The sequence below is a fragment of the Antechinus flavipes genome, chromosome 1, assembly GCF_016432865.1.
Source record: "Antechinus flavipes isolate AdamAnt ecotype Samford, QLD, Australia chromosome 1, AdamAnt_v2, whole genome shotgun sequence".
Classification (NCBI taxonomy): Eukaryota; Metazoa; Chordata; class Mammalia; order Dasyuromorphia; family Dasyuridae; genus Antechinus; species Antechinus flavipes.
Genome location: NC_067398.1, coordinates 702,336,090 through 702,457,985, shown reverse-complemented (window position 1 = coordinate 702,457,985; position 121,896 = coordinate 702,336,090). Strand labels below are relative to the sequence as shown.

At 41.7% G+C, this 121,896-nt stretch overlaps 2 protein-coding genes across 5 annotated transcripts; one reads left to right on the top strand and one right to left on the bottom strand.

Annotated features, from left to right (window-relative positions):
* Positions 1–14,634: 14,634 nt before the first annotated feature.
* Positions 14,635–94,442, bottom strand: RNFT2 (ring finger protein, transmembrane 2). 4 transcript variants are annotated; one of them, XM_051972866.1, is made up of 12 exons: positions 93,687–94,442; positions 91,027–91,227; positions 82,025–82,083; positions 80,009–80,077; positions 75,694–76,169; positions 74,127–74,203; positions 68,756–68,856; positions 65,420–65,573; positions 25,717–25,866; positions 23,447–23,512; positions 20,851–20,952; positions 14,635–20,134 (listed from the first exon to the last, which is right to left on the bottom strand). In XM_051972866.1, exons 2-12 carry the CDS (start codon positions 91,048–91,050, stop codon positions 20,000–20,002), a joined length of 1,413 nt encoding a protein of 470 aa, XP_051828826.1. In that variant the 5' UTR covers positions 91,051–91,227; positions 93,687–94,442; the 3' UTR covers positions 14,635–19,999. The 4 variants fall into 4 exon arrangements, with proteins under 4 accessions (XP_051828826.1, XP_051828827.1, XP_051828828.1 ...); XM_051972867.1 differs by lacking the exon at positions 93,687–94,442 and adding an exon at positions 93,388–93,667; XM_051972868.1 differs by lacking the exon at positions 80,009–80,077.
* SPRING1 (SREBF pathway regulator in golgi 1) lies at positions 94,442–119,116 on the top strand. The gene is made up of 5 exons (XM_051972870.1): positions 94,442–94,639; positions 101,382–101,538; positions 103,707–103,858; positions 104,931–105,044; positions 114,977–119,116. The coding sequence occupies exons 1-5, from the start codon at positions 94,529–94,531 to the stop codon at positions 115,058–115,060; spliced, it is 618 nt and encodes a 205-aa protein (XP_051828830.1). The 5' UTR covers positions 94,442–94,528; the 3' UTR covers positions 115,061–119,116.
* The last annotated feature ends 2,780 nt before the right edge of the window (positions 119,117–121,896 follow it).

Genomic DNA, 121,896 nt, shown 5'->3' with positions numbered 1-121,896 from the left:
AGAAAAATATTGTTATTAATTACTATTACTATTATTGTTGTTATTCACTACATAAATCCTATTTTGGTGTCTGTTTATGGTGTATGTAATGTAATGTAAGCTGGTGATAGACCAGCATCAATAATCCTAATTTTTTAAAAAAAAGTGAAACAAGAATGTGTTAAATACTTGTATACCAAGTATTTATATATATATATATATACACACACACATATATATATATATACATATATGTATAAAATATCCTATCCTATATATTTGACCTATATCCTATATAATCCTATATAACTTGACCCTCACAATTTGACCCTCATCCCATTTTACAGAGAAAGAAACTGAGGCAAACAAACCTGAGTGGCTTGTCCAAGGTCACATAGTAAGTATCTGAGGCTGGATTCAGTTTCTTCCTTTGTGAAATGAGGATTGAGCTAGATGGGTTCTGAGGTCCTGTCTAGCTCTTCCGTATGATACTATTTTGTGTCAGGCGTCTGGGTCTGGACGCACAAAACCAAAAACTATTCCCTGCCCTCAAACAGCTTCCATTCTCTCTGGAGAGATGACGTTACCCTATTAAGTATATACAACACTTAGGTCATTTTAATTATTGCATAATTGCTGCTTTAATTAGGAAATAAACTGGAATTGGATTTTGTGGCTTGTGGTGATGACCGCTTCCCTTTCTCAGTATTTGGAATAACTCCTTTCATGTTCCATTGTATTTACTGTGTCACCTCATGGGTTTTTAGATTTAAGTCTTCCCCCCCCCTTTTTAAACATTTTAATAGCATTTTATTTTCTCCAATGCATGCAAAGATAGTTTTCAACATTCATCTTTGCAAAACCTTGTGTTCTGAACTTGGAAGGAACTTTAAAGATCATCTAATGTTCTGTGTATATTTTACGGATGAAGAAACTGAGATTCAAAGAGATTATAGAATGATTTAGGAGAATCAGATTAAGAGCTGAAAGGAAACTCTAAGGCCATTAAAACCCAGCTTTTCATTTTGTGTATCAGGAAATTGACATCCCTCCCCAGATTGACACTCCACTTGCTCAAGGCCACACCGGTGGTAGAGCTGGGATTTAAGCTCAGGTCCTCTCCTCATTCTGACACTCTTTCACTTCCCTGACTCAGTCGCTTTACAATCATTATTATCTATAAATATGGGTCAGCCAAGATCATCCAGAGACTTATGGGAGACATAACCTCTGCCTTCCAAGAAATTATGGTGGTTTTGCCCTGGGAAACCAACCCCACTCAGCTGGGCGGCTCCCTCCTGATAATGGGGTGAGCTTCTCCATGGTACGAGAAAGTAGAGAGAGGATCCAAGTGATTACCTTTGACCTCCATCAATGGCCTCTTAGGTCCCCCCCAGCTTTGAATCTGTGTCTCCATTCCCTTAAATCACAGTTCCTTTGTAAAATGAGACATTTAAATAGATAACTTCCAAGTTCCTTCTGCCCTAAATCTGAGGTCAAAACAGAGCCAGAGGCTCTGATCATAAATTACAAAAAATAAGCAAATCTAGCCCCGGCACAGACCATCATATACTCTGGAATTGCCTCCTGACGGCCGAACGCACCTGTCCTTGTCAGGGAAATTGACTGGAACGCCCCCTCCTTACCTTTGTCTCAGGATCAATCCCTCACTTCCTTCAAGAGCCAATTCGAGTGCACCTTCAGCATCAAAAGGGCCAAACGCGCCATCTTCTGCCTGCATGAATCCTGAACCAGATTCAAGTATAATTGGGAAATATTTAGCAAAAGAAATAAGAATACGATGATTGAGTTATGTCTGAAGTTCTGTGACCCCATGTGGGGTTTTCTTGGCAACAATACTGGAGTGGTTTGCCATTTCCTTTTCCGCCTCCAGCTCATTTTACAAATGAGGAAACTGAGGCACAAAGAGTGAAGTGACATGACAATATTAATGTGAACTTTTCTAAGTCAATATTTTTCTCACAATCAACTAGGTAGTAATTTAGTGATTAAATTCTTTACTGACTAGAGGCCCTTTTTCTATTTGACTTTCTTTTGACTCTGAAGTTCTACACAAAGACTTTCCTAATATCCCCAAACATCAGGATTCTCCTTTCCAAACTACTCCTATTTAACTCTCTTGTCTATATTTATTTTGTATCTATTCTATGTAGAAGAGGTGATGTGATGTAATAGAGATGGTCTCAAAACCAGGAAAATAGAGGCTTAAATTCTACTTCTGATATCTACTGACTCCATGACACAGAGGAAGTCACTTTAATCTCATATTCTAAGCCAACAGAACTTCTTAATTTTTAAGACTTCTCTTAATAATTATTGGGTTCCCTACTAAGAGCTTTCTTTTATTTTTGAGTTATAATTAGTAGTGTTTACTGTAATATATAGTATTATTATGAGAACAATTTTGACCCGTTGGCCCCTCTTAAAGGACCTTCAGGATTCCCAGGGATCCGCAGAAGACGCTTTGAAAACTGTTATTCCAGGCAACACTCTCAGTTTATCAGTTGCAGAGATGGTGCCATTCTGCATTGAGGGAGAATGTTTCCTTACTTGGGAATCTTCTCTATCGGTGAAATCAAGATCTAGTCTCTCACCTGTTCTTCTTGTTCCTCAGTCATTACAGTTGTGTCTGACTTTTGGTGACCCCATTTGGAGTTTTCTTGGCAAAGATACCAGAGTGGTTTCTTTCTCCAGCTCACTTTACAGCTGTAAAAACTGAGGCAAATGGGGTGAAGTGACTTGCTCAGGGTGACACAGTTAGGATGTATCTGAAGCCACATTTGAACTCAGGAAGATGTCTTCCGGAGTCCAGGTCCTGTGCTTTATCCACTGCAGCACCACCTAGCTACTCCCTATTCTATTTTACTCATACTTTTATATGTGGCACAATGGAAAAAGTATTAACTCTAGTATCAAAGGACCTGGGTTCAAATTTCATCTTCAGGACACTCCCTGTGTGACTGTGGGCAAATCACTTACTCTCCCTGGGGCAAAAGTCTGTTCATCTGTAAAATGAGAGGGGTAGATTCAATCTCTGCCTGTGATTTTATTATAGCATATAATATGATTTCAGTCTCTGATTTAATTATGATTTCAGTCCCTTATTTTATTATAGAATTTAAGATACTTGAAAGCAGGGACGATTTCATCCTTTGTCTTTGCATCCCCAGTCTCCAGCACTTAGTTAACCTTAAAGCACCAGGAAAAAAAAATGTAGTTTTAAAAAAAAATCATATTATCTCCCACTAATTTCCTCCTCTGATGACTCTTTATGGCATGGAATATAGTCTAAGGATGGAATAGGATCAGTAATCTTAGAAAGGAAGGAAACAATAATTAGTAATGGGTAGTTAAATAAATGCTTGTCAATTAATAATAATAATATTTTAAGATTACAATTTCATCAGTGGGATTGCTTCTTCCAAATTACAACCACTCTATAACTCAGCAAATGTTCCTCTAGGGTTCCAGTGACCAAAAATCTATTGCCCTGCAGCCAATGAGATGATGAGCTTCTCTTGAGGTAACATAGTGTCTGAAGGAAGAGTGATAAGTGCCTGCAAGCACTCCTGAAAGAAAAAAAAATAAACAAAAAACATGTTCTAGTAGAAAGCTAATAATGGTCAGAAGCGGGAAGCCCTGTGATATACAGCCTGCTTAGTTCACATCTGGAGTGTTGTGCTCAGTTCTGGGGAGGCTGTGTTTTAGGCAGGACCCCAATAATTAAAATATCTAGAGGAAAGTAGCTAAGATGGGAAGGGTCTTGAGACTTTATCATGTGAGTCAACTAAAGGACCCAAATATTTACTAGCTATGTGGCCCTGGGTAGATCACTTCATCTGTCTATCTAAGTTTCCTCATCTGTAAAATGGGAATAACACTTACCTCATAGGACTGTCGTCAAGATCAAATAAAATAATATTTGTAAAGTGTTTGGACATAAAAGTGTTACATAAATATTAGCCATGATGATGAAATGCTATTCATTTTCTTGGGAACGTGGGACCCCAAACTTCTGTTTCCTCTTACATATCTCCAAACTTTAACCATCACTCTAACTTCCATTACAACCTCCATTCAGCCCTGAGCTTCCTAATAAGCCAGCACCAGAGAAATGTATCATTATTTAAGTGATAATTAGGACCAGAGGAACCCTTCTCCCCTTCCATGATTATTCCCCTGGAGAGGGTCTTTCTCTATAGCTTTATAAGCTGTTAACACTGATACCAGGTCTGTGCCCTACTCTAGCTCATCTTGTTTTAAAAAAAAAATAGGGAAGATAGAGGCAGAAGGAGCTTCCTCTGATTTCTGAAAGGTATCAGGGCATACTTTCTCTCTCTCATAGAGCTACTTTCTTGTCTCCCTGCAAGCACTCCTGAAAGAAAAAAACAAATGTTCTAGTAGAAAGCTAATAATGGTCAGAAGCGGGAAGCCCTGTGATATACAGCCTGCTTAGCTCACATCTGGAGTGTTGTGCTCAGTTTTGGGGAGGCTGTGTTTTAGGCAGGACCCCAATAATTAAAATAGCTAGAGGAAAGCAGCTAAGATGGGAAGGGTCTTGAGACTTTATCATGTGAGTCAACTAAAGGAACTGATTATGGTCAATCTGGAGAAAAGGAGACTTGGGGGACATGGGAGCTGTGTTCAAGTAGTTGAATGGTCAAAAACAATGAGACTTACTCTGCTTGACCAAAGTGAGTAGAAGGAAGAGCATTGGGAGGAGGTTATGGGAAGGCAAGTCTAGCCTTGATGTTGGGGAAAACTTCCCAATCAAGGAAGCCGACCCAAAGTGGAATGGGAGGCTGCAGGAAGCAGGACGTTTCCCCTCCAGTGGAGGTCTCCAAGTAAAGGCTGAGTGAATTCCTTCTTCTCACTGACCCTCAGCTTCTTCATTTATTAAATAGGGAAAATAATAGGCTCTGTGTGATTGCTGAGAGTCAAACACTTGAGAAACCTTAATGCATGAATTGTTTAATACAGTACTTGGCACATAGTAGGTGCTTAATAAATATTTCTTCCCTCCCTTCCTTCCCATCATGAATGTGGAGGACTTGAATAAGAAGGGACTGTCACAGAGCAAGATCTATGGTCAACCCAAGGATTGTGCCAGTTTCTCCAAATTCGAATTTTAATAATCATCAATAAAATAATCAAAATGATTGAATGCAAAACAAAGATTAAAATCTTAATGAAACCATAAATAGTCTATCATCTTTCATCTTTAAAACGTTGTGACTTGTCATGATTATGTCCAACCCCTCTGCTTATTGTTTTAGAATAATTCACTGGAAAGATAGGAGCACAAAGAACTTTGAATCTAAGTAGTTGGGGGAAAAGATGGGGGAAGACTCAATACTGATTTTATGGATATGTAATAGACATTAAAAAAAATTTTAATAACTTTTTATTTACAAGATATATGCATGGGTAATTTTACAGCATTGACAATTGTCAAACCTTTTGTTCCAGTTTTTCCCCTCCTTCCCTCCACCCCCTCCCCTAGATGGCAGGATGACCAATACATGTTAAATATGTTAAAGTATAAATTAAATACAAAATAAGTATACACATCCAAACCATTATTTGCTGTATAAAGAGAATCGGACTCTGAAATAGTGTACAATTAGCCTGTGAAGGAAATCAAAAATGTAGGCAGGCAAAAAGAGGGATTGGGAATTCTATGTAGTGGTTTTTAATCATCTCCCAGAGTTCTTTCCCTGGGTGAAGCTGGTTCAGTTCATTACTGCTCCATTGGAACTGATTTGGTTCATCTCATGTAATCGACTTTTAATCACCTATATATTTTTTTTGTGACTTAGATCCATGATTTTACTGGCATAGATCTCTGAAGATGTGGGTTCAAATCCTGCTTCTGACACTTACTGGCTCTGCAACCATGGACTAGTCTTCTGAGTGTCAATTTTCTCATCTGTACAACAAGAGAGTTGTAATAGATAGTTAATCCTCTAAATCATTCTCCCTTTCTGGCCTGGGGTGTTTTTATCTCTAAAGTGAGAAAACTGGATGAGATGGCCTCTAAAGCTCCTTCAATTCTCCATCTGTGATCCTAGGAATTGAATGAAAAAATTGAATTGGGGACCTCCTGATGTGGAACGACCCTAGCTGAGGCAAATAAGAAACTCTGCTGTAATTGCTAGTTGAAGAGAATTGCTGAAGGATACCTAGTAGAAATAAGGGGAAAATGGAGAGACTACATGTTTTAGCTATGGTCACAGTTTGTGAAGAGTGAGGACTTGAACTCAGCTCCTAATCTGGCCTCTCTCCTCTCTGATAACTGCCTTTTAATTCCAAATTAATGGCTTAAAAATCTCACATTTTATATTGATTCTTGGTTCCGTGATTGGGAAGTGGAATACACCCTTCTACCTGATCATATATACTCTATCAAAACTCAAGGATTTGGAATCCCCTGTAGCACACAAACCATGTTTTGGGGATCCCTAAATAAAAAAATTAATACAATTTGTAAGCATAGAGGGTTCTATCAAAACTCAAAGACTGGCAATGGCCATGTGAAACACAAATCATGTTCTGGGGATCCCCACTCAAAGAATTAGAATAAGCTATAAATGCAGTGGGTTCTGTAAAGACTCAAAGATTGGAAATCCACATGTAGAACACAAGGCATTTGGTGAGTTACCTGCCCAAAGAACTAATTCACACAGTGACCATAATGGGTACTAGGTAAATAGTGATCTTCTGAGAAGTTAGGATTGGGAGAGAAAAAAGACTCGGTTCTTGGCTTCATGAACATAATTAATGAGTGGGTTTACTTGGGTGATTGAGGGTACATATAGCTGAGGTGTGACTGCTGAAGGGTGGAGAGAGGTAACACATACTTATTTCTCCACAGTTGAAGGAGGAGGAAACTAGCAGGAGAGAGAGATAGTATAGGCAACGGACAAAGAATGTCCCTTCCTGCCTCAATGGGGCTTCAAATTCCCTTCCCTGGGACAAAATCCAGTTATCTCACCCTAATTATGGTTCTGCCTGCCTAAGAGGACCTTAGAGATCTCAGAGTCCATCTAATCCAACACTTTCAGATTACAGATGAGGAAAATGAGACCTAGAGAAAGGAATTAGCTTTCCCAAGAGGATCCTAAATTTAGAATCGGCAGAGAACTCAGAGGTCATTGAGTCCATCCCTTCATATTGCAGATGAGGAAATCCAGACCTGGAGGCATTGGGTGACTAACCCCAAATCACCCAGAGAATAATAAGCTTGAGAGGGAAGATTTTGACGATTTTTCTGCTTCTTGAGAGTTGATGTTTTTTCCATTGTACCAGATTCTAAAATGGAACCTCTAATGCCAAAGATTTGCCGCTTTATTGTTGTGATCTTGAGTGCCCAGCACAGAGTTGATGTTTAATAAATGCCAATCGACTGATGCGCAAAAGTCACTGATGTTCAGATCTTTTATTTCCCCAGGCTGGAGAAAATCCTGTGTCCTTGGAGCAAGCTGGATCCCATTTTCCTGGAGGGAATCCGGAATGTGAGTAGCCACTGGTCCAGAAGGGTGGCAACATGAGCGGAAAGTGGAGGACATCAAAACACCTTGGGCAACGGGAATGCCGAATTGGACTGGAGGCGACCTTCAGACATCCAGCAGCAGAAATAGAAACAGAAACCTATCCATATATATACATATCCTCATATATATATACATATATATAAGAGAGAGAATAGGAATATTTATCATCTCTGCATGCCTTGTTAAGAACGGGCGTTCCCGTTCCTTTTATGCGACTCGCAATATGAACATTTGTCCCCTCCGCGTTTGAGGAGCAGGAAGTAGAGGCCCACTGGGACAAGGCTAGCTCATTTCCCACAGCCAGAATCAAACCTCTGGAGATAGCCACTGAGGGATACAGATGGGGGAATGGAGGCCTGCTAGTCTTGGCAAGGGGTGGGCACAAGGTCCGGGGTGTTTCCACCTTGGAACATTCTGATGAGGCTTAATTTGTGTATATAGAAACTCTGCCCCACCAGGGCAGATCCATTTTTCTATCTAGTTTCTTTGGTGCTGTTTTCATATTTGCCGGGTGCTAAACTGCCTTTCTGGTGCTACCGTTTTACTGAAGTGGTTCATGGGGCTGGGGACCAGAGAGGAATTCATTTCGCTTGTTCTGAGTTTTTGTTTGAAATGAGGTGAATTGCCAAGTTCTGTTGGCCATTTTCTCTTTCCTGTCCCTGGGTTCTTTTGGGAACACCTTGGGCACCGGTAAGGGTGTGGCAAGGCTCAGCAGAAGGAAACTTGGCTCCACAAGCGAATAGGGATTTCTCCCCCTCCTCAAGATTGTTGCCCTGGGAATCCATTCCACAGCCATTCCAAGGGAGCTCTGCTCTTGGGTTTGGGGGATTCATGAGCCAAGATGTTGAATGGGATTTCTAAGCGGGGGTTGGAGGAGAGAAGCTGATGGGCATCCCAGCGGTGGGCACCAGACTGGCAAGCTGTCGGAGGGTTTTAAGATAAGTTACTATTTTCAGAAATTTATAGATCATTATAAGCATGCACCTCTGAGGGCGACTTGGCTACAGAGTCTCCCCAGGGAGCAATTATTATTATTTTTGTTTTCATTAAAAAAAAACCAAACCAAAACAAAATAACAACTGGTATTATACATCTGTGCCGGGCGTTCCAGCTCCTATTGTCTCGATGGGCAAGAGAGGGAAGGCTCAGATTGTAGATTCCAAATAATACACAGCACGTTTTGTGGGTAGCGGCTTTGCTCACTTTGGTGGCTGGGAGCCCAGCTGTGAGAACACAGTGCAAGTAGCAGGAGTTCATTGGGCTCATCTGGCTGAAATGGGACTGATCCCTTGGCATTTGAAAGAGGCAGGTCCCTTAGAAGGCAGAAAGAGCTTCATGGCAGGGTCCCAATTCCTGCTGCCACCTCCCCCCCCCCAGCCTTTTCTAAATAAAACTTACATTAAATAGATTTTTAAACAACTGCAGATGAAGATAGACAAATCATCCTCCATTCTTTCACATGCGGTCAGTCCCCTTCACTTGGATTTGAGTTTGTGGGGCTGACACGACGCTGATATTTAACTCCACATGCCAGGCCTTGGGCCGAGCCCGGGCCCTTATTCTGGGGCTTTGAGTTGCTGGATGTTGGAGTTAGGCTTCTGGAAGGGAGTCTGAGAAAAGGAGGGCAGCGCACTTACCTGAGTCCTTTACCTTCCTGGCTTAACATAGTAACTGCTCCATTGTCCTTGACTCTGCCCGGGGAGTGCTGCCTGGCATGTGGTAGCACCGGAAGGTGGTTTTTATTTAAGGGTTGTCTTTTCCAGATCCCTCTAGTATTTGTAAGAGTACCCAGTGGCCTCCACTTTGGAGGCCCAGAGGAAAACACTCGGTCAGTGCTGTGTTTCTTAGACTTGGATCCTTTCTTTCTTCCTAGCTTTTGAGTCCCTCCTGCTGGGGGAAAAAAGTAAGGTTTATATTCTGGGGGACTTTGATTTCAGAAAGCTAGTTTGCTGAAAGAGCCAAGCACACCCCCAAAGTTTTCCGGCAAGGACTCACTGTATATAGCTTTTATGTATTATTAGCAGATGTGTATCTCAATCTTGCATTTTTTTTGGAGGGGGGGAAGGCACATCATTAGTATGAGTGCACTTCTTTGCGACCCCTGCTTTTGACAAGGGGCTGTTTTTATGCTCATTTTGATAGGAGACTCGACTCTTGATTGACATTTGTATTAGGAAATTGACGCATGATATATATCCGTATACGTCTCTGCTGTCTTCTCGTTGCATTACGGGGATTGCATAGGATGGCGAGGTGGGCTCTTTGGTGATTATCTGTATTTTGATGGTGAGTTCCATCTCTCAGCTCTTCCCTCACTCCCTTTCGCTCTCCCTCTCTCCCCCTGTTCTCCAGACACTAAGAAGTCATTGATTTTGATGAGCTGCGCTGCAGAGCCTCAAAGGAGATAGAGAGAGAGGGAGGAAGGGAGGGAGAGAGCGAGGGAGGCAGGCAGGGCTTAAAATAAAGAAAGACCTCATCTTGGATTTCAGCAGACTGACTTGGTACAGCAGAGGGAAAGGGGGGGGGCGCTTCTGAGATCATCGTCTAGGTACTGGCTTCCAGGGAAGAATAGCTTGGGCTCAGTGCTTAAAACAAAACAACAACAATGCTATAGAAAATGGGTTACATCCCCAGAAGATGGGGGCCTTGGCGTTGGGATGCCCCTGGGACTTTAAGACGCCTTATCGGTGGCCCCTCCCAACTAAGCAAATAATACCCCCCTCCCTCCTCCTTTGAAGTTGAAGGTAACCAGCTGGAACAACTTTTCACATTTTTGAATATTTACTGAACATACAGGAGGAGCCTGGTGGATTTTATCGGCTGTAGAATATTGTCATTGAGATCTGCCTGAGCTGAGAGGACTTGGATTTCCGTACAGCTTTATGGTCTCCAACTTAGTCATATGTAGAGGAAGAAAGCTGATCCAAAAGAATCATTTAAAAGGAAAATAATAAAGCCTTTCTAGATCAGTTGTGTAATGGATAGAGCTCCAGATTTGGAGATGGAGGAATAGCATTCAAATCCTGCTCTGCCTATTTGTTACCTGTGTAGCCTTGGTTGAACATCACTTTTCTGGACCCTGATTTCTGCACCTATTAAAAAAAAAAGGGTTCAGTTAGGGTTCCTTTTGATCCTAGGTTCTATGATGAAACCTACCTAGGCAAGGGCAAGGGGGTGCTTCTTTAAAGGCAGGGATCGGATATTGTCTCTTCAGCCTCCCATATTAATCAGCCCACTGGAGACTTTTGAGTCTTTACAGTAACACACGTGGTCTCTCTTGACTATAGTCTTAGATTAGATATATATGAAAAGAAGTCGTTCTCGATTAGGGACTATTTAGGTCAGGGGAACCCTTTGTCTGCCAAGGGCCATTTGGATATTTAGAGCAACAAAATTATCAGGTTATAGAATACAAGCAGGGGGAGGCTATTTTACCTAGCTTTCAGTTCATCATCACCTGGGGTCACCTTGGCAAAGGGGTCGGATGTTCCCCGCCCCTGATTTAAGAGGATGCCAGAGAGTTTCTTCCATGTTGAATTTTAAGTACACAGTAGAGATCTGTATATTGTATATGGTTTCGGGGCAGCCTGAGCTGAGGGTGGACCAGGTGATCCCAGAGGTCCCTTCCAGCCTAGGGATTAGTCAGAACAGTGAGATGTGGATACTTCCCAGTAGGACAAGGTGGTTTACCATCCCACAACTTCACAGTTCAAAGTCAACAGAAGTTCCATCTTGATGGACCAGGGCCTATGAGAACTGTCCATGGTTCTATTTAAAAGGATGCATTGTTCTAAATGGACAAGGCTGGGAATGGTATCTTTTTTTTTTTTTTTTAAACCCATCCCATGCCTTTAGGTACCATCACTTTTCATTTTACTTATTACCTGTTCTGGGTCCCCATTCCCAGAGGCAACATGGAAAGAATATTGGCTTTGGTGACAAGAGAACCCAGTTTGATTCCAGTTCTAATGCGGACCACCAGTCTGTAGCTTCTTGGGCATGTCACGTCCCCTCTCTCAGATTCCTCCTGTGTAAAGTGTGGGTTGATTCCCAGGATTCCTTGCAGTCAAAAAATGGATGATCAAAGGAGCATTATCTCATTTATCACCAGCTTTCCTTCTAGGACACTGAGCATTGGGCAAACATTTCTGCTTCCCATCTGCTCCCACTTCCAAAGTCCTTCCTCAGCTCATTATGTTTGTCCCCTTCTCTCCTACCTTTGTGTTTCACTAAAAGCCCTACTTTGGGGGAATGAGTTTACTTTAGTGAGAGACTTCTGAACTTGGGATCCAGACACCCCAAGGGGTGCAGGGATAGATTTCAGAGGGACGGGGATGGGGAAATGACATTTTTATTTCAATATAACTGATTTCCTTTGTAATCCTCTGTATTTTATTCATTTGAAAATGAAGAACTCTTGTTATAGGGGAATCCTGGAGTTGGGCACAGAATGTTTCTATAGCGGGTTTTATAGGTTTTACAGTGTGGCTTGAGCATACAACAAGCTTAAGAACACACCCTTCTGGTTTCTGATATGACAAGTTTGCTGTGCTATCTTTTTTAAGAAGGATTTCATACCTTGAACACACTTTGTACATATTTGTAATGACTTTATTAAAAAATTCAATGTGCTCTTGAGCCTAAAGTCTTGGTCGATCCTTTCATTTTTCTCTACAGAGGTGGGGGGGGGGGTTTGGGTGGGTCTGTGGAATGGGAAGAGTTTGCCTCCTTGGAATTCTCTTCCTTGTTTGAGACCTGAAGACCACCAGGCTTGATGCACCCAAGTACTGGACAGGAAAGAGGCAACATGGACCCTGATGCTCCTGAACCATGAGGACCAGATTTGGAAGTTTGGACACCAAGGTTCAAATCCTGCTCTTGGAAGCTGGGCAACTTTAGGAAAGTCCCTTCACCTTACTGGGCCTCAGTGAATAAAGAAAGGGAATAATCTAGGATATACTGTAACCTATTTAACGTGTAAAGGACTGCTTGCCATCTGGGGGAGGGGGTGGAGGGAGGGAGGGAAAAATCGGAACAGAAGTGAGTGCAAGGGATAATGTTGTAAAAAATTACCCTGGCATGGGTTCTGTCCATAAAAAGTTATTTAAAAAAAAAAAAAAGAAAGGGAATAAAGGGAATGAATAAAGGGAGATAGAATAAATGGCCTCTGAAATCTCTTCCTGCTCCAGAGCCAAAATCCATTTAGGTCTAAATCCTACAATCCCTCATAATGTGACCTGGAGCCAGACAATTAACTTCACTTTCCCCTTCTGTAAAATAGGAAGGATAGTTGCACTCTCTGCTTCTAGGGGGTTCCTGAGGAAAGTGTTCTAGAAATGGGATTAGCTCATTTGTAGTGAAAGACTAAAGGTCAGGCTGAAGAAGGAAACGTTCTGATCATGTGGATGAGGGAGAACGAATCTCCTTCTGCCTGCTGATCTCAGGCCCTTATTTCAAGTAGTCTGATTCAGACGCTGAGATCTTACCAGCTAATGTAGGCGATTCATTCAATTAACATGTTAATGAGCATGCAAATAAGAACAGATTGCAAGCCAGTTTTCACCCCCACAGCGCCTGCTTAGCTGCGATGGGAAATAGGTGCTCAGTTCCCTTCTTCCTCACTGATTCCAGGTCATCCCACAGTCCCCTTTGGGGTTCAGGATTAATGGATCTTTGACAAGGAGATGGGAAGACCCCTAGAGGGCAGTGGTACAATGGATGGAGTGCTGGACCTGGGGGAGAGCTGAGTTCAAATGTGGCCTCAGATACTCACTAAGCAAGGCTGTGAACTCTGTTGGCTTCAGTTTCCCCATCTGTAAAATGAGCTGGAGAAGGAAATGGCAAACCATCTAGTATTTCTGCCCCCAAACCCCAAATGGGGTCAAAAAGAATCAGACATCACTGAAAAATGATGAAATGACAAGAAACTTCTCAAGGTTGTTTAAAGGATTAAATGAGATAAATTATAAAGCACCTGATACAAATCTGGCCATTAAAAACATGCTTATTTTCCTCCTTCCTCATTTTTTTTTTTTTTTGAGAGGCAGTTGGGGTAAAGTAACTTGCCCAGGGTCAAACAGCTAAGAAGTGGTTAATGTCTGAGGCCAGTTTTGAACTTAGGTCCTCCTGACTCCAGGGTTGGTGCTCTATCCACTGGCCCACCTAACTGCCCCCCCCTCATTTTTTAAAATAAATTTTTATTTCTTGTATTTACCAGTATACCTCCCCTCTCTACCAGAGGGATTGTTTTCTCCTAATAAATATAGGAGATAATAAATAAATAAATAATAAAGAATTTTAAAAGAGAATGGGAAAGCAGCTCAGCAAAACTATGCAACTCATTGAAAAAGACTGACATTATATGCAGTTTTTCACACCCATAATCCCCCACCTCTTCCAAACCAGGGAGTGAGGTAATTTCTTGTAATTCTTTTTTAGAGCTATACTCAGTGTCATTTAATAGCATTCAGTTCCAATTCATTATTTATTTTTTCCATTTACACTGTTGTAGTCAATCCACATTGAGTTTTTCTGGTTCTGTCTTACATCAGTCCACTTAAGTCTTCCCATGCTTCTGTGGATTCCTCATGTCATTTCTTTTTTAAAATAGATTTTAATTGACTTCTATGATCCCTACACTTTCCCCTCTTACCAAAAAGCCATCTGTTAAAACAAAATTAAAGGTGGGGGTTTGGAGAAGGTTCGAGGGGTGGGAGAGAGAAACTAACCAATCCATCGAAAAAGTCTGACGTTGGCATGTGGGATTTTCCAAGTCACCAAACACCCAAAATCTGCAAAGAAGGGAAGCAGACTCCTCCTATCTCAAGACCAGCTCGGTCCTTATAACTCCATCCTATACAGTGCCCATCAATTTGTTATTCTTTACATTTGAATTGTGGTCACCAACTCTTTATCATTCCATATGATATGGAATCCTATATACCCATCAAATGCACTGTTTCTGGTAGCACAATAATGTTCTATTACATTCAAGGACCACAGCCTACTTAAGCCATTCCCTAATTGATGGGCAATGATTTGTTTCCATTCTGCCCTACTACAAAAAGTGCCGTTATAAATATTTGGTGTATTTGGTATATATTTTAATCTTTCACAGCCCTCGAAGGATATTCCTAGCAGCAGAATCTCTGAGACAAAGGGTATGGACATTGTCGTCCACACTTCCCACATTTCCAAACTGTTTTCTAGAATGGAGAGGACAATTCATAGTTCCATTCACAGGGCACTAACATGCCCATTTTCAGACAACGCCTTCAACACTGAAGATTCCCACCATTGGCCATATTCCTTCCTTCCCTCCCCCCACCAAAGCAATCAGGGTTACCCAACTAGTAAGTGGCAAGTGTCTGAGGCCGGATTCGAATTCAAGTCTTCTTAATTCCAGGGCCAGTGCTTTTTTGCACCGTGCCATCTAACTGCCCAGTCATTGGTCATCTTAGTTGTGCTTAGTCCAAGTCGGGGGCAGACACGCCACAAGAATAGCTGTAGCCAGATGTTTGGATTGGGCCTGGTGTAACAGTCAAAGATACCCCCACTGAATTGCACATGTGTAACCTATATTGGATTACTTACTATCTAGGAGAATGGGGTGAGGGGAAGAGAAGAAGAAAAATTTGGAACACAAGGCTTTGTAAGGGTCAATGCTGAAAATTATCTTTGCATGACTTTCAAAATAATAAGCTATTATTTTAAAAAATTTTTAAAAAGACATGTATGCTGTTGAAAGTGCCCAGGATATACCAAGGCACAGACCTGGCAAGGCTTTGCCACACCTGAGAAGTAGTGACCCCATTCTGAAAAGCTTGGTTCTCATTTGCAGCTACTAAGAGCTCTGCATCCATCTTTTGATCACCTCCTCATGGGGTATCTCCCGGGATTTCCCAGATCTCAAAGGGGCTGCACGGTGATGGATAGAAAACCAGCTTTGTAGACAGGAGTTCAAATCCTGCCTTTAATATTTAATTATTTACCAGTGTAGTAACATGTACTACATGGTTAGCTGTGGAGTCCCAGGTAAGCGTCTTAATCTTTGGGTTAAACAGATTCCCTAGCTCTTAAAAAGATTCAGTTGCCTCCAGATTCTATGCAGTTCTACATCTAGGAGTCCAGTATTCTTCTGTGTTAGCTAAACCAGGTCACCTCCACAGACTCCAAATCTCATGTAAAATGGAGACAATTAAACTTGCCCGATGCACTACATATGGAGGCAGTAAGGATTGCATTTTGCAAATTTACACAGTTATGCCAAAAAAGTATCTGGAAGTTCTTGCTGTGTTCACAGTGTGATCTGCTGGAAAGCATGCTGGATTTGTAGCTGAGAGAGCAGGGTTCAAATCCCACCTATGTTTCTTAACTAGATTCACAACCACAAGTAAATCACTTTTGCTTTGCTGGACCTCAGTTTCCTTTTCTGAAAAAAATGAGGCACTAGACTCAATGATCTCTGAGGACCCTTCCATTCAAGATCTACCTAGAGATCTGTAAAATTCTCACTTTGAATTAAAGGAGTCAGCATGGGACAGTGGAAAGGGCAATTGATTATAGCCGGAGAATCTGAATTCAAATCCCGCCCCTTGGGAACTTTCTCCCTGCGTTTGTTTTCTATAAAACAGAGAAGGTTGAACTACAGTTCCTTCAGCTGTAGCTCCACAATCCTAAAATCTGGGTCTCAGTTTCCCTTTCTGTAAAATGAAGAGTTTTGCCTAGATGGCTCCTGAGGTCTCTGCCAGTACTTCCTAGGTAAGGAACAATAGTGCCCTTCTAGGAACTGTACACTGGCTTACTGTTTGCCTCAGTTCCCTCATCTGTAAAATGAGCTTTAGAAGGAAATGGCAAACTACTCCAGTATTTTGGGGAAGCGGATCCCTGGACCATAGCATTCTGGTCCAGGAATCCACTTCAGAGAACTGGACTAATAACTGGGAAAAATCCAGACAGCCAAACATGGAGGCATGGGAGATTTCTCCCCAAACCCTAGCGATGTCAATTCAACAGGTTTCCCTTCTGCCCATATAGGAAATGCTGCTTTCTGTTCTGGGCTCTTCCTGTCCATATGTTTCAGTCTGCCTGCACAAAGACTGCCTCGGGGCTTCTACAAGATCATGGATTGGGTGAGGAGAGCTAGAAACCCCAATCTGGGATCTCCTGAGACCTCCAAAAAGCACTTTCTCGGCTAAATCACACGCGGCCTCTGCTAATAAGGCTTCTCGAGCTCTAATTTATCATGCCTCTGCTGTGTCTGCATGCAGGGAAATGTTGATGATAAACCAGTTGCCGGGCCTCCTGTTGCTTGCCTTTGGTTTTCTTCCTTAAGGCTAATAGAAAGAGAAGAGAAGAAGGGCCAAGCTGATACATCCATGTAGCAGAATCTCCCTCAGGTGCCCTCCTTCCTGCCTGTTTATCTGAGCGAGTGGGATTTGAACATCATAGCTATTTCCATAGTAACAGAGCATGAAAGATGCCATGCTGCCCTGGAAGGTGATCTCTCGCTGGGATCCGGGAAAACGCCAAAATTGTTGAGCGATGGAGAAGGTCCCAGCTCGCTCCGTGCCCCGAGAAATGCCCCATGGCTGTTCGGATGGAAGCGGCTCCGATAATCCCATCTTGGGGCTCGGTGACAGCAAGATGGGCTCAGCCCCACTCCTGAGGACTGTGGGATAATCAGCTTATTAGCCAGACAGGCTGCTCTCCCTCCCTCCCTCTCCCTTCTCTGAAAATCTATACACTTCCTGAGCTCTGGCAATCAGTGAGTGGTGCTAGGACCAGGTTGAGAGCAAGGGATGGGCAGGGGCTGCCTTGGTTTTGGGGGGTCTCTATACAAAGGGTAACGTGAGAAAGGCCGGAAAAACATCACCCGAAACAAAACAAAAAATTCTGAAATAGATGATTGTGTCATTGTAATGATCAAGCTTGATCTTGGAGAAGAGTGGAGAAAATGCTTTTTCTTTCCTTCTTTGCAAAGGTGATGGTAGGGGGCAGGGGGCCCGTGGGTGAGAAATAGTGTACATGCTGGTTTTGCTGAATTGCTTTTCATCTTTCTGGAGAATAGAGGAAAAGAGATGTACTTAGAAATGAAGGTGATGTAAAAACAAAATCTATCACTACAAATGGAACAGATTGGTGGTACAGTGGATAGAGCACTAGGGCTGAGAGAGAGACCTGAGTTCGAAACTGGCCTTAGATACTTACTAGCTGGGCAAGTTATTGAATACTATTTGCCTCAGTTTCTTCATCTGTAAAATAAGATGAAGAAGGAAATGGCAAACCACACTGATATTTCTGATAAGAAAACCCCTGATGGGATTATGGAGAGTCAGACATGATTGAAAGATGACTGAACAACAAATCAATAAAAATAAAATAATATTAAGAAATGGAAATGGAGTCTAGATGTTTTCTTCAGTAGGTCTCTCTGTGGAACAAGAAGCATAGTACAGGTAGTAAAAAGAACTAGAATTGGAGATGGAGGACTTAAGTTCAAATTCATAGCCCTGTGTGATTCTCTGAAGCTCATTCTCCTCCATCTTTAAAATAAGGAGTTGGACCAGCTGGCATCTGAAGCTCGTGCTAGTTCTAGATCTTAGGTCTTCTGGTTCTAGGATGGGTAGGGAAGAAGCTGGAAGGACAGGTTTTATTTGGGTTGGACCCATAGTATCATAAAAGTAGAGAAAACCCAGTATGAAAGTTCTCTACACTGGTGCACACTGGCAAAATTTTCACAACTGATACAGCTTAGAGAATGGGGGCAATAAATCAAGTATCTATCACAGCTGGACTTGAATTCAGGTCCTCTTTATTCCAAGGCTTATCTGCTATCTACTACACCAGGATCTTTCTCAAAGGGAAAGTAGAAAATAAAAATAAATATGGCTCTTGGCATAAGTTAGAGAAATCCATGTATGATTGGGCCCAGTGCCAGAACCCCACATCCCAAAGGGTGCATAAATCCAGAATATGCACTATCTCTTTGGCCCTCAGAGCCACCAGGAGGATGAATTAATGCCTATAGATGGTTCAGGCACGGGCAAGGGGAATGGCCAATCAGTCAACAAGCAGCTTTGTTAAGTGTTGGGAATACAAATCCAGCCCTTAAGAAGTTTACTCTCTAAAGGGGAGACGATACATTCACATGGAAATGAATACAAGGTGGTTCACATATGAACAGGAGGAAGCAGTTGTGAAAGGGAGGAAGAGGAGAAGAAGCAGAGGAAAACTGAGGATGGGAAAAGAAAGGAGGAAAGCGAAAAAGGGAACAAAGCTGTATGTGGCTGGAGGAAGAGTTGAGAGCCATCTACATCCAGGCGACAGGTTGTCCCACCTGTCTATGAGCCTGTGGGCCACGGGGCCTTCAACAGTTTTCCAGAATCAATGCATTTTTAGGCTCTCAGAGGTGGAAAGGCCCCCAGGTCCATCTATTTCAACTCTGACTCACACAGGAATCCGTACTATAGGATTTCTGACAAAATGGCCATCCAGCATCTTCTTGGAGTGCTCCAGTGAGATGAACCCCACCACTGCCAACATGTAGGGCAGTTCCTAGTATAGAGTATGCGCATGCCTGATTCGCTGGGCAGGGAAGGAGGGGAAGGCAGTGGCTTCTTTTCATGAAAACCTCAGTTCCCAACACTTGTGTCCATCTTTGCGCTTCTCCCCAGTGACCCAGATGATAGCCCAAACCCTGTCCAGGAGGCAGATCACCATAATACTACTAGAACTAGTAGAACCAGATAACAACATAATACTACTAGAACTAGAACTAGAATACACAATAATACTAGAACTCTACTAATGTAGAGTTCTAGGGTTTGCAAAGTATTTTCTATGTTATCTCATTTGATCCTCATGATAACTCTGTGAAGTAGGTGATATTATTATCCTCATCTTACAGAAGTGGACAGTTGAGGCTCAGAAAGGATATATGTTAGCTACAAAATGACAGGGTTCTACGGTTAGAGTCTTTTGTGGCAGCATTCAAACTCAGTTCCATACACCATACCACCTACCTAGAGGGTCTACAGGTAGGCGACCAAGAATGTCTACCATTTTCTGAGGGGTAGGAAAAGCTGGAAGATGGGCAATGAATGGAACGGTGTCAGATTCTGCAGGGCTGGTTCAAAAGGGATAAGGACATTGTCAGGGTCAGGGGATTTCATCAGCCTGTGAGGAGAAGGGAGGGAAGGATGGGGAAATGAATTCAGGTGAGGATCTCAGTTCTGGATCGGGGTTAAACAAAGTCCCACAGAAGGGACCCATAGTTGTAGCTATTCAACAGCACATTCTTCACGGAGCGTGGCTAAGGACAGAATGCCATGCTGGGGACAAACCAACTAAATGAGACTGATGTGGGATAAAGATCCAGGGACTTTTTCCAACGTCTCTGCTCCTTTGGGGCCTTTCCGCCCTTCCATCGATGAAAGTCTTTTGACCTAATACACCTGAAAATGGGCGGAGGTGGTACCATCCTTCCAGCATCGCAGGGTTTCCACGGCAACTGAGCGGCAGAGAGGGCAAGTTCTCTCCCGGTCGAACCAAAGGCAGAGACACTCCTCACAGAATACGTGCTATGGGGACAAGGAGAATAATGAGCTCAGTACATGTCTGGCACATAGTAGGTACTTAATAAATGCTTACTGAATTAACAGTAGGTTGTTGAATTAATCTACTAGGACTCCTGGAAGAGTATTCAGCTTGCCTGGGGATGTTTCAAAATGGAGACCTAGGCAAAAGGGGATGTCTAATTTTATTTTTTAATTTTTTTTTAAGGAGCAGGAGCGTAGGGAATGGCTAAGGGGCTTACCCAGCCCCTGTAGTATGTGACCTGTGACCACAGGCAGGACCCTGAACCACAGTTCTCCTCTCCAGGAGCTCTGGGGATTGGTAATCTGGACCGCCGTGCCCATGGGGCCCAACCAAAGTCATTCTGCTGCCTCCTCCTCCTTCACATGACACAGGGCCCCAGGGCCTGTGACTTCACCCAACTCTTGTAAGGGCTGGCTGTCACATGGAAGAGGGATTAGATTAGCTAGGCTTGGCCCCAGGGGGCAGACCCAGGTGCCAAGGGGGGAAGCTGCAAGGAGACAGATTTAGCGATGATGTCAGAAAAAACTTCCTAAGAAGTCATGCTGGCCGACAGTGGGACGGGCTGACTCAGGAGGAGGTGGGGTCTCCTTTATTGGAGACCTTCAGGTGGAGGTTGGACAACTGTGTCTGTGGGATTCTTCCAAATGAGAAAGACTAAGATTCCCTCCAGGTTGGGGAACAGGGGGTCCTCACTTACCTGACACATCAGGACCAAAGGCTCCCGGAACTCAGCTTGGCAAATGGCACAGATCTCACCAGCCTCAGCACACTGCTGGCTTGTGGCCCGAGCTCCATAGTTCTATATGGAACAAGGGGAAAGAGAGCTCTGGTTTTCACAGTAAAGACCAGCTCTTGTCAACATGAATGTGACACAAGCTGTTCTCCAGGCTTGGATACCAGGCCTTAATAAATGTCAATTGATTGAGTGATTAGAACTCCCTCCCTCTCCATCTCTCACCCTCTGCAGGGCTGCCTCCCTGTTTAAAGGGCTGTTTTCACCTCCAACTCTTAGAATCTCTAACTTCTTTCCAAGCAGACCTTGAACGTTCTCTCCACCATGAAGTTTCTCCTGATTCCTCCCCTACTCTCTGGGTCATATTCCCCTCCTGAAATGACTTTGTATATATTTTGTATTTACTTAAATGTGAACGTGCTATTTTCCTTGATAGAATGTGAGCTTCCTAAGGGCATAGTCTTTCTGTCTTCAATGCCTAGTACAGTATCTGGTTCATAGTTGGTGCTTAATTAATGCTTATTGATTGGCTGATTTGCCTGTTGCATGCCCATCTCTCCCTTCTAAGCCTGCTGTTACAGAAAGCCAGGCACTGTGCTAGTAAGTCAACAAGTCTTTACTTCTAAAATTTTTTATTAAAGCTTTTTATTTTCAAAACACATATGTGGATAATTTTCAATGTTCACCCTTGCAAAATCTTGTATTCCAAATCTTTTCCTTCTCTTCCCCCCAACCCCTTCCCCTAGATGGCAAATAATCCAAAATATGTTAAACATGTGCAGTTCTTCTATACATATTTTCACAATTATCATGTTGCACACACACACACACACACACACACACACACACACACACACACACACCAAAAAGGGAAAAAAAGGAGAAAGAAAACAAAATGCAAACAACAACAAAAAAGTAAAAATGCTATGTTGTGATCCACACTCATTCCCCACAATCCTCTCTCTAGATGCAGATGGCTCTCTCCATCACAAGATCATTGGAATTGGCCTGAATCATCCCATTTCATATTCAGTTAATAAATTAAGAGCCTACTAGATGCAAGAATACCTAATGTGCCTAGGAGATGGTACTTAGGATCCTGGATTTAGAGCCCAACATGGGCCATCTAGTCCAACCCTCTCATTTTACAGATGAGGAAACTGAGGTAAACACAGTTAAGTGACTTGCTCAGGATCACATAGCTAGTGGTATCTGAGGCTAGATGTGAACTCAGAAGATGAATCTTCCAAACTCAGCATTCTATCCACTGTACATCTAGCTGCTCTAGGGCATACCTACAAATCAAAATCATCTCCTAGAGTAAGGCTATCCTGATGTACTGTCCCTCCAGAAATTATGTATGTATGAGCATCTTGTGCAAGAATCCTTTTGTGTAAGAAGGCACAAAAAGAAAGACAATCCCTTACATTCTACTAGAGAAAAATAACATAAAGGGGAAACTGAAGACAAGTTGGAAAAGCTAGGCTCTGTGGATTCAAAGGAAACAAGAAATTGTCATTTCTTTCAAGGAGTTTAAGGAACTTACATTCTAATAGGGAGACAAGGCATATATACATAATATTTCAAGGATCTGTGATTTCGGTTTGTAAGTATGCCCTAGAGCAGCTAGGTAGTACAGTGGATAGAGTGTTGGGTGTGGAGTCAGGAAGACTCATCTTCTGAGTTCAAATTCAGCCTCAGACACTTAACGAGCTCTGTGATCCCAGGCAAGTCATTTAACCGTGTTTACCTCAGTTTCCTCATCTGTAAAATGAGAGGATTGGACTAGATGGCCCATGTTGGGCTCTAAATCCAGGATCCTAAATAAGGTAATCCTGATGTCCTCTCACCTCAGAAATTATTTTACATCGACTTTGTATAATGTCTCTTACCACTTCCCTTGCGGAACATACACTGTTCTGTGTACATACAGCGTAATATTTGTACTTCCCTTAACAGAACTGCCTCTTCTTGAGGACAGACAGGGAATGTTTTCTGTTTGTCTTTCTTTCCCAACTCTCAAATATATGTTATCAGAAAATAACATAATTACATTATAATGAAATATTGTATATAATAATATCTGTATTGTATCTTCTCCTCCTGTTGAATTGTAAACTCCATAAGGACAGATACTGTTTCTTCTCCGAGGTTTGTATCTTTCCCAGAAATGCTCTGCTCTTAGTGGGCATCTACTAAGTATAGATGCTCAGTGTTACATCCTAACAAACGCCTGTCATTCTTGTTGTCGCATCTCTCCCCGTCCCACCCTCACTCCTTCTCTCCCATTGCCAACTGGAGTCGACATGTCTTCTTCTTCCACCAGAACATAAGCTCCTCTGTCTTTGTACACTTCGAGCTTAGCACAGTTCGTGGAGTTTAGCACGTGTTTATAAAGCAACCTGGAACCTTCTCTCTGACCAATGGCCAGTGTTTCCTGGACTTTACAATCCATGTCATTTCCATAAACTTCTTAGGAGCATTGTAAGGAAGGGAGCACCTACATTTTCTCCACTTGGCCACCCATTTTTTTGTGGACCTCTGTCTGAATATGACTCACCTGAGAGGTGCAGAGAAGCTTCAGGGCCTTCCTTACTCCACCCAGCCGGCCGCAGATGTCAAATGACTGAAAGGGGAAAGACTGATGAGCAATTGCTTTCTATAACCACAGGAGGATGGGACAGGGCTGGGGCAGGGAATCTAATTCCATTTGAACCCCTGCAGGGTTAAAAATGGAGGATTACACAGTGCTACATGTGTAATCCCAAACTGCTAACTTTCCAACGCACAAAGTACAGAGATTCCATGATGGCCCTAGATTTTAGGAAAGAAGTTGTGATTTCCATCTGTGTTGTCGCCCGCGTGGCTCACTATTTCCCAAAGTGCTCCCACACCCATTATCTCATTCATTCTGACTCTGTGTTGTATATGTTTCCCATTTGAGTATATATTGTTGCCCTCTCTCTCCCCCGTAAGATTCTCAAAGGCAGGGGTTGTTTTGTTTTAATCTTTACAATTCTAGCACCTAGCCTACAACTAGTATACTAAAGGTATACACCTCTAGTTGTGCAGGGGCTTTCATTAATGCCCCTGTTCTCTCTTGATTGGCTTAATGCACAAAGCACTCTCTCGAAAGCTGGAAACTCCATGAGGTAGAGATTTGAAGTTAGGAAGACTTAGATTCAAATCCCATCGCAGATACTCACTAGCCTGTGTGATCTTGTACAAATCATTAAATCTCCCTGGGACTCAGTTTCTTCTTCGGTAAAATTAAGGGGTTGAAGTTAGTCTCCTTTAAGGTTCCTTTTTGCTTTAAACTGATGATCCTTTGATTGATGTAAACCTATTAGGTATTTCTTAAGTGCTGTAAACTCCATGAGGGCAGGAATTGAGTCAAGAAGACCTGGATTCAAATCCTGCTTCAGGTCATCCACTGATATCATACAAACAAGCCCAATTCTCTCATTTTACAGATGAGATGATATGTTCAGAGAGGGAATGTCCAAAGTTATGTTGTGACTCCATAGCAGAAATGAGGCTAGAAATCATGTCTTTCAGTTTGTTTGTTAGTTTGTTTTACGATATAAGAATGTGAGGGGCACTGGGAAAAGAATAATCAATTTATACTTGATGAACTTGGAGAGAGATGAAGCATTGTAGTATAGTAGCCAGAAAGCAAGCTTAGGAGTCAAGAAGACCTCAATTTAAGTTGTTTCTCTGACATATATATTAGCCCAGGAGACCCTGGACAAGTCACTTAACACCTGAGTGTTCTGAGCATTTCTCTAAGACTCTGCTGTTTTTCTTTGGTCTCAAAGAAAACCATGACATCAGGGAGGGGAAGCAAAGACTCGCAAAAGCTTGGAGTTAAGTGAAGGAGGGCTGGGCAAGGTCACCTGTTTTACTTTCTCCTCCAGAGCCATCTGGGTCCAATGATGAGATATAGATCAGGGCAACTGGAGATGGCTCTGGATGTAGTGGGAGACTTTGGCTTTTTTAAGTAAGTCTTTCAGAGGCCTCAGTTTGATTGAGGTAATGTTTAATTAGTGACTAAGGCTAGGTGAGGGAAAAAATGAGGCAAAAATGCCCTCCTTCACCTAATTAGAAAAAAATCAATCAAGGAAGGAAGACATTCAGGGTTTCTGGACACAACAAAAACAACTGCTATTCACATTCAGTCTGAGCCAATCAAGGATCTGGGCAACACGACTCCTTCTCATTTCTTTTCCTTTCCTTCCCTCTGTCCCCATAGGGGATCATAATACCCTTACCTGTGGGTGCTCTGCTCCAAGGACTGTAAATTTTGATTGCAGAAATCTCATAAATATCTTGGGATTTAAGGGTCAGGACTGTGTTTTGAATCCACATCATTCTGGCACTCATTGATTCACCAATAATAAGTCCCAGCTCAATTCCTATTTGGTCCAAGATTCTAAGTTGCAGAGAAAGTACTGACCTGCCTCAGGAGGAGTTCCTCACTGAGAGTTCTCTACTCTAATGAAACCAATGGCCCATTTAATGGACCATAATCTTACAGTAATTTAAGGGGGAAAAAATCCAAATCAGAACTCCCTAGCATGTACAGCCATCAAGAGCATACCTTTCTCTTTACCCTTTGCTCTCTGAGGTTAAGCAAAAATATGGAGGGCACGGTGTCATGGGCTAATTCAGTCTAATTTGATTCATGGGCACTATACATATGGTTCACTTCATAGGCAAGAGATAAGGGTAACGATCCAATGAGGGCTTGCCCTCCTCCTCTTTCCTTGCTGGAGAAGAACCATCTGTTTCTACCGTTATGGGAAGTCTCCTCTCCTCGGCCCATCTTACCTTGCAAAGGCTGTAAAGGATGATGAGGACCCCTCCTAGGAAATAGCTATTGGAGGGGTCATCGCCCATGATGTATTTGTACCACAGCTGGATGGGAACGAGTGACCGGAACAGCTGGCTCAGCTCCTCAATCACCAAATAGAACTTACCCTGTAACCACATCAGAGGCATAAATTATGATTACTGTTAAAGACCTAAAGGGCAGTGTCAGGGGGGCTTGGGCACCCATGATAATGATGCTCCCAGCCCTCCACAGGCCATTAATCAGTATCTAGAAGCACTTAAGCAGGCTCTTAATGGGGGCAGAGATTAGTGTCGGGGAGAGGCAACCCCTGCCCACTGCCTTCACCCGGCGGCTGCCTGCCGCCCTGGAAAAATCAAAAGGTGAAGGGAGCAGGCATTCAGATCACATTTCAGGGGGATAGAAACCTTACACCTCTAGCAGAGGGTGTGTGTGTGTGTGTGTGTGTGTGTGTGTGTGTGTGTGTGTGTGTGTGTGTGTGTGTATGGGGCACTTCTCTCCAGAGGATGTTGCTATTTCAACTTGAAGCTATATCAAAAGTTTGTGGTCCCTATTGAACCAAACGCATGTAGGATTTTCACCAGAATAACATCAACTGTCTGTTGTCTGAGGACCAACCTAGTTAAATTGGGAAAGGATTGTCACCAGGTTGGATGAAAGAGGCGCCAGCAACTCTCAATGTCTTCTCACTAATGAGCAGATGGGTTGGAACCTGCAGCAGTAATAGGAATAGTCACTGGTAAAATCACTGATCCTTGAAGTATGTGAGCTTTATTGATGATGATGATGATGATGATGATGATGATGATGATGATGATGATGATAACAGATCTCAGGTCTAAGACCGTATGAGAAATGGCAGAAAAATTAGAAATAAGGAAGTTGAAAAAAGGGGATTGACTAGTGAGAGAAATGATTATTTTTTTAAATTAATAACCAATTATTGAATTAAGATGAAAGGATTTTCCTTATCCAGAAATCACTAGAAAATCTTGGGAAAACTTACTCAACCCAGCTGAGAGAACTTAGTTCTAAGACTATTAGAAATGGCAGAAAAATAAGAAATAAGGAAGTTGAAAAAAGGGTGGTGACTAGTGAGAGAAATGATTATTTCTTTCTTGTATTAATAACCAATTATTGAATTAAGATGAAAGGATTTTCCTTATCCAGAAATCACTAGAAAACCTTGGGAAAACTTACTCAACCTAGCTGAGAGAACTCAATTCAGCTGAGAGAACTCAGTTCTAAGACTATATGAGAAATGGCAGAAAAATAAGAAATGAGAAAGTTGAAAAAAGGATTTGACTACTGAGAGAAATGATTATTTCTTTCTTGTATTAATAACCAGTTATTGAATTAGGATTAAAGGATTTTCCTTATTCAGAAATCACTAGAAAATCTTGGGAAAACTTACTCAACCTGGCTGAGAGAACTGGTGAATAATTGTTCTTTGGGGTTGGTCTGACAGGTCTGAGCTAGAAGTGGGTTCCTTCTTTGATATGTATATTGACAAATCCCTTTGACCAGGATTTGGGTGGTAAGCCCAAGACCCTCTTTAGAATGAGCCCATATCTCATTATCATAATCACTTTTTCATTAATTATTAATCAAGCAGAGTTGATTGTCATCTTTTGGGACGTCTATTTTCCCAAGAACATATAAGTTGTGAGCCCACTACCATGAGTGGGATTTGAGAATACTAATGGTCTCTTTTAGTATAATATATAGCATTAATACCTAGAAACTATGTCTCTTAAGCTCTATGGACATCACATAAGGAATTTACATTGTTTGGAAAAGAGTCATCAGGATGGTGAAAGGTCTTGAAAGATTATGCCATATCTGGTCAGGTAAGGAATCAGAAATACCAAGACTGGAGAAAAGAAAGTTCAAAGAGAAAAGGAAAGGTTTCTTCAAATCTTGAAAGGGCTGTCATGGAGAAGAAGGGTTAGCTTTTTTCCTCTTGACCCCATAGGGAAGAATGAGGGGTGAAAAATGCCAAAAACTGATATCAGCTAGTCATCTTGGAAAGCTTTCTGAGGATTAGTGCTTATCCTAACATAGGTTGCCCAGAGAAGCTCATCAGAATACTCTGTCCATTTCACGATGGCGTGCTTGCCAGGGTTTTGGACAACGGACAACACTCAAGCTTTCCAGTCACCAATGGAGTGAGACGTGCTTTTTAGCATGATGTTTTCAGCCATATTGTCAAACACTTTCACTGAGGACAAGCATCAAAGTCAGTACTGCACGTATGGTCAATTCTTCAACTTGAAAATACTACAAGCCCAAACTAAAATAGACAGACTGTTGGCGCATGGTTTTTTGTTTGCAGATGATTATGCACTTAGTGCAACTTCCAAAGATGAGACGTGACAAATTGTTGATCGATTCTCTGCTGCTTGTGCTTTTTGGCTTAACAATTAACACCAAGAAAATACAGTCATCACCGTGCCATCCAAATGTGGAACCACTAGATACAGCAAATGGTGAAGTTTCAAATGTTATGGATAAATTCACTTACCTTGGTAGAATACTTTCCAGGGATGAATAAATTAATAATGAGGTTGACACATGCATTGCCAGAGTTAGCTCAGTGTTTGGGAAGATCCAAAGGAAAGTGTGGGGGAGGAAAGATAATAGACTGGCTACCAAACTGGTCTATAGCACCACTGTTGCTGACCTCATTGTTGTGTGCCTGTGAAACCTGGACAGTCTACCAGTGCCATGCCAGGAAACTGAATTGCTTCCATCTGAATTGTCTTAGAAAGATTGTAAAGATCACCTGGCAGGATAAGAAACCAGCTACTGAGGTTCTTTCTCAAACTGAACTGACAAGCATTCAAACTGTATTGCAGAGAGTGCAACTCCATTGGGCTGGTCATATAGTTCAAATGCCAAATTCATGCTTGCCAATCGGGAACTAAGTAATCTAATTTTAAAAAATGAATAGGTCAAAGAACAGATCACAGAAACAGTCAACAATTTCATTAAAGATAATGATGACAATGAGATAACAGCAAAATTTGTGAGATGTGATGAAAGTGGTACTTACAGGAAAATTTATATCTCTAAATGCTTACATCAATAATAAAAAAAAAAAGAACAACAAACTCAGCATTTTACTTAAAAATAAAACAACTAGAAAAACAACACTGAAAATTCTCAAATAACAAAACAGAAATCCTGAAAATCAAAGGAGAGATCAATGAAATTGAAAGTACCTGCCAATTGAACTAAAAGCTGATTTTGTAAAACAAACAAACAAGATGGATAAACTATTTAATAATTAGATTTAAAAAAGAAAAAAACAAGTTATGACTATAAAAAATGAAAAGGATAAACGCATAGCCAATGAAGATAAAATATAAGCAATCAGTAGCTATTTTATCTAAATATATGCTAATTAAACTAACAATATAAATGAAATGGATGAATATTTACAAAAATATAAATTACTAGGATGAGCTCCATATGGGGAAAAAAATCCCCTAGGACCAATTGGATTTACAAGTGGATTCCATGAAAAAAATTAAAGAACAAGGAATTTTTTTAACTGAAAAGGGTAAAGAAATACCACCAAATTACTTTTATAATACAAATATGGTTTTGATATCTAAATCAGGGAGAGCCCAAAACAAACAGAAAACTAAAGACCAATTTCCTTAATGAATGCGGATGTAAAAATTTTAAAATAAAATGCTGTCAAGGAAATTACAGCAATATGGCACAAGGATCGTGCACTATGATCAGATGGATTTATGCCAGGAATGTAGGGTTAATTTAATATTAAGAAAACTATGAACATAATTGTATCAAAAGAAAATCCATAAAAGTCATGTGATTATATATCAATAGATGGATTTTGACAAAATATAATACCCATTCCTATTTTAAAAAATACTGGAAAGCAGGGAAATAAATGAAGCTTTCAAAATAATAAATAATATCTATCATAACCAAGAGCAAGCATTGTTTATAATGGAGATAAACTGGAAGCCTTTCCAGTAAGAACAGGGATGAAGCAAGGATGTCCATTATCAACATTACTATTGTACTAGAAATGCTAGTTATAACAATTAGACAAGAAAAAGAAATTGAAGGAATAGGCAGAGACAATAAGGAAACATCACTTTTAACAGATGATATGATAGCATATTTAGAGAACCCTAGAGAGTCAATTAAAACCTAGTCAAAACAATTAGCAACTTTAGCAATATTGCAGTATATAAATAAACCCACACGAATCATCAGTATTTCTATTAGATTACCAATAGAATATAGCAGGAAAAGATAGAGAAACTCCACTTAAAAATTGTAGATATTATAAAGTACTTGGGAGTCTACCTTCCATGACATGGATAGAAACTATATGAACACAATTACAAAAGACAAATCTTAATAATTAGAGAAATATTAATTTATTTTTTCCTTTTAAAATTTTTATAAAGCTTTTTATTTTTAAAACACATGCATAGTTTTCAACATTTACCCTTGCAAAACCTTGTGTTCCAAATTTTTCCCCTCCCTTTCTCCTACCCCTTCTTCTAAATGGCAAGTAATCCAATATAGGTTAAACATGTGCAATTCTTCTATAGCTATTTTCACAATTATCTTGGTGCACAAGAAAAATCAAATCAAAAAGGGAAAAAAATGAGAAAAAACAAAGCACAAGCAAACAACAAAAAAGTGAAAATATTATGTTGTGATCCACACTCAATCCCTACAGTCCTCTCTCTAGATGCAAATGGTTCTCTCCATCATAAGACCATTGGAACTTGCCTAAGTCACATTGAAAAGAGGCACATCCATCAGAATTGAACATCATATAATCTTGTTGTTCTTGTGTACAATGCTCTCTTGGTTCTACTTATTTTACTTAGCCTCAATTCACATAAGTCTCTCAAGGCCTCTTTGAAATCATCCTGAGATTGTTTTTATAGAACAATAATATTCCATAACATTCATATACCATAACTTATTCAGCCATTCCCCAACTGATGGGCATCCACTCAGTTTCCAATTTCTTGCCATTACAAAAAGGACTGCTACAAATATTTTTGCACATGTGGGATCTTTTCCTTTTTTTATGATCTCTTTGGGATACAGGCCTAGTGGAGACACTTCTGGATTAAAGGATGTGTGCAGTTTGATAATCCTTTGGGCATAGTTCCATATTGTCCTATAGAATGGTTGGATCTGTTCACAACTCCACCGACAATGTATTAATGTCCCGATTTTCCACATCCCCCCAACATCCATCATTATATTTTCCTGTAATCTTAGATAATCTGAGAGATGTGTAGTGGTACTAAGAGTTATCTTAATTTGCAAAATATGAATTTCTCAGGGTAGGCCGAGACAACATAATAAAAATGACAATTATATTAATTTGCATATTCAGCACCATACCATTCAAACCACTGAAGAATTACTTTATAGAGCTAACAAAATTCATCTGGATGAACAAAAGGTCAAAGATATCAAGGGAATCAATGAAAAAAATTAAGGGGGCCTAATAGTTCATATTTCTAATTATATTTTTCATAGATGGCAAAATGGATAATTTTGATTACATAAGATTAAAAAGATTTCATAAAAACAAAACCAATAAAGCCCAAATTAGAAATAAAGCAAGATGGGGGAATTTTTTTTACAACAAGTTTCTATGATAAAGGTCTCATTTCTCAAATATATTTTATATTTAAATAAATCTAAAACATTTAAAATATAGTTTAATTTTAAAATTAAAAACAAATTTTAAATTCAATTTTTTTTAAAAGAGAAGATATTTTATAAGGGATAAATGGTCATAGACTGTTTTCAGAGGAAGAACTCAAAACTATCAATAATCATATGAAAAATGCTCTAAATCACTATTGATTAAAAATGTAATTTAAAATTATTCTGAGGTACCACCTCATACATATCAGATTGACTAACATGACAGAAAAAGAAACTGACAAATATTGAAAGAGATGTGAAAAAAAGGACACTAATGCAGCATTGGTGGAATTGTGAACTGGTCAAATCATTGTGAAGAATAATTTGGAGCTATGCCCCAAATTATATAAGATTACGCCTATCCTTTGACCTAGCAATACTGCTAATAAGTCTATACCCTAAAGGATAAAGGAACAAAGGAAAAGAACCTATATATACAAAACATGTTTGTAGCTCCTTTTGTGATAGCAAAGAATAAGAAATGAAGAGGATGCCTATAAATTGGAAAATGGCTGAACAAATTATGGTATGTGAATGGAATACTAGTATAAGAAAAAATGAAGGGAATGGTTTCAGAAAAACCTGGGAAGCTTTCTATGAATTGATGCAAAGTGAGTTGAGCAGAACCAAGAGTATATTGTACCCATTAACAGAAATTTGTAAAAGTAATTAACTGTGAAAGTCTTAGTAATTCTGGCTAATATAATGATCCACTACAACTCCAAAATGACCCATGATATAAAATGCTATTTCTCTCCAGATAAAAAACGAATGGACTCAGAGGACAAATTGAAGCATTTTTTTTTCTTTATCTTTCTTGCTTCCTCCCTTCCCCATCCTACCCTAGAACATGACTAATGTACAGATGTTTTGTGTGATTTCATATGTATAACGCGTATCATTTCTTGCCTTTTCACTGGGTGAGGGATGGGAAAGAATTTAAAACTGTAGAAAAATGAAAAGAGGAAAAGAAGCATGAGAATGAATTGAAGGAGTTGTGATAATTTGCCAGAGGAAGATTTAACTGACTCTAAAAGAAGAAACCCTTAATAATAAGGGCTGTCTAGAAGTCTAATGGGATGATTCCAAAGATGTTTGAGTCCTCCATTCCCAGGGATCTTCAACAGAACTTGGATGATGCTTTTCTTGGGATGTTGTATGGGGATAGGGAAGTCTTGCTCTCTCTATGGGTTAGACATATGAAGTTTCTTTGAAAGTTGAGACATAAGCTTACAGGTCTAGACTTATGTCAAGTTTCTTCCTAGCTCTGTACATTCCTTCCTTTAGTCTCTTAAAAAATTAAATACTATTTTTAAAAAATTGAATATTATTTTCATTTAAATAAAATCCATTTTATCTTTTTCCTCCTTCCCCCAACTGAAAAAAAAAGATAAACAAAACCTTTGTAGCAGATACGTATACTTAAACAAAACTAATTCTCTCATTAGTTATGTGCAAAAAATGTTTTGGTCTATTCCCAGAATACATCACCTATCCTTTTATCAGGAGGAAGGCAGCATGTTCTTTGATCACAGATTTTCCAGATCTGTGGTTGATCAGAATTCTTTTTTTTTAACTTTTTAAATTTTTTAATTTGAATTCTTAAGTCTCTCAAAATTGTTTTTACAGCATTATGATCTTTGAATATAAATTGTCCTCCTGGTTATGCTTTCTCCACTCTGCATCAGCTTTTACAAGTCTTCCTAGTTTTCCTTAGTTAAAAAAAAATTATTGGGAAATCCTGAACTTGATGTTAAACAAACTAGTATCAACTCTCAATCTTTCTGCATTCCATGAAGAATGATCTTTGAAGAAAGAAGGATGGAACAAAAATGGTTCACAGAGCAGAAACCCAAGAAAAGTAAGGAACTGGTAAGAGCTTCCTTAGCTTTCTTCATGTCTCAGTTAAAATCCCACCATCTATAGGAAGGCCTTTGTGATCCCTCTTAATTCTAATGCCTTTCCTCTCTTCATTACGTTTTTTTCCTTTCTTTGTACATAACAGTTTGTATATTGTCTTCATTTGATCATGTCTCCTTGACATATCCTTCTGTTTTTCTTTGTATCCTTGGCACTTAGCACAGTGTCTGGCACAAAGTAGGTACTTCATAAATGTTTACTGATTAAAAAATATCCACCTACACCCAATGAGCTCAGACAACTGGATCTGTATGACCTACATCCCAAGGCACCTGGCAACTCATCCATTTTAAAACAAAAATTCTGAACAAGTGAAATGAATTTCTCTTCAGTCCCCAGTTCCAGGAACAACATTTGTAAAATGGTAGAAAATTTAAAGCTAAAAAGTATTCCAAAAACTAACTCTAACCCAGTTCTCATTTTATAGGTAAGGAAAATGAGGTCCAAGAAGATTAAGTGATTTGCACAAATGTGACAAAAACAGTAAACAAGGGTCAGGATTTGGATCTCGATTTTCTGACTATAGACACTGGTCTTGATAATTTTTGAGAGAGATTGGAGAACAGGAAAAAAGCTGCAGAACTGACAAAAGGTTAAATTATCCCAATCATCGAAAAAGGAAGAAGGTTCAATCTATCAACTGTGAGCCAAAATCAATTTTACTAGAGCACATCATGGAATAGATGGCTTGCGTGTGAGCACTTAGAAAGGAAAGCCACAATTACTAAAAGACAGCATGGCTTTCCTCAAGAATAACTGTTTCAGATTAACCTAACTGCCTTTTTTTGTGACAGGGTTATTATATTGGTAGGCAAGAGTATATTAACATTTCACCACTGCAACTAACCCAGCCTCTTACATTATCTGAGTGAATAAGATGGAGAGTGTGGGCTATATGACAATACAGTTATGTAAATTCAGAATTTGATGAATCACAGACCTCACAAGTAGGCACTAATGGGTTGATGCCAATTTGAAGGAAGGCCTTTAGTGGAGTACCTCAGAGGTCTATCTTTGGCCTTGTTCTGCTGAAAACTTTTAGTGATTATGTGGATAGAGCCATAGAAATCTGGCTCACTAAATCTATAAATGTCTTGGAGTTGGTAAGGACAGCTAATATGCTGAATGCCAGGATGCAAAAAAATAATAATAATAATAATGAAAGGAAAAAATGAGTGCAATAAAATTCAATAGGGATAACTCTAAAGTTCTACACTTGGGCTGGGATGGGGAGATGGAAAACATAAAGCTTAGAATGTTAGGAAAATTAGATATGATTAACCAATGGCAACTTCCCATCAGTAATATTAAGGAATACACAGACTTCTCAGGATCTTAAAGTAACTATATATAGATCCAGTTGCACAAGATTCCAGATCAATGATTGAAAAAAAATCTCAGAAGTGACTGAGTATAACCATATTTTTTTATAAATGAAGAATCTGAGGTTCAGAGAAGTTACGTGATTTTCCTAGAGTCACACAGTCTGGTCTGCCTTACTCTAAATCTATCTGCTTAGTTGCTTCTTGGAGATGGGAGCTAGATTAAAGTTACTGTAGAAAAATTAGATTTTGTGGTTTTAGCATACTGCAAAGTCAGTCATTATGAATCAAAATTGTGATGTGTACCCAGAAAAGTTCACAACATCTTAGGCTTCATTAAAAGGAGATTAGTACTCAAAAGGAGGATGGTGATAGTCCCACTAAATTCTGTCCCAGGCTTATAAATCTGGAGTATTGTGGTCATTTCTTGGTGCCTAATTTAAAAAGGACATTGATAAACTGGACTTTGATAACCAGAAGATTACCAGAAGGAGGAAAGGACTAAAGATCATGCATGTGAGAGAAGACATTGGGGATGTTAAGCCTAGAGAAAAAAAGACATAGGTGATGACACAATAGCATCTTCTAGTATTTGGAAGCTGTCATATGGGAGAGAGATTAGAGTTTGTCCTACTTGGCTTTACAAGGACCAAGGTACAAGTTGCAAAGAGTGGAGTTAGACTCAATATTAGGAAACATGTTCTAAAAATGGCGTATGAAATTGGAGATTGTAAAAGGATTTTGGAATGGATTCTTATATAGTAGGGGGCAGGTTTATCATTCCAAAATGTAAGATTCTGTGTTGCTGTGAAAATTGGGATAAATACGAGAAACAGAAGTCATTTAATATTATGTTAAGCGAGGCTCTTTAAGTGGGAAAAATCTATTAGTAATGATTGCAGAATTTTGCTAAAAAGATCTTATCCTATCAACCAGCTGAAACTTTGTACAAATAATTCATTTTTTCTCTGAACCTCAGTTTTCTCACCTGTAAAGTGAGTGCCTTTGCTTAAAAAATTTTAGGTACCTCCCAGCCCTGACATTTCTAGAGTTCTCAGGATCCATCCAACTTTGACATTCTCTGTTTTAAAATCCCTCCCAGCCCTAATATTCCCTGTTCTAAGAGCCCTCCCAGCTCAACATTCTGTGTTCTCTATTTTCTTCCAGCTCTAAAACTTAAAAAAAAAGTCAAAATAAGAAAATACTTATAGAATTATTTCTAAGATATCCATACTTAATCATTCTCAAACTTTGTGTTTCCCCCTTTCTTGCAAAAGAAAAAGTTTTTCTGAGGTCATTCCTTCAGCCTTTCTTTCCTGAGTTCTAAACCCTGCTCTTGTTTATTTTGACTGCCCTCACTTGTTATTGTGGGGTGGCTCACTGGGGAGGGGGCTGTGTTTCCTGCTTTGATATTCAAGGATTTTCAGCCTGAGCCATGTCCTGAAAACAAGGGCTTTTTTTCCCTGAGGTTGTGTACAGGAGGAGGCCTCCAACCTCTTGTTTGTTATTTCAGTATTGCAAAGGAGAGAGGAGCAAGTGAAGTCCTTAACCCCCCTACTCCCAAGAAAACCAGCACTGATGCATTTATCTGTTTCACACTGAAAAGTTATTCCAAGTTGACACACAGATGGAAGAAAAGATGAGCCTGGGACTTAACTGATATCTTCCCCATATCTGAAAGACATATGTCCCTTTCCCTTCCCCCTTCTCCTCTCCATTTAGACTTGCTCACTTGACATCCTGAAAACAGGATCCAGAAGAAAATGGTATGGCAAGTGAGGACTGTCAAAGAAAGCCAGCAGGAGAGCTATAGTGGTGTTCACAGGTCTCCCAAGTGTTGATAAAGTGTGGGTGGTGGGTGTCAAGGAAGTTGGGTGGAGAAGGGCAGAGATACACAGAGAAAAACAAGAGAGATGAGGCAGAGAAGAGAGTTATAAAGGCATAGAGAAAAAAGGAGAGATAAAAAGAGAATGAGCAAGACAGAAGAGAATAAATAAAAAGGGGATGAAAGACAGTGAGAGACAGAGAACAGGGAGAGACAGAGAGAGAGGGGAGGGAGGGAGCAGAGCGGGAGAGAAGGAGGAAGGAGGGAAAGAGGGAGAGAAAGAAGGGAAAGACACACAAAGAGAAGTAGAGAGGGGGAGAGAGAGAGAGAGAGAGAGAGAGAGAGAGAGAGAGAGAGAAGAGAGCAAAGGGGAGAGAGACAGTGATGGGGAGAGAAACAGAGACAGAGATAAACAGAGACAGAGACATAGTCAAAAACAGAGAGATATACACAGAGAAACAGAGAGAATGAGGGAGAGAGACAGACAGAAAGAGATAAAGAGAAGATGGAGCAAAACCAAGAAAAGAGCGAACAAGACAGAAGAGAAAGCAAAGTAAAGAGAAAGAGCAAGGCAGAGAGAGGAGTAAAAGACAAATGTAAATAAAGATATAGAGGAGAAGAAAAAGAAGAGAAATATAGAGAAGAATAAAAAAAGGAAAAGAGAAAAGAAGAAAGGAGAGTGAGGAGACAAGAGAAAAAAGCAATGAAATTGAGGAGAATATAAAAAGAGGAAGAGAGAGAGAGAGAAGAGAGAGAGAGAGAGAGAGAGAGAGAGAGAGAGAGAGAGAGATGAAAAGGAGAAAGCAAGGATCTGGTAAAGTAAGAAAAGAACAAAGAAGTGAAAATGAAGAGAAAAAGAAAAATTAAGAGAATATAGACAAAAAAGAATGAAAAAAGAAAAGATGGCACAGAGAAAGAAGGGAAGAAAGAAAGGATGGATAAAAGGGAGAGAGAGAGACTCAGAAAAAAAGGAGGAAGAAAGCAAGAGTGAGAAAAAGAGAAGAATGGAGAGAAGGAAGAATGAAAGAAAGGAAGGAGAAAAGAAAGGATAGAAAAGAGAAAGAGAGAGAGAGAAAAAGAAGGAGAAAGAAAGCCAAGGATGGGGTAAAGAGTGAGGAAAGAAAGAAGAAATGAAAAAGAGAAAAAGAAAAAGTGAGGGGAGAGACAGAAACGAATGAAAAAAGGAAAGCTGGAGGAAAGAAAGGAGGGAGGGGGAACAAAAGATGGGAAGGAGGGAAGAAAAAAGGGAGGGAGGGAGGAATGAAAGCAGATAGGGAGGGAGGAAAGAAAGGAGGGGGGAGAGAGAGAAGGGGAGAGCCCCCCACTATGGCTGGGCGCGAGGCTGGCTCCGGGGTACCACTGGTGATGTCATCCCCGGCCCTGGTCATTAATCCCCTTCAGCCCAGAGCGGCGCTGGGCCACAGCCAGCCTTTGCCGGTGCCTCCCCCCGGGTCCCGGGGATGAGATCACTCCGTCAGCCTGTCGTCCTGATCCCACTGCTCTCAACAAATCGAATCCTTCGGAGAGCTTTGGCATTCTCATGATCTCATGGCCCCCCGGGATGCGCCGCTCCGGGATGAGGTCACAGCCGCAGTGGCGAGAAGACTCATGGGCTTTTCTTTTCTTTTTTTTTTTTTTTTTGCTCCAGGTCTGGGGGGGGGGGGGGTGTGGAGTGGGGGGCTGTCGGCGCACCGCATAGCTGCAGCACCAACCACCCCGCCCCGCGCAGCCTCCCCACCCCCCTCCAGTGAGCAATTTATTAAATTAGCATGAAAGGCAGGAGCCCCGGTTTGTTGCAATCAGCCTTTATTTCTTAAGCCTTGGGGACCGGAGGTTGCTTTGGCTAATGACAGGCCCATGGCTTCCTTTGACAGATCCATACCCACCCCCCTCCCTGCCCCCTAGGACGCCGCTGCCCTCAGTCCTTTGCAAATCCTAGGGAAGGTTAGTTAGCCAGGACCAATGGCTCATGCACAGCCCAAGTCACCATCCTTTCCTTCTCCCTCCCCTTGCCAAGCCCTCCTCCTTCCTGTTCCAATAAGAATAATTCCATTCCATCAGCAATCACCTATTAAGCACATGATTTGTATCTTCTCAGAAAAAAAAAAAAAGAAACAAAACAAAACAAAAAACAAAACCAGAATCCCTGCCTTCAACATGCTTGCAGTCTGGGAGGTGGTGTTGAGATACACCACTTGCAGAAATAAACGAAGAGCAATAATATAAAGAGGGAGACATCAACAATTAAGGGAACTCAAGAAAGGCTTCTGGAGAGCCCTAGCTGAGCTGAGTCATAGATCTAGAACTAAAAGTCCAATTCCCTCTTTTTACAGATGAGGAAACTGAGGCACCGAGAGGGTAAACAATTTCCCTAAGAAAAGGATCCAGGATCTATACCCAAATTGAGCCAGGTAAGATCCAGAAAGTCTTAGAGGAAATAGTCAAGATTTGGGACCCGAATCTTCTGACTGTGGCCTCAACACTGCCCACTGTGGCACATTGCTTTATAGGATACAAAGGATCAATAGTGATGAAGATGAAGAAGGAGGGCGTTCCAGACATGGGTGGAGAGGACGGACTACTTGACAGCTGAGTGAAGGATAGACCAGAACAGGGAAAGATTAGGCAGGATGGCCAACCAGTAGGTTACTGCAATAATCCAGACATGAGTGAGGTGGGGAGAAGGGAGAGGAGGCCATAGTTCAGAGAAGATATAAAGGAAGAAATGGTAGGATTTAGTATTGGAGAGGGAGAGGATGGAGAGATTTAGAGCAGTTGAGGATGACACAAGGTACAAAGCTGAGTGACTGAGAGGATGTGCTACCCTAGACATCTAGCTATAGAAATCTTAGGAAGAAGGAAGAGCTTGGAGAAAAGAGAATGATTTCTGCCTTGGACATGTTGACTTTAAGATGTCTCTAAAGGAGTCAGAACTGTGCAGTGGATAGTTGGAGATATAACCCTCAAGTTTAGGAGAGAAGATGGGGGCAGCTAGATGGCCACTGGGCCATTGGATAGAACACTGGTCTTTAAATCCCAAGGACCTGAGTTCAAATCCTGCCTCAGGCACTTAATATTTACTAGCTGTGTGATCCCAGGCAAGTCATCTAACCCCAATTGTCTTGTCAAAAATAAATAAAAGAAAGAAAAGAGAGATAAGTAGATCTGGGAATCATTAACATACAGATATTTGCCACCATGGGGGCTGATGGGATCAGCAAATGAAATAGTATATAGAGAGAAGATGGCCTGGGACAGAAGTTTGGGGAGAGGAGGGAGAGAGAGACAGTCACATTTAGGAATTGAGGAGGTACCAAGCAAAGGACACTGGGAAAGAACAGTGAGACAGGTAGGAGAACCAGGAGAGTAGTGTCCTAAAAATATGAGACTATTACTATTTGAACCTACAGGGAACAGAAAGCCATAGGTTTTTAGCTTCAAGTTGACTAGAAGCTCCAATTTCTTTGGAGGGGGGGGTTCTCTTCCAAACCCAGAGGGATGAAGGGCCACTAAATACCAACTTGACAAGAGGAGAGACAAGAACCTTGCTCTATGGCTCATTCAGATTGGGATAGGGACCTCACTGGAGGGAACACTTGGAATACATTCTTTTCTCATCTCTACTCACTTAAAATCTGATATTTTTCACATTCAGGTGACCCTTCAAGGAGGAATATAGTCCCCTCTCTCTTTCCTTTCCTAGTTATTAATATTCTCTCTTTGTCTGTTTCTGTCTCTCTGTCCCTCTTTCTCTGTGTGTTCCTTCCTCCCTCCCTCCTGTTCTTTCTCTTCCACACTCTTCTCTCTTTCTCTCCCTTCCTTTTCTCACTCCCTTTCTGTCCCTCCTTTCTCATTCTCTCCCACATTACTTCCCTCCTCTCTTACTCTTTCAGCTCTGGCTCTCTCTCTCTCTCTCTCTCTCTTTTACTTCCTTTCTCTTTCTCATTCTCTTTTCTCCTCATCCCTCCCTTTGCTTCCTCTATCCCCCTCTATCTTTGTGTGACTTTCTTTCTCTGCCTCTGAGTGCTTCTGTCTTTTATCTGTGACTCTCTCTCTAAATCTTTTCCTTTCTTCCTCTCTACCCTTCCCTTTCTCCCCCTTTTCCTCCTTTTCTCATTCTCTCTTTCTCTCCCATCCCTCAATCCCCTGGTCTCCTTCATTCTTTCACTTCTTTCTCTGTCTCTCCCCCTTCCTCCCTCCTTTCACTCCCTTCTTCTCTCCCCCTTTCCCTCTTTTCCTCCTTCCCTTCCTCCCTCTATCTTTCTTTCCCTCCCTCCCTCCTCCTCTCTCCTTCCACTTCTCTCTCTCTCTCTCTCTTTTTTTCTCTCTCTCTCTCTCTCTTTCCTTCTACCCCCCTTTGTCTTGTACTGGTACTATTTACACATTGCCATCTCCTTCCCTATTCCCAGCTAGCACATTCTCAGTATTGAATAAATGCTTGAGGGCTTAAACTGAAAGGTTAGATCAGAGCTGTTTAAACACTCGGTCAGTGACTGTGGGCTACCTTACAACACTCCTAAGAAAGAAACCATATTGACATGTAATTGGGAAATAAAACAAAAATATGATAGAACATAAATAGTTTTACTATGTGCTTTTCTAAGTCCATTGAGCCTTCAGAGATCCTTATGTATGATTTACAGGCTCCCATTTCTACTTGGGCTTAACACCACTACTTTCTCTTACACTCCTGAATCAGTGACAACATTAATTAGCAAAGGCATAGACACCTTTGTATGTAAGCATGCCCAATTGCCTTGGAGACCCCCCCAAAAGCTAGAGCTTCTGGGGCATCTGTTGTAGATCTTGTGATAGAAAACTCCTGGTAGGAAGCCGCCTCCCCCAGTGCAGAATGGCACTTGTTCTGCAATCCAGAGTCACCTGGGGTATTGAGAAATAAATTAATCTGCCCAGAGTCCCAGAGCCAACATGGGTCAGAGAGAGGGCTTGAATCCAAGTCTCATTGATTCCCTCTGCACACTTCTGCCATGGGGCTTCTGGGAGGTGCTTCAACTAAGATTCAAAGGCGGGTGCTTGGGGTCTCCATGACCACCAAACAGAATGTATGTAGCTGAAAGATGATTACACAGAGAGGAAAACCAAGATCTGGCTATAGTGATACAATAGAAAGAACACAGAAACAGGAGCTCTCCATGGAAAGATCATAAACATAGAGCTCACCAGGACCTTACAGGCCATGGACCCTCATCCTTTCCTTTTACACTGAAGCACAGAGATATTATAGAATCACAGATTGGGGCGTTAGTGGCCACAGCCTCACGTCCCTCATCTTACTAAGGTCCAGATGGGTCATGAGGATTTTGTCTAAGTCACTGAGTACATTAGAGGCAGAGATGGGATAATGGTAGCATAGGGGACTGAGTTCCAGGTCTATAAAGAGAAGAACTGAGTTTTGATCCAGCCTCAGATCCTTACTAACTGTGTGACCTTGGACAAATCACTCCAATCTGTTTGCCTCAGTTTCCTTCTGTAAAATGGGGATAATAATAGCAGCACCTTCCTCCCAAGATTATTATGAGAATCAAATGACATAGTAAAACATTGAACATAGTAAGTGCCATATTGAAATGTTAGTTATTGCTATCATCATGTTCTCAGAGTTTGTTGCAGTGACTCAAGCTTCTCTGATCAATCCCTTCTCAGTGGCCTTTGTTGGATCTTTGTCCAGATCACGCCTTCTAACCTGAAGTGTCCTTCAAAGGTCTTCTCTTTCTATATGACTTCACTTGGTGATCTCATTGTTTTTCATGGATTGAATTACTGTGTCTCTGTTCATGATTCTCAAATCTACTTATCCAGCCTGATCTTTACTGAATTCTAATCTTGCATCTCTACTCTTTCTTCAGATAATTTGTTTTTCCTTTTTCAAACTCTCTTGCCAAGTTCTCATTTCCTTTCCCCGATTTTCTTCTAACTCTCTTTTAAGATCTTTTTTGAATTCTTCCAAGACAGCCTTGTGAAATGGAGACCAACTCATATCTGGAGATGATTTGTATTATGGGCCAGAACTCTGAAACAAGGATTCTTACAAGTGCTAACTCAGTGGAATTGATAAGACAATGGTTATTTAATTTAGCATGGTGATTAATAGTTCACTAATTCAGTATGGTTGATTTAATCTTATAACATAATGTTTCCTAGCAATATAATGACTGGCTTATACTTAGTATACTGCATATAAGCTGGCATAAACTCAGCTAGAGAGATTCATTTCATCTCTCACTTTTGTGGTGGCTGGAGGCTGGAGCTGAGTGGAATGGAGGCTGTCTCGGACGGAGACAGACTTCAAGGCAGAAACTATCATGGTGGTCCTCCTGCCTCCCCCACGAAATCAAGACACATTCTGGAGGACCTCAAGAAAGCTAGCTCCGGGCCCCAGGCAAGGAGACAGACTGAAAGAGATCATAAAGACATTTGGACTTTATCACCTGGCTATTCTTATGGTGATTATTCAACTGAAATGAAGGCTGGTCCTAAGACCTCCAGAAAACCAACCAGAACACTACAGATTTACCTTTAGGATCCTTAGGGTTTGAAGTCTGTTCTTCTCTTCTCCAAAAAAGCTACCTATGGTCAGTGTTCTTTTTGCTTTTTTGCTCACTTTTTTTTTTAAAGGTTGAGGTCTGCTCTTAAGGCAAAGGAGTGACAGATGCTTTAGGTTGCCTGGGGGCGGTGCTGCTAATTGACTTCTGGTGCTGGGTAGGTGTAACCAGGTTCCACATTTTTGGGGGGAGTTCAGAGGCTCACCACCTGCGGCCTGCACCTATCTTGAATGTCTAATAGCCAATCCATCAGAACACCAGCCTGTAGGACAGAGTAGCCCAAGAGCCCCCTAGTAGACTCTCCAGTATGGGACATCACAAAATCCTGATTCCCTGCCCTGGGCTCCCTGCGACAGCCTCTCCCCCTGCCCGATTGAAACAGACCTTTTTTTTTTGAAACTCTTCCAAAGTATCTTCTTCTGGAAACTGGTTTCACCCCAATTGTTTGTGGGCTCTGTCACTCCAAAACCAGTTCAGAGACTTGATCTGGTGTTGATCTGAGGGAGACTGGGAGGAGCTCAGATAAAGATGGGTCTATTCGCCACCATTTTGGCTCTGCCTCCACCTCCAAGTCTTTTAGGCATCTCCAAATAGATGGTCAATAGACATTTTAAACTCCCTATGTCCAAAACAGAACTCATTATCTTTCTTCCTAAAGCTTCCCCTTCTCCTAACTTCTTCTTTACTATTGAGAGTACCTTCATTCTCCCACTCTCCTAGGTCTGTAGTGTCAGCCTTGATCTCTCTCACCTCTATACCCAAGCTGTTGCCAAGACCTGTTGATTTGACATTTGTAACAATTCCTGACTGCCTCCCCACCTCACCTTGGTGCATATTTCATCACCTCCTACTTAGATTGCTGTACTAGCTGTTGGTTCAGGTTTCTCCCCACTTCCATCCATCTTCCATTGTAGAGAGCTGAAACTCTTGAGTTCATGCACTGAGATCAGGACAACCAAGCACTTAAGGCTAATTACCGATTGCACAACACTCTATAAGCATATACTTGGAAAATGGCCTTTCCCACTATCCTGTGCTGGCTCGATAATTGGTGTATACAGAGAATTGTAGAAGGGACTAGGGGGTGGAGTAAGATTAGCCAGGGTCACTTTGGTGGTAGATGAGGAAGAAGGAGGTCATGGAGATTTTGCATCCATCCAATTCAATGCTACCTTTAAAGAGCAAGACTAAAGACCAAGGACTTTTGCTTATCCTGACTCCAGCTGATTTTAAGGTATCCAGGGTGCTAACATGGTCATCACACTCCATTCAGTCATAAATGGAATTTTCCTAAAAATTAAGTTTAATCACGTCACCCAAGCCCCTATTCTATAAACTGAAGTGGCTCCCTATTTACCTTCAAGACCAAATATAGAATCCTCTTGTTCAGTCTTCAAAACCTTTCAAAAATTGGTTCCTTTCTATACTTCCTAACTTCTTACATCTTCCTCCTAGACACTCCTCTTGTACTGTACATGTATAACCTATATCAGATTCCTTGCTGTTTTGGGGGAGAAGATAAGGAAGGGAGGGAGAAAAAAACTGGAACTCAAAATGAATGTCAATGGAAATTGAGTGGATTGCCATTAGATGGGAAATAGCTGAATAAGTTATATGAATGTAACAGAATATTACTATTTTATAAGTAATGCTGAACAGGCTGATTTCCAAAAAACCCAGAAAAAATTTACATGAACTGATACTGAGTGAAGTGAATGGATCCTAGAAAACATTGTATATAGGAAAAGCAAAATTATGTGATGATTAACTGTGATGGACTTAGCTCTTCTCAGCGACGTGGTGATCCAAGACAATTCTAATATACTTGGGATGGAAAATGCTATCCACATCCAGAGAGAATCTATGGAGACTGAATGTAGATCAAAGCATAGTATTCTTACTTTTTTGTTTGTTTTTCTTTCTTGTGTTTTCTTTTCTCTTTTGGTCTTATTTTCCTTGTACAATATGACAAATATATGTTTTAAAAGATTGCACATGGGGCAGCTAGGTGGTGCAGTGGATAGAGCACCAATTCCTGAAGTCAGGAGGACCTGAGTTCAAAAGTGACCTCAGATATATAATCCCCTGGACAAATAGCTTAATTCCAATTGCCTCAGCCAAAAAAAAAAAAAAAGAAAGCACGTTTAATCTATATCAGATTGCTTATTCTCTTGAGCAAGGGAGAAATAAGGGAAAGAGGAAGAAAAATTTGTAGTACAAAGTCTTACAAAAATGAATGTTGAAAACTATCTTTACATGTATTTGAAAAAAAATACTATTGAGAAAAAAGAAAGAAACATGGACACTACTCTGATTCAATAACACTAGCCTCCTAGCTGTTCCTAGAACACTCCATCTGCAGGCATTTCCCTTCTGTCCTCCATGCCTGGAACACTCTCCCTCCTCAGTTCTGTTTTGTGTTCTTTCTGGCTTCCTTAAAGTCTCAGCTAAAAAGCCTTTTCTATTCAGACAAAGTTCAAGTTAAAATAGATTCAATCAAAAATGAACAAAAAAATTAGGGAAACTACATTACTCAACCATATTACTCAATATTGTTTTAGATTATTTAAAATAACTAGACAGTCTAATATTGGAAGATTGTTGTGATGTGACATGATAAGTTGGTGGATTTAGGAAAGATATGGAAAGACTTGGATTTTTGAAGGAAGATGGTGCTTACTTTAGCAAAACAGAGGACAAACAAATATAGTATGGTCTTTCATAGCTGCATATGAATGGATGTGTATATATGTATGTGATTATAGATACCTATGTATATCATATATTGGATTTAATATATATTTTAACATATTTAACATGTATGGGGCTACCTGCCATCTAGGGAAGGGGATGGGGGGAAGGAGGGGAAAATTTGGAATAGAAGGTTTACAAGGGTCAATGTTAAAACATTACCCATGCATATGCTTTGTAAATAAAAAGCTATAATAATAAAAATAAAGATATCTATGTATATATGTATGTTGTATGTATGTATACATACATACACACATTGTGAGTATAAATATATCCATGCTTAAATATAGTCTTCTTAGGGAAGGGGATAGAGGATAAAGTAAAAAGTGCACAGCAGAGAAGAGAAGAAAACCTATAAGGAAGCAAAGGAAAGATATACAGTTCTGAACACAAGGTGTAGTATTTATTATATGGGCTATCTTGAAATAGAAATTGATGGCTTTGTATTCTAAATCTCTCAATTCTGTTGTCAACATGGTGATGTATTTTTTTCTTTTTCTTATTTATATTTAAGTTTTAAATAAATAAATAAAAATAAAAATAAGCCTTTCCCAGTCCTTCATCTTAGTGCCTTCCCTGAGGCACTAAGGCTCTCCAATTTATCTTGTCTGAATCTTATTTCTTCATAGTTGTTTGCATATCTTCTTCTGATTAGATTGGGAGCCTTTGAAGGCAGGATTTATTTTATTTTGCCTTTCTTTGTTTCCCGAGCACTAATCACAGAGCCTGGCATATAGTAGGTCCTTAATAAATATTGGTTCTCTAATTCTAATTTTGTCCTTTCTGAACCTCAGTTTCTCCACTAGCACTAGAAATTTTCAGGATCTTGGACAAATCATGCTGGATTACAAATCATGAACCTGGATTAAAATAAACACCGGGTTAATCTTGAAGAGGAAAGGGTGTTGCTACAGTGACAGAGAAAGCTGGTAGTACAGGGGATAGAGCCTGGAGTCAGGAAGACCTGAATTTAAATCCAGCTTCAGTCGTTTATTAGCTGTGTTACTCTCTGAGCAAATCTGATCTTCTTTGCTTACTTCAGTTTCCTCAGCTGTAAAATGGCAACAATAATAGCTTCTCCCTCCCAGGGTTGTTATGAGGATCAAATGAGATAATGTCTGTAAGGCACTTAGCAAAGTACCTGGCACATAGTAGGTGCTTAATTAATACTCCCTTAATTGTTTCCCTCCCTTTTAATTTACTCCTTTCTCTTTAGCCTTCCTTCATTTCTTCCCCCACCCTCCTTCCTTCTCCCTGCTCTTCCTTCATTTCCCCTCCCTTTCTTCCTCTTTTTTTAAATCTCCCTTCTTTCTTCATTTTCTCCCTCCCTCTTTCCTTCCTTCTCTGCCTTCCTCTTTCATTTCTTTCCTTCCTCCTCCCTCCCTTCATTTTGACCTTTTTCCTTTCTTCCTCTTTCCTCTCTCCCTCCTTTCCTTCCTCCTTCCTTCCTTTTCTTCCTTCCATTTTCCTTCTTTTCTTCCTTTTCTTCCTCCCTTCCTTCTTCTCTGCTTCCATGCTTCCCTCCCTCTTTCCCTTCTTTCCTTCCTTCCTTCTTTCCATTCTTCTTTTCTTCCATTTTCTTTCCTTCCATTTCTCCTTCCTTCCTTCCTTCCTTCCTCCCTTCCTTCTTTCTTTCTTTCCTTCTTTCTCTGTCTCTTGTCTTTCTGCTCTCGGTAAAGGCACATAATAAACACTTCACAAATGTTTGTTGGTTGATTGATGCTTGAACTGGAGTTGCAGTCAAAAGACTAGCCTTATTACTTACTACCTCTATGACTTCATCTCTGCAGGCCTCAGTTTTCCCTCCTGTAAAATGAGGATTCTGGAACATTCATCATCTTTTTGGTGTCCTGGATCTCTGTGCTAGTCTGGTGAAACCTATGGATTTCTTTTCAAATAATATTTTTAAATAATGGAGTTTTGCTTGGAGTTTAATAAAAATAAAACTAAAGATGCAACTTTTTTCTTTACACTCAAGTTCACAGACTCTCTGAAATCTACTTATAGACCCCAGGCTAAGAACTCCTGGAGTGAATGGTCTTCAAGAAATCTTCAAAGCCTAAATAATTCTGTAACCCTTCAACATCTTCCCCTAGACTCAGTTTCCTTCTCTGCAAAATGGGGATCCAAACCCTTGCATTCCTCCCCCCTCAAGCTTGTGCAGAAAAGAAAATTGTAGAAATAAGAGTTCTCTTTAAAGGGCTTCAAGTTTTGGATCTGTTTCTGGGGTTGGGTTTTGCCAGAGCAGGCTGGCAGATGGTCCCCAGGGCTGAGTTCGAGGCTCCTTGTACCCATGGGAATAGCATGGCAGAGATGAGAAGTCAGCCTACTCCAAACAGCCTATCAGGTGGAAGCCAGAGCTGTCGCTCTATCATCCTCATTGGCTCAGGCCCTGTTTATTTAAAACTCACCGTCAAAATTAACAGGGCGCACCCACGTGCTCCAGCAACAGCCTTTGGTACATGGTGTGGTTGAGACAAACAGATCTCTGTGTCCCTGGGACTTAGGGAGAGGGTAATTATAAGGTGTTGACGGTTAAGCTCTAAATGGCCTGGGATCCAATTCTCTCTGAAGAGGCTAAGCGCCCGTCCCCTGCCATTCCATTCCGAGGCAGGGCTAGAATCCCCCCATGTACCCCTACTACCAGCGCAGTACTGCTGCTGGCTTCTCTAGCTCGGCTGGTACAGCCTGGCCAAATCACCAAGTACCCAGAGAGGCAGCTTGATAAATAATGAAATCAGATGGAGGCATAGTGAACAGATAAAGAAACAAGGCACTGGCCAAAGGGTCAAAGGAACTGGATATAGAGAATATCTAAGAACTAGAGCTGAAAGGGGCTTTTGGAGCCGTCTAGTTAGTCTAGTCCCCTCATTTTAGAAAAGAAAGGACTGAGGGCCAATTGTCTGAAGTCCCAGAGGCATTATGTTCAATTCCAGGTCTCTGACTTCAAACTCTGGATATCTTTCACTGTCCTGAGAGCCCACTCTACCTGTGCGTGACTAGAGGCGTCCCTCTGTGAGCCTCATTTTCCTCATTAATGACAAGGGAGCTAAACAGACAGTGAGAGTCCCAGCATGAATCTTAGAGCATACAATATATAAGGAACTATATATGGGGATTAGGGCAAAGAAGGAAGAAATTTTGACTGGAGTAACTGAAATAACCAGCTCCAAGAAAAGATTATAAGTAACTTTGTAGGAAACAGTGTCAGTGGAGTGATAAGGCTAGAAGCCAAATTGCAGAAGGTCAGGAAGAGAATGAGAAGGAAGGGAGTGAGTATCAATGGAGTTTGGTTCTGAATGGGAAGAGAAATATAAGGATAGGGTCAAGTTTGGGGTTTGCTTTAAGGATAGGAGAAACTTGGGCATATGTTTAAGCAGCCCAGAAGAAATCTGAAAGGGAGGAAGTGGGGAGGAAGGGAAGAAAGAAAGAAGAGACAGGAGAAGGATACGCAGAAGCAGAGACGTTCAAACATAAAAGGAGAGAGAGAGAGAGAGAGAAACAGAGACAGTCAGAGAGACACACAGAGACAGACAGAGAGAGAGACAGAGAGGTGGGAGTAGGAGATGATTGAGAGGACAATCTGTTTGAGAAAACAGAAGGAAACATAAAAGAGGTAGGAAAGGGTAGACTTTGGTGAAGAGAAGATCTTTTTTTTTTTTAAATCAGAAACTTGAGTGAAGGAGATAGTAGTGAGAGGTGTCAAGGGATTCTAAGATGAAGAGACTAAAAGAAGAGGGAGCTTATAGTAAATGGCCTCCATTTTTCTCATCATATTAAGGGGTGAGGTCCTCAACTGGAGGTGTAGGAGGTTTGAGGAGAGAAGAGAAAGTCTAAAATCACCCTTTATGGGGATAGAACATGAGAAAGGGGTCAAGAATTGTCTTGCCGCAGTGAGAGCCCAGTTGAGTTTGGATAACATACTTGACCCTACTATCCTTATATTTCTCTTCCCATTCAGAACCAAACTCCATTGATAGTCACTCCCTTCCTTCTCATTCTCTTCCTGACTTTCTGCAATTTGGCTTCTGGCCTTATCACTCCACTGACACTGTTTCCTACAAAGTTACTTATCTTTTTTAAAAATTTAATTTTATTGCATTTTCTTCTTAATTATATATATTTTTAATTTTCAACACTTTTATAAGATTTTTGATTTCCATTTTTCTCCCTTCCTCCCCCCCCTCCCAGGATGATAGGCACCTGATATGGTTTATATATGTTCAGTCATTTAATAAAGACTTAATTACCAAATCTTTTGGTCTTTTCTCAATCTTCCCAAGTTTTGACCTCCCTGAGATATATCACACTATTGATTATCCTCTCTTCCTGATAGTCTCTTCCTTCTGAATTTCAATGAAACTACTTGGCTTCTCCATCTCCTTGGCTGATTCATTAGCCATAGAATAAGGCTACCTACGGCACCATGGCCTGTGCTCTTGTATGTTCAATCTCACTCAGTGATGTCATCAACTCTCATGGACCTAATTATCATCTATGTAGATGACTCTCAGATCTCCGTTTCTCCCCTGAACTTCAGTCTCATATCGCTAATTGCCCATTGGACATTTCAAGCCAGATGTCACAGAGGCATGTCACACTCAATGAGTCTCAAATAGAATTAATTATCCTTCCCCTTGAACCCCTCCTTTTCTAAATTTCTCTGTTACTATCAAGGGTAGCCCCATGCTCCTGGTCTCTCAGGCTCCGTTTGATGTCCCCCTTAGTCTCTCTCTCAATCAGCTGCCAAATCTTGCTGTTTGTCCCTCTCTGGAACCTTTCATACATTTCTACTTCCCTTTCCTCACCCAGCTAACATTTTAGTCCTCGGCCCTTATCATTATCATTCACTTAGATGATTAAAGCAAGTTTCCTAATTCATTTCCGTTTCAAATCTCTATCTACCCCAATTCTAGGGCAGCTAGGTGGCGCCATAGTGCACAATATGATGTGCCTAGAATCGGGAAAACTCCTTTCTGAGTTCAAACCTGGCCTCAGACACTTACTAGCTGTGTGACGCTCAGCAAGTCATTTTTACTATGTTTGCCTCAGTTTCCTCATCTGTAAAAGAGCTGGAGAAGGAAAGGACAAACCACTGCAGTACCTCTGCCAAGGAAAGCCCAAATGGGGTCACAAAGACTTACACATGGCAGAATAACAATTCTAAATCCATCCTTCAGTCAGTTATCAAAGTGATTTTCTTAAATCAAAGGTCTAATCATGTTGGTCTTCTCCTCAGTTTGACCTTTAAATCTCTTCCAACTTTTCTAACCCTTTTATATGTTAGTTGTGTTTTATTGTCTATCCTTTCCCAGTATGATAGATATTATTGGATATTATTCCCTTCTGCTCCTGTGTGGTCCAGTGGCTTTCTTGCTGTATGTCCCAGATGCCACTCCTTTCTCCCAACTTTATGCCTTTGTACAGTCTGTTCCCCATAGCTAGAGTTCATTTCTTGCTCATTTTTGCCCTACATAATCCTTCTCTTCCTTTAAGCCTCAGTTTGAATACCATATCCTACCCCCACCATCATCACACATTACACAGCACTCTAAAGTTGATCAAACCTTTTATATATATTATCTCATCAATCTCTTGTGAGGTAGAGGGTTATCGCTGTTCTCATTTTACAAATGAGGAAACTGAGGTTGAGGGAAATTAAGTGACTTTCCCAGAGTCATACAGCTAGTAAATGTTTGAGGTCACATTTAAACTCAGGTATAGACTGAATCCAAGTCCAGCATTCTATCCACTGTGCACTGCTAACTACCCAACAGTCCTTCCTCCCCAAACTACCTAGTATTTATTTAATGTGCATTCATAAATTTATATTTTATTTTCCCTCAACCAGAATATAAACTCTTTGAGGTCAAGGACTATTTGTTTTTTGCCTCTGTAGTCCTAGTACCTGTCAAATAGCAGAGTGTTAATGAATTTGATTGAGTTCAATTAAAAATTAAATTGGTCTAATCATTTAAATCTACTTAAATAAATCTGATTAATTTGGGTTAATAAATCTGATAAAGTCGACTGACTGATAGAATGAATAGGCTGGACTTAACTCATGCTTGTCAGTGGACAAGAATGACACAATATCTATATTTTACAGCATTTGGCTACCGGGCAGGAGGAACACCAGCTAAAGAAAGGCCTGTGCCCTCTATCCAGAAGGGATAAGGGGAAGTGGACACCTAGTAGCTACCTTGGGGAATATGCTCACTTTCCTAATAATCAGCTAACTGGAGAAGAGCAATATAATCACCACTTATCCAACTAATTAATTCCCTTGATGCCTCCCAACACCAGCTGCTATGATATGCCCATAATGTGGATTGGGAAAGTGAGGTAGTAAGCGATAACTGAAGAAGACTGTGTGGGCAATCGGAAAAGGAAGGTGGCTTTGGGTCACTTTATGCCCATGGGCCTCAGTTCCCTTCTCTGTAAAGATAAGGGGGCAGGGTTGATCTGTATGGCTCCCAATGTGAATTCTAGTTCTGAGAGGCTGTGGACAAGGTTGGGTATGATGAAAAGTCTTACAGAAAGACTTAGGGTTCCAGAAAGGATCTTAGAGGCCAGGCTTCTGGCCCTTAATGTGGAGCATCAAACCTTCGCTCTCAGAAGGGAAGGTGTATTGGTCCAGCCAGTTCCCAAAATGCCAGGACAAACCCATCAATAACCAGTATTTAACAAGTATCTATTTCAGAGTATCTATAGCTTACAATCTTAGAGAGGTCATGAGGAACATGGAAAGATTAGAGGGAGGGAAATGTCCCAAAGTCACTCAACCAGGACTAGCGTAAGTTATTTCTCTGTTTCTGTATATGTGTGTGTGTGTGTGTGTGTGTGTGTGTGTGTGTGTATGTATGTATATGATAAAATGTAAGCCTCCTGAGGACAAGGCTATTTTATTTTTATATTTGTGCTTACCAAAGTGCTTGGTATACAGTAGATACTTATGAAATGCTTATTAATTGGCATATCAGCACATTTAAGCCTTAATTTTTTATGTCTTTTTTTATTTTTATTTTTTATGCCTTTTCCATATTAGCTGAAGAACCTCATCACTCCCCTGTGACCCAGGTGCTATTATTAGCTCATTTTATAGTTGAGGAAATTAAAGTCCAAAGAGATAAAATGATTTAATATGTTTTTTGTAGTTAGTAACATCAGAGGCAGTGGAGTAGACAGAGCTTTGGACTTGGAGTCCAGAAGAGCTAAGATTGAATCCTGAATTGGTTACTTGCTAATTTTGTGACCTTAGCTGACTACTTTGACCTCAGTTCCATCATCTGTAAAATGGGAATAATAATGTGTATCTCTCCTTTGCATGGTGACTCCCCCATTAGATTATAAACTCTTTGAGGGCAGGGTCTATTTTTGCCTTTCTTTATAGCCCCAAGTGCTTAGCACAGTGCCTGGACCATTGTAGGCTCTTAATAAGTACTTCCTGACTTGACTTGTGAGAATCAAATGACACAATAGATGCAAAGTTTTTTGAAAAATGTAAACATATATAAACATTAATATATGATTTAAGTTTACATATATTATATATAAATATATGGCTGTATTTATATATTATATATTATAAGGATATATATAACATAATATAAGCTTAATATATAAACAATTATCATATATTGCATTTGTTATTCTAATATTGTTATATTTGTTATAAAATCGTTATTGCTACAGTATTATTATATTTATATTTGCAACATTTTTATATACAAAATTTGTAAACAATTATACATAATATTGTTTATATATTATTGTTACAAGTTACAATGTTTGGGATTTGAACTTGTGATGTCCTGACTCCAGGGTTGGACCCTGCTTGGTCTAACTTATTTTATAGTGAAAAGTATAATAGAAAGTGAACACAAGAGAGGAGAAGGGGTTGACCCCACAGACCAGGATCTCAGTCATAGGATGATAACAGGCACAGGATAATATATCCTGTCATATATCAGTCATAGGATAATAACTGGTTTGAGGGCTCAGAGGCCATCCTTTCATTTTGTACCTAAGGAAACAGTCTCAGAGAGGAAGTAAAAACTTTAGAAGGAGGGACTTGAACTCAAGTCCCAAGGAAGAACTTGAACTCAGACCTTGTCTGACTTCAAATCTAGTCATTATACTTAGCCAGAATCATAGAGCTCTACAAGGAAGACAAGTAATATCTAGCAAGGACTTCTCTAGAAGTCATTGACTCTAGTGGTGGATTGTGGGAAGGATAAGTGGAGGGCTTTGGTTCAGCAGTTCATGGGAAGAAAATGAGCATCTGAGACCCTTCCAGTGTGGATCATCTTTCAACCTGAAAGCCCTCCTCCCTGGCCCAACAAAGCAGGGGCTCAGGAGAGGGGGGAAGAGTTTAAATAGCAGCTGTCTTCCTAATTTCCCCAGAAGGAGTCCTGGCTGCCACTCCTCCATGCTGAATTCTGGCCATTAAAAACAAACAATATCATTTAGTTCAATATAAAATGAATTACGGTAAATTAAACCGTGGGAGCCATGTGGTGGGGAGAGCCCTCCATTGTCAGCCGTGTAGCGAAGGCAGTTTTTCATTTTCACTGGGGGAGGAACAACAGCTTGGGGGGTGTGGAGTCCTGGGAAAATAAATAAGGAGAGAGCCGAAGGAGGAGAGGCTGGGATCCTGAAAGTCCCGGGTGCCTTCCCTGTCCCCGTCGGTGTCCCTGTGGCCCCCGCCTCCTGTGTTCCCCTCGGCCTCATCTTATGGGCTCCAATGGGCTCCTGGGGAACAGACTGCAGAAAAAAACAAAACAAAGGAAAAAAATAGAGATGGCTGAGCTCTGGGGACAGAGATGGCTCGGCCCTCGAGAGGCGGGGGACAAGGGACGCTAGGGAAAGGGAATATAGGAACCGAGGAATCTGAAAACTCCAAGGGACCATGGGGCCAAGGGAATTCTCTCAACAGCTCCAAGAGGGAGTGTGAGTGGCCACGGGCCTTTGTATGACTGAAGAGATCATGGGTTAATGAGGTCAGAGAGCCTCTGCATGACAGAGTGGTAGGGCAAAAGGGGGGATGTCAGAATTGGGATGGGCCTTAGAATAGGGAATGTCAGGGGAATGAGAGGCCTTAGAACAGGGAATGTCAGAGCTGGGATGGGAGAGGCTTAGCGAATGTTAGAGATAAAGATTCAACTAATCTAATATTCTCATTTTACAAATGGAAACTAAGATAACTTTTTTGTAGCTGAGAATAAATTAATCTGTTTTAGAGAAATGGTCATCACAGCCCTCACAGCCCCAGATCACACAATTAGTAAAAGCTTGAGGCTGTGTTTGAACTCAAGTCCTCTTGGTTTAAAGCCCAGTGCTTTATTCACTGTGCTACCCAACTGCCTCCAAGTGCTTTAAAGCGCCAGGTATTGTGCTAAGTTCTGGGGATACAAAGAAATGCAAAGACAGACCCCATTTTATGGGGAATATATGTTGTTCAGCCAATTCAGTCACATCGGACTCTTTGTGATCCCATTTAGGGTTTTCTTTGCAGAATAATTTGCCATTTTCTTTTCCAAGTCATTTTACAGATAAGGAAACGGAGGCAAACATAATGAAATGACTTGCCCAGGATCACATGGGTGCTAAATGTTGGAGGTCAGACCTGGTGCTCTATTCACTGTACCACCCGGCTGCCCCAATAAATCACTTAGACTTCATGTATTCATGTAGAAGCATTAAAGAGACATGTACCAGTTGCTAATCACTGCTCTGGGCCTTGGGAATCAAAAGATAAAAATGTAATAGATCCTGCCCTCAAGCAGCTTACATTTGATCTAAACGGTATAGCATTTAAGAGTAGGAAAGAACCTTACAGATCATGGAGTGTCAGAGAAACACAAATTCAAGGTGCCCTCAAACTCTCCAATAAGATTCATACCTGAACAAAAACCCCAACTAGAATATTCCCTAAGTGGTCATTTACCTTCTGCCTCAAGAGCTCCAGGGAGCAAGGAAACCCACTGGCTCCCAAGATGGCCGTTCCCGGGAGTGGCAGCTCCCATTATTGGGAAGTTTGGCCCAACATTAAGTCTAACTTTCCCTCTTTATAACTTTCACCTTTTGTTTTTGGTTTTGCTCTTTGGAGCTACACTGAAAAAATCTAATCAGTCCTCCACAGGACAACTCTACAAATGTTTGAAAACAACTATTGTGCTCCATAAAACCTTCTTTCACTCAGGCTAAACACTTCCTACTTTTTTTTTTTGAATTTGCATTCTCAGCTCTGAGCACAGAGCTAGGCACACAGTCAGTGCTCAATAAATGCTTGTCACCTTACAATATGTAGCGCCATTTTGAGGTACTTTACTATTCTGGTAGCACTTTTTTTTTATATAGCTTTTTATTTACAAGATATATGCATGGGTAATTTTTCATCATTGACCCTTGCGAAAGCTTCTGTTTTAACTTTTTCCCTCCTTCCACCCCCTCCCCTAGATGGCAGGTAGTCCCATTCATGTTAAAAATGTTAAATTCAATATATGTATATGTATATATTTATGCAGTTATCTTGTTGCACAAGAAAAATCGGATTTAGAAAGAAGGTAAAAATAACCTGAGAAGGAAAACAAAAATGCAAACAGACAATAACAGAAAGAATGGAAATGCTATGTTGTGGCCCACCTGGTAGCACTTTTTAAGGCAATTTCTAGCTTGTGATCAATGGTCTTCTCAAAAGGTAGTAGCTAGGAATGAATATAATGTTCTAGGAATAGCTGACCAGAGCGGACGATGGTGGGGTGAGGGGCTGGGCTTCTCTCTTCTGTCTCTGCACAGTGTCCCAGAATTGGAGATTTGGAAGGGGGAACTTTCACTGACTGCCTTGGTTTAATAATATATGAGAACCACCCCCTACACAAACACACACACACACACATACACACACACACACACACACACACACACACACACACACACACACACACTACAACACACTTAAGTAATCATCCCTAAAGATTTTCAATGGATGGTTGCCCATTTCACTCTGGGATAGGTTGAGTGGATACAGCACTGGATTCAAATCTACCTCAGGCACTTACCAGCTGTGTGACCCTGGGCAAGTGACTTAACCTGTGTTTTGTCAATCCTTGTATTGGAGAAGGAAATGGCAAACCACTCGAATATCTTGGCCAAAAAAAAAAAAATCCCAAGTATAGACATTATGTCATTTCCTTCTCCTGCTTATTTTACAGATGAGGAAACTGAGGCAAGTAGGGTGAAGGGACTTGCCCAGGGTCACTCAGCTAGTAAGTATCTAAAGTTGGATTTAAACTCAGGAAGAGGGGTCTTCCAGATTCCAGATGTAGAATTTTATCTACTGTGGTCCTTAGCTGCCCCTTCTAAACTAAAATGCCTGAACACACCACTTTAGATGTGTTCTGATCAGGACATCATCTGACAGTCCAACATAAATGCTAATTAAGTCTGTCTGTCTAGCTGATATAAATTAATAATCAATATGGGACATAACCAGTGGGGGCTGGTGATCGTTAGTACTAGAAATCCCCCTTCCATCAATTTAAGAGTTACCCCTTGAGTCCTGGAGGGAGATTGGCCCAGTCACCCACTGGGGATCCAATCAGCCAAAGTGAGTGGGGGTTGGGAGTTAGCCCGGAGCTTGTGACACAAGCTGGCTCAATGGAATCATACCTAGAAAAGAATTTCTAGGTTTTTGTTAACAATCTATTTAATAATGTGTTTGAGAATTTCCCCAAAAAATTTAAGTCAAAGATACTCACAATAATGTAGAAAAACAGTTCTCCCCCTCCCCTTTTATTTAAAGGAGTCATGGGGAATGGGGTAAGGGAAAGGGAAACTTGGAACATTTGCAAGGGTGAATGTTGAAAACTATCTTTGAAAAAAAAATAAATAAAAGAAAAAAAGAAAAGAAAAAAGAAAACTATCTTTACATGTATTTTGAAAATAAAAAGCAAGCATGAAAAAAAAAAAGAAAAGAAAATGAGATGTGGCCCTCTTCTGATCTTCAATGAGCATCTCTTGCATCCTTTATGGTCTTTTAACTATCACTGAGAGCAGTGATCGCACCAGCAATTAGCAAGCACATTGGCTAGTTCTTTCAGTCCTGGAGATTTGGTTTATCTGGGTTAGACGGTTCACTTTACAGATGAGGAAACTGAGATCTAGAGAGGGGAGCTGAGAAGAATCTTAGAACACAGAAATCTGGAACCCAAAGGAACCCTAGAACACAGAATGCCCATGGTTGGAGGATCTTTAAAAAGTATCTAACCTAATCCAGTGGGTTTGCAAATGAGCAAAGGTCAGAGAACGAAAATAATTTGTACAAGTTCATTCAGCAATTCAAGTGACTAAACCAGGACTGGTTGATGCTTTCTTCTTGATGATGAAGAAGAATGACCAGCTTTAGACTCCCATCACTTCTTGGCTAGCTACCGATAGTGCTAAAGGGCTCTTGTCCATTCTCAGCTGCAGATACAGTAGGGTGGCTTGGGGGTCAGTAATCTCACAGAGGAGCTTGGGAAGTAGAGGAAGATGACATTGGGGAAGAGACATGAATAGAATCGAGAAAATGAAGAGATTCCCCAGAGTCCCCAGACAAGGTGGCTGACCTAGTCTCTCCCGTCAAGGGACCGTGGGGCTGTCAACCAAACCCAAATATCAAAAGCACTTTAAATTAAAAAAATAATAATAAATTTCCTGAACTCTCAGCAGATAGAGAAAGGTACCAGGGATGAAGCATCTGCTCTGTGAGCCATTACGGGCCCTTGACAGATGTGGTTCTATACCAACCTCCCACTGAAGCGGCAAATAAAGATTTAGCCCCTTTCTTCTCCCCAGACAAGGATTAATGAGCATGGGGATAGCACTCAGACAAGCAAGGAAAGGCTGTGAACTTTTTCCAGGGCCGCAATTTATCTTGGAAAGACTATTCACATCACTTTTACAGGCTGGATCCTACTATGACCTAGCACATTAATCTCTCAGAATAAAATAATAATAATAATAAAGAGGAGTTGGACAGTTGCCAGGGTTACATTAATAACTGTCGTGAACACCTCCGCTGGCCGCAAGGGAACGGAGAACTCCATCCCCCCTCCCTCATTCCATCATCAAATCCAGCCTCGGCCAATCATCAGCTATGTCCTGTTGGAAGAGGAAGTGATCTAGCTCTTGTTAAGACTTGACTCATTTGCCATTTCCTCAGAAAGGATCCATCCAGACTACCCAACCCAACCTTCTTGTTATGTTTTATTTAAAAACTTTTATTCATTTAAATGAATAGTCCCTCTCTTAAAAAAAAAAAAAAAACAACCCACCTCTTTTGCATCAAAGTAGAATTAGACTAGACAAATATAATGGCTACATCTGATAGTGTATGTCTCATGTCATACCTGTAGCCCACCAGCTTTCTCTGGAATCCCCCCATTTTACAGATAAAGAAAACTGAAATCTAGTAAGGAAAAAGGATGTATTGATAATCACAGGAAGAGAGGAAGAAAACAGAATGTTGGATTTGAAGTCAGCCAATTTGAGTTCAGATCTGGTCTCAGTGATTGGCTACCTCTGATCTGGGACAGTTATATCTCTTAGAATCGCTTTCCTCATATGTAATCTAAGGGTGATGGATCTGATAAAAAGTCCTTTCACTAAGTCCATGAGTCAATTCAAAAGCACCAATTCATGATAATTCATCAAGGGTCCATTATGTACAAGACACCAATATGGACACTGAATATCCAGAAATGAAACAGGACACAGGAGAGACATGTGTGGTGAAGGAAGAAGTTATGATCCCATTGGAGACCTCACTTCATCTACCTGGCCTCGATTTTTTTCATCTATAAAATGAGCTAGAGAGGAAATGGCAAACTTTTATCTTTGCCAAGAAAACCCTAAGTAGGATCATGAAGAAATCATTTTATCCTGTTTGCCCCACTTTCCTCAACTGTAAAGTGTGCTGGAGATGGCAAAATGGCAAAACACTCCAGTATCTCTGCTAAGAAAACCCCAAATGGAGTCATGAAGAAATCATTTAACCCTATTTGTCTCAGTTGCCTCCTCTGTAAAATGAATCGGAGGAGGAAATGGAGGGCCCCTCTAGTATCTGCCAAGAAAACACCAAATGGAGTCATGAAAAAGCCACTTAACTCTTTGCCTCAGTTTCTTTATCTGTAAAATGAGCTATAGAAGGAAATGGCAAACCATTCCAGTATCTCTAAGAAAACCCCAAATGGGTCACAGAGAATCAGATATGACTTTTAAAAAAGAACAACACTAAGAGGACTAGACTAGAAGGCTTCTGGGATAGCTCTGCATTCTAGAACTAGGCTTCTCTGAACAGACAGAGACAAGGAGTGAACTGCCTGCCAGCATGGGCCCAAAGATTCACAGAGGTTGGATGAGGGCAGGATGAGAAAGGGGAGCAGCGAGTCAGCTGCTACAGCAGGCTGCCTCCTCCCACGGTGGAGGGGGTTTCACACCCCAGAGCAGCCAGTGCAAAGGCATTTTCGAAAAGTGAGGAAAGTGATAAGGAAATCTTATGTTTCCTGAGAACGATGTCTCTTCCCTGGCCACATGGCCCTGTTTCCACAGACGAGCGTGGCAGACGTCTGAACGCCCACCTCCTGAAGTTGGGGCTTGGCTGGACTCCCCAGCACCCAGGGGCCCGGAGCTGTTGTTCGGCTCCTACCCTTCTTTCCCATCTGTTCTGAGCCTTGACTAAATGGGGTCAGGAAGTTCTTGGGCTGAACTCTGGTTCCAGCCATAATTAACAATCACCAATTAATCAATGATTATTTATGAAGCTCCCGCTATTGATTTGGTCCATAATGGGTCATTGGCAGCCGTCACCTAGGAAACCTGTCATTCTCATCTCATCTTTAAGCCAACGCCTAGAGCATTCAATGCTAGAGCAAAACATATCGATGTCTCTCTCTCCAGGGCGAGCCTACCCACATCCTCTAGTTTCAAAGTACTGACAAGATCTCCACAGAATAATGAAAGTTCAGGTAAAGGGATGCGCAAGGCTGAACAATTGTCTTGGAGAGAGCTGGATGAGGTCTGTGATGTGTCTTCTTCCTTCCTTCCTTCCTTCCTTCCTTCCTTCCTTCCTTCCTTCCTTCCTTCCTTCCTTGTTTCCTTCCAATGTATCAGGCACTGTGCTTCCCAAGGTTCCCCCAGGGCATAGGGAGATGGGACTGGTTGAAAGAAGACAGGATGTTCCAAGAGCCCCCAGGCAGCTGGGACCCAGATACCCAGCAGGCACCAGTCCATCTTGACCTGAACAGCTGGTGGCCACAGCAGCTACAAGCTGCTGCTCGTCATGGAAGACGGCTCCCAGGAAACCACCAGGGTGATCCTGGACTAGCAGGAGCTGCTGTGTCCCTAGGCTGGAGTCACACCTTACCAGCTGTTCTTAGGGCAGCCTGGACCCCAGATGCCAGGCTCCAGACCATGAAGCCAAGGGAAGAAGGTTTTTTAGGGGAGAAACTCCGGTGGTTATATAAGCTCAGAAGTAATTACAACTATTGTTTTTATTATTAAATGAAAAGCAGAGGAGAGAGAGCCAGCCTCAAAGTGAGGAAGACCTGACTTCACATGCTGCCTCTGAACCATCCTTAGTATGGGAACCTAACCTTTCAGACTTGAAATTGCAGAAAATACTCCAACCCTCATTGAAAGAATGGTCTCTTCACCTAGGTGTTCGCTGTTCCAAAGAAATCACAGGTCTATCCCTTATCCCTGTCCTTTGCATCATCATCATCATCTTCTTTTTCTTCTTCTTCTTCTCCCCCTCCTCTTTCTCTTCCTCCTCCCCCTTCCTCCTCCTCTTTTTTCTTTCTTCCTCTCCTTCCCCTCCTCCTCTTTCTCCTTCTCTTCTTCCTCCTGCTCCTCTTTTTCCTCTTCTTTCTCTCTTCTTCTTCCTCCTCCTCTTCTTTCCCCTCTTCTTTCTCCTTCTATTTTTCTTCTTTATCATTATCATTATCTTTTTTTCTTTTCTATTTAGATGGGCCTAGAGTCAGGAAAACCTGCATTCAAATTCAGCTTCAAACACTTACTAATAGTGTGACCCTAAGCAAGTCACTTGATTTCTCTTTGCTTCCATTTCTTCATTTGTAAAATGGGGATCATAACAGCACCTACATCTCAGGGTCATTGTGAACATCAAATGAAATAATATTTATTATGCACTTAGCACAGTGCCTGTCACTTAGTAAGCACTATATAAGTGTAATTATTGTTATTTTAAATATATATATATGTATATATATATATATATATATATATATATTATATATATATATATTGTTATTTGTTGTTGTTGAATTGCAAATAATAGAACAGGTCTGTGGACAAGTCAGTCTCCTCTTATTCTTTAATGTAAATGTTCTATTTCATAGGAGGACAAGATACTGCTTTTTGTAGAGAATATAAGGATGGGAATATAAGCTCTTGCTCTGTGGACACCCTGAAAACATCCTAGGGATGCTGCAGGGACAGGAAGTAAAGGATCCTGCTTTTCATCTGATCCCCACAAGGGTCTAACTCCTCTTTGTTCTTATTAACAAAAGCGATCATTTTAATTATAGCTATCATAATAGAATTGTCTCTTTGGTTACTGTTTGTATGCTCATTTCTACAATACGTTGTGGTTTTCCAAGTCCTTTCTTGACTACTGCCTTTTGAAATGCAATGATCCATTATGATCACTCTCAGAAGGGTGCCCCTCTCTGGTGCTAAGAGGTGAGACAGGTCTTAGCAGGTGAGGTATCCCAAGAAATCATCTTCAGTTCTTGACTCTCTGCCCCTGAATTAGCTTCTTTCTCTCATTCTGTGGCTGACTCACAGAGCTCTCTGAAGACATGGAATCACAGAACACATAAGGAAACTGAGTCCCCCTGAGGAAAAAGTCACATAGCTGCTGAGACAGTTGGTGACATAAGAGATTAAGAAGAAAGAAGAAGAAGAAGAAAGAAGAAAAAAGAGAAATTGGGGAGATACAGGAGGAGGGAAGGGTACCTGTAGGATGATGGGGAATGAGTTGGAGGTGGTGGGAGACAATTAGAAAGTGAGAAGGAATTGATGTCACTCTCTGTCTCTGACTTTAAGTTCCACTTTTGGGGTTTCCCTACTTATAATTTATTTGAGACTCTTTCCTGGTACTAATTTCATTCAGAACTTGACACTCAAGGTCATCCCTAGAGGGAGGTGGGGTCCTATGTAAATCACACTGTGTGCCACTATCTTGTTGAAATGACCCCACTTCTTCTTCTTCTTTTTTTGCTGAGGCAATTGGAGTTAAGTGACTAGCCCAGGGTCACATAGCTAGACAGTATTAAGTGTCTGAGACCAGATTTGAACTCAGGTTCTTCTGACTTCAGGGCTGGTGTTCTATCCACTGTGCCACCTAGTTCCACCTAGACCCCCAACTTCTTAAAATGGGGTTTGCAAACCTACATGGGGTCCTGTAATTGAATGTGGAGATGAAATTATGATTTATTATCAGTGAATGATTTACATACCTATTTTTCATACCTATATACCCAAGGTCATGTAAAAATTTATCAGGTGAAAAGAGATCAGAAGTGGTAAAAAGTTTAAGAAACCTTGGTTATTGTTATTTATTGCATTTGGAGACATCTAGATAGTCTAGCAGAGTACCAGTCTGGAATCAAGAAAACTCATCTTCCTGAGCTCAAATCTGACTCCAAACACACACCAGCTATGTGACCCTGGACAAGTCCCTTAACCCTGCTTGCCTCAGTTTCCTCATCTGTAAAATGAGCTGGGGAAGGAAATGGCAAACCCTCCAATATCTCTGCCAAGAAAACCACACATGGGGTTGAGAGATATGACTAAAACAACCGAAAAAGAAAATTTATTGTATTTAAAAATGTAAAAAAAAAAATCTGAGAAAGGTTAAGAAGGGTTTTAAATTTTTAAATAAAGTTTTATTGCATTTAAAAACATAAAAATGTTTAGCTCCGAGGTCTGTGGACAGGATCTGGCCCACTGGTTGTAGTTTTCTGACCTCTACTCCAGACTGCCGAGAAAGAGAGTTGGGGGGCCTAAGGCTCTTTCAGTGCATTAGCTAGCTCTTCTAACCGCAAATTTGATGAGCTTACCCCCTGTGCCTTTATCCAAGACATCAATAAAAAAGGTTAGTGGCCCAGCCCCGAGCAGAGATTCCTGGGGCACTCCACTGGAGACCTCAAGCCATTTACCCTTTAAAACTATGCTTTGAGTCCAGCCACCCAATTAGTTCTTTCTCTCTCTAAGTGCACATCATCTAGGCTACATTTCTCCATTCTTTCCACCAGAGGGGCATGAAATATTTATCTAAAGCTTTGCTAAAACTGAGATTATCTGTATCCACAGCATTCCCCTCATCCTGTTGAGGGGAGCCTGGAATGAGCTGTTCTGATGAACTCTACTCATTGTTTTCCTTTCTAGATGTCCATTAACCAATTCTTTAATGAGAACTTCTAAGATTTTTACCAGAAATAAAAGCCAATTTTACTGGTTTACAGTTTGCAAGCTGTGTTCTTTTTCCTTTTTAAAGACCGGACCGGTTTTTGCCCTTCAATGGTTTCATGGTCCTTCTCTTGTTTTCCATGGGAAATTATCATTGATATTGGCCCAGTGATCATAGCTGCCAATTTCCTCTGAGGTCATCTAGCTAGAAACAGAGGCCAGAAGCTGAAGCAATGTCCCTCAGGTCCTATGGTTAGGGTCAGAGCTGGGATTTGAACCCATATCCCAGATCCAAAATGCAGATCTCCCACCATTGCCTTGTGATCTTTCTTTTGGGGAGGGATAAAATATGTGACTTTGCCACCCACTCCATCTCTGCCACACTAAGGTATTGGGAAAAGCAATAAGTAAGGTGAAATGGTACCAGTGACTCTCTGGACTTATTTGCTCGTGTAGATTGGATCAAATGATCTTCCTTTTCAGATTTGATAGTCTGTGTTTATGTCCTAACAATCTTTCTTCTAAGATCTTTTCTAGCTCTGCCATTTCCTGTTTTAAGGTTCCTCCCAACTCTGACATTCTCTGTTCTAAGACCCCTCCAAGCCCTGACATTCCCTGTTCTAAGATTCTCTCAGTTTTGACATCCCCTGTTCTAAAGCCCCTCCCAATTCTAACATTCCCTGTTCTAAGGCACCTCCCAGCTCTGACATCCCTTGTTCTAAGGCACTTCCCAGCTCTGACATCCCTTGTTCTAAGCTCCTCCCAGCTCTGACATCCCTTGCTCTAAGCTCTCTCCCAGCCCTGACATCCCCTGTTCTAAGGCACCTCCCAGCTCTGACATCCCTTGTTCTAAGCTCCTCCCAGCTCTGACATCCCCTGTTCTAAAGTCCTTCTGAAGACTGACATCTCATAATTCCATGACAATAGGCAGTTTACAGACATCAGGAAAGAAGAGTAAGGGGCTTTATGTGTCGTGCTAATTGCCCTCCACAGTGGTTATGAACACGGCTGCTGCCCCATCCTCCCCTTCCAGTTTTAGACCCCTCATCCCAAAGTCCAGAGTGCTTCATGTCAGGCCGCGGCAGCAGCTCCTTACCTTGGACTTGACGGCCAGAATGATCTTGGGCAGGGCCACGATGAGACACTTGAGTGCGATGGTGATGTATTTGAGCATGAAGTCAGCAATTCCCACGATCCATAGTAGGTCAAAGAAATCCAGGCTGTCCAGGTTGGGTTTCAGGAAGATGAGGCTGGAGTGAAGAGATAGTTTATGCATCAGCTCAGTGTTAAAGGTCAAACTCCATGAGGGCCTCTCCCCTCCCCTCCCCCAGGGCCAAGGCAGCCAGACCAGGCAGAGGGCAATGATGGTCCCCTCACATTCTGCCCAGGCTGGGCCACATCTGCCGAGTGCTATGTTCTGGTCTGGACACCAGAGCTTCAGAAGGAAATGGCAAACTGAAGAATGCCCAGAAACCATAAAGAGGATGGGGAAAGGTTTGTGCTCTTGTCATGAGGTTTGGGAGAAGCAACCTGGAGCCGAGGAAAGTCTTGGAGTATCAAAAGGATCATTGAGTGAAAGAGTAAGTGAGTCTGTTCTCTTTGAGTCTTTGTTAGACCTGAGAACAATAACTTGCTTGGGCTGTTATCAAAAGATACCCTTTTCTTTTCTTTCTTTTCTTTTTCTTTTCTTTTTTGCTAGTTAGGTGCCCAAACGTTTATTATAGTTTTCACTGATGAGTCTGTGTGTGATGTTGTGTGTGTGTGTGTGTGTGTGTGTGTGTATCTATTTCTGTCTCTGTCTCTGCCTGTTTCTATTTCTTTGTGACGCTGTCTGTCTGTGCACTCTGTCTCTCTCTTTCTCTGTCTCTTTGTCTCTTTCTCTGTGTCTTTTCTGTCTCAGGTGCCCAGAGTTTGACTCAGTCTGCTATAAGCCCTCGTGTGTGTGTGTGTGTGTGTGTGTGTTTATTTTTGTCTGGCTCTGTCTTTTTTCTATGTGTGTCTCTGTCTCTGCCTGTCTGTTTCTATTTCTTTGTGACTCTATCTATGCATTTTGTCTCTCTCTTTCTCTGTCTCTTTGTCTCTTTCTCTGTCTCTCTGTCTCTCTTCTGTCTCAGGTGCCCAGAGTTTGACTCAATCTGCTATAAGCCCTCGTGTGTGTGTGTGTGTGTGTGTGTGTGTGTGTGTGTGTGTGTATTTCTGTCTGGCTCTGTCTTTTTTCTATGTGTGTCTCTGTCTCTGCCTGTCTGTTTCTATTTCTTTGTGACTTTGTGTCTATAATCTGTTTGTGCATCTCTGGCTGTCTTTGTCTCTCTCTCTCTGTCTCTCTCTCTTCTGTGTTAGGTGCCCAGAGTTTGACTCAGTCTGCTGTAAGCCCAGCGTGTGTGTGTGTGTGTGTGTGTGTGTGTGTGTGTGTGTGTGTGTGAGATACAAACAAGGGACAGTGAATGATGCTAGCTGGAAATGTCTCTGAAATTCCAGGAAGCTCTATCTCCCCAGCCCCCACCCCAATCCTCGGCTCCAATTCTCAAGCAGGGCTTGAACAGCAGGACAAAGTTCCCCAGACAAACACCGTAGAGTCAGAACCAACCAAACCCTCCCAGGATGACAGAGGGAAGGGAAAAACCTCGCTTATTCCCCCCCCCACCCCAATCCCAGTCAGCTTTCAGCTCAGGAGGAGCTCATGAGCTCCCTCAACCAAAAAGACAACCTTAGCTCACAGAGACGTTCTATGACCATGAGCGTGAGTGTTCCCTCCAATGAGGCAGACTGAGACCCAGCAAGCCCTGCCCAACCTGGTCTGCATGCTCCAGGAATGGCGGCTACCATGACAATGATGATGACGATGACGATGAAGGCTTTACAATTCACAGAGCGCTTTACAAACATTATCTCCTATTATCCTTTTTAACATCCCTGAAAAATAAGTGCTTTTAGTATGCTCATTTTACAGATCCAGCTAGTTCAGAGGTCAAACTGGAAGTCCTATCTTTCTGACTCCTAGTCCAATGCTCTATCCATGGTGCTGAAAGCCTCTTTTAATTTTTCCTGACTTCTACTTATATCCAGAGTGTTCATAGCTAGAGTATTTACCTTTAAGAGACCAGAGGACCAAAATATCCTGAGAAAGTGCTCGTGTGGCAGATACCTGGAGAGCCCTGGTATAAGGGAGCCCACCGCCTCCTGAAGCAGCCTGGTGGACTCTTGGACAGCTCTCCAGAAAGACTCCAGAAGGGGAAGCTCTGTCCCTTGGCAATCTCCTTCTATTAATGCTAGTCCCATACTCTGGGCTGATCAGACAAGGCTCATTTCCTCCTTCCGCCTGAAGTCCTTTTATACAGAGCTATCATGTCCTCACACTCCCCCAATCTCAAGTGTTTTCTTCTCCAAGCTAAAACACTCCCAGTTTCTTCAAATGGTTCTCATATGGCATCATTTTAACACATTTCTGTTTCTTCTAAGCCCTGGTACTGGATCATCTCCAGCTTGTCAACATCACAGATCCACAGCTGGAAGGGACTTCAGAGACCATACATTACTACAGATGAGGAAACTGAGGTCCAGGGAAGGCCTTGGTGACTTGGAATGATAGGGTTACAGATCTAGGACTGGAAGGGAACTCGAGCCCAAGTCCATCATTTTACAGATGAGGAAACTGAGGTTCAGTAAGGTTAAATTACTTTCCAGAGGTCAACTTAGTATTATATCTAGGTCATAAGCATCAGAGATAGAACCTCTCCCAGGGTCTCTGTAACCCTGAGCAAGTCACTTCACCCTTTCTGCCTCAGTTTCCTCATTGGTAAAATGAGCTAGAGAAGGACATGGCAAACCCCTCCAGTATCTCTGCCAAGAAAAGTCCAAATGGGATCAGGGAGACTCAGACATGACTGAAATAACTCAACAATACTGTACCTAGAGTACATTTCCTCTTCATCTCTGTCTTTCAAAAATTTGTTCTCCATAATCAGGTGCCTCTCTTTCTCTGAAGCCTACCTTGATTTTTATTGCCTCTGCCCCTTCCAGGGTCTAATGTTTTCTCTCTCCCTAATCTCCCCCTAAAATCTTCTTGACGCTTCTTTCACTAGAGTGAGTAGAGTTTCAATCTTTGTATCAGCAACTCCAGAGTCTAACTAACACAGCTCCTGGCATACAGGAAGCAATTCATAAATAAATTTTGTTTCCTTCCAGGAAAATGGAGGCTGCTGTTTCTTTCTTTTTATTTTGATATCCCTAGCACTTGACACAGTGCTTGGTATGCAGTAGGTAATCAATAAATGCCTATTGATGGAATGACTGCCTAGCACAAGGTAGGGGCTGAATCATTTACAACTGTACACTGTTGAACAAGCTTGAAGGCTTCTGCTCTGGCCCTAGGAACCATGTTCTGTACCCTCCCATTTAGGCCCAGGGACTTCAGAGAGATATTTGCACTCACCTGTTATACAGCTGTTGGGAGCTAAATGTGTACAGTACATAAAGGGTATTTCCCACCAGGAAGGCCAAAATCCAGAAGATGACCAGGACTGATCTCTTTTCCTGAAGACAAAAGAAGAGATAGGAAGGAAGGAACAAGCATTTATTAAGCACGTACTACATACCAAGTCCTGTGCTAAATCCTTTACAAATACTCATTTAATTTCACAACAACCCTGGGAGGAAGGTGCTATTATTATCCCCATTTTATAATTGGGGAAACTGAGACACAAAGAGGAAAGAAGGGATTATTAAGCACTTACTATGTACCAGGTTCTGTGCTAAGTGCTTCACAAATACTGTCTTATTCAATTTCATGACCCTGGGAGGTAGAAGGGTGAAATTATCCCCATTTTACAGTTGATGAAACTGAGGTAGACAGATTTTAAGTGATTTACCCTCAGATTTGAACTCACAACTGGATTTGAACTCAGACTTTCTTGACTTCAGGCTCAGTGTGAGAGGTGTAGAGGAGAATCTTTTATTTAGAAGAAAAAAAAAAGAGGGAATGGCAAGTATATAACAAATTTGGGGACTTTCCTTGTATTTTTTTTTGACTATACTTATATGTGCACATGCTCTCTCCCCTGATGGAATATAAGCTTCCTTCCTGAGGATAGGAATAGTCTCATTTTACCCTTATCTTGTCTCATGCCCAGTACCTAGCACAAGGCCTGTTGTCATTTAGTCATTTTCAGTCACGTACAACTCTTCCAACTCCATTTGAAGTTTTCTTGGCAGAGATATTGAAGTGGTTTGCCATTTCCTTTGCTGGCTCAGCAAACTGAGGCAAACTGAGTTAAGTGACTTATTCAAGGTCATACTGCTAGTAAATATCGGAGGGGATATTTTGCTAATGTATTTATAACATTTATAATGTTATTATAACATAATAATAATAATTGATAATAATAATCTTTCTTGGATTTGAACTCAGCAGTTCCTGGGTAGATTTTCTAGTGAAAATCTTTGCCAGAAGAACCTGCAAGAGGAGTCTTGCTGACTCTAAAACTTACTAGGTGCTAGACTCTGTGGTAGGGCAGCTTCTAGAGGGCTGGGTCTTCTGTAGTATTAGATACACTCTATACTTATACACTATCTTTATCTTGTTATATACCTTGAATTGACTTATATGTTACATTCACTTGTATTATATATCATAGTCTATTCTTACATTATATCGCATCTTCATTTTGTATATATTTGAATTAAATTCTATTCTACTGTATCATATATATTCTATTCTATATTGTAAACAATTAGAATTGTCCTGTATATTAAATCTATTGTATTATACTCTATTAGTTTATATCACAATCTGTCTATTTGTATACATTTGAATGAACATATTGTATTATTATATAGTATGTACTCATATCTTATTCTTATTTTATATATACTTTAAACTGAGTTATATATTCTATTATATATGCTTACGTCCTGTCTTTATTTTGTATAATTTTTAAATTGACTTATATTTATTCCATTGTATCCTCTATATTCTATTCTATACTTATATGATGTCCTAATTACTTTATATATACTTTGAGCTAACATATTATATTGTATTTTACTATATACTCTTTTTTGTACTTATTTTCTATCCTACCTATTTAAATAGACTGTGAATTGCCTTCTTGTTTCTACATTGTATTCTTCCAGTAAAATGTTTTGATTTTGTGTGGGGATTTCCCAGCTCCTAGAACATAATAGATCCCAAATAAATATGTATTTTTTGAACCGAACTGAATTCATATCCATCTTCCTTTTGTGGGAGCAATCCCCTTGGTTACTAACAAAAAGCAGCTCCGTCTCCATTCCCGGACACAGGAGGGCAGGAAGCACAGGCGGACTGCCTCTGATTAGACAAACTTAAGCATTTTCCAAGGTCCACTTGGCTTCCCGTGATAGTCCGTTGCTGGAATGAGATGATGTCATCATTTTCTCATTGTCAACCTAAGCGGGGTTTCAGTAAATGCTTGATCCGCCCTGTCTCCAGACGCATATCAGAATACTGCTCACTGTTCCAGCGTGCATTTGCAGAGACTGGACAATATAAATGTCTCTCCATCCGCCCATTATTTCAGGAGCGGTCACGGTGAATGACCTCAGAAGGTACTCCAGGCCAACAGACAGTTGTGATGAGTGTGATTAAGCCACTGAGGAACCTTTCTTCCCCCAGTAAATCATGCCTGCCAGTTTAATTCTCTATAAATCCAGGCCAAAGCCAAAGGATGAATTTGGACTTAGCCAAGCAGCGAGAAAGCCAGGATATAATGCATTAGAAGAGAAGGGAAAGCAGGCTCTTCTGACAAAGACTTTTACTAGAAAATCTACCCAGGAACTGCTGAGTTCAAATCCAAGAAAGATTATTATTATCAATTATTATTATCATGTTATAATAATATTATAAATGTTATAAATACATATTTCTAGTAGAAAATAGAAATTTATAAATAAAATTATCATGATGTTTTTAATTATAACATTTAATAATGTTGTGCATTAATATATTATTAACACAATTAATATATTATTATTAATAAAAACAAAATGGAGACACTGTACCTAGTAGCAGGCTGGGCTTTAGGGCAGCTAGGGAGTGCCACAGTGCACAGAGGGCTGATCTAGAGTAAGAAGACTTATTTTCCTGAGTTCAAATCCAGCCTCAGACACTAACTAGCTGTGTGACTCTGGGCAAGTCACAGTTTGCCTCCGTTTCCTCATCTATAAAATGAACTGGAGAAGGACTGATAAACCAATCTGGAATCTTTGCCAAGAAAACGCCAAGGGAGCACAGAGTCAGACAGGACTGAATAACAAGAATCGTTTGTTGTTGTTGTTTAGGGTGACAGATTCAGGACCCGTCTGCACAGACTAGCTGTGCTATCATGCGGTTGCAAGGTAGCACCATAGTATACAAAGCAATGGGCTGGAGCCAGGAAGAAATGACTTCAAATCCAGCCTCCGATACTTAACTAACTGTGTGATCCTGAGCAAGTCACATCACTTCTGTCTGCCTCAGGTTCCTCGGCTGTAAAGTAGGAATAATAATAGCATCTCCCCTACAGTTCTTGTGAGATACACAGGAGAGAGTAAAGGGTGTCTCAATTTCAGTCTCTCATTAGGATTAAATGAGATAATATTTATGAAGCACTTATCACAATGCCTTGCACATAGTAGGTCCTTAATAAATATTTGTCTTGACTTACCATCCAAGAGACCTTTAATTTATTTATTAGTTAATAGTGCTCCTTTCCTCAAAAAATCTTGCATTTATTTTTTATGTAGTTTAACACAGGTGTGTATATGTTGAGAAATAGTGTAATTTCCAATGTGGAAACCCTAGGGTAAGGTTCAACCTGTGAAACCCTTGCTCCCCACGATGGAGTCTCAAAGAGCTGGGTATTAAATAATAGTCAAATCTCATATGGTTTATATGTATAACACTTAAGTACAGCCCAGATGAGTTTAAATTGGTATTGAGAAATATATTTTTTAAATAAATAAAAATTCAATACAACAAAGATAATATGGATTTGTGGTTTTCTCTTTTTTCCCTTTTTTTTTTTTTAATTTGTGGTTTTCTAAGTCAGTATGAAACCCACAGTTATCAGTTTCTATTTGAGCACTGAAATGGAAGTGATTTGTTCAGGGTCACATAGCCAGTGTGTTTCAGAGGCAGGATCTGAACCCAACTCTTTGTGAATCCATGATCAATTCTCTATTCACTGTGCAGCACTGCTTCCCACATAATTCGTCTCTCCAGATCTCAGTTTTCTCATCTGTAAAATCAATGACTCAGACTAAATGACTTCTGAGACTTTTTCTGGCTCTATGTTTTTGCTCCCCTGACCTTGTTACAGAAGAGCTGCTGAGCTGCACTGGGGAAGGCAATTTTCATACCAGAAGGTCCTCATAAAGATGAAACGACAGGTCTGAACAAAGCTCACAGGATCATAGCTCTAGCTCTGAGCCTCAGAGGACATCTAGTCTGATCCCTTCATTTGACAGATAAGGAAACTGAGGCCCAAGGAAGTATCAAATCAAAGATTTGAACTTAGGTCTTCCTAAATTTCTGCCTCCTCTCTATCTCCTACTCCATGTTGCCTTAGGGAAGCAAGATTAATGAAGACAATAATGACTGATTTTAAATCATGCTTAATTAAGTTTTATGAAACACTCTCTTCCCAATAACCCTGGGAGAAAGCAGGTATAAATGTTAATATTTGGATATTCCACAGAAGGAAAGTAAGGTTGATTTGCCTGCCTAGGGTCAGCTGGTTCAGAATTTAGGTCTTCCTGAGTCCAAATTCAGCAGTCTCCGTGCTATGACAAGCTGTTCATGCCCTATTTTGCCTGACCCTAGAGGCTAGAACCAGATGGAGTGGAGAGAAGAAAAGGAGGATTTGGGCTCAGGGCATGGAAATGCTTCTTTACCTGGAGAGCGTTTCCAAAGTGGGGGAGTGGGTAGTCCCTCACTACAGGCCATGAAGACAAGGCTGGAAGGTCATCCTTGTATCTAATGCAGCGGGGAACTACAAGCAGCTGGGCAGCACCATGGATAGCACATTGGATTTGGAGTCAACCTTCAAGTCCTGCATTAGTCTCTTACCAAGCTATGTGCCCCACGGGTGTGTGGCAAGTTACTTCACCTGTTTGCCTCAGTTTCCTCATCTGTAAAATGGGGATAATAATAGCACCTGCCTCTCAGAATTGTTGCATAGGAAAGTGCTCTGCAAACCTTAAAGCACTATAGACGTGTTAGAGGCTGTTGCCTCAATTTCCTTGTCTCCAAAATGGGATCATGATTAGAAACACCCCTCAGGAGAGTTATGAGGACCAAATGAGTGCTTTGCTAATTTTAAAGTGCTATATATATATGCTGCCTATTGTTATTATTACAATTCTTCTTAACAAACCAATCAGAATACTTGAAGGGAACTGTTGAGCCTCCTAATGCCTACTCTTGGCTAACCACCTTTCAGCTCCTTATGATGTAGACTTAAGGACTTTTCCCTATCCTGACTGTGACCCCTGGGAGCCTCTTCCATTCCCCAATGTGCTTTTTAAACTATGGTGCCCTGAACTGAACCCAATTCTCCAGGAGGAGACAGTGGGATTCTCATCTCCTTGTTCTGCCCTTCTTCCTGCCCAATCCCTCATCAGCTTTCTTAGCTGGCCCATTACATCGCTGAAATGATATTCCTAATAGTGAAGGCTGGCAAGAGAGAACAGGGAGGCAGATGTCCGGGGAAGAGGTCTTGTGAGAAACTGAGGCAGCAGGCCGTCCCTGGGGAAAAGACCAGAGCTCTCCTTCCTCGAACACTCACCTTCAGAGACACCTGCTCGCGGAGAGTAGAGTTAGCGTAGGCAAATGTGCTGGCCATCCCGATGCACACCGCAATGCCTGTGGGGACAGATGGGGGTCAAGATCATGAATGGAAGGAAGGAAAGGGTACTAAAGGCACTCCCAGGATTTTCCTCCGCCTCCTGGCGTCCATCCCCAGCTTCTTTCAGAGCATAGCTCCTTGTAGAGAAGGTCTTTCCCCACTGTCTGCCATTATTAAGCAACCTGGATGAAGGGACTCTGTATTTACTTTGTATAGACTCATCCTTATCAGGGGAAATAGACCTTTATCCCCCAGACAGCCTTGCACTGTTTCATTTTTTCTCTTTGTATCCAAGGAAAAAACGAGAAACACTTAGTATTAGTGCATTAATTAGTAATTAGCATCAGTGTACATACTAATAATTACATTAGTATATAATTAGAATTAGTAATTCATTAATTGTCAATGAATATATGTGTTGAACTGAGGTATCACCACTTTATTAAAGACCTGCTATGTGCAAAGCGAGAGAAGTAGCCTGGGGTAATGGTTAGAGAGCCAGCCTCAGTCCAGGAAGCCGCCTTCAAATTCTCTAAGAGGGTGTGTGAGATGCCACGCAGGTGCTGATCTGCATTGCTCAAGGGAATTAGAAGGCCCTTCCATTGATGAAGTTCTAGTTCTAGTTCCTCAAAAGTTCTGACACTCAACATGGTGCTTTGCAGGGTTTTAGGGGAAATGCAGTTGGGGACAAGAGGAGTGGTCTGAACTTGTGACCCTCTGGTAGAAAAATTGGACTTGGAAATGGTTTCTATTGGTATAATCTGGCCACTTGTTTGCAGTTTGTAATCTTAGTTGCTGAGGACCCTTAGAGGTTACGTGAGCTGGCCATGGTTCCACAATCAGCCAGGAAATGCCAAAAGCAGGCCTCGAAGACAGGTCTTCCTGGTCCAAAGTCACCACCTCAAGCTGCCTCTCCTGCCTAGCCGATTGAAGAGGGAGAGGGAGAGGGACTGGGCTTGTGGGCAGATTGTCACATACTCCATAACTTCCAGTCAACCTTAGCTATTTAGAGCACTAGAAAGTGAAGGGACTTAATGACATGGTGATAATTCCCCTCAAACAAATGAGCCCAATATTAATTGAGTTTTTGAGCCATCTCTTCCTGATTAATGAGATAGATACAATGGAAAAAACTGGATTTTGGAGTCTGAGCTCATGTCTAACTCTTCGTGATCTCTTTTGAGGGTTTCTTGGCAGACATACTGGAATGGTTTGTCAATTCCTTCTCCAGATTCTTGGACAGATGAGTGACTTGTCCAGTTTCACATACCCAGTAAATGTCTGAGGCCATATTGATGAGTCTCCCTGACTCCAGACCAGTATTGTGGCCACTGGACCACTTATAAAAATGCTAGTTGTTGTTATTATTGTTCAATCTCTCACAGAGATCAGTAGTTTGTCTTACTAGAGAGTTAGGGCTCTTGGCTCTATAGGCCTGACACCCTAATCTAATCCCAACAGAAAGTGACCTTTCTGGGACACTCAAAATGAAACCTCTTGGACTCACCTAGCTTATGTTGGAAGCACAGTTTAGCCAGGAGGATTAAGATGAAAGGGAGTCCCTTCTGCAGCCAGCAGATCACCGCCTTGAGTTCCGAGAGGGCTGGGGCCGGCGTTCCCGGCTGGTCTTCACCACCTTCTTCCCCATGTCCATGCCGGTCACCACCCACGTGCAACAGGGAGCTTCCCCGGTGGTGGCCGTGGTGGAAGTGATGGGAGGCTGGTCGGTGGTGGAAGGTCCCGCTCTCTCCCCGGCTGGTCCCTTCTTCTCGGGAGGCCGGCATCTGTATGAACACCTCCCCACCTCCAGGGGATGAGCCCAGAACCAAGCCTGACTGGAACGGGGTGGCTGAGAGGGTACCTGACTGCAGACCCGCTAATCCGGAAAAGATGGGTGGAGGGGAAGAATCTTCGAGCTTCAGACCTTCGAAGACACCACCTTCATCCACACTGGTCTCAGAACTGAGGGTCTGGCTTCGGTTCCTGAGGTGAAGAACAGACAAACCAACCTTCTATTTTTTGCCTTTCTTTGTAACTCCAGGACTTGGCACAGTGTCTGACCACTTAATGCTAGCTGAATAACTAAAGAAAAAGTGTCCCCAAAAGATATATCAGCAGTTGAAAAAGGTCCCATATACACCAAAATATTTACAGCAAAGAATTAGAAAGAAAATAGACTCAGGGTCTATACCAGCTAAGTGGTGCAATGGATAGAGCACCAGCCCTGAAGTCAGGAGGACCTGAGTTCAAATTTGATCTCAGACACTTAACACTTCTTTGCTGGGTGTATGACCCTGGGCAAGTCACTTAACCCCAAATGCCACAGCAACACCCCTCCCCAAAATAACAAAAACAAAAACATAAGCATGGATAATTTTTCAATATTAACCCTTGCAAAACCCTATGTTCCAATCTCTCCTTTCCCTTACTCCCTCCCCTAGATAGCAAATATTAGAGTACTTGTTCATCTATGTTATGCTATGTTAAAGCTATATAAGCTATGTTAAAGTTATGTTAAACATGGTAAAATATATGATAAATCAAATATATGCATACATATTTATGCAATTATCTTGCTTGGGCAAATCATTTAACTATCTGTTTGCCGCAGTTTTCCTATCTGTAAAATAGAGATAATAATTGTATCTATTTCCCAATATTATTGTGAGGATCAAATGAGGCAATAATTGTAAAGACAAGTGTCTGGCACACAGTAAGAACTATGCATATCTCTCCACTTTTTAGCTATTGCCCTGCTGGTTTTAATTCTATAGAACAAGATGCCCTTCCCCCCATGTCCTGTCCTGACTCTCATCCTACCTTTTCTTCTCTCTTTTACACTGTAAGCTTCTTGAGAGAAATGGGTGCTTTTCTTTTTATCAATTATAGCCCTAGCGCTTTGTCTGGCACATAGTAGAATGTTACATAACTGTTTCTGGATTGGATTATTAGCTATAATTTCTATAACTATTAGTGTATTTTCATATCCATGCTGACACAGATTGGGTGTCTTTGAAAATTGCCTGCTCCTATCCTTTGACTATTGTTCAATTGAAGAATGATTCGTATTCCTATAAATTGTCAATAGTATTTTATTTTTCCAAATGCATGTAAATAACATTTTCTAGATTCATTTTTGTAAAACTTTGTGTTCCAAAATTTTCTCCCTCCCTCCCTCACCTTGCTCTTTGCCAAGACAGCAAGCAATCTGATATTCTTTGAAAATTTAAATCAGTTCCTTACCTATTTTGGAAGTGAGACCCTTTTAAGATAAACTTACTGCAAGGGTTCTTCCTAATTATCTATTTCTCTTTAATTTTAGCTGCATTGATTTGTTTTGTACAAAAGCTTTTTACTACTATATAATCAAAAATATCCATTTCATCTTCAGTGGTCCTCCCTATCCCTCACTTAGTCACAAATCCTTCCCCTGTCCATTGAGCCAAAAGATGATATCTAAGGAGCTGACATTTGAATGAAGGGGAAAACATTAGTACATACAAGACAAACACAAGGTTTCCAAAAGTCATAGAGTAGTTTTGAGCTTTAATATCCATTAAAATCAATAGTTATTTGATTTCAATTAAATTTAATGGCTATTAAAAGCTTAAAACTGCACCAGGTCTTTTGGGACACCCTATCTAGAATTCATGGATGGCAATTTTAGAGAGAATGGCAAATAGAAAAATGAAACAATCCTTACTCTCAAGGAAGTTATGATTATATAATAATGAAAATAATAGCCAGAAAAGACATGGGATGCTGAATAATTATAATGACCAAAGCTGGTCATGAAGAGTTAAAAAAATGTGGTTCCTTTTTTCTTTTTTTTCTTTTTTCTTTTGCATAGATAGGAGAACTATGGATACAGAATATTATATAAAATGTCAGACTGGGTCAAGGCAGTGTTTGATTTGCTGTGCATTCCCCCCCCCTTTTCATTCTATTCTTTGTTATAAATGGCTTTGAGAAGAGATTGGGATGAGAGGGATAATTTGGAAATCAAGGTGATAGAAAAGACATTAATTTTTTTAAAAGGCAGGCAAAAAGTACTTAGAGATTAAGTAAGGAATGAAATGACTAGAATTTGTATTCCTAGAATTTCAAGAGCTCCAGTCTGGCTTTTAATAAATGTGATTTAAAAAAAAAAGCTAACATTGGGGCAGCTAGATGGCTCAGTGAATAATAAAAAGGAATAATTCCAGGACCACAAAAATATACACATGTAAAAATCAGGCTTCAAATTTATGTTTTTTGACTCTAAACCCAGTCCTTTATCCATTTCGATGCAACTTCTCTACAAATATGAGACTCAATTATTCCCATTCTCTTAGGAATCCCTCCCCACAGATATTAGGTAGTTAAGTCACTATGGAAATAGCAGTGATTTGGGAGTCCGAGTTTGACTTTAGAGGAGATCATTCGTGTAAAATGGAACCACTGACCAAGGGGGTGTAAAAGTCCTTACTAGATTTAAATCTCTAACCTTATTTTTTTGATCCAAGAGAGCCTTTGGGCATTCAGGGATTTTCATCATCAAGCTGACATACTTTCAGGATTATTTTCCTATAAGACGGTCCCCTCTATCTTCCTCCAACATGGTTAGCATTAGAGATTTTCAGGACCTTGGACAAGTCATGTTGTGTGTGCCCCCCTCTCTTTTTAAGATTGTATTCATCTCAGTGAACCTGGATTAAAATTTAACTCTGATGTTAACTATGAAGAAGAAAGTGTGTTACTAAAGTAACAGAGACAGCAGATGATACGGGGATAGAGGAAGACCTGAATTTAAATACAGCTTAAGTCACTGTGTGATCTCCTAGCAAGTCAGATCATCTTTGCTTACCTCAGTTTCCTTAACTGTAAAATGGGATAATAATAGCGTCTACCTCCCAGGGTTGTTATGGGGATCAAATGAGATAATATTTGCAAAGCCCTTGCACAGAACCTGGCACATAGTAGTTGCATAATAAATGCTCCCTCTTCCTTGCTTGCTTCTCTCCCTCCTTTCTTGCTCTCTTTTCTTTATCTTGCCTTCCTTTCTTCCTCCCTCCTTCCTTTCTATTTTCCTCTCTTCCTTCATTTCCCTCTCTTCTTTTCTCCTTTCTTCCTCTCCTCCCTTCCCCTTTCCTTCCTCCTTCATTTCCTTCCAACCTTTCTATCTTCCTGCCTTCTTTGTTTCTTTACTGTCTTCCTAAGTACAAACTGAGTTGGGAGTAGAAATGGAAACTGGAGGAGCAGAGAAGGAATAATGATCCAGGTGTGAGCTGGCTCATAGGTAGGAAGGGGTTTTGTGAACTTTAATATACTATAGAAATTGGGGTTGTTATCGTGAATGACCAACAAGAGCAGCCCTCAGATTACTAGATGAAAGGCTTTGTTCACCAATAGGCCTGAGAATTCCTCAACATGAGAAGACTAGGGCACAAAGGTGAGACTGTACACACACACACACACACACACACACACACACACACACACACACACATATACATACACAGAGAGAGAGAGAGAGAGAGACGCATGCACACACATAAACAGGCAGCCATCTTCTTCTTTATCCTGCCTCCGCTGGGAACCTTGGAAAACTCCCGGTCCCCTTGCTCCCCACAGTACTTGGAAATTTATGGAGCTCTCAGTGGATACCAGTCCTCCCAGGAAATGCACACTGCCCCCGAGCAGAGCTTTTTATAGCCCTGCTTCAATCCCCTGGCCCTTCAACTTGAACCAGCAAAGACCACTGAGGGAGCAGGAGGAGGAGAAGCAAATACACAGGTATGAGAGAGAATGGCTGTGAGGAAGCTCCTGGTTTAACCACTTACTTGCTGGCCAAAAGATGGAGCTCTGGCTGGCACAAAACAGTCTGGGCCCCACATCTATTTTTGACCAACCTGTGCATTTTGGGGAAGAAAGGCAATGTCAAAGCGAAAACAAGGAATGGTTTTCAGAGAGACAAGAAGGGGGATAACTGATTAAGAATTTAGATCTTCCCTTTTGTTCTGTTGGCCAAGGAAACTCATAGGTTCATAAATTTAGAGATAGAAGGGACCTTACAGGCCACAGCATCCAACTTTCACTTGGCAGGTGAGGAAACTTCATATAGATTCACAGAGAGGTCAGTGACCAAGGAAGGCACATCAGAGGTCACATAACCTACCTTCTCATTATGGATGATTGGGAAACTGAGGCTAGGAGAGAGAAATGACTTGTCCAAAGTTACACAGCTACGAGGTATCTGAGATGGGAATTCAGGTCTTTTTGACTACAAGCTCCTATCCACCATGTCATACTAGAAAGGACTAGATAAGTGATCTACTAGAAAAGTGAATAACAGGGAGCATAGCATATAGATACCTGAGACAAGCAAGGAGCTAGTAAAACTAAGTGGTACATAAGGATAGAACATTCAGGAAGATCTGAGTTCAAACTGAATCATTTCCCAGTTGTAGGACTCAGAGCAAGTCACTTAACCAGTCTGCCTCGGTTTCTTCCCTGTAAAATGGAAATAACAGCACTTACCTCCTAGAGCTGTGAGGAAGAAATGAGATAATTGTAAAAGTGTCTGCCACATAGTAGGTATTTAATGATGTCATTAATGATTCAATGCCACTTTGGAAAGAGGTCTTCAGGGAAGTTCTTTGGTATTTAAAATAGGTTCATATACTTTAAAGATTTAGTGCTAGAAAAAATCATGGAGGTCTATTCTAACCTCCTTATAAATAAAGATGAGAAAACTAAGAACCAGAGAATTTAAATGATTTTCCCAAGTTCACAAAGGTAAAAAGTGTTCAAATTAAGGTCTATCACCAGATTTTCTGACTCTATATCCAGAACTCTTTTGATTGCAAAACTGGCTAAAGGCATAGATGGCATGGTCATTGAATATGCATATGACACAAACCAGGCAGGGACAGCTATCATGTAGGATGACACTCAGAACTCAAAAAGTTCCTAACAAGCTAAAATACCAGGCTAAAGTGAATAAGACGAAATGTAAAAATGGGTACTTTGATATAGCTGGGGCAGACCCTCATCACCTGGATGGGCTTTTTGTCTCCAACAGTTCTCCATTCTATTTTATTTCCTATTCAGCTACTGAAGTGATTTCCCTAAAGTCCATTGTTACTGTCTTCAGATTGCTAAAAGAAAGCCTTTGTTCACCAATGAGGCCTCAGAATTCCTCAACATGAGAAGTCTAGGCCTAGACTTCCACAAAGATGAGACTGAATTTATAAACTTCACACACACACACACACACACACACACACACACACACACACACACACACACACACACACCTTCTCAATAAACTCTAGTAGCTCCCTGTTAGGTCTGCTAAGTGGTACAGTGGATAGAACACCAGGCTTAGAGTCAGGAAGACCTGTCCTCAAATCTAATTTCAGACACTTTCTTGCTGTGTGACCCTGGGCAAGTCACTGAACCTGTTTGTCTCATTTTCTTATCTAAAAAATAGAGATACTGAACAGTACCTACTTCCCAGGGTGATTGTGAGGATCATATTAAATAATACTGTAAAGTGCTTGACACATAGTAGTCACTACATAAATGCTCATGGCCTTTTCTTTCCCTTCCCCAGTATGGCTCTGGGCAAGACATCTGATCTCTCTAGGTCTCAGTTTCCTTATACTACCCACCTTGTAGAGTTGTTGAGAGGAAAAAGGTCACAAAGGTTTCAGAAAGCCCAACTCCTGCCCATTACCAGAGAGAATGTCTAGTCTGATTTCAGAATCAACCAAAATGTGCAAGAATGATATCACTGACACTCAGCTGTAGATGTAGATGAACACCTAGAAAGATGACAAAAGCAAGGGCTTTACCTTTCAGGGGGTGCGCTCTCCGTGTTGCTGCTGTGCCGCCTCTGCATCTTTCTTAATACCTGAAATCAAAACATTCCATCAGTTACCGATGCTGAAAGTACCCCCACCCCAATCTCTCCCTCTTTGGGTTTCCTTGACCTTAATGGTAAAAGAAGGGGGCCTTTAAAAGTGGTAAGAACATAACTCCCAGCTCTGCCATCCCCTGTTCTAAGGCCCCTCCCAGCTCTGACATCCCCCATGTCTGGCCCTTCCCAGCTCTGATATACCCTGTTCTAAAAGCCCTCCCAGCTCTGACATCCCCTGTTCTAAAGCTCCTCCCGGCTCAGATATTCCCTGTTTTAAGGTCCCTCCCAGCCCTGATATTCCCTGTTCTAAGATTCCTCCCAGCTCTGACATCCCCTGTTTTAAGCACCCCCCCAACCCTGATATTCCCTGTTCTAAAGCCCCTCCCAGCTCTGCCATTCCATTTCAAAGCTCCTCCCAATCCTGATATTCCCTGTTCTAAAGCCCCTCCTAGCTCTGACATCCCCTGTTCTAAGAACCCTCCCAGCTCTGACATCCCCTGTTCTAACCAGTCACCCACCTCACCCCTCCCACACTCCCCTCTAACATTCAAAGAAATCACAAATCCTGTCCTGAAATGCTCTGCACTCACTCCTCACAGCTATGATGCAGTCCTGCACTATTCACATGGCAACCACTGTGAGATCGCCATAGCAACAGCACCAAGGCAACTCAGGCTCACACTTGGCAACATACCCAGCCTTAAGGGACCATGCTCTCACAGTGGCTGGTCCTTTCTGGCCACCTGTTTTCCTGACCTCCTTGACCCCAACATTTCTTACTGTGGAACCAGGGGCATATTGGTGCCCAGGAAGAAACTAGCAGGGGAAGCAAAGGGACCAGCCGAGACTGTCAGCCTTCTGAGGATATGGCATAATTCTAGCAGGCCACGCCGAGGGCAGAATCAAAGATGCTTTCTCTTTCTGGGAATTTACTGGACTGCATATTTCTTTGGGGCAGGGCCCCTATCTGACTGAAACTCTGCAGCTTCTACCAGCAGCTAGCACAATGGTCTTTGTCCATGTGCTTAACAAATATATATATTTCAAATGAACGAATGAATGTGTGATCCCACTACAGAATAAAAGGTCCATGAAATTGGGGGTTATTTTTCATTTTTACTTATTTTCTTTAGGCCCTATATGGTACACAGTAGGAGCTAAAATAATTTCCAGGAATAGAAATGAATTAAATAATTAATGGGAGATTGCAACAATAGGGTGGGATGTTATACAGATCTTCTTTACTAACTTATTTGAGGTCCAGATATCAAGTAATCAGTCAATTAACAATTTATTAAGCACTTAAAGTATGCCAAGTGTAGTGTTAAGCATGGTGGATAGATACAAAGGTAAAAACCAGTCCTTCCCTTGCAGAGCTTTTATTCTGTCAGAAGAAATGATACGTACATTCAAAATGGATAGTTTGCATGATATTTATATGATGTTTTCAGAGAGAGGGGAGAGGCTGTAGTATCTGGGGGATTTAGAAGAAAATATGCATAGAACAAGAATTATATTCGACAAATTCTAAGATTCCTTCTAGATTTCAACCTAAAATGTTAGGAATAGTAAGAGATTAAATAAATTTCAGCTACTTTTTTGAGGGGTGGGCAAGAAGTAGGAAAATGAAGATAGCCATTTTTATTTTGGGTCATTTCAATCTTATCCAATTCTTTATGACCTAATTTGGGGTTTTCTAGTAGTTTGCCATTTTCTGCTCCAGATCATGTTACAGATAGAGGCAAGCAGGATAAGGTGGCTTGCCCAGAGTCACACAGCTAATAGATATCTAAGGCTACATTTGAATTCAGCTCTTGCTGAGTCAAGACTTAGTACTCTATCCACTGTGCCACCTAGCGACCATGATAGATACTGCTTCCGGCAACAAGGCAATGATTCTCCCTCTGAATTATATCTCTAGATAGATTTCCTCTAGAGACAGCTAGGAAGTAATGGAATATTGGATCAGATTAAGATTGTTGTGAGGGTCAAACAAAATAATATTTATCGTGTGCTTTGTAAACCTTAAAGCCTATATAAATGGTAATTATTATGATGATTATTATAGTGACTAATGAAGAAGAATTTAGGAAGAGCATTGAAGAGCTGATTGAAGAGTTGATTGACTAATTAATTATGTATATAGATTACTGGAGAATGTCCAGGGGAAGACAGAACCTTGGTAGAGAGCCTTGAGTCCATTTAAAATGAGTCTAGGTTGAAGGAGTTGGAATGAGTGTCTTGGAAAAGACTTGGAATGGAGGATAAGATAGCTGTCTTCAAGCATGGGAAGGGCTGTCCTGTGGAAGACGGCTTAGCTTTGCTTGGCCCCAGAGAACACAACACGGAACAATGGGTGCAAATTTCAACAAGGTAAAATTAGTCTGGCAGGCATCTTACCACAAAATGGGCTCTGAATAAAATAAATTCTTGCAGAAATGGCTGGCTTTTAGATTGCTCCCTTCTTGAGAAGGCAGCCTTTGGTATTAGCACCACAGTAGGTAATTTAGAAATTTTCAGTTGGATTGAATCACCTCCCAAGTCTTAAACATCGTAGATGTTTAATGCACATAAACTTGAATCTCTTTACTTTTGTTCCTTTAGACTCTAAAGGGGTCCTCAAACTTTTAAAATAGAGGGCCAATTCACTGTTCCTCAGACTGTTGGAGGGCTGGACTATAGTAAAAACAAAAACTTTGTTTTGTGGGCCTTTAAATAAAGAAACTTCATAGCCCTGGGTGAGGGGGATAAACGTCCTCAGCTGCCGCATCTGGCCCAGGGGCCGTAGTTTGAGGACCCCTGATTAATTGTCTCTAGGTATTCACAGGGTCAGGGGAGAAATTAGAACTCTTAGAAACTGGCTCCATCATCCAGCATTCCCACAACTGCCAAAGTGATATTCCTAAAGCACAGCTTGGACCCTGTACCTCTCCTGCTCAAATAGCTCCATGGCTCCCTATTACCTACAGAATAAAAAGAAAGCTGCTCAGCTTGCTCTGTAAAGCCTGGCTTCAGTTTACTTTTCCAGACTTGTTATTCATTACGCTCCTTTCTGGATTCCAGAAAGGACCACTTGCTGTGGCTTTGCCCAGGACATTCCGTGCTTCGCCCCGGTTGCTCCTATGCCAAGAATGCTCTCCCTTCCCCTGCCTCCTGCTCTTAGAATCCTGAACTTTCTTTCAAGCTTAGATGAAACATGATCCCCTACATGAGGCCCTTCCAGCTGCCGTGGCTCCATCCCGAAATATTTGTTGCTATTTTGTATTTATATGCATGTCTACCTGGTTTTCCTCCATAGAATATAACTCTTTGGAGGTAGCGGCTGTTTTCTGTTTTAACTTTGTATCTCGAGTCTCTAGCACAGCTCCTGGCACATCGAAGGTGGTTAATAGGCCCTTGTTAACTGGCTGATTAATTTGTATCACAGCAAATTCTGTTCACATGCTCACTGATTGTCTAAGCAGCAGTATAATGCAGTGGCTGTGGATAGTGTCCAAGTCTCAGAGGCACAAAAAAAGGTAGGTTCAAATCCCACCCCTGATTGGAAGTGGATGGCAAATGACTTCAATTTCCTATCTGTAAAATGCAAGGGCTGGGTTTGATGGTTTCCATCCCCCCTTCCATCTTTTACATCTATAACCCTGTAACTGTAGAATGGGCATTAAAATAACTTTTTAAAAATTATTTTAAAAAAATTTTACATTTTTATGCAGATGAGTAAATTGAGTCTCAGAGAACCTCAGTGGTATCTGCAAGTCTCAAAGGAATAATGCGGATGAGGTGGATTAAAACTTTCAAGTATCATATTCCAAAAAGTCAATTATTTTTTTATTCATATGATCATAGCTCTAGAGCTGGAAAATACTTTAAGAGTCAATTAGTCTGCCTTCCTTATTTTAGAAATAACTAGAAAAAGCTGATTACACATACTATAGAAAGTTACATATTTATATCAAATATAATATATAGCATGTTAAATAGAAAAATCTATATTATATAATTCTTAATGCAAATTTTTAATAATAAAATGAGGAGTTAGACTAGTTAGCTTTGGAAGTTATCGTTATATCATAGATGTTACATATTATTGTTTTAATATATTATATATTAATCATAAAATATACTATATCATATAGTTTGGCATACTATATTATAAAATATATACTCATGCTATAATATAGACAAAATTTTTTGCAAAGCTTTAATTAACAAATGCTGTCTATTACTAATGATATATAACTAAATATATTACAATATACTGTATATTATATAATTATAATGATCATATTATATAATATGTTATATTGTATATAATATAATAAAATCTATAATAAAGTAAAATTGCAAAAATATAATATAATAAAATAATGTTATATAATATAATATTTATAATGATCATAGTGTTATCATCATATATATTTCACTATAATAACTTATCATTGTATTATTGTGTTCACTTGTGTCAGACCCTTAGCAAAGATATTGAAGAATTTTACCATTTCCTTCTCCAGCTCATTTCACAAATGAGAAACTGAGGCAAGCAGGATTAAGTGACTTGACCAGGCTTACACAGCTAGTAAGTATTGGAGGCCAGATCTGAATTCAGGAAAATGAGTCTTCCTTACTCCAGCCATGATACTCTATCCATTGTACCATCTAACTGCCTTCAATAATAGCTAGCATTTACTAATTAGTTTAAAGTTTGCAAAAACACTTTACACATATTACCTTTTTAAAAAAAAATAAATGAGGAAACTGAGGCACAGAGTGACCTTTCCATATACTAGTAGCACAAGACAGATCTAGCCTTTAAAGTTTGGTCCTCTGATTCCTGAACTAATGATTTTTCCACTGTACCACACTACCTCCTAAAGGATTATTATTGTCTTTCCTAATAGAACACGAGCTTCCCAAAGAGGAGGCTCGAGTTCTTTCTTCGTTCCAAAGCAAACAGCTGCGAAGACATGCTAAAAACAAGTCTGTCGTATGTGCTGCTGGCCAGCAGCCGCTCCCTCTGCTTTTGCCCTGTTCTTCATCCTCATTATGATCGCCAAATCCTCAATCCCATAATTCTTTCTCAGAGTCATCACTCCACTACTAGCTACATTCTTCCCCCTTCCCTATCTTGACCCCTTGATGAATCTGTTCAATTCTATGCTGCCTTCTTTTCTAGAGTCCTTTACCCCTTTATCATATCCCCAATGGTGCCCTGCCTCGCTTTAGCTCTGGATCCCTCCCACCACCTACTGCCCTCACTCCTATTCCTACGCTGCTGAACAAAACTGGAGAATGTCAAAAAAACTATCTGAACTGGGGTCACCACAAATTTATGTTATGAAATCCCTCAGGTGCCTTCTGCCAGACACTTCTTTACCCCTGTCATACATGATGAGGTAGCCTTATTCCCTACCAAGATTAATCCCTCGACCTGCTCAAGTGATCCTGTTCCATCCCATCTCCTTCCACAATCTATCCTCTCTTATCTCTCTTCTATCATTTAGTTACAATCTCTCCTTGTGTACCGGCTGCTTTCCTACTACCTACAAGCATGCCCATTTCTCTCCCATTCTCCAAAAACTTTCACTTGACCCATCCGTCCCCAACAGCGATCATTCTCTATGTCTTCTGCCCTTTGTGGCTAAATCCCTTGGGGAGACCATCTACAGTACTTTTGCTTCCAAACTCATTCTTCAACTGAAACTGCTCTTTCCAGAGTTACTAATGATCTCTTAATTTCCCAAATCCAATGACCCTTTCTCAAGACTCATTCTCCCTGACCTCTCTGCAGCCTTTTACACGATTGATTATATTCTTCTCCTTGATACTCTTCACCCTCTTCTCCTAGATGCTCTCTTCTCTCTAGGTTTTTGGATCGCTCTCTCCTGGTTTTCCTCCTACTTATCTGACAGCTCCTTCTTTTTCTCCTTTGCTGGATCTTCATCCATATCACAGCTACTAAATGTGAAGATCCCCCAAAGATCCATCCTGTACCCTCTTTTCTTCTACCTTTAAACTACTTCACTTGGTGATCTCATTTGTTGCCACAGTTTTAATTATCATTTCACATCTACTTATGTAGCCCTAACTTTTTTTTTAACCTCCAAACCCACATCTGTAATGGTCTATTAGACATCTTGAACCTCTGAGTATCCTATAGAACGACAGATATATGAACTGCATGTAGACATCCTAAACGCATGTCCGAAAGTGAACGTTTTACCTTGTGCCCAAACACTTCCCGCTCCCTAATTTTTCTGTTATTGTCAAAGGTCCCATCATCCTCTAATCACCGACTCGTTACCCAGTCATCATTCCCAACTCCTCCTTTTCTCTCACCCCAACCCCCACCCCCCCAATCAGTTGCCAAAGCCTTTCCTTTCTCAGGCACTCAGATATACTTCCTTTTCTCTTCTGATGCTGCCCTTACTAGGGTAGAAACCTTCATGACCTCAGGCCTGGACTAGTGTAACATCCTGTTGGAAGGTCTGTCTGCCTCAAGTCTCTCCCCACTGCAGTTAATCTTTCATTCAACTGTCATGCTGATTTTTTTAAACTTGCAAATCATATTATTCCACTATTCACTAAGCTCAAGAGCCATCTTATCATCTCCAGGATAAAATAAATAGAAAACCCTCTGTATATTTTTTAAAGTCCTTAGGAACTAGGTCCTTCCTATCTTTCCAGTGTTCTTACACCTTACTCCCTTCCTTGTTCTCTGTGGTCCAGTGACATTGTCCTCCTTACTGTTCCTTATACAGAATATTCTGTGTTCTGATGGGGCATTTTTACTGGGTAATCCCACCATGACTGGAATATTCTCCTTCCCCATCTTTCCCTCCTGGCTTCCCTGACTTCCTTCAGGTCCCAGCTACAATCCCACATTCTCCAAGAAGTCTTTCCTAGTCCTCCTGGATCTTAGGGCTTTCCCTGAGATGCCCCCTAATTATTTCTTCTTTATACATAGTAATTTTCATCTTGTCTCCCCAGTTAGGTTTGGGAGCACCTAAGATCAGAGACTGTTTTTAGTCTTCCTTTGCTTCCGGGCACACAGTTGACATTTATTACATGCTAGGTTACTGACCGATTTGGAATCAGGGAAGCTGGGTTCAAATCCTGGTTTTTTTCTTACTAAATTACTCTCCCCAACTCTTTGCCTCAATTTCCTCAACAGGAAACACAGGTTTTCCTCAGCTCCCCAGCCCCACATTTCCTGTTTTATAATTGTTGCTTAAGCTGGTTACAGAAGAGAAAATACCCAAGAATTATAGAATCTCAGAGGTCATCTGCACCCCATCCCTAATGCCTGTGGAACTCTTTCTATGACATCCCCTAGTGGGGCTTGTTCATCCAGCCTGTAGGCTTCCAATGACAGGGAACTCACTCCCTCCTGGGAAACTCATTCTGCTTTTGGACAGCCCCATTAGGAGGAAAGCTAAATATACCTCCCTGAGACTTCCACACATTGTTCCTGGAGCCAAGCAAAACAAATCTGAACTATTTTTCCCATACCAGCCCTTGAGATACTAGAAGAAAAAGATCATGTTTTCCCGCCTTTCCTTTTTCTTCAGGTCAAATGTCTCCAACTCCCTCAACTGTTCTGAAGAATACTACTGGAAGCAATGGGCCAGCCAAGAGTTTTAGCTGGGCTTCCTCTGTGACTGTGGGCAAGTGGTTTCTACTGGAGTGTTGTTAGGGAAGCATTTTCTAGAATATAAAGTGCCCAGCTGTGATATTCCCTGTTCTAAGGTCCTTATCAGCCTTGACATTCTCTGTTCTAAGGCCCTCCCAGCTGTGATAGTCCCTGTTGTAAGGCCCTTCCCAGCTCTGACATTCTCTGTTCTAGGGCTCCTTTTCAGTTGGACATTATAGGTTCTTAGGCGCCCCTCTCATCTCTGACACCCTCTGTTCTAAAGCCCTTCTAAGCTCTGATATCTCCTATTCTAAGGCTCCTCCCAACCCTGATGTCCCTGTTCTAAGGCCCTTTTTTAGCTTGAAGAAGCTTGAACCTAACTTCTAGGTTTTTAGGACCTTCTCATCTCTGACATTTCCTATTCTAAGGTACTCTTTACCTTTGACATTGGAGGTTATAAGGTCTCTCCCAACTTTGACATTCTAAGTTCTAAGGACCCTCCCAGTTTTGAAAATCTATGTTCTACAAGAGAACTGTTCGGTTTTGCACATATATATTGTATCTAGGATATACTGTAACCTATTTAATATGTAAAGGACTGCTTGCCATGGGGGGGGGGGGGTAGAGGGAAGGAGGGGAAAAATCGGAATAGAAGTGAGGGCAAGGGATAATGTTGTAAAAAATTACCCTGGCATGGGTTCTGTCAATAAAAAGTTATTAAAAAAAAATCTATGTTCTAAGGCTCCTCCCCAGTCCTGACATTCCCTGTTCTAAAACTCCCTTTTAACCTGGATATTCTGTTCTTAGTCCCCCCAGCTCTGACATGCCCTATTCAAGGCCTCTCCAAGTTCTGACATTCTCTGTTTTAAGGTCTCTTTTAGCTTTGACATAGCACTTTATAAGTCCCTCCGAACTCTGACATTCTAAGTTTTAAGCTCCCTCCCAGCTTTGACATGCTCTGTTTTAAGGCCTCTTTTTTGCTTGGACATTCTAGGTTCTTAGGTCCCTTTCACCTCTGACATCATCTGCTCTAAGGCCCAATTTTAGCTTGGATAGTATAGGTTCTTAGCCTTCCCAGCTTTGACATGTCCTGTTTTAAAGTCCCTTTTAGCTTTGACATTCCAGGTTAATGGGGTCCCTCCCAACTCTGTTGTTCTGTTCTAAGGCCCCTCTCAGTTTTGACATTCTGTGTTCTAAGGTCCCTCCCAATTCTGATATTTCAGATTCTAAGCTGTGACTAAGTCTAATTCTGTGATTCTATCATTAACACACACACACACACACACACACACACACACATCCCTCACCTGATTCAGAGTTGTTAGCCACATGGACTTTAGAGCCCCATGACGGTGGGACCTGTAGGTGGCATTCAGGACCAGTGGGGTGTTCACCCCTGGAGACAAAGTTGCGGGAATGGTGACAGGGAAGACCGGTAGACCCCAGCAAGAGCAGACCTTCCCTTCCTCCTTTTTTTCTTCTCGGCAGATACTCGCTGGTCAGGTGAGCTACAGGGCACAAGAAGAAACACAAAGACCTTTCAAAGGCCCAGCTAGACCCTTGGCACTTTGCTGACGGGGTTCCCTGTTGAGATGGCTCATGCTCTCCTAGACATCCAAGCAGATGACTCTACTTTTCCCTCTTCCCCAAAGGCTTCTTAGGAGTATCTGTCAGGTCCACAACTCCCTTTCCTCTTTATTCTCCATGATCACATTCCCAGCCTATTGCAACAGTCTTCAAAATGGTCATCCCATCTTTAGACCCTCCTCCCCGTTGTCCATTATTGTCAAACAAATCATTCCTCTGTGATCCCATAACTTTTCTACTCAACCTTTTTCAGTGGCTCCCTACTAGATACATTTCAAATTGCTTTGCCTGGCATTCAAGGCTCTCTACAATCTGGTGAGTATCCTCCCCTAGCTCAAATGACCCTTCTCCTCTGATTCCAGTCTGCCACAATTATTTAATGTTTTTTCTTTCTTCTAAGTCTTTACTCAAGTGTCCCTAAGCCTGCAATGCCTTCTCTTTTATTCACCTCTCATCTTCATTCGCTGAAATCCTACCCATACATCCTATGAGGCCCAAGTCTGATGTCTTCCTCCAAGTAAACTTCCCTGATTCCTTTAAAGGCAGCGAGGTGCTGCAGTGGAAAGAATGCTAGGAAGACAAATTCAAATCCAGGCTCAGATATTTACTAGCGGGTGACTCTGAGCAAGTCACTTAACCAGTTTCCTCACCTGTAAAACGGGCTTAATAATAGCACCTTCTTGTCAGGATTGTTTGAGACGCAAATGAGATAATATTTGCATAGTGCCTGGTTCATAGGAGACGCTACAAAAATATTAGCTGCTATTTTAAACTAGAAATGATCCACCTTTCCCTCAAATTCTGCAGAACCTCTCTTAACACGTGTATTTTGCTGCATTTTGTAGGAGTTATTATTGTCATATTATATATCATATCTCTCTCCATCCTCACTCCATAAGTCCACAAACTGATGGGAAGGAATAAATTATCTTAACCCTGGAGATCAGACCAGTGAGTTCTTCCTGGCACACAGTAGGCACTTAAAAAATGCTTCTTCTTATTGTAGGGCTTTAAAATTTGGCACTAGGGAAAGTAGCTTAGATGTGGAGTCAGAAGGCCCCAGGGTTGAATTGCAGCTTAGTTACTTCTTGCCTGTGAAGCCTCAGCCAAACCTTATTTAGGTGTGGTTCTCAATTGCCAAATAACAGAATTGACTTTTTAAAGGACTGACAAGCCCTTCCAAGTCTAAGCGGATGAGCCTTTGATTTTGAGTAAATTAAACAGTTTCCACACTATGACCCACCCCTCAAATAAGAGAACATTGGTAAGATAGATTAAAAAAATGAAACCAGTCCTGTGATCTTTTCTGGGTCCCTGTTTTGTCACCTTAACACAAGGATGTGTGTGCAGGTACATGGTCCCCGAGGTCCCCATCACCTAAAACTACGCCTTTAATACGATTTATGTGGTGTAGGGAGCTCCCCAGTGGAGAATTTCCACTATCAAGCTTCCTCTGAAGATTCATCTTTTTGGAAGGAAGATGCTTTGTTTCACGTTCCCACGTGCTGCCTTCCTAAACGGCATCAACCATCTTAGAAACGTGTTGGTGACAAGCTGGGGCAGCTTCACATGGGAAGAATGAAGAAGCTGTAAGGGGAGGGGGGATGCGGCCCTACCCAAACCTTCCACCCTCAACTCGGCATCGGCAGAAGCAATCCAAGGCTGGCGCCCCTCCCCGATGCAGGAGACTGACCAGAATTTGTCATCCAGAGCTAAGCTGGCCCTGGAATCTCAAATTCCAAATCTTCTTAAATGAAGGAAGTACTCGTCTATACGATCAGTCAATTGACGTTTATTGAGCCGTTCCTGGGTGCTGGGTACTGTGCTAAATGCTGGACAATAGACTGGATGTCACCATTCCGTTAACACACCTCTTTTACAAGGCTCTTTTCAACAGATCAGACCCCTTGTCCTAAAGCACAGGCGCAGAATGCAAATAAGCACCTCAATTTCTGTAGAATGGGGGGGGGAGGTCTCATTTGGGAATTCTCTCTTTTTCGCCCGTATCATTTTCTTAGGTTTGAATCCGATCTATTTTGATACCACCCCCTCCCCCAGTCCCTTGGAATCGCCCTGGGTACCCCAGAAAGGCTGCCCCGTGGCCTCCGGCCCATGCAACGTTTTAATCCGTCCCCGCGGGTCTTTGCATTACTGCATTTCAGGGCATGCACGTATCGAGCATCTCTTGCCAGTGCTGCGGCGTGGGCGTGCAGCCAGGTTGCATTTTCAGCTGCAGGTGCCCAGGGTTCTCTCCCGGCAAGCGGGGCACGCACAGACCTCTGCCGGCTCCCGGGGCGGGGTGGAGATGGGGGCGGAGGTGGGGTGGGGGAAGGGCTGTAGCCGCATCCGAGGAAATAAAAAACCGGGGTTCTTTCTTTACCTGCAATCACAGCTGCATCATTCATGTCCTGCCAAGCCAATCAACTGGGCCGCAAGGACTCCACGTGACTTCCGACTTCTTCCTCCTAACGCCCTGGTCCATCCCTCCCCCGGGCCAGAGATTGGCTTGAGCCGTGGGCTCTAGGACCGACTCAAAGCCTCCTCCTGACCCCCGCAATCGAACTCCCGCCTTTCATCGCAGCACCGGCCAATGGGAAGGTCGAAACTCGATCGAACGGCGACCGCGACGCCCAATAGCTAGCGAGCTCCGTTGGAGCTCGGTTGCTGGGGCGGAGGGGAGGGTGGAAGGCAGAAGGAGCCGCTCCGGCTCTGGTTTTGGGTTTGCTCTGGGCGAGCGCGGGTCGGGGCAGAGGGGGCGGCGGAGCCCCGCAGCTCGCGCTGCTGCGGGCGCTTCGGTGCGGGCTCGGATCGCGGGCCCGGGCCTCGGGGGAGAGCTTGGCATCGCCCAGCCAGGGCCGGGGGGTGGGGTGGGTGGAGGAGAGGGCAAGGTTCGGGGGCGGCCGACCCCGGCCCCTCTCCTCCTCCCGGGCCGGCGGGCTTCGCGGGAGCACCTCCGCTGTGCCATTCCGCTTAGCCCGGACCCTCGCGTGCGGGAGGCGATGGGGCGGGGGCCCCTCGCTGTGCTGAGCTGAACTGCCGCATTGGGGGGCGGGGCCCGGAACCCCCGCCCCCCTCCGGGCTGCCGCCGGCCGCGATGGGCCGGGCAGCCCCACCCGCCCCCCAGGCTGAGCCCCTTTAGCTCGCAACCCCCAGATCGGCGAGCTCCGGCCCTTGCACCCCCGGCCCCCTGCGGGCCCGCCGCAGCGGGCAGCGGGGGCGGGGATGGTGAACCTGGCCTCGATGGTGTGGAGGAGGCTCCTGAGGAAGCGCTGGGTGCTCGGCTTGGTCTTCGGGCTGTCTCTCATCTACTTTCTCACCAGCACCTTCAAGCAGGTCAGTCGCAGCCCGTCCTGGTGTGTTTCTTTTGTCTCTTTCGACTGTAAAACGCGTGGGGTGTGGGGGGAGGGGAGCTGGGTTCAAGCACCTCTTCTGCCGCCTGCAAGCCATCAGACGTGGTTTGGTGCCGGAGAAAATCTTAGAACGTGAGAACGGGACCCTCAGAACCTAGGATTCTGCAGGGAGGGACCCTCCAAACCCCGGATACTGCCGGAGGGATCCTCCCAGCCCAGGGTACTGCAGGGAGGGACCCTCAGCACAAAAGGACACAGCCGCAAGGGACCCTCGGAACCCTGTGGCAAGGCTGGAAAGGATGATAGATGGAATCTCGGAGTGAAAGCTGGAAGGGACCCTAAGGGTCTCATACCCTATTAAACAGCTGTGGAAACTGAGGCCCGGAGGCATTTAGGTGACATACCCAAGTAGAGTCCACTTGGCCTCCCTTACCAGAACCGGGCGCCACCTTAGGGACTCATGCCCACTCCTTTCAAACCTTTCATTTTATGGATGGGGGTTTCTTCTAGATCATTTAGGCTAGATTAGCTGTTTGACCTTGTACAAAGGCAAACCAGAAAGGATGTTAGGCGAGATACTGTTATCTCTCGGTTTTACAGACCTCCCAGAGTGCCTTGCCCGGGACTAGAGCCCTAGAGTCTTCCATCCCCAGTGCTCCGCCCACTTTGCTGGGCCTCAGTTGACAGCCTTAAAATGGGGCTAGACATTTTTGTTTTCCTTCTCAGGTTTTTTCTTCTTTCTAGATCCGATTTTTCTTGTGCAGCAAGACAACTGTATAAATATGTATACCTGCCATCTAGGGGAGGAGGTGGGAATTTAGGGAGGAAGGAGGGGAAAATTTGGAACAAAAGGTTTTGCAAGGGTCGGTGTTGAAAGATTACCCATGCAGAAATTTTGTAAATAAAAAAGCTATAATAAAATATATATATATATATATTAAAATGGGGCTAGAACGAGCAGATCTAATTATCCCCATTAGCATCTTCAGAAACTGAGAAAGTGATGGAGAGAGCTTTGTCTTGGGATCTTGAAAGATGGATGAAAAGGATGGAAGGGGTCAGCCCAGTTTTGGAATAGGGAGACATTCCGGGCTGTATCGGTCATGAATCTCGTTCCCGTGATTCTGTTTGTCTCTGCGGTTTCTTCAGCAATCACAATTAGGTGCAGTGGGCCGGGTTCCAGTTCTGTGGTCGGCCTGGCTGGGTGGTTGGGGGGGGAGGGGGGACGGGGATCAGGGTGTGTGGTACCAAATATGTGAACAGGAAGTAAATGACCTTGAACGGGCTGTAAGAATTATTTCAACTTTCCCCTGACTTGGCTGCAATTCTTTGGCATGGGTATATGGAAGAATAAGAAATAAGGAGGGAGAAAACCGATCTGTTGTTGCCTTTGTTTTCTTATAATTGTTTTGACTGGTACTAGGAAACCATGGGCTGTCGTGAATTCTGCCCCTCCTCCCCATTTCTTTCTTTCTTTTTTTTTTTTTTTTGGTAAACAAGGATAGAATATTTGTATGAATTATGCCTGTGGAGTACTTTTCTAAAAAATGAGCCAAAGTATAAATATTTAGCCTGGAAAAGGAAGGGGTGGAGTAGGTTGGAGATCTCTGATTTCTAGGGTTGGGCAATAGAATAGAAAATGGATTAGCTTTGTTCTGCTTGGCCCCTGAGGTTGGAACCTGAAACAAAAAAAAAAAAATAGAAATTGGATAAATTTGATTTGGGAAGGACAAAACTCCAGGCTTCCCAAATGGAGAGGCCCGTCTTGGGAGCTGTAGTGGGTTCCCCATTTGGAAGGGATGGCTCGTTTTTTAGAGGTCATTCAGAGGACATTGCCTGCCATTTGCAAGACTCTGAGGACCCAGAGACAAAGAGTTTGCTTTAAAGGGGTTTATATTTTCCTGGATATGGTGTAGAGGGTTAATCAGGCTTGGACTAGACTGCCACTTCTGTGAAATATATGCAGCTGCTTGTTAATACTGTCGAAATGTTATTGTGTCAAGGGTTCTTCAATCAACCAGCTTCCATTTTATTAAACGAGAGGAATTGTGGGTTAAAGTCTCCCTTCTGCATCTGTTATGCTGGGCACCATCTCAGTGCTGTAGACCTGAGGTATCCAACAGGACTGCCTTGTGGCCAGCAGCATTCAGCAGATGAAAATGCAATTGGGAAATAGTTAACATATATAAAAATACTTTTATAATATAGATAATGTTAATATGTGATTTTTTAAAAGTCATTTTACTGTGGCAGGGGTCCTTACGGATGGATTAGTGGCCCTATTTCTAGTCGAGTTTGCCACCTCTAAGCAGTCTTTAAAAATTAATTTAATTTTTATTTTTCCTCAATTATGTGCAAAAATAACTTTTAACATGTTTTTAAAATTGTGGAGTTCCAAATTCTCTCCTTCCCTTCCCTGCCCCCTTATTGAGAAGGCAAACAGTTTGATATAGGTTATGTGCAGCCATGCACAACATTTCCATGTTAGTCATGTTGTGAAAGAAAACATAGACTTAAAAAAAGCAAGAATAATAAAGTAAAGAAAAAGTATGCTTTGATCTGCATTCAAAGCTGTCATTTTTTTCCACTAGAGAGGGATAGCATTTTGCATCATAGAAGCCAGGCAATTCTTAAGCACCATAAGTCACAGAGAAGGTGCTGTCCCTCATTGGGAGAGGGAGTTTCCTCACCTGGGAGTCTGCTATTTCCCAGAAATCTAGTCACTAGCCTTAATTTCTTGGAGGTGCTAGCCTCTAGAGGGAATGAGGAAGGGTTTCATGTTGGAGGTATCTTTGAAGGGGATTGTGTGGCACAGTGGTTAGAGTGCTGGGCCTGGAGTGAGGAAAACCTGAGCCCATTTGGGGTTCTCTTGGCAAAGATACTAAAGGGGTTTGTCATTTCCTTCTCCAGCTCATTTTCCAGATGAGGAAACTGAGGCACACAGGGTGAAGTGACTTGTTCAGGGTCACACAACTAGGGATTGTGGAGGCCAAATTTGAACTCTGGAAGATGAGTTTTCCTGACTTCAAGCCTGGCACTCAATGCCTTGTGGCGCCCCCTGGTGACCTTCAACTGTAATGATGATGATGATGATGATGATGATGATGATGTAGTAGTAGTAGTAGTAAATGGAGTTGGCAAACCTTGCCCCTAAATCCTACAGCCTGCTCCAACCAGGAATACTTGTGATCCACAAGTCAAATCAATTTTTCTTGAACGCTTACTAAATGCCAGGAAACCTGCCAAAAAAAAAAAAAAAAAAAAAAGGAAAACAAAAGGTAAAAAGAGCTCCTGCCCTCAGAGAGATTACCTTCTAATGGTCAAACACATCCATCCTAGAACTAGCACTAGAAGAGGCTTCCGAAGTTATTAAGCTGAAGCTCAGGTTCCAAATAATCCAAGGGAGGATTTGAACTTGGGACCACAGACATTTCTTTCCACTTTGACCTTCTTCACTTGTTGACCAACCCTCTAGGGATGAGCCTTCTCTGTACATGGCTGGTCTGGCTGGTGACTTAAGGCAAGCCTCTCCATTCTGGAAAGAACTAATATTTGGAAGAGCAGTCTTCAGGACCCCTGAGCTGTCCCAGCCCCCAAGGTTTTAGAGAAGGAGCCATTGTGACTGAGAGGGGCTGGAGCTGTTCTCATTTTTCTCTGATTTCTGAAAAAGTTCATTGGTTTTGGAGACAACTGAGATAGTAGAGATCATAGAGGGGAAGGGCTTTAGATCCCCCGCCCCCTATTTTATAAATGGGAGCTTAGATTCATATTCAAAGGAGAAGTGATTGGTCTAAGGCTGTACAGCCCAGGGTAGAGCTAGAATTTGAATCCAGCTCCTTTCATGTGAAATTCCAGATGTCTTTCACTGGTCTAATCCAATTCCTTCTTATTATGGATAAGAAACTGAGGCTATTATTATCCCCATTTTACAGAAGAGGAAACTGAAGCAAATAGGTTATGTGATTTGTCCTGGTTTACACAGTAGTTAAGTGTTTGAGGCCATATTTGAACTCTGGCCTTCCAGATTGCCAGTGTGGTGCTCTACCCACTGGGCGACCCAGCTTTTTCATTGAGCTCCCTCTGGGCTCTGCTCATATGCTCTCACTTTAAAGGAGATTTTCTGAGGGAGAATGGGCACAGGGAAAAGAGTCCTGGTTCTGAAGGCAGAAGACTTGAATTCAGATTCTGTCCCGAGGCTTGCCATCTGTGTGGCCCTGGGCAGCTCCTCAGAAGATCAGTTTCCTCAACTGAAAAATGGGGAGATTGGGCTAGATGATCTCTAGGTCCCCTCCAGCTCGAGGTCTTCAGATCCCCACTTGGCCAACCCCCAGACTCCCTCCTTTACCACTGAAAGGATTTTGCAAATACTTTGTATCCTATATGAATGTATCTGTGAACATTTTGTGTCTACCCAGGATAATGTAACCTTCCCAGAGAGACAAAAGCTATTTCCTGTTTGTGTTTTTTTTTTCCCTTCTACTCTCCTGGGCTTAGTGTAGTAATTGGTATATAGTAGGGGCTTAATAAATGCTTGCTATATTGAGTGGAATCTTGATCAGGTCTGGATTGGCTTGGTGCTTTCACCCTCCCCTCCCCTCCCAACTCTTGAGATTTGGGGATTTCTACTCCAAATTCTCATGAGGTCTTAACAACTTGTTTAAGATAGAAACTGAGGCATTTGACCAGAGCTTCAGTTTCTGTCAAGTAGCTCCAGAAAACTGACCACTGCATAAAGCGGAGCAGTGATTGTAATTGCCCTCCCCTGTCTCTTTCAGAGTGTGTCTGTGCCCATTCCTCTATTATTTTCAGAGTGTGTGTCTGTCTCTATCTCTGTGCCTCTCTCTGTCCCTCCCACCCCCTGTGTGAGTATGTCTGTGTGTCTCTTTTTGTCTCTCTTTACGTGTATCGATCTCTATTTCTCTCTTTCTCCCCCATCCCTCTGTGTGTATGTCTCTTTCTGTCTCTTTCCCTTTTTTGGGCGTGTGTGTCTGTCTCTTTGTCTCTCTGTGTGTGTCCATCTTTGTTTCTCTGTGTGTTTCTCCTGTGTGTGTGTGTGTGTCTGCGTGTCTGCCTTTGTGTATGGGTGTGCTGTCTCTCTCTGACCCTGTCTCTTTCTGCAGAGCAGTTATAAATATTTACAGGGATTCTCATCGTGCTTGGTGCCTTTCCAGCCTAACTTCGCTTCCTCTTTGAGCAGTTGGGGAAGGTAGCTCAGAGCCACGGGCTGTTTGGTTTGGGTTTGAGGTCAGGAGACTGTGGTCTGATTCATCACTGTCAACATTTCTCAAAAATAATGGGAAAACTGTCTGAGCTCTCATGAAAGGCCACCTTGCAGAGATGACGTCACCTTCATTTTCACATAGAGACTTCTCCCCGCCCTTACCAGGGATGAGCCATGTCCAAAGTGGGATCCCTGCATGAAGTTGATTTTTAATTTTTAAGTCATTATTTCAATTTAAGTAATTTCCTTTGTAATCCTTTGTCTCTCACACATTTAACTGCATAATTCTGAGAAAGGATCTGTCCGAAGGCTTCCTCAGACCACCAACAGGGTGCGTGACACCAGAAAGGGGAAGAACCTCTTCTTAGCTTACAGCAGAGAATTCTTTAAAATGATGGACCACTGAGGATGTAGCTCTTCAATTTCCCTGCCAAGAAAGCCTCTGGCCGTTGTAGCATAAAGCCATTTCTCACAAGAGCCCAGAGCAGGATGAGTCTGTAATGGAAGCATCATTATCCTCACTAACTAGTGAGAAATTGAGCCTAAGAAAAGTACAATGGCTACTATTGATATGACGTTTTCAGGCAAAAAGTGTGTGTGTGTGTGTGTGTGTGTGTGTGTGTGTGTGTACAATATATATTCCCATCAGATATATTCTCCAGCTTAGATATAGTGAGAGGAAGCAATAGGGAGAGAAACAGAGATCCTCCCAGCCTTGACATTGTTTGTTTTAAGGCCCCTCTCAGTTCTGACATTCTCTGTTCTTAAGCCCCCTCCCAGCCCTGACGTTCCCTGTTCTAAGGCCCCTCCCAGTTCTGATATCCCCTGTTCTAAGGCCCCTCCCAGCCCTGATATTCCCTGTTCTAAAGCCCTTGTCAACACTGACATTTCATGTTCTAAGATTCCTCCCTCATCTGTTATTGTCCTCTGAGACTGTTGATGAATTGGTGCCCATTTGGATATGTAAAAATTCTTCTTCGCTGGGAGCTCCCTACACTGATGAAATCATGAGTCTGCTCAGAAAAGAAGAACAATTAGATCTTACAATAGGCAAGGAAGCTATGTGGTCATTTTGCAGATAGAATAATAACTAGCCTTTATATTGCACGTTTAAGGTTAGAAAACAGTTTACGATTCTCCTTTGATCTTCCCAACTACCCTGAGAGGTGCTGTTATGATTCTATTTTACAGATGAGGAAACTGAGGCAAGCAGGGTTAGGTGAATTCCCCAGAGTCACACAGCTCAGAGGTTTCTGAGGCTAGATTTGAAGGATTGACTCTTTCTGATTCCAGGTCCCTCTTTGCCACCGAGTTGCCTCTCATTGGCTCAGGCGTGACTAAAAAACTGAGTAGATGGGTTTCTCAGCAGTTCTATATTTTTCTTAAAAGTGTATTATATTTAATCTTCCCTAGAGTGCTCATCAAGTCCTACTGACCATGATCCATAAATGAAGCCTAGACGTCCATCATCGCTTACCCCATTTCTTTCTGGTCCTTTTCCTAGGAAGAGAGGGCAGTGAGAGACCGGAATCTCCTCCAGGTACAAGACCGGGAACAGCCCATCCCGTGGAAAGTGCAGTTCAACCTGGGCAACAGCAGTCGCCCAAGCAACCAGTGTCGGAACTCCATTCAAGGGAAGCTTCTCATCACGGATGAACTAGGTATGGCCCCGGCTCTTTTGGGACTCCTTCTGTGCTGTCCAACTTGGGGTCTCTTCCCCCATGCATTTATTTGTAGAAAGAGGAAAGTGGACAAAATCTCAGTTTCCTCATCTGTAAAATAGGGTTAATCATACTCATCACTAACCCTATGGGGAAGACGAGTCAACAAGTATGTTTTTATTCACTACTCACTGTGTATCAGGCACTGGGTCAATCGTTGGGCTTATCACAAAGAGCAACAACATGGTTCTTGCCGTTGGTAAGCATACGGTTTACTGGAGAAGTCAAAACGTTAATGACCTATGACATACGATATAAATGGGAGGTGATCTCTAAGAACAGACCAGAAAAGCCTCTGGCTGAGTCTTGGGAAAAAGCCAATTGGTAGAGATAAGGATAGAGTGGAGGGCAGCCAGTGACAATACAAGGAGTCGGGGAGATGGGGACTCTTGAATGAATGAACCACTTCTTGTGTGCAAAGCTCTGTCTTAAGTACTGGGGCCAACAAAAAAGTTAGTCTTTCTTCTCAAGGAGCTCATATCCTAATTGGAAAGGCAGTGAAAATGACTTAAATTAGATCTGCTTGGCTGCTGCACTTTGTGGCCCACAGGACCTCTCCATCTGATTGGCAGCTGAAAAGTTCCTTGTGCTGCACCCTAAGGACCACAGGACCTCTGCATCTGATTAATAGCTGAAATATGGTTTAGATGGTTTCAGTTGCCAATCAGATGGAGAGGTCCCATGGTCCTTTGGATACAGCAGCCAAGCAGAAAAGAAAATAGCTCTAATTTATTGTTATTTCCATTAATAAAATCTTATCTGTTTCTGATGTGGAACCATTTGACACTGGCATGAAAACCAGCCAGGAGGCTGCTGTCACTGAATAATAGAGGTTTTTATGGGCGGGGCAAAGTATGAGAAAACTGGAAAGGTAACAAGGAACTGGGTTAGGAAGGGATTTGAAGGCCGAACAAAGGAGAATGAATGCATGTATGTATGCATATACACATATGCCTGCAAATACATATATATTTATAAATTATAGCATTATATATTACATATACAAACATATACATATTTATATGTGGATTGCATGTTTTATGTGTAATTGTAACATTTAATCTACCTAAAATGCGTCATATAAATATGTGGATATTATATACATGCGTGCATGCACACAAAAACATGTACATATAGTTGAATGGTTTCTAAATTTATTATAATGTAAATTCCTAGATACACATGTATAATTTGGGTATATGTGTGTTCTATATAAATTTTAATATGTAACATAATGTCAACAAATATAAATAAACAAATAAAAATCAATATATGCATATAAAGTATAATACATATATATGTAATCCTGATGGTGATAGGGAGCCATTGATCTTTATTGAGGAGAGGAGGGTTGTGGTCTGAATCTCACTTAAATAGCTAAATAGAGAATGGACTAATCTGGAGAAAGACAAGACAGGGAGACTCCCGAGCAAATAATTGCAGTTAACTGAGCATGAGGGGATAAGGGCCTGAATGGTGATGGTATAGTCAGGGGAGAGGTGGAAACACAGGAGAGATGTTTCAGGGGAAGAAACAGCAGGCCTTGGCAACCAATCCGAGAGAGTGAGGGCCTAAGGATGATCCCATGGTTATAAACTTGGTGACTAAAAACATGGATGATGAAATGAGAAAGAGAGTCAGCTTAGAGGAGATCATCCATTACCTGGGATTGGCATCCTCAGTTGGAAGGGGAAATGGGTATGTTGGGAGCCAGAGAAGGTCCCAGACCTAGAGCAGCCACTTGGTAGGATCCCTCTGGGGCTCTCAGAGCCGCTTTCCTCTGTCTCTTCTCTTGCTTAACTAGTGGTGATAAAATGTGCTCACGCAGCCCAGGTAAGAAGCACAGGCCAGACTCCTGAAGGCTTAGAACTAGATTTCACTCCGGGTTGCTGCCACGGACCCACAGCTCGTAAGTCTGATGGTCAGAGCCGCGTGTCCTACAAACCACAAGAGCTGGTCTAATTGCAGGGCACAGCTCGGTGAGAATGGCCTCCTCAAATTACCGCTTGCTCCCTTCCCACGTGCAGTCAGAAACTTCCCTGCCCTGCCCTGCTTGGAGAACTTCATGATGCTCTGGCTTCATCCCCCTGCTTTCTCTGGTTCCCAAGGTTACGTCTGCGAGAGGAAGGACCTGCTCGTGAATGGCTGCTGTAACGTCAATGCCGCCAGCGCCAGGCGCTTCTGCTGTGATGGCTGCTTGTCCAACGGCTGCTGTGGCGCCTACGAATACTGTGTCTCCTGCTGTCTACAGCCCAGCAAGGTAGGTGTTGGGATCATGGAGGATGCTTAACAGCATGAACATTCATTCGTTTTAGCCTCATCCCAGGCGTAGGAGTGACTTTTACACCCACTTTACAGATTAAAAAAAAAAAAAAGAGAAGCCCCAGAAATTTGGAGTGACTTACCCCATTCTCTTAGCTACTGTCTGAGAGGAGATTCAAACCTGAGTCTTCCTGCCTCCAAGTTTGCTAGGCTGTGCTTTGGAGTACAGGGAAGGAGGCATAGGGGTACGAGAGAGAGAGAGAGAGAGAGAGACCAACCAGGACCAAGAATGAAGGCTAAGGGGAGATTCAGATCCATCTTTTGTGAGAAAACTGAATGATCACTACAGTCTTTTCCAGCTGCTGTAGAGCATGGCATGGAATCAGGTAATGTAACTTAGTTTATCATGGGTTTTATAACTGACTGCATAGATCTGTGAGCCTCATATTACTGCCATTTGGATGCGTATTTTTATGGAGGGATATAGTTGGTTCAGCCACAAGTACGAGTGCCCAGTTCTCCACAGCCCCACTGACATGGAACGGAGTGTTACCTCTGATCACTTGGGAAAGGGATATAATTTGCATTTCTCCTCAGAAAGGTTCTTCTTCCTCTTGTCCCTCCCTCCCTGTCCTTTATGACGACGATTAAGACTCCTGCTGGGAACGTCTTTCAGAACCTATTGGCAATGGCAGGAAATTAGTTCCTTTAACTCAGTTTTTGTTTACAAGGAAGGAAGCTTGTTCCCAACCAAATGGGCGGCTCCAGTGAGCTTCTGGGAGCATGTTGGGATTTCTTTTAGATAAGACACATCTTTCTTTTATAGCATAGGGGAGAGAGGTCCTGGATTTGGAATCAAAGGCCCTCTGTTTAAATTCAGACTCACTCACATGTATGATCTTGAGCAGCTCACTTCCCAGGGCCTCAGTTTCCTCATTTGTAGAATGGAAGAGCTGGACTAAATATCCTGGGAGGTGCTTTTTGGTTCTCAAGCTGTGATCCCCTGTTCCTTCCTGGGCCTAGGTTTCTTTCTGGAAATCTTAAATCTTGAATGTCCTCTGTTTCCTCAGCAATTACTCCTAGAACGGTTTCTCAACCAGGCTGCAGCAGCATTCCAAAATCTCTTCATGGCGGTGGAAGATCACTTTGAGCTGTGTCTGGCCAAATGCAGGACTTCATCTCAGGTGAGGAGGTACAATGGGCAGGAGGATAGGTTGGGATGGAAGGAGAAGAAAGAGGAAAGGATTTGGGAAACCACATAACCAGGTTCTTTGGGCTGGAGGAAAAAGGTAAGAGTGATAATTCAACTGATAAGTGAGCATTTATAAAGTACCAGCTAAGTACCTTCACTCTCCTAATTGCTGTAGATTCAGAGACCAAAATGAAAATATCCTTCCTGTCAGTCAGGGAGACAATATGTACATAACATATTCAAAATAGATTTAAAAAAAAATTTACAAGGCATTTTTTAAAAGCTATGCCCCTGAGATCAACTCCATTCAATTTTAAAAGCATTTATTAAGTGCCTACTGTATTCCAGTTACTGTATTAGGCACCAGGTTTACAAAAATAGAATCTCTGTCTTCTAAGAATTTCTTGAAGGGGGATTGTCATTGCCTTTCATTCTGCATTCTAAACTGACCTGTTTACTATTCCTCAAGCTTATAAACATTCCCTCTCCCACCATGGGGACTTTATATAGGCTGTCCCCTCGGGTCTGGAACACACAACCCTCCCTCCTGTGCCTCTTAGAAATGTCGGCTTCATTTGAGGCTCAGCTGATGTGTCCACATCAACCAGTAAAAATCTGGGATGGTACAAAGTAGATAAAGTATTCTAAGAGCCGAATACACTAACTGCCGAGGATACTGGGAAAGTTTAGCTATTGTTAGTGCTCTGCTTGGTGGGGGGACTTTTTTCCAAGTGGACTTGTTGACTTTTTATTATTAAACACCACTGCTCCCACCATCACTGAGGAAGCGGAAAGATCCTGCAAAGGATAGAGAGCCATTTTTTTAAAAAAATCTCCTTATGTCTGCCCTGGCCAGGCAGCTTATTGGCTAACAAGCAGCCTACTGGGGCTGAGCCCCCCAACCCCAATTTCTTTGTGTTTGTCCTCTATATCAGACATGGTCTCTGTCAAGTTGCCGTTTGGAATTATTTCCAGCTTAGTAGGACAAATCTGAGCTTTTATTCCATGGCTGGAGCCTTTGAGGAGCCAGTATCTGCTATATTCCAATTACTCTACTAGGCACCGGTTTGCAAAAACTGAATCCCTGGACTGCTATGAATTTATCGAAGGGGGATTGTAATAGTCTTTCATTCTGCATTTCACTTTCAGTCTTTAGGGAAATAAATAAGCAGACGTCTCTTTGGAAGATCCTTTAGAAGGATACCTTTATGAGGAATACAAGGATTATAATCAGCCCATTACAAGATGGAGAAGCAAAATAGTTGGGAAGAATTGAAAGAAAGATTCTTCCTCCCTTATCTTTATGGCTACTTTCTCCCATAAAGGAGAATACCTTTTGTCTCAAGTCTGGGGAATATTCTAATATTGCCGGTAAAGATCTGAGAGAATTGTTTCTTTCCTGTCTTTCCCACAATAAAATTCATTAGCACTTGCAAATTACTGCTTGTTTGAGATTAGAGGGATATTCTGTGAGTGGAGAAAAGGATTGTTTTATTATGGTGGCTACCACCTCACTGTGGGGGAGGTGAGTTAAAGATAAGCAGATACATTTAGGGTTGGTAAACTTTTTTTTAACTTTTCCCCTTTAGAAAATACATTTAAATTTTTTTTTTACATTTTTTAAAAATTTGAGTTACAGATTCTCTCCCCTCCTGCCCCTCACTGAGAAGGTAGCAGTATAATAACAGTTATACATATGAAGCCATGTAAAATATTTCCATATTAGCCATATTGCAAAAAGGGGGGGAAGGAGGATAAAATAAAGAAAAAGAAAAAATAAGCTTCAATCTGCATTCACTTTATCAATTTTCTCTCTTGAGATGGATAACATTTTTCATCATGAGTCCTTTGATATTGTCTTGCATCGTTGTATTAATCAGAATAGCTAACTCATTCACAGTTGATTATGGTAAAGTATTGGTATATTTAGGGTAGCGATTCCTAGTTCCAAATGATGTACTTGCAGTTTAGCACACCAGATGTTCGGTCACGTGAAGAGTAACACTGTGAACAGTAGCCATTATCTTGGACAAAAGGTTGCCCTTCTTACCAGAATGACATCACTCTGTTAGAGTCGAGTTACAGGTATCTGACTGTGGCTGACAAACACAATCTCCGAAGGCTCTGCCACAGGTTGGACACAAATCATTCCCATGAATATTTTGGGTAACTTCTCTAATTTTGTGCATCTCATGTTTCTTTTGGGCTAATTCAATTCTGCTTTGCTCATAGAGCACAGAACTTTTTCTGGTGATAACAAAAGGTAGGTTTGTTTAGGAGAAGAGGGTACAGTCAAAATGAAGAGATCCCATAGATACCAGGATTGACAATGGAAAAAAACAAATTCACAATTAACCGGGAGAAAGGAAATACCCCATGAGGTGGGAGCATGCCTTTAATAATGGTAAGCTAGAGAGATTTGGCACCCTAAAAAAGTTAATTATCTCTAAGAAAGGGAAAGACACCATGAGGCAAGGTGGCAACTTATAGTGTAACAAATGAGCTCTGGGCCTAGAATCTAGAAGACCTGAGCTCAAGTTGAACCTCATACACTAATTAGCTCTCTGATCTTAGGAACTTCGCTTAATTTTTGTCTGCTTTAATTTCCTGCTCTGTAAAATGGGGTTAATGACAGCATTTACCTTTCAGGGTTATTGTGAGGATCCATTGAGATAATATTTATAAAGTGATTAGCCCAGTGCCTGATACATAGTAGACCTAAATGTTGACTATTTTCAGCTGTCATTATAGCTAAGGACTCTCTCCTCTTGGTCTTGGCTATTTGATGTAGTCTTTTCCCCTCTTTTGTATAGGTGGCTCCCACTTTTGTTGATTGCTAAAGACATTAATCACTGACTCAGACTTCTACATCCTCCCTTTTTGATTTGTAAATTGTTCTACCTTATTGTTTCTTACTGTGTAAGATCATCAGACCATTGTTGGGTAAATGGCAGGTGTTTTGGAAGCATGTGGAAGCTGGGTTATCCTAAACAACTTTCCTCCCAGAATGGGCTTTTCAGGAAAGGACAACATATGGGGAGCTGAGAGACTAAATAAACTTTCCCTAGTTGGAGAGATACCGGAAAAATCATATATGATAAATGAATCTTGCAATCATTAAACCTTTCTTAAGTACCTACTGTGTGCCAGGCACTCTGCTAAGTATTGTATGAGTCAGATATAACTGATAGACACTCATTGTAGTGTTATGGTAAAGTAAACCTTATTCATCATTTGAAACTTAACAAATAAGTTACCTTAGGTCTTACCCTCTGCCTCCTGTAATTCTCTGAGTTAATTGATGCAAGAACCAACTATTCTCAATTTATGGTCTTCATGAGTCACTTCTGGGACTTCTGAGAATTTAAGGGATTTACCCTTGGGTCATATAGAGGCTGTATATCATTAGAGGTGGGACTTGAACCCAGGTTTTCCTTATGCCTCAGTATCCAGCGGCTGCATATCTGTTGTTGCTCCCATGTTCTACCATCTTCCCCATTCTTCCATCCTCCTCTTCCAGCCCTGGGATCATAATCATATCAGTATTGCTGAGGGGGAGAGTTCACAAGGCAGAATACAGGCAGCACTTGCTGAACTTCCCCTCCAGGTAACTTTAAAAAAATGCCCTGAATTGAATTCTAAGGAAGCAGAACCAAACCACAGGTCAGGGGAAAGATTTTTCTAGCTGAGAACAACTCGGAATGTTGGCAGATGAGGTACAACTGAGTTCTTAAAGCAGCAGCACCAGTGGCAGTTGTTGGCAGTAATAGCAGCAGCAGCAGCAGCTTTAGGAGTTCTCAGTCCAGAGTCAGTAAGGGAGTTGGACAAGAGCTCAGAAAGAAATTATGGAAATGATTTGCTGGCCCGGGTGCAGGACCTTGGTGCCTTGCCCATTCTTAGTTCCCAGAACAAAGAAGGGTGCCAACAATGGTCAGAATTTCAGGAGTGTGCTAATAACTATAAGGAAATAAAGTTCCTTTCTGGGTATGAGATCGTAGACCAAGAGAACAGTGATCCCAGAATTCTTTGGATCATAATACCTTGAAAACACCAAAATTTTACAGAACCCCTAAAACTAGTTCTGAAAACAGCAGAACATAAAACCTGAAGTTTGGGACAGTATGCCCCTCACCCCAGAAACAGAGCCTAATTTAAAACCATAAGATCAAAAGTCAAAAAATAGATTAGAGAAATGAACAAGCAACCAAATAAGAACCTGATGATAAAAAGTTATTTTAGTGACAGGGAAGATGAAAAAATAAAGTTAGAAGGCATTGATGTCAAGATATCTACATGGAAGGCCTCAGAAGGAGAAAGTGAATCAGATACAAAGCCAATAAGAATTCTGAGAAGAGCTCAAAAAAGGATTTTAAAAACTAAATAAGAGAGGTAGAGGAAAAATTGAGTAAAGAAATGATATTGTTACAAGAAAATTATGAAGAGAATTAATCGATTGGTGAAGGATACACCAAAAAAAAATTGAAGAAAATAATACTTTAAGAAACAGAATTGGACAAATGGTTAAAAGGGTAGAAAAATAGGAGCAGTTAGGTAGCACAGTGGATAGAACACCAGCCCTGAAGTCAGGAGGACCTTAGTTTAATTCTGGTCTCAGACACTCAACGCTTCCTAGGTGTGTGACTCTGGACAAGTCACTTACCCCCAATTACCTCAGCAAAAATAAATAAAACTGACCTGGAAAATAACTTGAAGGGAGATATATAAGAATTATTGGACTACATAAAAGCCATGATGAAAAAAAGAGCCTACATACCATATTTCAAGAAATTATCAGGGAAAACTGTCTATATTCTATAATATAGAAATATATCTGTACCTTTACTTTTCTTTCTCACTGTCTGTCTCTATCTTTCTGTCAATGTGTATCTCTCACTCCCTCCCTTCTTATATATGTGTATGGGTGTGTATCCTATAAAACAGAAATTGAAAGAAGCCACTCATTGCTTCCTGAGATTCCAAAATGAGAACTGCCTAGAATAATAATATAACCAAATTCCAGAGCTCCCAGGTCAAGGAGAAAATATTGCAAGCAGTCAGAAAGAAACCATTCAAATATCATGAAGCCATAGTCAAGATCACAGATTTAGTTATAATAAAGATGCAGAGGTCTTGGAATGAAATTCCAGAAAGCAAAGGAACTGGAATTGTAATAGAATCACCTACTCAGACAAAAACAAGTATAATCCTTCAGGAGAAAAAAATGGGTATTTATAATAGAGTTGAGGACTTTAAAGTGTTCCTTCTCAAAAGACCATAGCTAAATGACATTTATACACAAGACAAGAGAGAAACATAAAAAGGTAAATATGAAAAAAGGGACTTAATATAGATAAGCTATTTACATTCCTATGTGGGAATATGATACTTGTAATTCCCAAGAATTTTATCATTATTAAGGGGATTTTTTAAAAAGTAAACATATAGAGGACATGAGAAAGAATTAGCTATGATGAAAAAAAAATGGAGAGGTGAGAAAGAGAAATACACTGGGAAAAGGGAGTAAAATAATAAAATTATCTCACACAAAAGAGATGCACAAAGAAGAACTTTTACAGTGGAAGGGGTGCTAGGGGAGGGTGGAAGGGGAATGCTTGAACCATATTCTCACTGGAATTCGTTAAAAGAGGAAAAAACATACTTAGTTAAAATATCTTACCCAGCAAAAAAGATTAAAGAAAGCAGTGGTCAGAAGCAAAACTGATTTTTAGGAAACAATAAGATAAAAGAGAAGGCTAAAGAAGAAAAAAGCAAAATAGAGTAAAATACACAGTAATCGTAATTTTGAATATGAATGGTATGAACTCACCCATAAAATGGAAACAGCAGAATGGATCAGAAACCTGAATGCAATATGTTGTTGCAAGAAAGACACAGAGAGAATTAAAACAAAGAATCTGTGATACTTCAGCTGAGCTAAAAAAGGCAAAGGGCAAGAGACAGCAATCAGGATATCAGACAAAGCAAAAACAGACCTAATTAAAGAGAAAAGCAGGATAGCTATATCTTGCTGAAAGGTAACCTAGATAATTAGATAATGTCAGCACTAAACATCTATGCACCAAATGGCAGGGCATTCAGATTCTTAAAGGAAAAGTTAAATAATTAAAAAGAGGAAATAGACAGTAAGGCTATCCTAGTGAGGAACCTCAGCTTTCCCTTCTCAGAACTAAATAAATCTAACCAATAAATAAATTAAGGAGATGAATAGAATTTTAGAAAAATAACTTATGATAGACCTCAGGAAAAAAAAAGTTGAGAATAGAAAGAAATAACCTTTTTCTTAAATATACATGGTACTTTTGTAAAAATTAACCATATATTATAGGTCATAAAAACCTCATGCAGAAAAGCAAAAATATTAAATGCATCCTTTTCAGACCATATTGCAATAAAATATGATAGTCAATAAAGGACTTTAGATGCAGAAATTGAAAATTAATTGGAAATGAAACTAAAATAAATAGGGCAGGTGATTACACAATGGATAAAGTACCGGGCCTGTAGTCAAGAAGACTCATCTTCCAGAGTTCAAATCTGGCCTCATACTAGGAGGCAAGTAACCCTGTTTGCATCAGTTCCTCATCTGCAAAATGAACTGGAGAAGGAAATGCAATCCATTTCAGTATCTTTGCCAAGAAAACCTTCACTGCTGTCACAGAGAGTCAGACACTCAAAATCAACAGCAAACATACAGTAAAATAGAGAAAGTGCAAATCTGGATTGAACACTCAATTCAGAAGACTAGAAAAAGAGCAAATTTAAAATCCTCAAACATCAAATTGGAAATCCTGAAAATTAAAGGAAAGATTAAAATTCCAAAGTAAGAAAATCATTGAACTAATAAATAAAACTAGGAGCTGGTTTTATTTTAAGGCAATAATAAAGTAATAAAGTCAAATTGGTTAATTTGATTTAAAATAAGAAAGAAGAAAATCCAATTACCAGTATCAAAAATGAAAAGGATAAACTCATCACCAATGAAAATGAAATTAAAGCAATTATTAGGAGCTATTTTGTCTAATTATATACCAATAAATCTAATAACCTAAATGAAATGGATGATTGCATATAAATATATAAATTGCCCAGATTAACAGAAGAGGAAATAGGATACTTAAATAACTCTGTGTTAGAAAATGAACAAGCCATAAATGAGCTCCCTAAGGACATAGCCCCAGTACCATATGGATTCACGAATGAATTCTACCAAACAATTAAACTATATTTGAGAAAAGAGAAAAGAAGGAGTCCTACCAAATTCCTTTTATGATATAAATATGATGCCGGATTCTGAACTAAGAAGAACAAAAACAGAAAACTATAGACCAGTTTATCTCATGAATATTGCAAAAATTTTAAATAAAATGCCAGTAAGGAAATTGTAGCACAATGTCACAAAGATTATATACTATGCTCAGCTGTGATTCATCTTAGGAATGGAGGGAGTGGGCTGCTTCATGTTAAAACATAGTTGGCCATATTAGAGAAATATTAATTGCTTGTGGGTACATCAAGCCAATATAAAAGGAACAATTATGAATTAATTTACTTATTCAGTGCCATGCCAAACTGTCAAAAATTATTTAATAGAGCTAGGAAAAACATTAAAAAATTCATTTGGAAAAACAAAAAGTCAGGAATATTAAGAGAATCAATGAATGGAAAATATAAAGGAAGTCTAGTTATACCAGACTTCAAACTGTGTTATAGAATAGTAATCATGAAAACAATTTGATATTAGCTAAGAAATAGAGAAGTGGATTAGTGGAATAAATTAGGTACACAGTATAATTTACTATGGTAATAGTAAATGACATATAACCTAGTATTTGATGAACCCAAAGATCAAACCTTTTAGACAAGAACTCACTATTTGAGAGAAATTCTTGTGAAAACATTTTTGTTCTTGTTGTTGATGCAATTGGGGTTAAGTGACTTGCCCAGAATCACACAGCTAGGAAATATTAAGTGTTTGAGGCTGGATTTGAACTTGGGTCTGCCTGACTTCAGGGCTGGTGCTCTATTCACTGCACCATCTAGCTGCATCCCCCGATTCTTATGAAAACTAAAAAGCAATTTGGCAGAAATTAGGTATAGACCAGCATCTCAGAATGTGTATACCAAGATAAAGTTGCAATGGATACATAGTTTAGACACAAATAGTGATATCATAAACAAATTAGAGGAGCATGGAAAATTTTGCCTGTCACATCTTTAGATGAGAAGGATTTTTGACCAAACAAGATAAGAGAGAATCATAAGAAATAAAATGGATAATTTTGTTTATATTAAACGAAAAAGCTTTGCATACACCAAACCAATGCAGCCAATATTAAAAGGAAAGTATGGGGTGGGAAGGATGGAATTGTACTGCTTGTTTCTCTGATTTGGGCTGCGTTTCTCAAACATGTAGTGAGCGCAGTCAAATTTATAAAAATATAAATTTTTATATAAATTTAAATAAATATTTAAAATCATATAAATATAAAAAATCCCTATTCCCCAAATTGTAAATGATCAAAGGAAATGAAGCCGCAGGTTTCAGAGGAAATCAAAACTAGTCATAAAAAAAAAATGTTCTATATCACTGTTGATTATAGAGAAATGAAAGCTTAAATAATTGAGGTATAACCTCACAATTATGAGATTGGATAGTATGACAAAAAAGGAAAATGAAAAATATCAGAGGGCATGTGAAAAAATTGGACACCAAAGCAGTGATGGTGTAAACTGCTTCAGACATCGTGGAACAATTGGAAAGAGATCCAAAGAGCTATAAAACTGCTGACCTAGCAATATCACTACTAGGTCTGTATCCCAAAGAGGTCAAAGAAAAAGGAAAATAATCTACTTTTAAAAAAAAAATAGAGTGGCTCTTTTTGTGGTGCAGTTAATTGGAAATTGCGGGAATGGCCATCTCTTAGGGAGTAGCTGAACAAATTGTGACAAACAGAAAACTGTTTTGTATAGGAAATGACAAATACAGAAGGATTTCAAAAATCCTTGAAAGATTTACATTAACGGATACCAAAATTATCACATTTCTTCTCAGTAGGAGGGAGAGAATTTAAATCTTTTTTAAAGTGAGTGCTAAAAATAAATGATACATTTTAAAATAAAGCAGAAGAAAATCAGTGCAGCTGCTTACTGCCGAAAGAATATATCTTTCTGCTCTCTTTTGGCCAAACTCCCTATCCCAGTTATTTTCTAAGTTAAGAGTACCACCTCCCTGGCCCTGGCCGCCATTCCCCAATGTGTTATGTTTCCTTCATTATAATGTGACTTTCTTGGGGATAGAGATTGTTTTTGGACTAGCATTAAGCCTTGCATGCAGCAGGTGCTTAATAAATAAAAGTATAAGTAAAACTTATACTGTGTACTCAATCTATTCTGCTGATCTACTCCTCTGTTTCTTAGCTAATACCAAATTATTTTCGTGATTACTAATCTATAATAGGTTCGAAATCTGGTGTAACTAGTCCACCTTCCTTCGTAATTTCTTTTCATTGATTCTTTTAAGATGCTTGATCTTTTGTTCTTCCAGATGAATTGTTACTGGGTGGTTGTTGTTGTTGTTGTTGTTGTTGTTGTTTTTAGCATTTATTTAATAAATAAATTAATGGTTAAATTGAAATGAGTAGCATCTGAAATGTGACAGTGAGGTTCTGATCAAAATATCCAAGGTTGTTTATTTACTTTCTCCAAGTTCAAAGCTTTGTGAAGTTTTGTGATCTCTCTCTTTGTCTCTGTTTCTCCCTCCACTCATCGGGTTTCTGTCTCTCCCCTTCATCATCTATCACTGTTGTCTCTCTTTCCCTCTCTCCATCCCCTCTGTCTCTCTCTCTCTTCTTCCCTGATATCTCTCTTATTCTTTCATGTCTCTTTCCTTCTCTTCTCTCACAGAGTGTGCAGCATGAGAACACCTATAGGGACCCCATTGCAAAATATTGCTATGGAGAGAATCCACCGGAACTCTTCCCTGCATGACGAGGAACAAGAGCGGACAGAACTGTGCCCAGGAGGCCGGAATGGAAGAAAGAGGAGACCTGAAGACCCCAGCCTGCATTTGGGGCACCGGGGGGTATCTCTTCAAACCCAAAATGAGCCCATGGGTTAGAAGACTTACCCCTCCAGTGTGTCGGGCCTCTGCCTGCCCCCGTGCGAGCTGGAGGATGGCGCTGGAAGGGGCCGAAGGAAACCAGGACCCTCCCTCTGCTGCCCACCCTTGTCCCTGACTGAACACCTTAGCCGTGCTGGGCAGCCATGGTCTCTCCAGCTGCAGCTTAAAAGGATCCAGCCTCAAACAGAGCAGATTCCCCCTCCCTCCCTCCCTTTCCTCCCCTACCTCCTCCATTCCCACAAAAGGGACCTGGGAGTTGTGCCCCTTTGGTTGGGCTTTGGGGTACAATATTCCACTGGTGGCCCAAGCCCCGGCTTTGTACATAACTGTAAATTATTTATTAGACTGCTTTGGGATATTAGAAAATGGGAGTATTTCCTGCAGCCAAAACCCATTGCCTTTCAGCTTCTAGTCATGTGTCCCAGAGCAAAAGGTTCGATTTCTGCTGGTTCCTTGTGTAAACATGTTTTGTGACTTAAAAGGACCTATTTGTGCCCATCCAGTCGTTTTTCTGCAGGGGCCCGGCCTTCTCCCCTCGGGGCTCCGGTTTTTCGTCCAGTGAAATGTCTTCTCGATATCGGCCCCCTCTGCCTTCAGCCTAATGTGCAAAAGCATTTGATACCTCCCAAGGGACATGACTGCTTGAACCTGCGCTAGGCCAGCTGCTCTCCCCTTAGGTTTGGCTCATTCCCTGGCATCCGAGAGAACATTTTCCCCAAGGATGTTGTGCCGGAATCCCCCTTCTTCCTGATGCTCCGCGTCCTGCTGCTCCCCTTGGGAAGGCCTTGGGGAAACGAGCCCCGTGTCCGGAAGGGGCCAAAGATGCCGAGGATGGCCCTGCAGGGACCGTGTGGCAAGCGGGCCATCTCACTTCTCCCGCATCAGCTTCCCCAGCCCCCCGGGCCCCAAACGTTCCCAGCTTTGAGGGGCTTCGGTCTGTTTCTGTGTATTAGAGGGGAGCGAGAAAAGGGGTGGCCCCTTCTGTACGCCAGGAGTGTTTGTCACGTGCGCTCCCCAGGCCGGTCCAGCAACTCCCAGCCCTTTGAGCTAAGGAAGAGTGGCAAGTGATTGTCGTTGAGAGAGCGTTGGTCTGAGATTCAGATCCAGTTGCAGTATTCAAGTCTCCACTCCACCACTTGTTTGATATGTGATCTTTGGCAAAAGATCTCCTGATCTCAGTTTTACCATCCATAAAATGGAAGGGGCTGGATTGGAATATCTGTAAAGTTCCTTTTAAACTTGATCCTCTGTTTTAACTTCCTGTCCCTTCCAGGCAAGCCCCACTCCCCTCTGTTCTGGTGCTTTCTTGGTCTGTTGTCCTCTGTGCTAGGAGTTCTCCTGCCCAGCTTTGCTTCTTGCTCCGCAGGCTAAGCTTTCCCCCCTTCAAGCTTTGCTTTTTGCTCTAAGTGCTAAGCTCTCCCCCAGCTTTGCTTCTTGCTCCAGTTTAAGCTCTCCCTCCTGCAAGCTCTGCTGCTTGCTCCAAGTGCTAAGGACTCCCCCAGCTTTGCTTCTTGCTCCGCAGGCTAAGCTCTCTCCCCTCCAAGCTTTGCTTTTTGCTCTAAGTGCTAAGCTCCCCTCTAGCTTTGCTTCTTGCTCTGCAGGCTAAGCTCCCCCCCCCCCCCAGCTTTGCTTCTTGCTCCACAGGCTAAGCTCTTCCCCCTGCAAGCTTTGCTGCTTGCTCCAAGTGCTAAGGGCTCCCCCCAGCTTTGCTTCTTGCTCCGCAGGCTAAGCTCTCCCCCCTCCAAGCTTTGCTTTTTGCTCTAAGTGCTAAGCTCCCCGCTAGCTTTGCTTCTTGCTCTGCAGGCCAAGCTTCCCCCAGCTTTGCTTCTTGCTCCACAGGCTAAGCTCTTCCCCCTGCAAGCTTTGCTGCTTGCTTCAAGTGCTAAGGGCTCCCCCCAAGCTTTGCTTCTTGCTCCATGGGCTAAACTCTTCCTTTCTGCAAGCTTTGCTTCTTGCTCCCAAGGCTAAACTCTCCCCCCTGCAAGCTTCGCTTCTTGCTCCTAGTGCTGACTCCCCCTACCCCAGCTTAGCTTCTTGCTCTAAATGCTAATGTGCCCCCCCCAGCTTTGCTGCTTGCTCCCGAGTGCTTAGGGCAACCCCCTCCCCCCCTGCTTTGCTTCTTGCGCCAAATGCTAACCTTCCCCCCCTCCCAGCTTTGTTGCTTGCTCCAGGTGCTAAGAGCTCCCTTCTCCCAGCTTTTCTGCTTGCTTTGTGTGCTAAAGGCTCCCCTTCCTAGCTTTGCTGCTTGCTCTAAATCCTAAGGGTCCCCTCTCCCCAAGCTTTGCTACTTGCTCAAGGTTCCTCCCCCAGCTTTGTTGCTTGCTCCAAGTGCTAAGGGTTCACCGCTTCCCAGCTTTGCTGCTTGCTTTGTGTGCTAAAGGCTCCCTCCCAGCTTTGTTCCTTGCTTCGAGTGCTAAGGCGCCCCCCCCCCACCTCAGCTTTGCTGCTTGCTCCGAGTGCTAAGGCTCCTCCCCAGCTTTGCTTCTTGCTTCAAGTGCTAAGCCCCCCCCCCCCCAGCTTTGCTCCAAGTACTAAGCACCCCCCCCAGCTTTGCTTCTTGCTCTGTGTGCTAAAGCTCTCCACTCCCCCCCCAGTTTGTTCCTTATGCTAGGAGCCCCCCTTTTTGTTTCTTGTGCCAAGGGCTCACCCCCTCAACATACACACGTACCTTTGCTGCTTGCTCAGTACGCCATGTACAACCTCTGATGCTTTCCAGAAACTCAGAAATGAGTTCCTCCTCCTTCCCAATCTTTCCCACCTAAATCTGAAGCTTTCTTGGTTTGAGCAAGTGCTGATACTTTTTGGGGAGCATACAGAGGCCTGCATCCCCTCTTGACGCCCTCCTTGTTCTAAAAGATCTCCCCAATCTTGTCCTTCCCCCAACTTTGATGCTTTGATGTGTGGAAGGATTTCCCCTAGCTTGGATGCTTTTTTGGTTTGGGGGCCAAGTACTTGTCCTCCCCAAACCTCTGGTCTTTTCCTTCTCTGTGTACTTAGGGCCCCACCTGATGTCCCCCCAAATAGTAAAAACTCTGATGCTTTCTTGGTCTGTGTGCTAAGACTCCCCCCCCCCAGTTTTGTTACTTGATCTGTATGCTAAGGACTCCCCCCTTCCCCTCAAACTAACAAAAATTGTGATGTTCACTTGGTCTGTATGCCGAAGCTCCCCTTCCTCCTGGTAGTCTCTCTCCCCAGCTTTGATGTTTGCTCTGGGTGCTAGGGGCTCCCCTCTCCCCCCACGCTGCTGTTTGACATTGAGTGTCTCGTATTTGTGATGATCCTGTTAACATGAATTTTGTATAAAGTCTCAGTCTTTCTCACTGTTAGTGCACACGTACAAGCTTGGGTCTCCCTCCTCCCAGTCCCACTTCGCTGGGGGTAGGGTTCCCTCCCGCCATCTTGGATTCAAGTGTGATGGAGAGCACTAGGCTTGACTCTCTGTCCCCTGTGAGTCCGCTCACCATCGTGTCAAATAACCATCGTCCTATGTTTCTGTCCATGACTTCATTAGACACAATAACCCTGGAAAGGTTGATTATCAGGTAGTACTATCCCCATTCTCTAATGAACGAAATTGAGACTTATCATTGGTGCCCAGGGTCACTTGGATAGTAATTGTGAGTGGGGAAGGCAGGGTTCAAATTTGGGTCTTTTCACTCCATGTGTCAGCATTCTTCACACTCATCATATTTCTGAAGGGATTTCCTTCATTTTCCACCCTCCTCTTCCTCCCCTCCCCCCCCAAGGAAAGTCATCCTTGGGTAGGATGACCTAATAAGCGTTTTAAGCCGGCGACTTGATTGAAGACCCCTTTGTTTTTGCCTTTTCCTCTTGGCACTAGCCTTTGTGTTTGGGTGGGACATTTTCTGTATGTAACGTGTTTTCAATGGTGCTGAATTAATAAAATTTGTCTCTCAAAACAATTTGAGTGTCTTTCTTATCTCGCCCTTCACTTCATGAGAATGGAGGAACATGGAGCCGGCACATTTCTGTAGATCCCTCCCGGCCCGAGTCCTCAGGTTATATGAGTCCCAGTGGCCCACTTCAGCAGCTAAAGACTGAGCAGGAAGGAGGAACCTTTTCTAAGTGTGTTCTGAAATTCACAGGGAAACGTTCCTATTTCCAGGTACCTAATTGGTTATTTTAATATCCTCCTTGAAGAGGTTCAAAATAACATCCCCGTGCTGGGTCCAGTTACAGTGTCCAACTGTGGCTGATGAGACTGGACTGGGTGGGCAGAAATTGGATGCAAAGAGTCCATATGGACAGCTGAAGTGGAGATGTCTTAAAATTTGCTTCTCTTAAGTGATACCTAATTACAATGTTCTTGTATACTAGTGCCTTAACCTTTCAAGACACTCGTGGATGTTGTCTCAGCAAGGAGGACAGATTTCATCCCCATTTTCCAGATGAGGAAACAAGAGTTGAGTCCTCCTCTGTATCTCTCCCTGGTCTACATCTCTACCACCTGAGGTCACACCCTGCCTACTTCCCACCTAAGCTACCCAGCACACAGTTACCAAAACACTTAGGGTGTAAGTTTAGCCACATTATCCAGAACCATAGTGCATCTGGGTTAGGAATTCCCTCTACAGCTTACCCAGCACGAGATCACTGTTAGAAGACTCCCACTTCTGGGGGATCTCTAATGCTTCAAAGGTAAAATACAGTCTGGCCTTGAACATTCTTCATTACCTGGCTCCATCTTGCTTTTCCATGCCAATCAGATGTTGTTTTACTTCTAGGGTCATAGATCCTAATGCTTGAAGAAACTCCAGAGACCCTGTAGTCCACCCTTCCCCCAAAACAAGAGGAAACTGAGACTAAGGAATATTGACTCAGCCAATGATAAGTCGATGGAATTTGAACCCATGTTTCTAACTCTCCAGAGTTTTCCCTACTGTACCTTTGTTTCAGCTCACTTGAATTGTTAGCCCTTCCCAAAATTTACATCCCCTCTGCCTCTTTCCTTATTGCCCCACCTTAGATCTGCCATCATACTGCCCTCTCAGGATCCTTACTGTCCTTTGAGACACAACTGGAAGTAACCCTTTGGTTGAGAAACCCTCCTTTCCTCCCAGGTTTTCTCCCTCCACTTTCATGTTAACTTACTCCTGACCCAGTACTCTGTGCACATTGGCACCCCTAGCCACCCCAAGCATTCTCTCTGCATTATGCAAAACAAATAATCTTTGCCTAAAGAAGAATGGGGAGACCCACTAACCTCCCCAGGGAATCAGGGCATCCCAGTTTTGGATTAAAAAAAAAATCTGCCTCCTTGGAAAGAGTACATATTTTTCTGATGGAAGTGGATCTTTTTTTCTTCCTTTTTTCTTTTTAATAAACAGATAATTTTATTTTATTTTATTTTTATAATAACTTTTTATTGATAGAACCCAAGCCAGGGTAATTTTTTACAGCATTGGAAGTGGATCTTTTCGATAAAGAGAGCTAATTCAGTTTCAATTGATCAAGAATGGACAGAAGCAGCTACACCCAAAGAAAGAACACTGGGAAATGAATATAAACTGCTTGCATTTTGGTTTTTCTTCCCGGGTTATTTATACCTTCTGAATCCAATTCTCCCTGTGCAACAAGAAAACTGTTCGGTTCTACACACCTATATTGTATCTAGGACATACTGTAACCTATTTAACATGTAAAGGACTGCTTGCCATCTGGGGGAGGGGGTGGAGGGAGGGAGGGGAAAAATCGGAACAGAAGTGAGTGCAAGAGATTATGTTGTAAAAAGTTACCCTGGCATGGGTTCTATCAATAAAAAGAAAGAGTACATATTTTAAATCTCAATTAAACACGCCAACAGGAAACAAAACAATTCAAAGGTCATTTTAATTTAGTTATAGAATGTGTTCATTGTACTTAGGAATCAATTACAGGTGTTTCTAGCTCCAAAGTCATCATGAGGGTTGCATTCAAAAGGAATAAGGAACTTACCTGGCCTCCCCATCACAAGAACTGTGTGGGCTCTGAGGAAGGAGAGAGAGAAGCAGGAACTAAAGTGTCAAATCGCCTCAAGCAGAGCAGATGAATTAGTAGCGTGGCTTGCCAGTGGGATTTCTCTCATAGTGGGAAAGGCAGGGTGGCGTGGTGCAGGGCACATGGAAGCCATAGTCAAAGGTCCTGTGTTCTAATCCTACTTCTTGTTGATTACCAGCTGGTCCATCTAGGCAAGTCGCCTCATTTTTTTCCCTAAACCTCAATTTTCTCATCTGCAAATGGGACTGTTCTAGAGAGTCTCTAAAGAACCTCTTGTAGTCAGTGAAGTATAATGGATAAAGCCTCAGTCTTGAAGCCAGGGATACTGGGGTTTCTACTTTTGCTGAGACATTCCATAGCTAGATTCTGAACCTCGTATTCTCATCTGTAAAATGACAAGGAGTTGAATAAGGTTTCTTTTAGTTACAGATCCAGAATCCTCTCAACAGAGGGAAATAATCACCTTTGTAAGTGATATATAGCTTCAGCCTTCACTTAAATGAATATATTATTTTACAGCTTGCAAAGGATGTTCCAAATGCCTCCTTAGTCCTCACAAGAACCCTGGAAGGCAGATCCTATTATTTTCCCCATTTTACAATTGAAGAAACTGAGGCACTTGTTAATAACCACATGTCACTCTTACAGTGCTTTAAAATTATTATCTTATTTTCACAGCAAGCTTGAGAGGTAGGTTCTGTTATCA

What these genes read in the sequence shown, in the direction of transcription:
- RNFT2 (XM_051972866.1), bottom strand. Translation starts at nt 91,050, where the DNA reads ATGTGGCTAACAACTCTGAATCAG. An exon ending in GAGAGCGCACCCCCTGAAAG is followed by an intron (nt 80,078 to 82,024) that starts GTAAAGCCCTTG and finishes CAAAATGCACAG; the next exon opens with GTTGGTCAAAAATAGATGTG. An exon ending in TCCTTTACAGCCTTTGCAAG is followed by an intron (nt 23,513 to 25,716) that starts GTAAGATGGGCC and finishes TTCCCCTTTCAG; the next exon opens with TCATTTGACATCTGCGGCCG.
- SPRING1 (XM_051972870.1), top strand. Translation starts at nt 94,529, where the DNA reads ATGGTGAACCTGGCCTCGATGGTGTGGAGGAGGCTCCTGAGGAAGCGC. An exon ending in TCTCATCACGGATGAACTAG is followed by an intron (nt 101,539 to 103,706) that starts GTATGGCCCCGG and finishes CTGGTTCCCAAG; the next exon opens with GTTACGTCTGCGAGAGGAAG. An exon ending in GCTGTCTACAGCCCAGCAAG is followed by an intron (nt 103,859 to 104,930) that starts GTAGGTGTTGGG and finishes CTGTTTCCTCAG; the next exon opens with CAATTACTCCTAGAACGGTT.